The sequence below is a fragment of the Zonotrichia leucophrys genome, chromosome 3 (genome assembly GCF_028769735.1).
Source record: "Zonotrichia leucophrys gambelii isolate GWCS_2022_RI chromosome 3, RI_Zleu_2.0, whole genome shotgun sequence".
Taxonomy (NCBI): Eukaryota; Metazoa; Chordata; class Aves; order Passeriformes; family Passerellidae; genus Zonotrichia; species Zonotrichia leucophrys.
In genome coordinates this window covers 98927659-99058940 of record NC_088172.1, presented here as the reverse complement: position 1 = coordinate 99058940, position 131282 = coordinate 98927659, and the positions used below count along the sequence as shown (strand labels likewise).

General features: G+C 41.1%; 1 protein-coding gene across 9 annotated transcripts; it reads left to right on the top strand.

Annotated features, from left to right (window-relative positions):
• Positions 1-22797: 22797 nt before the first annotated feature.
• Positions 22798-114836, top strand: ENAH (ENAH actin regulator). Of its 9 annotated transcripts, XM_064709480.1 has the most exons (16): positions 22798-23140; positions 66746-66911; positions 68295-68472; positions 79672-79683; positions 80083-80167; positions 94711-95030; positions 96285-97094; positions 98986-99293; positions 100115-100254; positions 100633-100687; positions 100986-101034; positions 103508-103574; positions 105960-106022; positions 109362-109440; positions 110625-110682; positions 111808-114836. In XM_064709480.1, exons 1-16 carry the CDS (start codon positions 23136-23138, stop codon positions 111843-111845), a joined length of 2433 nt encoding a protein of 810 aa, XP_064565550.1. In that variant the 5' UTR covers positions 22798-23135; the 3' UTR covers positions 111846-114836. The 9 variants fall into 9 exon arrangements, with proteins under 9 accessions (XP_064565550.1, XP_064565554.1, XP_064565551.1 ...); XM_064709484.1 differs by lacking the exon at positions 79672-79683 and having other exon boundaries at positions 96984-97094; XM_064709481.1 differs by lacking the exon at positions 79672-79683.
• Positions 114837-131282: the final 16446 nt, after the last annotated feature.

The following is a 131282-nucleotide window of genomic DNA, read 5'->3' as shown; positions in this document are numbered from 1 at the left end:
TAGTGCCTTCCAGTTTTATTTAGTTCCTTAGTCAACCATGCTTTTAGTTATCCCCAGCACTAGATGCCATGTTTAACAGTGCAAGGGCCACATGCTTTTGTGCTTACTTTATTTCCTTTTCTGCCCAAGTTCTAAAGCAGTCAACAGCACTTTAAATATGGATTTATGACTGCTCACGTACCCCTGAACTGCAGGGGAGGGAGGATAAAAGTGTTACTGACCACAGTGGGGTCCATTCCTTTTTGCAGGAAAGGGCTGTTTAGCAGAGGGGGGGGAAGATGAACCTGGTGCCAGCTGGTTTTGCACTGGCCAAGTCCTGCCATCAAAACTACAGGACACAGAGGCTGTGCTAACTTCACTCTGCAGCAGGGTCAAGGTAAACTTCCAGATGTGCACTTCTACAGACTCCTGCTCCTTCCCTTCCCCTCTGTTCACAAGTGCAGGAACCAGCTCAGGTGGCTGGACATCATCATGTGAAGGCCGTGATGGTTTTGACTTCTCTGGAGAACCAAATCCAGCAAGTGATCCCACTTCAGTCATGGCTTCTCTGGGTATAAATGGTATTTTTTAACATGAAAGCTGAGCTGGACCTGGCAGCTTTTAAAACTTGTAGATTTGGGATGAAAAGAAAACAAAAATATATTGAATGTAGTCTGTATGGCTTTTTCATCTGATGGATGCTTCTTTTATTGTTTTTCCTTGGTAGGAATTTCTGTGGTGTGAAGGATTTCCCTGTGGGTGCAGAGCAGGCATGAAGGGTCCTCTGGAGCTGATTTGGCACAATTTCCATTCCAGGTGAGGCCATTCCAAGATGAGGCTGCTCTCTGATGATCCTCCCCTGAGAGATGGCCCATGGTGAAGGTAAAACCTTCAAGTTTAGATTAGGAAAGAATTTCTTAACCTTCTCCTGAGCACAGATTGACCTCTCCTGAATCATTTGTCTTCCTAAGATTTTTCTGAGTGCAGCAGTTCTGCCCAGACTAGGGAACAGCTTAAAATTCTGCTGATAGCAACAACTCAAATTCCTCCAAGGTGAGGGAGTGAGAATTGATCAGAGTTTACTTGTTTGATGTGTGAAGATCCTTTTCTTTGCCTTGGAAGGACTGCACTGCAGTGAGCAGTTACATGAGCTTGCATAAGTATTTCCAGCCAGTTCTCATGCCCACATCCTGCAGGAAATGAGCAGTGTCTAGTAAGGAGATCAATTACAATTGTTTATTTTGGGGGTTTTTTTTACTATATATCTCTTTTTCTTTCAGAAATTTGCCTAACTTTATGGTACATGCTTCTTAGTTAAGAAGGAAAATATTTTTTCTCTCTTAATGTTTTAGACTCCTGGTGATTCTACATGAATCCTTTGCATTGGAAAGGATACCCTGAACTGTCTTTGTTCTAGCACTGGATAAATATAAGAAAGAGAGAACTGCTGGATTGAACAGAGGCACTGCAAGATTAAGTTTTCTACTGCTTTTGCTTTGTGTTTTGCCTCCTGGCTGATGTAGCAGCATCACCTCTAGGAGAACTTGCTCTCTCTTTAGCCTCTGTATTGATATTTCTCCCAATAAGTGAGGAATCTATTTTTGTGAGCATCTTGTGACAACCAGCTCAAGTGACACAAGCCACTGAACAGCTATTGAACAAATCCAGGCTAGATTCAGAATAGGAAATTAGAGGGTGAAGTCTCCACATCCAAATAGCAACAACAGATTCATCTGGACCAAATTTTTGTCCTTCAGCTTCTGCTTGGTGTCACAACTGCCCCCTTAAAATAGCATTGAAATGAAAAAGAAAGGAAGCTGTGTCAGTACTTTCAGTCCCACTGAGGAAGGTGTTGGTTCACCCCTAATGCATAATGCACAGCCTCTCCAAAATACACATCCCATCAGTTCCCAGGACCTGCAATGTTATAAAGCAGCTTGCAAAAGAAAAGGAAGAATAACTTCTCCAAAGGCAGCCAGAGAGGGAAGTCAGAGGGAGCTCTGGATATAATTACCTGAGCTGGAGTCCAGCCAGGAGAGTGCTGAGCTAAGGAACAGCAAAGTCCTGACTCTGCACAAGGGATCCAGACAAATTTAAAAGAAACTGCAATAACAGAAGTGGGATTTGAGCATCTGGGAAGACGTTTGAGAGAGTGAATGAATACAAACTGAGGCCTCTAGGGAGTCTGATAGGAAACAAAAGGAGCAAAATGAAATACAGTGTTTAATGGTAATATATGTGGCACTGACTGTCTTACACTCAGGGCTACCTGATAAAACTCTTTCTTCTGCATGATCTAACTTCTCTGAGTTCATTTACCTCTCTGTACAAGCCAGACTACATGAACATGGATGGAAATGAGACACTGTTGTGTTCTTAAATGCTGATGAATAAGAACTGAGTCAGATCTGACAAATATGTTAAATTTTTAACCAAATACCAGGTTAATTAGCCACCATCAGTGGAGAGTTTATGCAGGAAGAAGGATTTCCCTCTGTTGGGCTGCTCCCCAGCTAAGGAGGCCTGGTCTGTGGCCAGAAGTACTTTGCCTTTAATCCCCAATTTCTCAAAGGTTAGTTATTCTAACACTTGGCTACTGTTTCTTGACAATATTGGTATCATACAAACATTTTCATTTTCCTTCACTTTTTCAGCTTATATAAATTTTCCTCTTCACAGCTCCACAATCAGCAAACCTGACAGAAGGATGATAAGGGTCTGCTGTTAACTGCCTTTCATTTTAAAATCCTGTTCTTGGGGTGATTGGTTTTGTGTGTGTTGGGAGCTCAAAGCATACCCAGGCAGCTACCATTGCTCAGAGCATGCCCAAAGCTTTTTGGTCCTTCCAAACTGTTCTCATTCAGGCACCACAAATGGTTTCTAAGGTTTGTTGAAGAGATGTGGTTTAAAAAGTAATGCAAATGCAAAACTGGAGAGCTGATGGATGCAAGCAGGGAAGGTGGTCCGGAAGGCAATGGTAAAAAAAGAATAAAAAAAAAAATTAAAATTAAATAAAAATAATAAAAATAAAAATAAAAATAAAAATAAAAATGGAAGGGCTGGAGGGAAGGTAGAACTGGGGAAATCCAAGTGGGGTAGTGTCTGGAATCTGAAACTCTGCATTCTTCCCACTGGCAGGTTTCTCCTTATTTTCCCTAAGCTGTTCCTTTTTTCACATTTTTTTTTCCTCCTGGCTCATTTGTTTTATGCCAAGAGGCTTATTTGTCTTTCCTGGCATATTTGTAGTGCATCTGGATTTAGGCATCCTGATAAATCAGTTCCTCTGAAGACTGTGATCTAAAAATGAATGTTGAGTTGGATTTTGAGCTAATTTAAACTGATATACATCTGATGAAGTGAAGTTTAGCCATGCAAAATTCCACTGATTGAGCAAATGCATAAACAATGAACATTATTCCCCTTCAGTGTGTCAGAAAAAGATACTGTCTACTCCTTCCAAAAAGATTATTTTACATTTGAGACACGTATCTATAAATGTCTGTATTTTGCAGTTTTGAAAACCTAAGCATGGAAATGTATTATGTTAGACATTCCACGTGCTTCAAGGGATTGTCTTCTATTGAGCACATTATTTTTGAGAAGAGCTAAACCTTTCATTAGTTTTATCTGCCTGAATGTGTTGCCTTAATTGTGTTTTTTATTTGCTCTATAATATCATATGTGCTTACTATGCTTCAGCAGGCAAACATAAGCTGGGGTCAGAGTGCAGGCTCAGACAATATTCTGCAATTTTCAATACCCTGCAGGATTTGGGATTTCATTAGTAATTTTTGGTTTTATTATATTATTAAACACAGAATGAGAGCACCAATGAACTGATTCATCTTAGGCAATGTACTTATATGCTTGGCTTGGAATTGAAAAAATATATTTTAGTGACAACTTTGCTTCTGATCTTAGGGAAAGCACTGATGGGAATTAGTTAGCTGCTGTGCCTTAAAAAAAAAAAAGGCACATAGTTAGAATTCAAATTTTAATCTTGCTGCCTTTGAAAGTGAAACAAAATCAGTAACAATCTAAAATCATGTCCCTTGCTACTTTTCCCTTCAGTCAGAGGAAGATTCCCACTGATGCCAAGAACAGGACTCCATGTTGAGAGGTGAGCTCTGGTGAATTTTGCTGATTGCCTGCTCACATTCCCCTCAGCTGGATTTTTGGCTGGGTTTGCACTGGTCTCTCTGCAGGGATGGAAGCAAAGACTTCTGCTGCATCAGGTGGAAAGGCCTCCTTCAGAAGGACAGGTTAGCTGAGGGTGCAGCTCCTGAGTGAGCCACAGCCATGCTCATCTGGCAGAGTGGTGTGTGACAGCTGTGTCTCAACAACAATTAGACAAAAAAAAATAAAATTAAGGACTTCAATGGCAAAATAAACAAGAATGTACCTGTATGGAAATAAGAGAAAGGCAAAATGCTTTGAGGTCCAAACATTGAGAGTAAAATGAGTATCTCCTTTTCCAGCATTATTTTTGTTGTCATATGCACGAGGGCCACCACACCAGTGGTGCTTAGTCCTTTGGTTATCTCTGAAAACATGAAAATGACACTTGGGATGAAAGTGCAAGAACACTGTGGCCTCCACTGGATCTACCACCTGCCATTAGAGAAAAGAGCTACCAGCAACTTTCCACATTTGGAGTGGCATCCAGGCATGCCAGCCCTAACTAACTGTTCTTGCTCTCTAGACCTACTGGAGACATGTTTGGACATCTAACTTCCTAATTAATTATTCACCTAAGTCCTGACCAGAAGCAAAACACATTTGTCCAGCAAACTGTGCAATCACTCTGGGAACTGCTGAGCTCCTGCCTTTTTGGTGTGCTGTTGAAAATCAAATTATATAGCTTGAGCAACAGAACTGTAATTAGGGTCAGTAGAAAACTGTGGGTAGGATAATAGTTGTGGATTCTGCAATTTTTTGTCATGTTGCTCCAAAATATGCCAGAAACCAGAAGTTTTATTGCTTGACAGTGCATTATCACTGTCAGTGAAATATCCTCTGCTTCCTGATGTGGAACTGGCCCTTCTGTGAGCCTGTTGCCAAGGCTGGCCTCAATTTACAATAATTCACAACTGTGCTCCTCCTGGAGCTGATGGCAAAGTTCTTTGTTAACTCCTGTAAGAACTGGACAGGTCTGGGCAGGGAAAATAGGGAGGGATAAGGAAGATGATGGAGCAGAGCTGAGGAGAGAAGAAAGCAGGCTGTGGTGTTTCATCATAATCTCCCCAGTAATCACTGGCTCTCATACTGATGCCACCAGGAGGCTTTTTCATGGATTAAAATTACTTTGTAACTAAAAGTTAATCACTTCTTGTTTTCCTGGTCTCCATCACACTCAGAAAATCTCTGCTCCAGGCTACTGCTGCTTCTGCCTCTGGGCTCTTGAGCTCCTCCTTTTTCTCCTTGGGTTTTCTTTTCCTAACCCCTCATCCTTCCTGCACATCTTTATTCCAGCTGTTTCCAGATCTTGCCTCTTGGGGGGCTCCATTGTCTCCACTTTTACCATTCCAACCCCCAAAACAATCAGCTGTGGGCAGGCTAACACTGACTGATGTGTCATTGCTGGCCCTTTCAGCCAGGAGAATACACCTCTTGAGATCATTCCTTCAGGATGTCAGCAAATTCAAGCAAACTTTACAAGGCTGATATCATAATTGGAAGGCTGCCTAGGATCAGTTTTTATAGAAAAAATATTAAATATATATATATATATATGTTTTAACTCTTGTGACTATAGTGGTGGTCTGAAGATGCAACACAGGGTCAAATAATTATTAAGATAATGCAAGATCCAGGCTCAAGCTTCATTCTTTGTGACAGGAGAGAGAAATAAAAATGAAGAAGGAAAAAAAATAAAAGAGCTAATTGTGGAAAAGAAGCACAGAAACAGAAGAGGTGGAAAGGAAAAGAGCGATGAAGAAATATAGAATGCTTTCATTTTTTGTTGAAAGAGTGTGAAAAAAAAATATATATAAAACCCCAAGAAGCAAAGAAAAAATAAAAGGAAGAAGAGTAGGAAGAACAGCGAGATAAGCTGGGGGTTGGTTGAATTCTATTTGAGCACTGCAGTGAAAAGTTCCAGCTATGGAATTGCAGTCCAGAATCTTTAGATGGTGAAGCAGCCCATGAACAGCCTGGATCTCTGGCTTAGGGAATACCACTGCCCAAACACTTCCCAGGAATAAAAGGCTGAAGCAACTGAGGAGCACAGGAGGACTTGGAGGAACCTCTGCATGAGGTGGAAGAAATAGACTGGATAAAAATGGAAGTGCTCAGAGCAGCTGAGCAATGGTTGAGCTCCAATTGTTGTATTCCTGCACTTCCTGCTTTCTGAAGGCATCAGAAGTTCCCTTCACACTGCTTTTTGTGAGTGTGTGCATATATATTCACAAATACACACATATCGAAGAATTCCTTAGATTTTTAAGGAAGGAAAGTTGGTTTCTTTGCACATGTTACTACATTGAGTTCCATTTGTTTCATTGGAAGGAATTCCAGATCCACAGATTGAAGCAGAGGTTCATGGACAACTCTCACTGTGCAGTAGTGTATTATTGGAATATGAATCCCAATATTACCAGTTAGATTGTGCCTGGGCCAGTGTGACCCTCGCTGCTGAGCCAAAGGCGGCTTTTGTGGTGTATCACCCCAGAGACACCTTTAGCTTGCTGATGGTTTCAGCTGGGCACTAAACAAGTCCAGACTTGTTAGGGACTCCGTTTACCTTAGGAAGAAGACTTCAGGCGAAGATGAAGAGAAAAAAGGAGGGATTCTGCTGGAGGGTTATATGCAGTGGTTTATTCCATGGTTTTAGAGGTCTGAATGCTGGGAAGACCTCCAACAGAATCCAGAGCACATGGCCTGCTTCACCTTTTAAGCTCAGGGGGAGGGGAGGGGAAGGGAAGGGACAGGTGAGCCACCAACCAGGTGGGGGGGCGGGGTCTCAAGGGATGAGGGACACCTAGACAGGCCAATGACCTCTGGGCCTGAGGGGCATCCTTTGAACTCGACCAACCACACGACGCCTTTGCTGGAATGTTAAGCCTGATTGACAGGACTCACTCAGCAAGGGGGCGAGGGGGGAAGGGAGGGTTTTGGCACACCTGGGTAAGGGACCTGGAAGTTTAAAACACACCGCAACAGTGTATCATCCCTGTGCAGGCTGCAAGGAGAAAAGGAATCCTTTTTTTTTCCTTTTTATTTTAGTAGATCAAGTCAGAAATTTAGGGTTCTATTCCAGATTCTGGGAGGAACCCATCTAGGCACAGTGTCAGCTCTTAACACAACTCTGAAGTGTGCGACTCCTACTTACTCTAGCTTTTCTTTCTTACACTCCCAGCTTAGCCCTTTTAGCCTTACATCTCCTTGTCTCCATCTCTGTTTTTCAGTCCCCTTTCAGCTTCAAGTTTTAGTCCCCACCACTGCCATATTCCACCTGCCAGGAATTCCAGACTGAAATAGAAATAATGAATGTACAACCTTTGGGTTGATTGGATTATTTCTCACTGAGAAAAATAGTACACCTATCCACAAGCAAATTTTCAGAAGAGACAGTGAAGAGAGGTCTTCTTCTAGACCTCATCCTAGGCTCCCTTGCTTCCAAGCTCTGTGGTACTCCAGGTACCCCAAAAATCTTGTCACAGGGCTACTCCCCCTGCATTTCCACCCTGCTCTGTGTCACAGCACACAAGTTTAATCCAAGCTTGCCCATTCTTTAATGAATGACTGAGAAGCAATTGGCAGAGGTTTGCTCTAACTGAGAGGCTTCTGAAAAGAACAGTAAAAATTGACTCCTTGATATCAGCATTTGTGATCCATCAGGGTATGGATGGCCTTGGATTACTATAGGAAAGGATGTGAATGTTTTTAAGGCAACACAGTATCCTTCATTTTTGCTTGGATTACTTTATTGGGTTAGATTTATTCCCAAGAATTGAGATGAGTTGGACACCCAGCAGTGTAACTTTCAGCTGTCATCATTAGTGCTTGCTAATGTTGGAATACTGTAATTCAGCAAGAAAACAGTGAATTAAATGGAGAGTGTAACAACCTCAGCTATGGGAAGCCTTATCTTTAATATCCATAATGTCACAACCTCCTGGATGAAATAGCCACATCTGCTTTGAAAATTGCAACCAACGACCTCAGCTCACATTAAACACATTTACAGGCTCTCAGACTTCCTGGCATGGGGAAATGATCACCATGAAGGCAGAAATGGAGACACAGAGGCATCACAGGGTGGTTTCAGAGTGCCACAGGGAACAGGAGGGAAAAACAGATCCCACATTAACTTCAATCCTAAATATCATATTTCTCTCCCCATGGTGTCAATGGATTCAGGGAATTCCCAGTGACTGAGGCACAGTGAGTGCCCTCCAGGTGTGCCAGGAAAGGCTGGGATCACTGAGATGGTTTTGTGCTCTGTGCCATAGGGACACAAGCAGCTCTTTTCCCAAAGCTGTTTGCTGTTGTATCAGTTATGCCAACACTTATTCATGACAGGGCCCAACCTACTCAAAAATCCTTATGACTTGCAGGACCATGGCTTGAGAAATCATGTTAAAAATCAAAGCCTGAAAGTTTTTTGCTGACTCTGCCATGCCAGCTTATTTATCATTTAGCACATGAGCAGGGCTGTCACTGATTTACATATGAAACAGGAGAGGTTTTTCTCCTCAGCTCCTGATGTCCCAAGGCTATGCATGTGTACATAAACCATATGTAAAAGAGAGGAGCTCTGTTTTCCAAGTGTGAGGAGGAAATTGTTCTGCTGTGAGACACAGGTCATCCCTTTGCCTTTGTTCCCAAACATGGTAAAGAGCAATAAAGCTGTTTGTGGACTATAATGTGACGTGGAGTAAGAACACCCAGTTCCCATTTTTCCTGCCTGTATGTATATAACAATGTCAGTGTGGGCATCCAAAGAATGAATGGTTATGAAAGACTGCTCAGCAGCAATGTATAAAAGGTAAATGACACACAGCAAAGGAATCTCCCTTCAAATCACACAGCACATGGAACCATTTTGGTCTGTGACAGCTACACCACTAGATTTTTTCCATGTTTATCCAAAGTAGCTTAGTAAGCATAACATGCATGCCATTCACTAAGTCTGTGCACCAAAATACAGAGTATGATGACCCCAAGCAATGTCTCCAGTGCTTGTAAGCTTGTCAGAAAGGAGGACTGGCTGCTGCAACCTCTGCAAAGTATCTATTGCATTTAATTTTGGTGAGAGAAGTGCCAAAAATAGCTCTTGTTCTACTACAGCTATTCAACTGTTATTTCAGTGGAATTACACCTGTGTGGATTTCTTAGAGGTAGGAGTTGTGCACATGTTCTGTGAGCTAATGAGACTTCAGAAAAGGTTGTCAAGAATGGCACAAGACATATCTATTATTTTTGATTCAGAATGAACCCATTTATCTTTTCTCTTTGCTAAAAAGGGCAATTTCAGGGTTTTTCTGGTGACTGAAAGAAAAAAGCAATGCTAGATGCAGGCTTCCTTCTGTCCCATATGTCTTAAGTGTACAAAGCTTTTTTTAGAGAATAGCTTTCTTTCAGGGTAAACCAGTTCTTACTAAAAATAATTCTTAGGAGATCAGATAAAATGAGAGGAATGTTGTTGGCAGATCCCGATGCCTTATTTACAAAAAAAAAAAAAAAAAAAAAAGGCTAAATCAGCCTAATCCAGGCCTGTAATACAGGGAGAGAGCTGAAGAACCTCCCCTGTTCCCCAGGGCTGTGGTTGACAGCTCCAGGGCTATTTTGGTGGCTGTGGCCAGAGGATGCAAAGTGCTGGGACAGCCTTGACCCCTGGGAATGCCCCAGTGAGGCCTTTGGAAAGGCACAGGGACAAGCTCCATGCCCAGCTGGGGGCCTGCAGACACAAAGCACAGCAGCATCTCTCAGATTGGTCACACCTTCCTTGATATGCATCTGTTTAATGAGAAATATTCAGGTCTGGCTGGGACAGAGCTTGAAATACAGCAAGGACCGGGTGATTCTCCCTCCAGCAGGTCTTGAGCTCACACCCAGTGTGAAAGCAAAACTTGGGTGGGTTTTGGTGTTCCTGTGCTCTTGGCTCTGAACTTCACACTTCTGCCTCCTCTTCCCTCATACCAACATCTTCTCTCAAGCCTTTAGTACTGAGCAGTGCCAGACCCCTTCTGATTTCTGCTCTTGTGTATAATTTTCCATCTTTTTAGCCCATTTTTGAGGTAGATACCAAACCCCTGAGGCGGGGACTTGCGTCATCTATTGAAAAAATGCTCAGTAATTATTTATGATTCATTTGTTGCAGCATTTGTGTACATTATTTAATAACAGATACGGACCACAAGTGTTGAGCAGACAAAAAGATTCATGCTGTCAGGCAGACTGAATGTGATTTTGCAGACTTCACATGTTGTCAAATACCTGCATCAGTGGACAAACTTACTGCATGTCTAAATTCAAATCAAGCCAAAGCAAACCAGTTGCCTTTTCTGTGAATTGGTTATCCACAGTTATTGAAACTTCATCAAACAAGCTGACGTGCAACTGTTTGGCCTGGTTTTACATGTAGCTTTACTCTTTGTTTAAGAGCAAACCAGAAAGGTCTGAGATGGGTTGGGGTCTTTTTTCTTCAAATAAAACATTTCCTTGTAAAGAATTCAATAACTGAGTGTGTTTAAAAAGTGTCCTTCAAACAGGTTAATTTTATTTTCAAACTAGAAGAATGCCAGGATCCAGTTGTTCATTTATAATTCAGCACTAAGCTAAAGAAACAAGGGCAGAAAATGCATTGTTGTAAATCATGCTTGCAGCCACAGAACAATATAATGCAGAGCAGCCATTTTAGGTTTTTGGTTTCTTTATGCCCTTTCCACATAATGAAGCTTGTTAAATGAATCCTTATGGGAATTGTTCCCAAGGTTTGTGTTTTGTACGTGAAATTCCAAATACAAGAGTTGAATTTTGTGAAGTAAATGGTCTGTGTTCTGTAAAAATTGGTTCAAAGTACTCTTTGTTTGGAAAGGCTTCTTGCTTTCTAGATATAACAACAGCTTTATCCTTTTAAATAAAATGTAAACCCAATGTCTCTGGAAAAAAAATATTTCAGTGGAATTATTTCTGTCAGAGGGAATAAAGGTGGCGACTGCAAATCCTGGTGTATTTTACTCAGAAGAATTCCTTGATTGTATAGCTAAATACATGGACCAGATCCTCCTTTCTCTTCTATTATGGAAATCTCAGAAAGAAATAAACTGTTGCTGTTTCACTTCAGTCTTCAAAGTGAAGCCCTAACAGGGGATGGAGTAGAGACTTTACTCAGTAAATGTGTGTAATTCTAGCCCACTTTTTTATCTTAATGCTTTTTTGATGAAATTATCACACTCTCTCTTCTGAAAATTTGCTTGTGGATAGATGTATTATTTTTCTCAGTGAGAAATAATCCAGGTGTCCAATCAACCCAAAGGTTGTACATTCATTATTTCTATTTAAGTCAATTAGAACTGTGCAGATGTCTCTTCTATTTGATGATTTGCTGCCAGACAAAGACTAGAGAATTAATTAAAATACACAATCAAATTGAACAGAAAATCATAAGATTTTGTTTCTAGGAAACAACTTGTGAGTACAGGGGATCTAAAGTTGTGCATTTATATCTAAGAAGAGAACATATCATCTCAAGCCACCAAAGTTTGACTCTGAGGTCAGTTTTCAGACTTCAAGTCTAATTTAGTTTCAGAGTGGAGCTTAAGGTTCCCAACATGCAGAGACCTGGGTGGGGGCGTCGGGGGGAAACATGTGATTTTGGTTTCGGTTAATTTCAGATTTATTTCTGTTTAGCAGATCAGTTTTCTCTTTCTAAAAGTGTTTTTATTTTGGCAGACTCCTCAAATGAAAGGCTTATTTCGAGACATTTCCTGTGGAGTAACTGCTGCTGCTGCTGAGAGGTGAAGGGAGACATCCACAGTGCTGAAGGGAACGTATGGAAGTGTCATGGCAATGACAGGCACGAAGCCAAAGGCTGCCATTATCTCTCCTTCCACCCCAGAGGAGCTAAGCAGGCAGTGCAGAGGGAGAGCATGGCACCAGCAGCTCCATCCTCCAGCCCCTTGGGTGCTGCCAGCCAGGTATTCTGAATGTGGGCTCTGATTTGTGTCTCACCTGGTCACAGCTTCCAACCCTTCCCTTTGCTTGCACAAAGATTCCCAGTAAGCTTTGTAAAGGCATGGGGATTCTTCAGCATTTATTCCCACTGTGCTAAAGACACCAGAAACCAGAATTCTGCACAACACTCCCATTTGGACAAACCCACTGTAAAGAATCTGTCTTTTGAAGTGAATATTCAGCAATCTTGGCATTTTGATGGATTATGGAAGATCACTGTTTCCAACTAAGCATTTCTGTCTTTCCCTACTAATGACCACCCTTCTGCAATTACTCCATAGTTTCTATACCCATCTGTCACAGCCATAATTTAATTTAATTTAACATTAAACAAAATTTTGCTTTACAGAATAAAGGAGAAGAGACAATGAAGATAAAATCTTGGGTGCTTAGTACGAGTTTTTAAAATTGCCTTGTGGATTAACAGGATTGTCTCTGCTGTTACATTTAAGTCCCCTGAATACACTTGGACAAGCCTTTCCCTGGTTCCTACAACCAGCCAGAACTCCTTGGTACAGTTGCTGTAAGAATGCAGTAGCTGGAGAGGAATCATTAAACAAGTGAGGTCAGCATCCCAGGAGAGTCTGTCTGCAGAACTTTGTAGGTAAAACCTCAGCTATGGAAAATTCTCAGCTTTTGAGGAAAACCTGTTGTGAAGGATTTTGCAAAAGTACACACAGCATGATGTAGGAAGAGAAATGCATTTTTGGCTGCTTGAGAGCCCTCACAGAAACCAGTAAGATGTCCAAAAGGTCTAAGAATTTGAGCTCATGAAGCTGAGCAATTTTGTGAATTGCAGCTGGCTTCACAGAAATCTTAGATGAGGAACCAAAAATGCAAGGCAGTCTCTTGTGTGCTTATTTAATGTAATTAATTAATGCATTTTGAATCGCTTTTTTTTGGTGCAAAGGGATCTTAATTATAGCATAAAATTCAGCTGTAATTGATGTAGAAGATCTTCATATAAATGAAAAGATGAGCTGCTGTGTTTGAAACTGGAGGGAAGAAGAAATGCCCTGCTGTAAGGAGACAGTTTGTGTGGGTTTGATTTATGTTAAAGGTTAACTGACACAGACAGGACATGCTCAGGTACTTGTGGAGCACATGAACCAGCATTGCTGTCCTGGCTGAGGCTGTAATGCACTGATAATGAGGGCAACTTGCTTATTTCTGTGACTTAAAAGATCCACTCCAAAAATTGCCTGAAAATGCTGCAAATGAAGAGGTTCATAGAGAAAGCTCGTGGATCTAGCTGTGCTCAAGAAGAACTTCTGTGTCCAACACCTTCCTGCAGCCTACACCACACTGATCTTCCCAAAAACATCAACAGCTTTGGGCTTTCCTCAGTGATCTCAATGTAAGTGGAAGCAAGAGCACTTCTTTCTTATTTAATTTAATATGAATGCAACCAGAATTTATTTACTAGGGTGAAATTTCCTACATCTCTGTAGAAGTCACAGAGCAGGATTCCAAAGCAATGCTTTCAGTCCCATTTTCAGGTTCAGGTTCAAAGGCATCACTTCTTGTGGCGTGCTTTGACCTAACATGATGTAATTCATGCATGAAATCCCCCTGGGATTCCCTGGGCTGGTTCATCTTCTGAGCTTTACCTGACTCCTCTCCCACACCACAAGTGTGATCAACCTGAAGGTACCATTGTGAGACAGGAATCCCTGTGCTTTGCTGGGACAGGAGGCACATATCTGCCTTCAGCTGTCCTCTGGACACTCCATCTGTCCCAGATTATGGAGAAGAACGTGAAGTTCATGATGGTTATTGTCAAATGAATCTTGTAATGTGTTTGCTTTAAAACTCCCTTTGAGTTTTTCTGATGAAGTTAAGAGATGGAAGGGCAATGCAGAGCAGCTTTATCAGAGTAACTGGCCTCCTTTGGTTTTAAAGCCAAAATTAAACTGATAAATGCAAAGCCCACCTCTACAATGGCAGACTGACTTTGGTATTATATTTTCTCTGGATTTGGTTTAGAGTAATGTTGTTATGTTTAGAGTAATGTCTATGAAACATGATTATATGGTAATTCCTTACAAAAAATTAATTCATTCCCTGCCTTTGTAGATCAATGATTTGTTCTTTTCTCAGGACAAATGCTGATGAATTCATACAGTGTTTTATTAATTTTTTAGCATTGTAACCACCCCACCTTCTTGCTGAAGCCCCATTTCATTTCCTGCTCCTGTTCTCAGCTATTTCTCCAAAGGAGCACACAAGGATTATTGCCCTTGCTGCTGGGTTCTAGGAACAGGCTGGCAACCTTGCATAGCTTCCCATTTAATTGTGCATTTTCCACCTTATCCATCACTTCTTGTGGAAAGAGATGGGCATCTTACCTTTCTAGCATTTTTATCTGAACATGTTATTACCAACACATCAGGTCATATTTGTAGAATCACAGAATCCTAGGATGGCTTGGGTTGGAAGAGACCTTGAAGACCATCTAGTTCCAACCCCCGCCTTAGGCAGGGACACTTCCACTGCAGCAAGTTGCTCAAAGGCCCACATAAACTGGCCTTGAACACTTCCAGGGATGGATGCCAAGATCCAGGTGCAGGACCTTACACTTGGTCTTGCTGAGCTTCACAAGGTTCAGGTAGGCCCAACCCTGACAAGGTCCCTGTGGTCTCCCTTCCCTCCAGCACCACTCAGCTTGTGTCCCTGGCAAACACACTGAGGGTGCACTCCCTCCACAGTCCCTGTCCCTGATGGAGGTGTTGGACAGCAGCAGTCCCCACAGTGACCCCAGAGGAGCACCACTCATTGCTGGTTTCCACCTGGACATGGAGCTGCTGAGCACAGCTCTGGGAGAGTGACCATCCAGCCAATTCCTTATCCACCAACTGCCAGCTTCACCAGATTGCCACAATTTCTCAAATAGGATGGATAGTGGCACCTCTTTATCCACTGGTGCCCTCAGGACCCATGCACCTCATGCATCTCCTCAGGTTCCATGGATTTCACACCTTCACACTCCTCAGATGCTCTGGTACCTGTTCTTCCCTTACACTGGGGCGTTCTTCATTCTCCCAGTCACTGCCTTTGCCTTCTGTGACTTGGCTGCTGTGGCTGGAGCCCCTGCCGCTGGAAATGGAGGCAAAACCATCACTGAAATCTCACCCTTCTCCATGTCCCACCTGGGTAACCAGCTCTTCCATTTCCTTCTGAAGTTGTCCCACATTTTCCTTCGTTTTTCTTTTATCATCAATGTACCTGTAGAAGCCTTTTTTGTCCTCTTTGATGTTCCTGGCCAGGTTTATTTCCTTTAGGGTTTTGGTTTTCATAATCTGATTCCTGGCTACAATTCTGTCTATATTCCTCTCAGGCTACCTGTTCCATCCTCTGTAGACTTCCTTTTTCTGTTTAATTTTGTCCAGGAGCTCTTGGAGGATTTTATTGATGACTTTATGAATATACCAACCCTATCAGATGCCAATGGTTGTGGCTGCTAGCAGTTTAGGATGATTCTAAACCATGAACAGGTAAGCAGTGGGAGGGTTTTATTTCTTTGTGGATGTGCCAATACCCCAGTACAGTTGTTTTAATAATAATAATAATTTAAAACATCGCAAAGCTGGCATTTCCCCTTCACCCACTGGTGTAGTCACAGCAGAATGAATGGATCATTGTTAGAAGAGTCATTTCCCTGCACAAAGCAACTTCTATTCACAATTGGAAGTTTAGAAATGTTCAATCAGTCGTGACAATTAAATAAAATTATTGTCTGAGCATCTCTTAGGGTTACAAATCATTCTGTCTCCAGTTGGTGCTACCTGTGCTTTATTAGAAATCCACAGAATCTTTAAGACTGACAACAACTCTAGTGGAAACAATCTCTTAAAATATGATTTCTCTTTCCATGTTCAGAAGCAAAGAGCAGTTGTTTGTACCTTGAATAAAGAATAATTTTGTGTCCTCGTCCTCAGGACTAAAGACATGGGAGAGAGCTTAGAACAAAACCACAAAGTGTCAGTGGAAGCTTCTGAGAAAGTGAGCTATGGGAACAATGAAAAATTTGGTTTGGTGACAGAAAGCAGTTGATATTTTTGGGATAGTTGATGTCTGAAGAAATCTGTGATAAAATTTACAGCTATTTAGAAGAGAAAAAAATCAGGGAAGATAGAATTTATCTAGACACAGTAAGCCTAAGAGAAACAAGGGAAGTTTTACAAAGAAGAACTTCTGGCAGTAAAATGTATTCCAGATAGCAGAAAGTTATTTTTTGAATACTCTGAAAAAATCCTGGTGGGGAATTTTTATTGGTCTTTTCCTACCTCTACTTATTTACACTCTCCAGAAGATGAATCCTTTCTTATTAACAGTAAGAAAGGCCAGCATTCAGCAAGGATTTGGATGTAGAGTCTCCAGCAGCACTGTTTAATGAGTGTATTCTTGGAAAGCACTGTTGACCGTAGTAGCTGAATTCCTGACTGCAGCACTCCAGGCAGTGTCAAACACTCAGGATGAGTTGTTTAGAAATAAACCTGTGACACAGGAAATAGGCTACGAGGTGGTTCTGTGCTGTCTGAGGGTGGAAGGAGCTGGAGCAAATCCATCACTGTTTATGTGGTTGTATTTGTGACACATGGGAGCTGAACTAACAGAGGAAGTGCAGAATAAATAAATACTCAGCAGAGAGTGATTATGGTTAAGATCCCTAGTCCTGTGAGCGTGACTTAGGGCCAGTTGCAAGGAATTCCTTCTCATTGATTTTATAGAGTATATCTACATTCTGAAACAGTTTCCAGCTAGTTATAGTAATAATAATGGCATGTGTTAATGTTGTAATCTCTTAAGAGCTCATTTCTTCACATGTCTTTTTATAGAAACATTAATTCTTTTGGCAAAAAAATTTTGTGATGTTCTTTCTAAAATACTGAGGAAGAATATTTTTGCAACTGCTGCTTTGTATATTTTGGGTCTCATGCATGATTTATCACTTACTAAATTTGAAATACAAATTATGGAACTGGCTATAGCTATTGCCAGAAAGCAGAATCTGCAGTGCTGGAAAAGGACTAAAAAGGTTATCATCTGACTAAGCTGCAACCTTTCTTGGAATAACATTTGTATTGTAGGTTACTAACAGCTTTGCAATCCACAGGTGCTCCCTCACAATAGCAAAAGTGTTGTAATTCATCTATAATCAGGACATTATTTTTACTGCAAGTTATTCTGACTTTGCAGTCAATGGAAACTAACCAGCTATAGTAAAAGTGTTGTCATTCATCTATAACTGGGACTGTACTTCCATGGTAAGTTATTCCAACTTTGTAGTGAATGAAGACTTACCAGCAATAGCAAGTGTGCTGTCATTCATCTAAAATAGAAGGGAGGAGAAAGGAGAAAGATGGACAAAATACAGAGCAATGTATTTGCAAAGGAGTCTGAGTGAAATAACCCCAGGGTAGTAGTGCAAGGTAATGGTAAGCTGGAGAAATTCAGTACAGCTGAAAGGCCACAGCTTTTCCTTTGGCATCTGCCTGCCTGATTTCAGACAGGATGAAGGGGTGCAGGGCAGTGAATGTGCTCTGGTGAAGTCAAAGCTCACTGGGGTTGTAGAAGCTGCTTGCAGAGCTCAGTGCACTTTAAGGTAGGGTAAGTAAGGTAAGTATTATCTTATATAATACTTATATACCTGAGTATTTTAAAGCTGGCTTGGACATGGGAGATTGCAGTGTAGACATCCCATACATAGCTTTTCTAGGCAAGAAATCTGCCCTTTTTATGCTACATGAGCACCGTAGGCACTTAACAATCATTAATAATAACTAATTAATAATGGTCCAAATCCTTGGCTGTGATTGAGGACCTCAGAGAATAACTCATCTAGGGTTGTAGGAAAAGATGGCTCAAAACAATCTTAACCAAATCCTGGGCCAGCTTTGTGCCTTGACTTTGCTCCAGCAAAAGATAAAGCAGCAGGGTACAATTTGTTCTAAGACATTAGCAAGGGAGAGAGAAGGACATAATGAATACATTTTATTGGTAATGCACAAGAAGAATGCAGAGTGGTGGCAAATAAGACTATTAGGGAATAAGAGTATAAAATTAGATGGAAAGGAAGAGATGAGATTGGTCAATTCCACTGGTCCTAAATCAACATTTCATCTCAGAAACCACAAAAGTCAGCAGCTGAGTGGAGGCGAATGAAAGACTAGGGTCAAAACAACAATCATAATTTATCTGAGTGTCAGAAAAGCATTTTTACACTAAGTACACAACACATCGATTTACACTTGATAGACAGTACTTACACAAAAAGAGACTTCAACCCTCCCTGAATAGCCTGCAGCACAATACAGATTCTTTTCATGGTAAACCTGGGGGGGAAAAACAATCCCTTTTTATACAAGGAATTTTCACTTAAGTATTTGAGTCTACTGGGAACAGCCTGAAAGACACATGCCACACTCCCCACTCACATCTCCAGAGGCTGGTGGTTTGATGTGCTGATGCTATGTGATAGTGTGGGGGACACTTTTAGGAACCTTGGTGGAAAGAAGCACAGCAGAAAGCTTCAGCTGCTGCTTTCATTCCTCTTTTGAGGTGCCTGATGGAAGATCCAGGAGTTGTTTACTTGCACAAAAAGGAGCAGGGCATGCTGGTAGGAAGACCAAGTTTCACCTTTGGGAGTCAAAGGACTGTGTTTGATAGCAAAAGATTTGCTTCCTTTGCTGGTCATGTTGGTTTTGCCTTTTTTACAACAGAATAAAAATATTGTTCCTTTAAGAAAAGACCTTCTTGGCTATTGTTGTTGTTATCTGCTGAGTCATGCCAATAATTGTTTATTTTAGCATTCCTAGAGAATTTTAGAGATAGTTTACTCCCCCTTCCCCAGAAGGCTGTTAGGAAAAACTGTGTAATTTCATAAATAAAATAAAACTAAGGAGTTTTTAGTTGAGAGCATTTCCTTTAATGGTCTGCTATGCAACAGTTCAGCAGTCGGCTGACTCATGGCAACCTGAAATTGAAAATGACTTGGGGTTGAGGGAAAGAGAGAAGAGGACAGGAAGAATTATACTGGCCAGTATACTTTAACTATCTATATAATAGTTGGATCCTCATTTTGTTCAACTAACCATGACCTCACAGAATTCAGGCATCAGCTCTGTGTCTGGTCCAGAGCAAAATATGTATTTATAAATTAGATTAACATAATCACTGATGAGAAAAATATATTCAATTACTTAATTCACTTTTGTTTTGATAATCTTCAATGCTACCAGAAGCACACTGTCAGAGCTATTTTCTTTTAGTTCACCATTTTTTGGAAAGCCCTTCACTATCTCTGGAGAGAAAGCTCATGCTTTGTTGTTGCAACTGTCTCACTTCTATTATATAGCAAATTGTGGTTTTTTTCTATACTAGTTCTATAGAAATAATCTAAACAAGTGAAATAAAGTATCTTTTCTTATGTATTCAAAAACCAAACTCTGGATGTATTAAGAGAAAAGAATAATAACCCTCAAAAAGCCAAAACCATCAGAAAAAAAACCACTTTTCCCTGTTCCAGAAACTTCTCTGACTGTATCCTGCATGATGTTATTTACAGTCATTGAAGAAGGCCAAAGTGATTTTGCATATGAGTTGCTGTCCTAGTACACTGCCTTTTGTAAGACATATGAAGATCTCAGCTACTTTTTCCTTTCTGGAGGAACAAAGACTGGAAAGTGGGAGATTGTTTCAGAGAGGACAGGGGAAATCTCACTGTGAGAGAAAGGATTACTCTGCTTTTTGAAGCTTTTGGATTCCCTGAATGTGTCCAGAACATTAGAACATCACGCATCCTCCTCCCGACCCTGTGTCAAGGGCGATCCATACTGATGAGATGTGATGGGATCTGCTGGGTTTGAATCTGCCAAGCCTCTTGCATTTGGCTGATATGAAACAGGAGCACATCCTCTTCTGCTTTATGCCTGGGTGAGCCATTTCTGTAGCCATCAGAAAGCCTTCATTAGTCAGGTTGTTTGGAGAGCAGGCACACCAACTGCTCAACCTGAGCTGGCTTAGCTTTTCAGAGCCCCTGAATTCCTGCAGCTGCGCAGCAGAAAACGCAGGAGGGAAGAATGCAGAGTGGTTTTGGGGTACCCTGAGCTGCTTGGGTCCAGAGGAAGAAGGGCATGAACGCAATCCTTGGACACTGAGTGGAAGAACCATTACGTGGGTTGTCACCGAGCTCGAGTTCTTAGCGTGACACCAGCAGCTAAGAGGGCTTTGTGCCACATTGGTTTGGTCACTGCCAGAAGAAGGGAGAGCAGTGGGATGGGATGCAGAGGGCATTGGCACCCATGCTGTGCTGCTGGAGGATCTTGTCAGTGAGAGAGGTGACAGCAGGGTCACACCAAGGGACTTGGACGCGGGACACAGCGAGCAATTACGGCTTAGGAGCACACAGTCTGCTTGAGAGCAGGCAGATTTCCCAATGCATAATTCAGTACCATAAACATGTACATGACACTAACTCCTTCTCCTGCCAGACTACTCTCATTTCTTGACAATAACCTCACTAAATTGACCTGGAAAGAAAGAGGCATTCAACGTTTATAATTTGATTTGTGCCCTATATAATTTTGGCTCCTCTCCTTCTCATGTAGCTGCTAATATGAGTTACTGCAGATTTAGTATTTTGTTACAGATTAATTCAATGGGATTTTTGACTAAGCTAGCGTCCAAAATGACTTTGCACTTGGTGACATCTGCGATGCCAGCATGCAAAATGATTCTTCTGGCATTTTTACAAATTCTATTGTACCACTGAGTAGGTCTTGAGAAATCCAGCTATGACCATATCTGATTTGGCTAAGAACACCTAGTAATATAACACAAATAGCGATAATAGTTATTTTGCAGGAGTAAAAGCTTCTGGCTATTTTCATTCCCTCTCAGGCAGACCCAGAGCCCAGGCATACTTTCAGTGGTTTTCATATACCTGTCACAGTCAAAATTCTTTTAGGTTTGACTAATAAGACCAGACAGTTGCATCAGGACAGACACATTATGATGCTGATTTTTTTTCTGTTGTAGAACAACTGGTGTCTTTAAACAAAATCCTCCTTCTTCTGTCTCTGCCATCCCTTCTTCTCATGTACCTGCTGAAGCCCATCAGACATACATCTTAGATGTATCTATATAGATACAGATTTTAACATTTCTGCTTGGCTGCCTTCAAGAGACTTTTCACTGCCAGAATGGCTTTCTTTCCAAACCTTTTATTTGGAGGATGTTCTGGTGGTAGGAAGCCCAGATCTTAGAAAATTCATTATGCCTTAAGAACTGAGGTCCACTGCCAGTCATCAGAGTCCTCAGCATTTGTTGAAAGCAATTAAGGTAATTTTATTTATCAGATTCAATTGTGTCCCTTTTCCAGACTGTCTTTACATTGTTGACAAAGGTACACAATTTTTAAGATCACAATGTCACTTTTCTTCTGATTACTCATCTGCATTTTGTGATTCACCTCTACTGCAACATTTTCATTGACATCATCCCTTTGCCAGTAAAAACATGTTTTCTTACTAAACTATTCTTCATTAGCTTCAGTTTCAGAGCCTGTCCTTGTTCCCAAGTTAGTGTTTTCTAACAATTGGCCATTTTTTTCCTCATTGATTAGTTCATCTCTTACTGTGCTACTGACACCATTAATTGACAGAGAGAGATTATGCCTCACTGATCAAGGAAGTGGTGCTGCCAAATAGCTGAGATTCATGGTGAAATCCCCTTACATGTGTGGAACCTACATCAGAAATACACATATATTTTTTAAATTCTTCATTTTCTATAACTAGAAGTCTAGACACTTACAAAGAAGATGTTTGTTTCTTGTGTATATTTTTACTGCTAGACCGTAGAAAGCTCTGGTATTCATTAAGGAAAAATTAAATTGGAGGTGTGAAAGCACCAAGATGGCTTAACGGCATTGGGAATCGCAAAGACGCTTTGCTCATCACTTCTTTTAACCGAGACGAAAGACAACGGGCATTCACTCGCTAGCTGACAGCAATGAGCTGGGTTAAAGTTACTTGTACAGTGCGCTGGGTACCGACAGCAGAACGTAAACCCGCATTTAGGGCAGGCGCTTTTCGGGGCTACCGAAACGTGCAGAAATAACATTCCTCCAGAATTCCTGAGAAAGGCTTGGGCCACCGGCTCCCGGGGCACCGAGGGGCCGCTGCCCGCGGTGCCTGCCGAGCTCGGGGGCTCCGTGCTCCCTCTGGCACCGGGCAGGGACTGCGGGCCGGGCCGGCCCGAGCCCGGTGCGGGCAGCGCGGGGCCGAGCGGGGCAGGCTCAGCGAGCGGGCGGAGCTGTTCACACGCCGGGACGCGGCTCTCCGGGAGCCCATCCCGCCCCTCCGCTCCGGGCACACTCCCGAGGCCGCCGGGGAAGACGCTGCCGCGGGCGGGCGGTTGTCCCGAGGAGCCGCCGCTCCTGCCGCCGCCTCACCTGCGGCCGGCCGGCCGGCCCGTCCCTCCACCCCCGCCACCCCGCGCCGGGGCCGCCGAGCCCCAGCGAGCCTCCCGGGCACAGCGCGGCGGTGGGCGCGGCCTCCTCCGCCGCCCGCCCCTTCCTCCCTCCCTCTCTCTTTCCTCCCGCCCGCCGCCGCTCCCGCACCCCCGGCCGCCGCCGCTCCCGCGGCCCCGCCGGTGTCTCCGGCCGCCCCCGCCCGCCCGCTCTCGGTCTCCTCCTCCTCCTTTCCCCCCGCCCTTCCCGCGCGGTGGTTCGCTCCTCCCCGCCCCTTTCCCCCACCTCTCCCGTCCCCTCCCACCCCCGGCTCCCCGCGGTGGTCTGGCCCGGCCCGGCGGCGGAGGGAGCGGCGGAGCGGGCGGGCGGCGCTGCCGGGCGGGGGTCTCGCTCTCCGGGGGTCTCGCTCTGCGGGGACGCGGCGAGCGGCGGAGCGGGGCGGGGGAGGCGGCGCAGCAGGGAGCGAGGCAGCGGGAGCGGCTCCCCGACCGCGGGCAGCACCATGAGGTGAGCGGCCGGTTCCGGAGCGGGCGGCGGGCGCGGGGTGGGGGGCGATGCTCCGCGCCCCCCGGCTCGGCCGGCGCACGGCCGGGAACGGGAAGGGCACTGGGAGCCGGGGGGATCGGCCGGCGGCGGGGGAGGGGGCCGGGCCGAGGGGAGCCCCGCGGTGGGGGAAGGGCCCATTGTTAGTGTCGGCGGGGGAAGGGCGGCCCGCCGTCCCCGTCCCCCCGCGGCGGCGGCGAAGTTGCGGTCGGGGGGCGGCGGCGGGGCCCGGGTCCGGGGCGGGGGGCGGCCCCGCTGCGGCGCCTCCCCCGGGCCGGGCACGGCGTGAGCCCCGGGCGCCCGGCTCCTTTCTTTCTCTGCCGGTGGTGGATTTTTTTTTTCTTCTCCCCCTTTCCCTCCGCCTTAGCCGGCGCGTGTTGCATTGCAGCAGCAGCTGGGCTTTTCCCTCGGTAATCAATAAAGAGGCGCCGGGGGGAAGCGGGGAGGGGGATCCCCCTCTCGGCAGCCGGAGAAGTGCCGCGTTCGGAGGTGCGCGATGTAAACACAGAGGTGGCCGCGGCTGGGGGCGGCAGGCGGGGAGGTGGGTGCCTGCCTGCCGCCTTCCCGCCGGGAACTCCGCTCCCCGCCGGCTTCATTCATTCGAAGGCGATTTTCTGCCTCCCCCCTTCCCCCCCGCCATCCTCCCCCCAGCTCGCTTTTAGCGCCTGTTCTGTTTCCGTAATCTCCTCTGTGGATTGGTGCAGGACCCGGTGAGAAATGCGGCTCAGTGGCCGGGCCAGCGCCGGTCCGGCTGGCCGGGGACGCCGCCGTGCTCCCTGTAGGCCTGCCCCTCTCTCAGACAGCTGGGGAAACGAGTTACTCATGCCTTCCCTTTTCTTTTTTTTTTTTTTCCTTTCGCCTGGAAGTTATTGTCTGCCTTGCAGTTGGATATGAGCGTTCTTTGTCTTAAAGACACGACTGTGAGGTCCTTTGGAGTAGGGGTCCGGCAAGGTTTGCGTGATCAAAGTGGGCAAATTCCTCTGCTGCGTAAAACTGACGAGCCATTGGGATTCCTTGTCAATTACAGGAAAATCCTAATAAAATTTTTTGTACTGCGAGGATTCCCTCTTTCAGTGCACCTTCAGTGGAAAGGGTAGCGTTGCAGCGGGAAGCATGGGAACAATCTCCCTGCTGTTTTGTTTAGAATTGTGTTCCTGTATTTCCCTCTAGTTTTCTTTGTTAACTGTAGGTATTTATGTCCCGCGTTATTTTAAGCTTTGTTTTGTCTTGTGATAATTTATTTTCAGTTATTCGTGTTGCTCATGTAGAAGTCAGATATCCTGCAAACGAACTTGGAAAAACCCACAAGTTTGTGTCCAGATCCTGTAAGCAGAGGTGTTCTTTTTAATTATCTTGACAGCCTTCAGCATAATGAACGCTGCTAGTCGAGCAAGGCTTGGCACAAACATCTCGGGAAGCCCCGTGGAAGTTTGGGATTCGTGCTGGCAAAAGGTTCTTTAATTGTGAGGGTGATGCTGAGTGAGGAGAGCTAGTGTAGCTGTGTAGCTGTATGTGTGCTAGGACTTGTGCCAGCTTGGAGGGAGCACAAGTATTCCTCTCAACCAGCACAACAGGAAAGTGTCTAGGTTGAACCTACCCTTAGGTTGCTTATTTAGGTGTTTGAATAGCTGACTTGCAGCAGTGAGTAAATGTAGGTAAATGAATATATTACTGGCCTTGGAGCTTTCTGCCCTGCCTGGAGAGCAGAGGGAGATGCAGTGGTGATTTGGAGGGCTGCTCTGAGTGGTCCTGGGGTGTTTCAAAGGAAACTGACTTCCAGAACGCTTGGTTCCAGCCCTCTGGAAAAAAAGAAACAAGCTGTACCAATTAAACTACACAGGCTAAAAAAATGATGTGGTTTAAGAAGCATTTTCTCTCAATAGAGGCACTATTAAACTCACTCGGTTTTGTTTAATTGGTCCGACTCCAGTGCAATGGCAAGCTTTCACTGCACTGCTCTCTCTTTGGGCTTGTTTAGACTATGGTTGATGGTATATTTCTGAAACATGTTCAAACAATGTCTTCATGCTGTATATGTTCAGGCAATGACTTTTAATGTGTATTTGCTGGTCAAGGCGAGGTCTGATGGGTGAGGAGTGACAGGGCAGATGGGATGAGCAACCTGCATTTCATATACAGCTCCTGTGTTTGCAGATGCTGCTAAATCTTAGCAGTTCATACCAAAAATATACTTTTGGCACAATATTGATGGTCTCGTGGGATGAGTAAACTGCCTTCTGTCATTGCTCTTGGGCAGGTAAGTGTGCAGTTGGTACTCCAAAGAGTAAAAAAAATAAATAGATTAACTGGAGCAGGGTGAGGGGGAAGCACCTTCACTTTCTTTCCTATGTTTTCTCTTTTCTTCAGCCATCACGAGCCTGAACTAATTCTGATGATTTTGTGTTAAGATCTTGTGTCTTGTCTGGGTGTTTAGCTGGTCAGTTACCAAAGAGGAAACTGATTTCCCTTCTGTCAGATAATACTAAACATCGTTGTGAAGAGCATCTTTGAATGTTCAAATAATCAGCAGCCCTGTAAGACACAAACACCGACACTCCACAAGAATTAATTCTTGCAGAAGTCTGCTTTGTATTCAAATTGAAATGATATGCTATTTGAATAACATCTGTTCGGGGTTTTAGGTTGCAGAGAAACCCTGAATATTAAATATCCCAGTGAAATGGTCTAGCCTGAGTATGAGGTTACTTGGTGCCTGAATAGGGCTGTGTGTATCTGTGTCTCCTGCCCTAGGTAAACAGCTGATTCCCACGGACACCTGTTGCTCTCTTTGTGCTCTGCTCGGCTGACAGAAGTGCTGCCCCTAATCCACTTTCCTGAGAGCACTTACAACATAATAGGTATCCAGGAATGGGCATTTTCAGGGGAGTTTCCATTCACCAGCTGACTGGAAGGTGGTGGAGGTGCAGGTAACAGCAGAGTTTGGTGCCCCTGTTCTAGTAAAAGCATGATTTCCATCCTGTTTGTACAAGAAGAACGTGTGTGAACAGACTTTTATTGTAGCATATGTTGAAGTCTGTGTTACAGAAGCTGGTAAACACAACTCTGCTGCTAGAGCTGGGATTCTGCACTGAAGGTTAACTGAATTACCTTTTTTTTTTTTTGCATATCAGGCTCATTTTGAGTGTTAACTCCAATAAAAACAAATGAGCTTTACAAGATACTGACTTCTTAAAAATCAAACTGTACAGCCTTCTCTTGGGATTACTACATCCATTTCTTTGTGTGGGAAAGAATTGTTTTTCATTAGTGTGCTGGTCAGAAAGCAGACTGCTTAGTCGGGTTTCATTGCCCAAGTTCCCAAGAACTGGGAAAGAAACAGCATTTTTTAGAAATTTTAAATTTGAGTATTTCCAGAGCCCAGTATAATACTATGTGTTTATGATGGGCTACTATGCCCATCTATATACTATATAAGTGAATTTCATTCCATGTTTAGATTGGGCAAACAGCTAAGTCACTATAGATTTTGCCTTTTCTGAAAAGTCATGTCATATTCTCACTTGTGTTTTGAAGCTAAAAAGGTGGCTAAATTTGTGGTCTCTAAGTCACACTGAAATTTCCATTTACTTTAAATCAGCAGCTTTTCTGCTCAAATACATTGCTACAGAATGCACTTCATGTTATTACGTAAAAGTCAGCATTTTTTGTGCCTGGATTGATAAGCCTTCATTGTATTTTAAGTGTTGTGTTAAGAAAACTAATCCCATACTCAGTGTTTACTGAGTGCAAGCCCACAGCACAAGTAACAAAACATGAACCTCCATTAGGACTAGGAATGCTTGAGGAACCCACACACATTTCATGGGGTTTCCAGGAAAGTGGGTACACCAAGAGCATTATTAGAGACAATAGTACACTTCAGTCTGCTGCAATAACTGCAGTTATTTAAGGTGGTGAAACAGCACAGCAGCAAGGCCATCAATTTGATGGTGACATTAAGTTATTCTTGGATACGTAAGGTAACTCTTTGGAATTGTGCCTTTAGTTTTAATACTTGCCCGAATGGTGTATTTGAAATAGGAGGCTTAATTTAGTTGAGAAATATTTGACAAAATGTTGGAAGTGCAAGCAGGCAGTTAAATTAGACTGGATATGCATAACTGCAAGCAATACAGTTCTTAAAATTGCTTGTATCTCAAGAGAAAAATTGGTGGTGTGGGCAGGGGTTTTTTTTTTCAGGTGGATACAAAAATTCAGGTTACTTTCCTTGTTCTTAAGTATACTAACAGATGGACTGAGTCATCTGTCTGATAGAAAGTGTGGTCTTTAGCTTGCACTTTATTTGTGACAGTTGCAAGTAATTTTTGGACAGGCTGTTTCTGCCCACCTGATATGGGATCTGACAGCTGTTTTGCCCCCAAGGCCTCTGGATAGTTTAGTGAATTATTTTGATAGTAAAAGTATAAATCTTTAAAAATTTGCCCTGTGAATGGAGAGTTGCAGGAATGAGAATCTAATTTTTTTTAGACAAAGCTATTTATGACCATCTTAGCAATTGTGTTGTCAGCCTCTAAAAATTAGAAACAGTCTGGGAGTGTGTATAATTGAGGAATGCTCTCTGGAAGGGCATGTACGAGTTTTTTCTTGACTCTGGTTCAGGGTTTCGTGTTTGCTGTTGGAGGTCAGAAAACAAGAGCGGGTTAGTTGGCATCCTGCTTCAGGCCACTCCAGCCTAAAAGCCTTTTTTCTCCGCTTCCATAAAAAGCAGAAACATTTTTCTCCCAGCACCTGTTTCAGTGGATGCTTTGCCCTAAGTGACGTCTCTGGGCTGTGCCTCAGGCATGTGATTGGAAATACTTTGTAATGAGGGCTGCTCCTTGCCATGCCAGGGCAGCTCATGTGGAACTATTATAGAAATGGGTTATTGAACCACTGCATAGAGTCATTTGCTTTCGTTACTAGAGAGAGCAAATGTATTTTTGTGAAACAGATATTATTCCCTTCTTTGCTTTGACCTTTCATCTAGAATTGCTTTTGACAGTTCATGCCTGCTTCCACTCAGCGCTGGAGAAATCCATGTGCCAGCTTTTTAAACATCCTGGCATGTTTAGGTTTTAAGAGTGCTGTAGTGGTGGGAGAGAGCAGAAGATAGGTGCTTTTTGTGTTCAATTAATAAAAAATTGATTTCTAAAATCTAAAATCTATTTCGTCATAGCTCACGTTAAATGTAGCAGAGACTGAAGTCACATCAGCCTTGCTGAGCTGTCAGCTGTGTTATTTGTTGGTGCCTGCCTCGCTTTCCCACCCCACCTTGCCCTGCCAGTCCTTGGGAATTCAATACAGCTACTTTGTGTTCTTGGGCTGTTAGACTCTCCCTTGGGATTGATGTGGGAGTGAGGTACAAACTGCTTTTGTACCTGCCTGTATTTAACCCTGCAGTGAGGAGCCACTGTTGTGTCCCTGCTGTGCCTTTCCTAACTTCCCATGGGCTCTCACTAACCTGGAGAAGAACATCGTTTGTATGGAGCTTTTTTTGGTTGGATAATATACAGACACTTTTTCCCCTTTTAGAAATAGCTGCACCACCTTATTTCACCTTTCAGATTTTCTAACATGAGAAATAAAAACGTGTGTCTAAGTAATTGAGTCTGATTTGAAAATGCTCCGTAGCAATACTGGTTACAGAGAAAAATGTTGAATTTTACTTCAAATACCCCTAATAAATTATCCTTCTAATTGCCAAACCTTTTCCCTGCTATCATGTATTACAAGTCTCTTTCACTGTAGCTGTTTCATGAGAAATGTTTAAAGATTCCAGAAGAGAATGGGGATGTTGTGCTTGCCAGCCTGTGCTGGTGTTACGTGCTGGTTTGTGCTGCTCCTGATGTTGTGGCTCTGTATGGGAGCTTATGGAACTGCTGCTGGGGAGGTGATGTGACATCTCTCTGGGGCTCCTGCCCAAAGCTGGTGACAGCCTGGTGGGGAGCAAGGATGTGGGATGATGTGTCAGTCCATCTCGGATCCATCTTTCCAGCTGAGCTGCTTGTAACACACACATGTTTGGGGAATCAGTGCACAAGTGAATGTGAGGGATTGAAGTACAACTCTCTTGTCTCTGTGAGTAGTCTTTAGGCAAGGCTCATTAAAAGAAAACACCACCAGTATTCAGGCAAAAGAAATATTCTGCTCTTGGTTTCACATATTGAAAATTCTCCAGGCAAAGCTGTTTTATGTAAAAGAAGAATAGTAAAAACAATTTCAGTTTAGTCCAAAACTGGTCTGCTTCTTTGCAGAGTGAGTGAGTTGGTGTTGTGTGTTTTGACTTTTTTTTTTCTTTTTATGTTATGGTAAAGGAAGGTGCTGACACCAGGTGAAGTATGGGAGAAAGAAGTGGAAACTGATTGCACTCCAGAGGGTGATACAAAAATGCTACTTTGCTGGACTGGTGTGCTGCCAGAAATAACTCTATAAACTTCTAGCGTGCAGCACAAATGCAATCGGAAGGGTTTTGTTTGAAATTGTTCTTCATTGTCTTTTCACAAATTTGAAATTTCTGTTTCCTGAACTGGATTACAAAATAATCTGTGCTTACTGCAAATTCCATATGGAAGGTAAGGCAAGGTTGTGGTTTGCTGAAGTAAACTTGGTATCTAGTCCAGAACAGAACTTTTGAAACCTAGAATTAAGCAGAATGGTAAAAGAGCGAGAGTAATCATTGATATAGTTGAGGCCTATATTCTGCATTAGTTGCAGTTTTATAGCAAGTAAAGAAAGATTTAAATTTTCTTTTTAGAGGAAATAAATTTCTATGTATGTCCTTAAAGCATTTTCCTAAAATGCAGTTTAACTGCCTTCTGTCAGTTTATTGCTGGTTACCATACAGTGAAAGCAACTTTTAAACTGAAATGCTTTGAAGGGCATGTAGTTTAGGTAGAGTTTCATTGTGGTCCCATCTGGCTCCTGGTGAACACTTTTCTGTTTCAGTTGTGTAGACCAATATGTCTTTGTAAGTGGTCATGTCTGCTAGAACTTTATATTTTGTGGAGATTTCCATTAAGTTGCCTTTTATTTCCTGTTGTATGGACTGGAAATGGAAGTACTAAATGGAAAGATGATTTAAGACTCTTGTTGTAGTTCATATATTTCCAACAAAACTTTCAATAGTGCTGCATTAGTGGTATTTTTACTGGCGGTGGTGGAAAGAGGTGGTTGGTAGTTTTAGGTTCCTTTCAGCTCTCTGGTTGGCTTTGCAAATGTGATTTAAGCATATGCTCTGAGTAAATCTGGGCATTGAACCTGGCAGTTTTGCTGCCTAAAATCACTAGTTCTTCCAATAACTTATGGTGAATATGTGGCTTTTTTCAGGCTCCAAGCCTCCAGCTCCAGATGAGCAAGAATTTTCCTTTTCTAGCTAGTGTATGTTTTTCATGTCAATAATGCATTACAATGAACACTATACACTGCTACTCATTTTGAAAACTTGTTTTCTCCCTATATTTTCCTGTTCTATAAAAATCTCATTGCCCTTTGCTTTCCTTTAAAAGCTTCTATAAAAGAGTCTTCTATAAACAGTGCATAGTGATGTGTGCACCTTTTATTATATCTCCTGTGTTGAACTCTTGTTGGTATTTGAGGAAAATGTATGATCCATTTGGCAAGCCTTAGTCCATTAAACAGTGCTGGCTCTTCTTTAAGAGTACCCAGCCTAAGTTTTATTAAACTGATTTTATTTTAAATATTGTTGGATTTGTATTTAAAACTGTACACAGTGAAGCTTTCCTAGAAAACTTGTATTGTGTTCTTGAATGCATTTGCAAAGCCTGTTTTTAGAAATCTGCAATTGGCTACTGTGGATGATGGTAAATGAACTTCACAACTCCAGAATAAACGTAGTTACCTATTGTCTGAAATAGATGGTGTGGCCAGAGTGACCAAACAGTGAAACCTGATCCAAATGAGCCCAGTTTTGGCAGAGATAATGAATCAAAATAGTGAATGACAGCACTAGGGAAATGAACAGTGTTGAAATTTACCATTTGTATATGTAAATTTAATCACTGAACGTGCTACTTAAGAGGTATGGTTTGGTTTTTGATATGTACTACTCTAGCAGAAATACTGACTTATTTAAAAAAAGAATATGTTTAGAGGTACTACTTTTTTTCCTAGTTCAAAATACTTCTGCTTTGATAGAAATCTCAGAATATGGTCAGAATTATATTTCAATTTATTGTTATACACTGATCTACTTAGTTGAATCACATTAGGAGGATGGTGCAGGAGGTGTGTGATATATGTACATGAAATAAACATATTTGGAACACAGGATTTCTTTCCAGTCAGATATGAACAGTCTGGTCTGAAGTCAGTAGTTCTGTCCCTGGTCTCTGGTAGCCAGTGCTTTCCCCCTTGGTCAGAGCCTGCTGTTCCAGGGCTCAGGGAGGACTGAGCTTTGCCGCTCAGTGTTGTTCTCACCAAGGGAAGGCTGAGGAGAGAGGTCCATTTTGGAAAACGAGCAGGGAACCTGTGTCTAGTCATGAGTAGGAGGATGAGGAGATGAATGATTAGAGCACTTGAGTAGTAATTGCTTGAACTTTAACATTAAAGTTGTTGTTCAGCTGCTTCTTCAGTGTGATGTGTTTGGGAGAGTAATTGACAATGAGGTTTTGTACCATTTCAATGGTTTCCTTGGGTTTTGAGTGGAAATGCAGTAGTGGCTTTTGGATGAAAATTTTTACTTTGGGATTGAGCAAGAAGACCAAAGCAGTAAGCATATAAAAGAAGTCAGCCAAATAGATTTTGCATCTTCAAGATCTTATGCTGCAGTCTGAAGGATTGTGGTGGAAATCATTGTTTTATTTTCTCACTGTGACTGATGAGTCCAGTAGCCTTTGGTTTGGTGATCAGCTGTGTTAACTGCATCATACATGAATTATCCTCAGAATGATTTCTGCTGCACTTTACATCTGACCTTGCATCGAATTGTGAGATGAAGAAATCTGGATGCTGCACTCAGGGATTTGATTTTGTATTCTGTCAGTATCTTTGAGTAGTCTGTTCATAAAGTTTGGAGGAATAGGGTGGCTTCAGGCTTTTTCTTTGGCATACTGTAAAGGTGACTTTGAAACCAAAGGGTATTCTTTTTATTTTGTGTACCTTTCTTAGTCACTGATGGAACAGGTCTGTGCTCCTGTAATTGTCACAGGAACGTAGCTTCCAACAATAGCTAAATCCACAAATGGATGGCATATGACAAACACAAAGGTTGCCTTGCAGGTTATGAATGCTGTTGCTGTCGCTGTGTTGCTCTAAATTTATGAACATGACAAAGGTTTTGTAAGGAGAGGCCATATATTTCATTAGATCACCTGCTGCAGTGGTGGGGAACAGGACACGGGCAACTTCACACACCCAAAGGCTGAGTTCCTCACAAAGTTGCTCAATTATTTGGAGACATCATGTGGAGGTTTTGTTCTGTGTGGATTGTTGCAGATACAGGTAAATGTTACTGCGTGGTTTATTTTTTTATAGGTAGCTCATGGTTTGATGTCTGACCTCATAGCAATATTTGGTGTAATTCTTATTTCAGAGATTAAGGAATTGGGTGCTTGAAAACAGGTTAGCAGCTGTAGGATCTATTTAAACTGCAATTTGTTTTTGTATTACTCTACAAAGATGATGTCTGCATAAAGGAAGTGGAGATGGCATTGCAGAGAGCAATGTCAGAAAGTAAACCTGTGAGAATACTTTTCAAATGTCACTAATTCCATCTAAAGCATCAAGATATATTTTCCTTTGAAGCATCTGACTACTGGAAGCCATTGGGGGAAAAGGATGCTTGGAATGCCTTTTTTAAAGAGCACATGTTTGTTATTTTTGTGGAGACACAGTCTTGGTCACTGGTGTGACTTTTGTGTAGTAAATCTGTAGGATGCAGATAGAAGTGGATTGCATTGCAAGGCTTGCATCTTTAGACATGACTAATGCTTAATAACACTTAATAGTAGGATTTTATTTTCCCTGTTGAAATCCCCAGTTACCACAGGATAGAGGAGTGTACTGTTAAGCCAATTCTGAATACCCAGGATATCTTGCCTTGAATTTCCATGCCTCCTTTTCTTAGGGCAGATGGATCAAGAGACCTCTCCTCTTGCAGTGCTTCCTGCCCCAACAATGAAAAGAAAATCTTGATATGGAGACTGTTCATGTAACTGTGAGGAATGCTTGCAGCTTTGGTGATTTATGTAGTACCAGTCTCAACATTGCCCAGATTTTGAATCCATGTATTTAAAATTTCACTTTTTTCCATCTTGAGTTGAACTAACCTCCTGGGCCCTGAGTGTGTCTGTGCTTGGGGTGGTTCTAGGGACTAGACTCACCCCAAAGCCCACTTACCTACCAGGTATTTTGGTTGTAACTCTGTGAGCTTAGCCTGGTCTTGTCTTGGAATGGAGAGGGTGTTTAAGAAAGAACTACCCAAGGAACAAAAACCTGAGAGAGGATTCTCTCCAATTTGCTGCTGCATAATTTTATATAATTTATGGTGTATCAATGTATCAATTTCCCAGCCTCTTGAGTGATTGTAATTTTCTTGTTTCTTTTGGGAACATGGGGAAATCTTGTGCAATTCTTACTGTCTTATAGAAAACTTTCCCATGAAGAGGCCCAGGGTTTAAGTGTGCATACATTGTTATGAAATCTGAAGAGAAACTAATTTTAACTTCAAAGTAGTTTGGGTAGGTGCTCATTTTTATTATTTTGTAAGACAAAACTAATCTCCCAAACAAAACAAAGCAAAACCATTTGGAAATAAAGCCATAGGCTTTTCTTTCAGAATTTGAGTGCTTTATTTTTTTTTACATAGTATGACAGAAATGTTGTAAAATGACAAAAGCATTTCATGCTTTTGTGCTTCTAAGAACTTTTTATTGGTCATTATTAAAGAATTAAAATGTTGCTGGCCATATGCACTGCAGCAGGGAATTTTCTCTTGGCAGCACCCTACCCTCCAGCAACTTAAATGCACAAAATCATTTTAATATAGAACAGAATAAATGCTGGAGATGGTAACTGGTGGCAAAGGTAATGTTTATGCTGTGGATATTCTGTTTCTCAGGAAGACTGGGGTTAATTGTAGCTTGGCAAGTGGGGGGAAAAAAAAAAGTTCCATATTGTTTTTCTGCAGTAGATTCCTGTTGCTATGCAACAAACAGAATGTCACTTAGTACAGGATATATTAAATTGGTATTCCCAGCACATATCTGTGCCCGTTCATTTTATACTTGAGCAGGAGGGGATGGTTTGGTTTCCTGTAGCCCTGGAGTATGAGATGTGCATTGGAGCTGCTATTCTGGGGCTGCAGTGACGTCAGTGCACTCTCTTTGTCTGCATGGATGGGACACCTGTGCAGCACAGCCAGGCTGCCAGGCAGACAGAAAAGGGCTGCTGGTTACCCTCCCCGAGGTGGGCTGGCATTGCCAAGCAACGTGTTAGCGCTTCCAAAGGGAGAAATTTGTTCTATGGGGGAAAAGATGGTTGGGCTGTGAATTGTGAGGACCTTTATGCATGACGCAGATGGCGTCATCTGAATCTTTAAACCAAAATATCTGGTTAATTTTTAATTATTAGATTTAATGTTAATGTTTGAATGTGTTCATATCTCCTCTGCCTACCTCCCCATTCCCTCCAGTGCTAAACCCAACCAGTCTCAGCAACTGAATTCTGCATATTTGCTTTCAATGGATTCTGGAATAAATGTTTAGAGCGTGTTTGGGAAAATTACCCTCTGTGGCTCTGGAAGCAGTAATTAAGTAATGGACAAATGACAACATCTGGTAAGGCATTATTTTATAATCTAGTTAGTCTTCTGTAGTGGAAAACAAGGCAAAAGTAATATTTGAAATCGAGGAGGATGTTAATTTGATCTTTGCTTCAAAACCTGTCAAGCAGTATAGATGTCTTAAATACATAAACTGGAAAGCTGAGGATTTGTAATACTGTGCTTTTTTAACATATGCATTGTGTCTCAGGCATGATGTTTATACTGTGTAATCATCTTATTTTAGTCAGTTTTCTGAATTTTTGTGTGGGTTTTGAAGGACAATTCACAAAATCTAAGCTGAAATTAAGGTAGATATTTAAATTAGCAGGTCAAGTACTGTCTTTCTTGCTCTTAGAACTGTCTAACATCTCTTTAAATCTGAAGCAGATTTGAAAGTAGCTTTTCTTTAAAAAAATACTGTAGTAGATGTACTTATGTGTAGCTTTTTAATGAAGCAGAAACCAAAAGGAAGAGTTGAAGTAGAGCTAGGAAAAGGTTCAAAACCCGTCTCAGTACTGTTCTCTTACTTGTTTTGCCAAGGGGGTGTCTCTAATCTATAAAGCATCATTGAGCAAGCAGCCTTTAGTAGCACAAATGCCTTTCTGGTAGTCTGATGCTTAATTCAGACCTCAATGCCAGGGAATTGTGTGCCTGTTCTCAAACTGGCCCCATAAAAAACATTTGTGTACACAAAGAGAATTTGATGCAACCTAAAAAAATTCTTAGGGCATTTGGTGAGATCAAACCTGAGCTCTGTCACAGGAATGGTTTAAATACATGGACAGGGATGCTTGGGGCCTTTTTGCTTTCTGTTTGGGAAGAGGAATCTCTGCCTCTGCTGCACAAATGTTTGATGAGAATAAAAAAACTGCTTGTGACTTTCAATGCTGTGATGGCTTGTTTTAGTTCTGTCTTTTGGCACAGGAAACAGTAGGAATTTGTAAAAATGGAATATCAGGAATTTGTAAAACTGTCTCCACTTCTTGAGAAGGGAGTCAGAATGAAATTTATTTGTGAAAATAATATTTTGATGTGTAATTTTAATGAAATGAACTTATTTTAGTGTGTAGATGGAGAAGTTGTAGAATATACCCAGGAAGGTGGGAAATTTGAGCTGTAAGTTTTAAGCAGTGTGCTGGCAGGCTGCTTTGGTAAATCCTAAAGGAACTCAGAGTAGAAAGTGGATGTTCTGTAGACACTGATTATAGAACAAAGAGCATTTAAAAGTTAGGTTCAGATGCTGTGCTGTTATAATAGGGCTATGACAACACACTCAGCTTTTCCTATCCATCATCTTTCCCCTCACATTGAAATTAAGTTGGAGAAAATGTTGTAGGTTTGATACCAGTGGTCCAAAGCTCTGTTTGGCTGTTGAAAAGAAATCAATACAATCTTTGTGTATAAGTGAGCTAGTTCTTGGTCATTAATTAATACCTGTATGCATACACTAGATGCAGAATTATCTCAAAAAGGATGTTGGAGCATGTGAATGGTTTTATGCTGTTTTTTCCTCCCATACAACAGAGCCTGGATTCTGGTTTGCAGCTAGAAATAGATGGGGGTTTGAAGCCTGCTTTGTTTTGTTTGTTTGTTTTTTAGTTTCTTTCTCTGTTGCAGAGGTTGGAAATACTCTAATGAATGAGATAGGGAATTGCTTGGAGGTAAGATGATTTCATGGACTCAGTGTTTTCTGCAAGCACTGACTGCTTCTTATTTTTCAAAGAATTTCTGTCCTTTGGTGCTGCTTGAGAGTTGTCAGGGGTGTTCATTAGCTGTGTCCCAGCTTGTTTTCTTACTGACTAACTTAAGGCTGTGGGCCTGATCTGTCAAAATATTAAATTATTCAGCATCTACCTTAGTCCTTCAAAGCAGAGAGAATCTTAGATGGCCACTGAAGACAAAGGCTCCTAGATCATCTTGGATTAAATGAGCAATATCAGAAGCCTGGGTGCCCCATCTGTTGTGCTTCAGCCCTCCCATGGAGGAAACAACTTCTTGTCTGTTTCTCTTTTACTTCCCAACTTTTGCTAATTTCTTAAAAAGAAGCTGTGCTCAAGTTTGAAGCTCTCAAATGCTATATTTTATGACACTGTGCTTAAACTGTGAATAACTTCTGAATTTGGTATTCAGAACAAGTTTTGATTAATGTGCAAAAAACGTCACTACACATTGAATAATGAAGAAACCTACTAGCTGTTCGTTTACTCCTCAGTTCATCTATCCAAAGTCAGAGGCAGTCTGAGAAAAAAGGTGGGAGGGGTGAGAGGAGTAAGTATGTAACTAAGACTTTTTAATGGTTTTACAACTGCAAGTCTCTCCTTCCTTCATATATAAGCAACCAGAACTTTGCAGGGCTCTTAACTCATGTACTTTTTTTAAACTTTGGAGTTTATTTTTAAACCAGAATCCAGTGTAATTTTTTCATGTTCTTTAAAGATGGAAATAATGGGCCAAATATAATGTGCCATGATATTTGAAAGGCACCTAGATTTGGAACAGATTGTGTTGCCTAAAATCACTGTAACTCTTGGGAGTTCTTGTGCTGTTAGCAGAGCATGCACATGAAGGAAGCAAAGAGTGATCACAGCAAGGTGTGCTTGCCAGGAGCCCAAACTCCAGGGATCTGTGCTCTCCTTGTACTGGGCTTAATCAGAGTTGCTAACTTCAGCCAATTAACATCCATCAATAGTTATCCATCAGCTTTTAAGACAGGACTGGAACACTTTGTTCACTGTCCTAGTGCTTTGTGTGGGTTAGACGTGGTGGTTTTCTCTGAAGGTGCTTTGGATTGGATTAAATTGGTCTCCCCTTTGCCATACAGATAAAAGATGGGTGATGTTCACCTGACTGGGGCAGCCCAGTGACTCCTTTTGGATAACTGGACGTGCACAACAAATGATGAGATGGGTCAATTTTGTGAGTTTTGGCTACATGGCAGATGTAGGCTGGTTATTTAGGAAGGAGGTGGTGTGGTACTCTCTGAGCAGCAAGGAACAGCTTTTCAAAATATCTGTACGCATTCTCTGCCTAAATCTTTGGAGGATCCAGAGAGAAATGATGCCAGAGACCATCCAGGCAGACAGATTCTTCTGCAGGCTCTGGTTTGTAGGTTGCAGTTTGGAAACCTTATTTAAATGTATCTTTAATCTGGGATGGTATCACCTCTGTTGTGAAACTTTTTCCCATTCTGAATTATGATTGGAGGTTTTGTCTCACTACATTATTTAAATCTTCCTTCTGTGTATTAAGGCTTCCATACTCACGAACCATGGATAGTACAGACCAGCTTATTCTCTCTGAAGCTACTCTACTGCATGTGAGGCTTTGTGTTTCTCCTGAGTCTTTTGAAGATTGAGCTCACCAATTTCATTAATCTCTCATTGTGGTCTGTTTTTAAGACCTCCTGCCAGTTGTTACTGCATTTGGTCCCCCTCATTTGGAAGCTAAGGCTGATTGTTGTCCAGTCTGTCACATCCTGATTTGCATCTGTTCACTGGCATGTGTCTAAACATAGACCTGAACTTGTTTTTTCTGTCACTCTTCCAGTGTGCTAATATTAATCAGAATTCTTACCCTGCTTGCATCTTCTTCTGGGCTCCTCTCCTCTCTGATAGCAAGAATACTCTTCCATCTCCTCATGGTTCTGCTGCAGCACAGGAATTGCAAAGCTGCACTTGATATATTTTCTCTGAGTGGAGCATCTGGTGTCTGAATAAGGTTTTCAGATCTCCTTTCTGCTCTTCTTACAGTAATTTTGTGTATAAATCTCTTACAAAAATGCCCTGTGAATGCTGTCAAGAACAAAGTCATTTGACAGCCTCTCTGCCCTGTGTGGTAATTCATGTAGAACTCCAGAAGAACTGGAGGAAATTCAACTTATTTGACATCATTAATTCATAAGTGGCATTGAAGATGCAATTGTTACCTTTTAGCAGGTTTTTACTGATAGCTTGTGCTGGTGTTTTTGTTGTGATTGAAGTTCAACATGCCAGCTTGCTTCCTTCCCCATTCCAAACCTCACGTCTGCTCTGGATGTAACGCTGGGCCATGGCTTCTGCAAACATGACTGACATCCCTCCATGGGCTGAGCTCTGAGCACCAGCTGAAATGTAGTAGTTTCCTGGAAAATGTTGCTGAGTTTCACAGCTCGGAGCTGTATCTGTTCAGTGCAAGCCAAACAACTGCAGTCTCCTGAAAACTGAGGCTCGTAGCTGTGACATTCAGGTTTTTCTCATGGGGAGAAGGTACATTGTGAGTGCAGACACAAAATATACAAAAAAAAGTGATCAGTCATGGTTGTAGCTTGCAAATTTTTGCACAGTTGAGAAGATGAGCTTTGTAAAAGCAAATCTGTTGCTGGTATCTCTGTCAGTACTGCAGGGAAAAGACTGAAGCATAAAGAGAGTGGTGTGAGCTCCCCTGTAATGCTCCTTTGTGAAGGATTCCCCTCCTGGGATCCAAGCAGGGTGGACTGGTTTTTGGGGTAAAATGCTGGCCTAGAACCTGCTGATGATAGCTTGAAAGAGGGGAGGAGCTTGGTTTTGCAGGAATAATCCTCTTTTTACCATAAACTCTTTTGCTGTAGTTACACAATTGCACTGTGCTTTAGATTCCATTCCCTTACTGTGCTTCCAGTGTGTTGCAGGCACCTGATTAAAATCCTTTCAGTCTGGCCCAGGCTGTTGTTTGCTGCAGTAGATTGTAGCAGAATCTTAAATTTGCTCTCTACTGAATCTTAAATTTGCTCTGACTTGCAGCAGAAATTCCATGTTTTCATCAGAATGAGGTATATGGTCATAAAAGGAATCTGCATAGTTGAGAAACCTTTAAGGAAGTCTAATGCATGAGAGAGTGTTTTGTGATTTATAGTGTGTTCTTCTACAGTATAAAGTTTATAAATATAATATTTTTTTTAAAACAAAATGTTTTACTTAAAAATAAACCTGTGCTTGAAGAAGCTTTGTACCATGAGAGATAATTTTGCTGAGATGTAATTAGCAGTGCTTCTGGCTTCTGCACCTAGCAAAAATACTATAAAATAGTTTAAGAGACAGGTGGTTTGTCTCCTTTGTACACAGCTTATTTGTGTTTCATAATTGTCTGGAAGTGTTGGAAATACTGCTGGACTGGGTTATCAAATACTAATTTTCTGTGTAGCTACTTGGTACACTTAGGGGATAAGCTTTTAAACTGGTAATCATGGATTATTTACTTCTATTTGAAACCATTTGAATTTTTATTAAAAACAGTATCACTACTCGTGTCTGCAAAACAGCTTGAAAATGTGAAAACCTTTGCATTTTATTTTCCTTTTGTGTTGCAACAAGCTGCTATTTGTAGCTATTGTCTTTCCATGGAATTCCTTTCATCTCCTGTACACTGCTGAGCATCTTCAGGCTTAAGTGAGTAACTTCAGGCTGCTTGTCTCCCTATTGGATGTTAGGCTTAAAAAGCTTCACAGACAGTATGGAAAAAGAGATCAGAAGAGGAGTGGGAATGGGGAAACTGCCCATTTTTTTTATCCAGCAAATTTCATGTACCTAGAGAACTTAACTGGTCTGTGGGGGGGTTTTTGTGTTTTTTTTTTTTTTCTTTTGTTTTGGTTTTTTAATTGCTGTTTATTTAAAATTACTGTTCTAAGTAAAATCCAGAGGGTGAGGTAAGTGGCCATTTTTCCTATCAGGATTATCACATGCCTTTCAAAAACAAGCATTGCCTTTTGCTCCCATCTTAACCAGCAAAGGCACAAGTGAAAACCTGAAATAGATGCTTGCATTTTAAACCTCTCTCAGTGGTATTCTTAATGAAACAAATGTTCATTTGGCAGTGAGTGTCTGTCTGTCAGCTTTCTGCCAAGGATGCTTTCCAGGTGGTTACTGCAGGGTTACAGATACCTGTTGATGACATGAGCAGGAGAGCATCCACATCTTTATAGCCCAGCAGTTGTGGAACTGCTACCAAAAAATGTAATGGGATGAAGAGAACTTGATTTGTAGTGTAACTTAGCTCAAGGTTTTGGAATTTAATTATGCTTGGTCAAAATAAATGTTGTTATGAAGGCTTACCTGATCACTGCTTTGTCTAAGCTTCGCTAAGTGCTGATGAGTGATGCCTAGCACTTGCTAAAATTGTATTTCACTGCTAGCTTTGTAGAAATTAGAAGCAGAATTTTTGTCTGAAACTGTTATCTGCTTTTTTGCCATTCTTTTCCTAAAAATTCTGAAGTTGATGGAACAATTTTTCTAATGATAATTTTAAAAACGTTTTATTCTTCTAGAGATCTTTAGGGATTTTTTTTCTGTGATTTATTTGGACTAACTGGACAAACTGCAACTGAAATATCAATCTTAAATTTAGTATGCATTTTAAAAGATCTTTTATATGCCTTGTTTGCAAAAGGCATATGAAAGATCGTTGTCTAGATCATTGTCAGGTCATTGTCTAAAAATGAGAATTTTTGTTTCCTAGCTTCAGAATGTCTTGCTCTATGGTTTAGGCAAGGGTTGGTCAGCTCAAACCACTTTAGAATCTATTTGCTTATCTTCAGAGATAATAGTATAAAAAGCCATTTTAAAATAAGACTTCCCCCATTATTTCCCCAGTTTGGGGAGAACTTCATTGACAGCCTGTGTTCTTTCTCCCTGTGACCATGGCAAAAAATGCTGGGATTATTTGCAGCTCTATTTGATCCGTGGAATGCACTGCATCTATTGTTAGCTCTCCAGCTGAAGCAGGAGCTGGAGTTGTTTTTCTCTTTTGACACTGCAGCAGGTCTGGCCAGGCACTGCTGCTGTATCAGCCTTGAGTTGTTAAAGGTGATGGCATTGGCCAACTTCCCATCCTTTTAGTAGCTGAGATGTGGGAGATCATAACTTATGGAGCTGGGATTGCTTTAAAATTCTTCAGAGGACTGCAGACAGTGTCTCCCTGCAAGCCTGTGAAGTTCTCTGTGTTCAGCTTTCCTGTTGGGTTTAGTGTCTCTTGGAAGTGTAAGCTCTTTTCCTGGATAATTCCTTACCACAGAGATTAAACACTGTGTGTGTGATAGTAATGAGGGCAACATTGGCACATCTTGCCTGTAAACACACCAGCCCCACTAGCACAAAAACACGTGCTCCTTTGCTGCTGAGATCATCTCTTTTTTTCTTTTATTTTCTCTTCAGCATCAAATTTGGATGTTGAACTCCTCACAGTTTCTTCACAGAGCTCACAGATCTGTTAGTTGTCTGAAATTCAGTCTTATTCTGCATTGTGCTTTCTGAATTCCTTCCATCTGACAGCCTGCTCTTAGAGGGGCAATGCTTTTCTGGAGTTACCTGATAACCAGAGAACAGGGCTTGCAGGGACTGCATTTAGGTTGATTGGTTTGTTATGAAATAATAGATAAAAATATATCAAAAGTAGTGTAGCAGTAGATTACTTGTGAAATAATGCAAATCGGTTTGAAAGCTGTTACATCTAAAATTAATGTCAGATTAAAAAAAAAAGCTTGCCAGCATTTCCCCAGTGGTGATCCCTGGGCAGAGTGGCTGTTTATTTAAACTGGGACTTCCTTCTGACTACTTAAAACAATAGCAAATGACTTTTTATCTCAAAGACTTTGCTTCCTATCTTAGATTTAACTGCCTTGATAACAAGATGAAGAAAACAGGATGTGTAATTTAAACAGGACAGATACCAGCGTTCTGCGATTCCCTGCCTATGGAGGGAGTTGGGTTTTGTGTGAACTACAGAGATTTTAATATTAGAGTAGCACTGAAATTGGAGAGGTGCCCTGCTGGGACCTCTGCTCAGTGCAGTCCCATGCACCATCCTGGGGAGCAGCAACAGGAGAAGCTGCTTGGCAGAAATTGCCAGCAGCCCCATGGGGATCTCTCTTCCTCTCCTTCTGTCAGCACCCTAGAATCCATTGTCTGTTTTGAGGTGTTTTGGAACATGCCTATGGATTCCTTGTATTATTATTTTTTAAGAACCTGTTACCCATGAATTCCTTTAAATTCCTTTGTAGCTTGCTGATCTTATCTCTCTCCATAACTTCCTGTAGCAACAAAGTCCAGAAATTTGCTATCTTTGTATGTAACTTTTTAACCTTTAGGGTGGTAGGGATTTATTTAGGTGGAGTCAAATCAGTAGTTCAGATTTGCAACTCCTTCCCTTTGCCCCTGTCATTGTGAGTTCTGCTTCTTTTAAGCAGCCTGGTTTATAGTGTACAATACAGTGAATATATTTCCTTGCAAGTAAAATAAAAAGGAGGAGCAATCATGTTGCTCCTAAAACCAAAAGGGCATTGTTAATTTTCCTCACTGTGGATTAAGTGGATATGCAGATGAAGGAGTTTAGAGTATCCAAACAGCACCTTCCAATTTATTCCTTTTAGCAAATAAAGGTCTGCACTAGTAAGGGAAGCTCTTTCTAAACATTTTGACAATTTTTTGACAGGTTCCTTTGGTGATTGCTCCAGCAGTCTGTAATATTTTTATGGCACAGTTTCTATAAAAGTGTTCTTTGTGTGTCTAGCACAGAGGCAGCGTGCATTGCGTAATTTCCATGGCTGGAGGGAAGAGCCTGAGACTTGCACAGCTCCTGTGTGTGATTTACACTGAGCAAGAACAGGGCTTTCCTGCAGCTATTCCTTGCACCAGGTCACTGTCCTGCTGCTGTACCTGGTTCATTATTCAGATTACAGGTCAGTTTTCCTTGTTTTTCTTTTTCCTTCCCCCCTTTTTCTTTTTTTAGCTGTCCCTAGGTAGGTGTGTTTAGAGCAAAGCACAGAAAACTGAATAGAAATCCTGTGACACACAGGAATATTAAAACTTGAAGCTTAGAATCTGTAATGCAGGAATGTGAGTTTTAAGACCTTAAACTTTAAATTCACAGGACCTTTGTATGTCAGGAGAAAAGTCAGTAGATTTTTATGGTGTAGTAGTAGTGGTTGGCTCTTTAACCTGCCTTCCCTTTATCTCCTTGACATGAGAGTTGTAAAACTGAAGCATGGTGACCTCAGAAGATAGTTATGGTGGCATCACACTAAATACTGTGACTTTGATAGAAGTCTTTCAGTGTAAGAGAAATAGTGACTGGAAAAACCTCAGCATCTATGATATGGGTAAAGTCTAGTGAAATGCTTGAATTTACTCCTCTTTTAAGTTGTATGCTGGCCATTGCATTCATACTGCTTATATTTTTGCATTGGCATAGTCTGTGTATTGTGAATGTTAGGATTACTCCAGGAATTTTCTCACAGCATTTCTGGATGTTTTAAGTCTTAATCTGACACTAATGAAGATTTTGAGCTTGATTTCTCTTACATCCATGGTTGTCATAAACAGGAGTAGGAGTAATTTTTCAGTGAAGGAAAGTGGAAATTTTGTAGGCTTTAGATATTGAAGAGGTTAACAATCTAGTGTTGAAGTACAGGCACGAAACTGATGAGTTCCTGATTTGTTGTGGACAATCTGGAGTTTAAAACTTTCACAAGTGGTGTGCACCCAGAAGGTGCAGGTAGCTACACCAGAATTCTTATTTTTTTGTATGTTAGATGCTGTCTGTAAAGAGAATGTAGCTGTGTATAAGAAAATGTGCGTGTGTTCTAGTTAATTCAAAATTCAATGATGTTTCCATGTCAGGACCAAAAGCTGTCTTTATTTATGGTTGTAAAGCTCCCATTGAAAGGAGCTGAGGTTATGTAATTTAAATTTAGGCCAAATTAGGTTCTTTCAGATTGTAAAATGGAGCAGTGATTGAGGCAGGAAAGGCCTGACTTGTCCTGTCTCTTAGAATCACACCTAGTGAGGATATTTGCTGACCACAGTGAGTTGCCTTTACAAGTAACTTATACTGAGCTCCCATTTTAAGGTGGATAACTCTTTTTGATACAGAAAACCTCTGCCTCGTGTTTCCTTTAGAAGCAGTTGTGAACTTAATTCATTACCTCTCTGATCCAATTAAGAGGCCCAACGCTGTATTCAGCTGTTTTGTTTCCCTTCAGTATTGTTGCTGATGGCTAGCTGCAAAAATCAGAGTGTACTTAGGTGTTTTAAACAGCTTTTTTTCACATGCCCTTTCTTTTGTCCTGGGAAATGGAACTCTTGACTGAAAAGGTGTTCACTGTTTGTTTGGGGCCATTTAATAATTGAATATTTTTTTCTGCTAATTGCTTTCGTAGATGAATAATACTAGAACCTAGATGAAAATCCAAAAATACTGCAACAAATTTGGATTCCTACTCAAATTGCAGTGACAGCAAATTGATAATGAAATGTTGTCTAGAGGTACTTGCTATTATAACTGAATCACTTGGTTTAAGTTTTATCACTGGAGTACCCAGAGCTGAATATTAATGAAGGTTAGACACGATTCTGGCTGTTGTTGCAGCATAAATTTTGCAAAGAACAGCATTTTTGGCTGTTGGGATTCTACACCCTGTGTACAGCAAAGGAACTGAACAAAAAGTGTTAAGCAGCAATAAAATGAAAATGGAAATGATGGCATGGGATTGTTAGCTGAAGGTAAGCATAGAGATTATGGGTGAGTTAAATTTAGGCTGAATCAAGTAAATTCAACTTTACTACAGGGTGTATTAATTCAATAATAATTCAATAATGCTGTTGCTTTCTCTCCAGAGGAAGGGCTGGTGTATTGGAGCTCTCCTTTGGAGCATCCTGCAGGGTTGTTCTCAGCTGGAGAAGGATCTGGAGGGAGCTTTTTGTACCTGGCTGCCAGGAGAGGCCCTGCAGGTTCTGCAGTGAGCCACTGTTCCTGCAGGCACCACCTGAGATGTGGCACAGTGGGAGAAATCAGTGCTTTGCCCTCTAAAGAACCTTCACAAACCAAGTGCAGGTCTCTTAAGGTGTAGGATTTGATGGAAAGCTTTTAAACAGCCTCAGAATCAATCATGTGAGGCTTTGTAGGGTGGTTTTTGTTTCCTCACAAAGTTGTATAGCTTTCAAGTCTGGAGGCTGCTGTAGAGTAATCAGTGATGTTGTGATATCAAAAAGTATTCAAAGTACTTGTAAAAGTTTGGGGAACCAGAACTTTATTTAAATTACATTATGACTGTGGTCATGCAGGCTCAGACAATGAATTCACTGATTCAAGCCAACAATTGGTATGTGAAAAACAGAGACCTGTTGTCTTTGGGATTGCACTTTGAGTCAAATGGCATGCACAGAGCAGGAATTTGTGCAGTCATTCTGCAAACAGACCTTGTGTACTGTCTGACAGGTTTTTTTTAAATGCAGTTTGTTAAAAATATAACCTCTCCATATATGCTGAAATCAAGACTTTCAAAAATACAAATTTGCTGATATGTGCAAGTTTTAATTCTAAGCTTCCTTTAGCCAGTGTTTCTAAAAATGTCACTTTGTATATGAAAGGGGAGCATGGATAGCACCAACCTGATTCTAGCACAGAGAATATCCATGCAAACTTTCCTACACAATTTTCTTCTCTGGTTTTCTGCAGGCAGATTCAGACCAATCTATTACAAAAAGGAGGAGAGAAAGTTCAACATCTCTTCTTCATCCTTTATGTGTATTTATGTACCTGGCATGAAGAACCACTCATAGGGGCTGGACCTTTAGAGAGCAAAAGCTGCTTTCAGAACCAACACCAAATACACAAGCCCAGAATTCTCAAGCTCTCTTTTTAGGAAGAGTATTTTAATAGTTATTCAGCGTTCAGTGGTCAGATTGTTTGAATCTAATTATCAGAGCTGTCCCAAGGTGTTAGAATTCATCCAGACACTAGAATTACACAGGAGAGCTGATACCAAGTTTCTCAGGGACATTGGGAAGATGGACAGCGTGGCCATTTGTTGTCACTTAATGCTCTGGCAGAAGCAGCAGCAGCTGGAGGATAAACATCTGAAGTGGTTGATAATGGGAGTTAAATTAGGCTTAAATGTGGACTGCAGCATCTGAGAAGCTGATGCATGTATGGAGGTGGTGAAGAGCCACAAATTGCCATAGTTGGAATTACCAGGCTCTTGCAGATGTTTGTGTCATCCTTGGGTTTCTAGAACAGCCTTGGTGCCACAGAATATTTTCACAGCACGGGTCAGTCAGAAGGAATCTGGATCATCTGGTCCAGCCTCCCTGGTCAAGCAGGGTCACCCCAGAGCACACATGATGGCACAGGGTTGTGTCCCCATGGCTCTTGTGTGTCCCCAGTGAAGGGGACAGCTTCACCACCTCTCTGGACAGCCTGTTCCAGTGCTCAGGCACTGCACAGAAGTGTTTCCTCATATTCAGGTGAAACTTCCTGTGCATGGGTTTCTGCCTCTTGTCCTGGTGCCTGGCATCACTGAGAAGAGCCTGGATCCTTCCTCCTGGCACCCTCCCTCAGATACTGAGGCATTGGTGGCATTGGTGGCATTGATGGCCTTGCCATCCCCTCTGTGTTGTCTCTTGTCAGGGCTGAACAGGCCCAGCTCCCTCTGCCTTTCCTCAGAAGGGAGATGCTCCACACAGCAAAGCTGTACAAAATTCTTCATGTACAATACATGAAGAGAAGCTGTGCATGCTCAGGACTTTGTCAAAACCATCTCTAATCCAGAATTTTTAAAAGAAGCAGATAAGGATCCAGACTGTTTTACCAAAAAATTTGCATATTCTTATCAGCTGGAACAAATACCATTTGAGTAACCACAGTGGAATGAGTTTCACCAGGCACCTTAATAATTGAAACCACTGAAACTTAAACAGAATAGTACTAAAAACAAAATTATTATTTTACTATATTAAAAATTGTTGGGAACTGTAACCAGGAGTCTGTTTCTAGATTGTTTAGGGATTAATTTGGTTTCATTTAGGGATTCATTGGTTTCATTTTGTTTCATCTTAAGGAATATTATTGCTAAAGGTTAATGGGTTCCAGAAACGATAAAAACAGATAACCCTTGATGTTGATTGTTCAGCTTTACTTTTCCCAGTCCCTCATCGTTTATGAGGACCAGGTTTCTGGGTCTCAGAATAGTAAATGCCTCCTATGATGGTAAAGGAAGAACTTCTGTTTTATTTCTTCCCCCTTGCCCAAAATAGTCCTTTCTGCATGTGCTGCCGTGTGTAATATTTGAAACTTGGAATATTTGTCTCTTATACCTTATACCTGAAATATTTAGGAAAAATAGTGCTTTTTGAGCTTGAAAACAGACAATTTAGTGTCTCTGCCAGTGGATGGGAAACACTTGAGTTGGAATCATTATTATGCAAGCCCTGCCCTCTTTTTTTTTGGTGGGAAGGGTTTGTTTGTTCCTTTGTCAGCAACCTGAAAGTCTTTGTGTGTTGTGAAGTCACACGTGTAGGGAGGCAGAACGTTCTGCTCCAACCATGAAGAGTTTGTTCTCTAATCTGTTATCCTCCGAATTAATCAGATGCCTGCTCATAATTTACCAGCATCGTTTCTAGACAGTGCTGCATTTGAGGGACTGTTTATCCTGGGCAGATAAGTCAAAATAAAAATCACTTGGAGAAGTGTGAGAAAAAACAGTAAGAACACTGCTGAGCTGTGTCTCACTTATGTTGATGAGACATTCTGAATTCAGGGAAGACTTCTCATTTCCTAAACCATGATAAGTGAGTGTTTAGATCCTTGCTCAGTTGATTTCCTACATGTAACTTTGTCTCTGGAATGCTAAAGGAAGTTGGGATACTGTAAGCATCGGGGTTTTTTTTACTGCCACAGACATTGGGAGGCTCAAATGACACAGCACGGTGCTTTGGGCCACCAGCTGGTGCCATAATTGCAAATTAGTTGAGCTGTAGCTTGGGATCCTAATGAAGTTATGCATGCTCCTTGGGTGTATCTCAGACATGGGAGCAGAGCCATGGCCGGGAACATCTGAGCCAGATACATTTGGCTGATTGATTCTTCCTCTGTGCCTTCTGAGACAGCCTCCTGCTGCCCTGGGAGCCATGAAACCAACACCTGAGTGCTGCAATCCATTTTGTAACTCTGCTGCTGGATCGTGACCTTGTTGTGCCAGGGCTGCTCTCTCCTGTGCCAGGGTTCACCTGGGCTGGCTACCTGTGGAATTGCATCACTGCCTGCAGGGGTTCGTGTGATGGGTTCTGAAAGGGGGGCTGGCACCTTCTGCCTGCTGGCTGTGAGGTCAAGGGATGCTCCAAAAATAGCAGCTTGGAAAGATATAATCCAGTAAACCCATCTTGACATGTATAACTTTTTCAGACTCTTCCGTGAGATTTCACAATATTTCTTCATGGTCTGTTCTAGTGTTTCTCTGCTGTTACTGTTAGAGGAACTTTCCTGTTGTTCTTGTTTATAGAGGATGTTATTAGGTTTTTTTTTCCTCTGTGTGGAATGCTTTACTCTTTTATTTTGTAACCTTGTGCCTCCCATGTCTTTTTTTGATGCACTTCTGCCTTGCCAAGTGTTTTCCCAGTTTGTGTGTCTGCTCTAGTCCAAAGTGTGCTACTTTGTGCTCATGTTTGTAGAAAGCAAACTGAAGTTACTTTCTCTTTATGCTTTAGATTTTACATTATATGGATAGATGCCCATATACTTAGCATGCAGTGCTTCCCCCCTGCCCTAAATAATTTGGATAATGAAGGAAGGCAGTGCCTGTCACTTCTGTGTGATCTTTTGTCCTTCCAGGCAGGAAGGTGGCACTTCCCTTGTAGTCTTGTTTGTGCCCACATTACCTGAACCAGATTGTTACAAACAATTCCCAAATGACCACTAGCTACAGCTTATATTTCCCCCCCCTATTTCATGGCAAGCTACTCATCAATGGATTTGTCACAGAAAAGGTTGTAATGTTACATATTATATTACATTAAATCTTACATTCACAGGTGACTGGGAATCTTAGTTTTTATGAGCATGATTCTCATTCTTGGAGGTGGATTTGCCTCTCAACAGGAAGCCTCTGCTCTTGGCAGTAATAATACTATTTGGATTGTTTTGGCCAAGCCATTGTTAATATCACTAGGACCTTGCAGTGTGAATGTTGGTACTTAATGGAGGTGAAGAAATTGTTTGATACATCTGTACTTAGTACAATTATTTATCTTTAAAAAAAATAGTACAAAAGTGTTCCCTATGGGCTTACAATGCACTATAAAAGACATGCATGTTTTTTCATGAGGCTGGTCCATAAACTGAATGTCTTTATGGGATGCAACAGTATTTTTAGGTGTTTCAGGGTGTTGCTTTACCTCTTTGAAGGCTTTTCTAATTGTTTCTTTAGCTGTGGAGGTGAAGCTAACACAGGTGCTCATGGTGGGTCTCGCTGTATGCTGTGTTTTGTAAGCAATTGTGAATAGCATTTGCTCTGTTCCCAGACTTTCCAATTTGCTTTGAATGCTCCCTTATATTGTGTTGGCTACTTTTCTGACCATTGTTAGGCAGGAAGAGGTAAGGCTGCATGCTGGTGCTTGTTATTGTATTTTTCATTTGAATATTTTCCTCAAAATGCCTGTGCTTTTGTGTTGATTTTGGGTTATTTTTTTGAGAAGTCTTGCTCCTGTGGACTTCTCTGTGTGTCCACCTAATTTAGCAGATATTAGCTGTTAAAAAACACTGTCTGATGTCCCAGCTGGAGGAGGGAGATGTGTTGCCATAGCTGGATTTAAATAACCTCTGTCCTGCCTTTAGTGCAGATGCTGCTGTAGGTCTGACACAGAACCATAAGGGAAACAGCTACTGACATCCAAACTGCTGCTTCTGACAGGGCCTGGCTTTCATTAGGCTGCCTAGGTTGCTGGCAGCCTTAGGTGCCTGGAATAAAAGTTCCTAAACCAAACCAGAGCTTTGGCTAATTCAGAGCATTGTGCTGCTGGGGTGGCTAACCAGTTTGTGGGGATTCTTTTTCTCCTTCAGCCTGGAGCAGCCTTTCTGCAGCTTTCTGCTTTGTTCAATCTAGCTGGCCCCAAGTCCCCCCTGCTTGGTTTTGCTTCTTATTTGTCTCAGTTTTGTGAAAAACATCACCTAGTTCCAACCCCTGACACTTTCCACTAGACCAGATTGCTCAGAGTCCCATCCAACCTGCCCTACGCTCATGTCAGTGTCAGCCTGGTGTTTAAAAACAAGTGTTAAATTAACAAAAACCTGGTGTTTAAAAACAAGTCTTAAATTAAAAAAAATAGGCAGGTGGGTTGCTTTTCTTTCCAGGTGAAATTAAGTTTTAGGAAGACAATTCCTTCTTGTAATGAATCTTTACTGTAATGAACCATGGATTGCATATTCATGGGGCTAGAATGTGTTGCTCAAAGGTTAGATTTTGCTTCTGAAGCAACTTGCACAAAGATGCAGCAGCAGAAGAACTCTTCCATGGAGCAGCATGTGCTTCTAATAGTTCCTGGTTGCATTGGCCTCAGTGGCATGCTGCTGGATGGGTTCAGGAGTAGTGTGCAGTCTGACAAAATGTGATTAGTCTGCACTTAGTGGTACACGTAGTGTCTGGGAAACCCTGATGTAAGTCTTGAAAGGCTTTATCTCAACAGTCTTGCTTGATAGCCTTTGGGAGCTTTTTTCCAAAACAAATGACTCACAGCCCTTAGGTCCTTCATAGAGGCAGTGAATGCTGTTCTTTGTGCATGGGAGGAGGGAGAACAAGCAGTTTACCTTTTTGCTTTTAAAGATAAACTCTATAAACAAAGCAACCCCCACAAGTAATATGCTGATGTAGGGGAGGAAAAAGGTCACAGTGGAAAAAAAGTTGAAAATATGTAATTTTTTGCAGCCTATTTAAAGGTTGTTAGTGTTTTCTGGAACATTACCTGTTCATTTTATGCACTGGGATGTGTTAACTGAGTTCTGTTGACTTTGTGTCACATTGCATTAACCAAATTTTATCGTTACATTTCATCTCCTGCTTTTTAAGAAATTAATTTGGACAATTGGATATGCAGAAATGGAAACTAAATTAGAATATGTCAGGGACCAGTTAATTGAATTGTGGTTTTAACATATAACCACATATGGCATAAAGCTGGTAATAAAACTTCTCTTTTCCCTCTGTCTCCTTGCAAAATACCTATTTAGGGTTGGTAGTGCAGTCTGTTTGCTTACCTTAGCTTAGCAGCTGATCACATAATGTATTCTGGTGTATGAATGCATAACTAGTCTGAAAATGCTGTTTGGTGTTCATCCCCTTGTCTTGTATATCATTTCCCTGAAAAAAGGGAGCCAGGTACCTTTTGTGAGGCAGGTAAGAACTGAAGAGAACTAAATCTTGATAAGTGTGTAGCTGGTGTTATCAAGCTGATGTGTGTGCTGCAGCATGGAGATATTCTTGAGTTAAAGAACAAAAAAAACATCCATCAACACACCACAAAAAACCCAAAACAAACAAAAAAACCCCAGACAAATCCCAAAACTGCCTCAAAAGTCCTTATGTGCAAGCAGACCTGAAGGCCCTGGTTGGAGAGTAGGATTCCCAGAGTTTCTGTGAAGAGGGAAGCTGCAGAACACTCCCTGTGTGGTTTAAAGATTAAACCTCTGAATGGAGCTGTTGAAAGAGAGTGTAGTGACACTGGAAAAACCCAGCCTAGGAGTAAGGGCTGGAAACAGCAGCCAAATGTTCTCTGCCATAAATCTCAAGTTATCTCAGCACTGAAATGAGTGTGAGAGACAGCAACATCCTAAAATGCAGGTTCTGAGGGGCAGGGCTGCCTGGAAAAGGCGGTTTCCAAAAGCTGGAGAGTGAAGGGAATACAATGGTTGGAGTGTTGATCTAGAGCAGTGAAAGGCACGATCCATTTGGAGCTGGTCTTGTACAATGGGAGAGGCCCCTGGATGCCAGCTGGATTGTGCTGCCTTTATGTGTTAAAAGAGCATTTTCTGATAATTACTGCTGGATTAGCTGAACCAGTGAAAATCCCTGCTCAGATAAAGCTTTCTGGCACTTGCAGCCAGCACAACCCTAAACAATGGATATGCTGATAAGGAGTCTTGATTTTTTTAGTGTGAGCAAAATTGTTCTTCAGCTCACCTTTGCGTTGTAATTTCTCCTCTAAATTATTTATCAGTGCAAATAATCAATGAATATATAACTTTGCTTTTAAATAATCTTTTCCCAGTTGCAGTTTGCAAGTATTTTTTTAAATTTCATTTGGAGTGTATAGTGGTTAGTATAGGCCTCTACCTTTTTATTCCTCTGATGTATTTTTAATACTTAAAACCACAGAATAAAAGCCTTAACTGGCTTAAGAGCTGCTGTTCTGTTTGGGCTGTTTGTGTTCCTACTTTCTAGATTGAATTTCTAATTTCAGTTTAATGAGAATTACTTCCTTGTATGTAATGATTCACTGAATAAACTTGGGTAAGAAAAGATAAGCAGTAAAATTAAGTACAAAGTAATAGTATTTTCAGTTTAAATATTGGGCTCTCAGGGTGAGATAAGGTGTAGTCAGTTATGATCCTTGAAAAGGAGGAAATGGAATAGCTGACATCCAATTCTAACTAATATTAGAAGAAAATGTCTAAACATATCTCCCAGTTTTGATAGTAATGTAATGAATGTACTCTTGCTAAATCAGGGGGTTTTTGGATCTAATTGCTATTTTGAAAACTTCATTTTCCTGTTTTTCTAGTAAAGGAAGTCAGTAACTACTTTTGTCCTTGCCCTAAAGAAAAAAAAAAATAATTATCAGAACTTTAAAGGACTTCCCGACCTGGTAATACCATTGGGTACAAAGGACGTACACAATGGAATTTTTTGTGAAATAATGTATTATATGTACAACATAATATATGAAAACATAAAAATCTATAGGCTTTTTTCTTCTGAATGATGTTTTTAATCAAATTTTGGCTGTTCCAGAGTCAATTGTCAAGACTCAATTTCTGTCTGTGCCCAAGTACAGATAGAAATTCACATGCAGAGGTTTTGGATTTGTTGAATAATTATTTGTATTTGTTCATGCAGATATACTTGAAAGTGTGATTTGTCATGTCTGGGAAAGTTTAAAATGAAAGGACTCTTGGGAAATACAATCTCCTTTTGCTATCACCAGTAGATGTGATGCAATTTGTTCTAAAACTTGGGGGTAGAGGTAGGTGGTATTTTAATGGAGCAGAACATGGATATGTGCCTGTTACTGTAGATCCTACTGTTTAACAGATTAGCATATTGTCCTGTTTCCAGCTGGGACACACATTTAAGATTAAAGTAAATGTGAGAGAGAGTTGCCTTTTGAGTCTTAAAATTGAGGTTTTGTCTCTAAACATGAGCATTTGCGAAGCAAAGGGAACAACTGGAGAGACAGCTGAAGTGCTGAGGAATTGGGAGCAGGAAAGCAAGGCAAACACAGTTTCCTCACTGTTTAACTTGGGAACTGTTTTTCTGGTGTGAAGGCAGATCTCAGTGACAACATTTAAGGAGCTAACAAGCAAAGCATCCTAAAAAGGGGGAAACAAAGTATTGCAGTCTGAAGCAATAATTACTTTGCCAAGAGGTTTGAAATGTTACAAGAGCTGCTCTCTAGAAGAAAAACCGGTGTGTAACTCATGAGAAAGATGTTGATCAATGTAGTAACTTTTATGACCTTGCATAGTGGTTGAGTAATTTTTTTTCTATGTGGGTGTTGTCTGCTCTGGAGTGAGACTGCTCTTTCTTTTTTTATTTTTATTTTTTACTCTGTAATTTTGCTAGAATTTTGATACAGACCTATTTGAGAGAGGTGACAGATGTTGAAAAATAGTTGGGGTTTTTTTTACAATGGTGCAAATGTGGATTTGTGTGGGTAAAACCCCTCCAAACAAGTGCTTGAAGCACACATCTGTGTTGATACTCTTCTGTTCAAGGGCTGTGTGCTTACTGCCACTGCACTCTCTCTGCTTAATTTTTATGGCAAGAGATGCTTGAAATAGCTGACATTGTGGGAAAATCAAACAGCTTCTGCTCAGTGTTTCATGGTGCATGTAGATCATCCAGTTTTCTAGGACAGAACGTTGGAAGTAATGAATGCACAAATGTAAATGTTAATTATTAACTAGATTGAATTAGTTACTGCAGTCGTCTGTTGGTGTTCAAAGTTAAAAGTGGGTCACTGAGTCTCAAAATACTTTTGCAATGAATTCTAACATTGATTTTCCTATTTCTTCTTGTGCTGTTCTTTGCCTGCTGGTCTGGAGAGGAAGAGCAGAGCACTTCAAGCCTTTTGCTTGTGCAAGTAACAATTAGTGTACAAGTAACCTGTCCCTTCTACTAGAATTACAGCAGCACATACATGACAGGACAGATTCCTCTGAATCCCTCTGCCAGCTCCAGAAAAAGCCTTTAATTTATAAATAAATGTATAAATACATGTAAATAAATGTATAAATAAAATGTAGAATTTTTAGATCATACTGCCTTTACCACCTTGTTGTTATCAAAGTCATTAATTGATGAAATCAAGATTCAGACTTTAGAGAGTGCAGAATTTCTTGCAGAATTTTTTTGGGATATGAAGGATATTCAGAGGAAAAACTGATCATGGTTTTAAGTGATTATAGGTTAATTTAAGCTGCATTTAATAAAAGAATCTCTGCAATTGAGATTATACCTCAGGGACTAGGTTTTAATGGCAAGCCTTAGTACCTTGAGGGAAGTGTATTAGCAAGCCTTGCTGGAAGAAGGGAGGAAGTTGGGGGGTGGTGGATGAGTTGGAGTTAGGAATTTCTTCAAGTTGAAATCTTGACTGACTTGCAGTCAGACTTGGAAGAAGAGCTTCTGTGTGAGCAGCCACTTAGGAAGGAAATTACTAATATGTAGGGTATAGGAGGAGTGAAAAAATAGTAGTTTAAAAAGTGATATTGAGAGATAAAACGATGTGGGAAAGAAATCAGAGTCTTATTCAAATAAGACTGACTTAGCCTTGCCAAAAAGTAATTTGGATCAAAGAAGAGGAGAGTACAAGAAAAATGTGCTGTTCCATGAGTAAGTGCAGTAGTTTGGCAGGAAAATTGAATTCATGTTTCGATATAGGTGGTAACTTTGACTGCATTCAGTGGCAAATGTAAATAACCCATAATTGAAGTGAAAGCAGAATGCTTCCAGATTGTGTCAACGTGATGATGATAAGCTCTCCTTGATTTGTGAAGTTTGTATGTGGCAACCTGTGCTCAAAGAGGAGAGCAGACCTCTACAATGGAGAGGCATTTAAGTGGAAATTTAGTATTCCTTTGTTTTACACATTATCATAAACATCTCTACTGAATGCACAGCATAAGGATGCTCATTAGATTTTCCTGTACAAGGAAGCTGTTGTAACTGGGGTAATTTTTACACATCAGTGTTTGCTTACTACACTGTGACAGGTCTTGGGTTGCTTAAGGATTCCTTTGTTTTGAGCTGCTTGAATAAGGCCCAGAACTTTGCCTTATCCTGGTGCCCTCGGAAATGAGGACAGGATTGTCAAGAGCTCTGTTTATAGTTGAAGGATTTTGTAGTACAGGCTTGTTAAGAGATGTCAGAAATTCATGAATCAATCTTAGGTGTTTTTTTGGGAGGAGAGTGTGAAAGAAATTATTGCTTATTATTAAATATTCTGACATTTATTTGGTAGTACACATCAGTGATATAAATACTATGTTGTTTATTTAAACCTCTTACTTTTAGGCTTTGAATATTAGAACCACCAGCAGTCTCTAAGATCTTCATTTAAAGGCTACAGAAGGAGAGGCTGCTTGAAACTTCAAGTGTGAAATGCATGTTGTTATTTTTGGGAAGAGCATTCCAATAAAACGAGGTGCTAAGGCAGAAATTATCACAAATAAAGTATTTGTGTATCTGCAGTTCAGTGGGGTGCTCTCAAAGAATTTTATTTCTTCTCAGGCCACACACTGTCTTAGTCAAGGTGGGAGTTGTTGGGGTTCATCTGCTCCCATCACCTTGGCTGGGTCGAATTTTGAAATCTCAAAGGATGGAGATTCCACAGCTCCTCTGGGCAGCCTCTCCTGGTTTTTCACTGATTTCATGGTGCAGCTTCTCTGTGCCTGGCTAAAAGCTCCTTTTCTGCACTTTTTGATTATCTCCCACCTTTCTGTAGTGCGCTTCTGAGAAGATTGGGACTCTTGTTCCCTGTAATTCCCTGCTGAGTAGTTGAGAGTGGCCATTATGTTCCTGGCACAGCTGTGAAACCACTCCCAGTGCATCTTTTCCTCTAGCCCCATTAATGGCTTTCTCTTTGATTTGCTCCAATTTGTCCAAGTTGTTCCTTCCATTGGGGAGCCCAAAATTGGGCACAATGTGCCAGATGCAGTCTGAATAGCTGGGAGCAATCACTTTTTACATCATTGAGGTTGTTATGTCCTGGGTGCAAGTTTGAAGCCCTTGCCTCCAGATTTCTTGAAGTTTCTGTCGCCTGATTTCTCCAGCCTGCTGAGAACCTCTGAACACCATACAATACTATCTCAATTTACAGAAATGCATCCACAGACTTGCTGAAGTTTCATTACATCCCATTTTCCTGCTGATAAACACGTTAAACAGCGTTGTGGTGGTGCTGATCCCCCTGAGAAATGCTCTAGTGACACTTCACCAGGGAGATGTCAGACTGCTGCCTGCAGCCCTCTGAGCCTCTGGCGCCCCAAACCTTGGTTCTTGTTTTGCTGGAGCATGGTCAGGACATTTCTGTTTTCCAGGCTGTCAGGAGCTTCTCTTGATTGCCCTGTAGAGCTGTTAGAGAGGCCTCATGGTGTCACCACATGGCACCTTCACCTGTGTTGGGTGCTTGCTGTTCAGGTGGATGGACTCTGTGTATCCAGTTTATCATTCTGGAGCTCCTAACTTTATTTTCCTCTAATGCAATACTCATGGAAACCTGGAAACTCTGGGACCAAACTTGGTTTTGAGACCAAGGCAATTAATTATATGTAGCCTTTTCTTGTACTTTGCTGCTCACATTTTCATGGTTAATCCATAAAACCATAGAAGGTTTGGGTTGGAAGGGACCTCAAAGATCACCCATTTCCAACCCCTGTGCCATGACACTTTCCTCTAGACCCAATCCAACCTGCCCTACACTCATTGTCAACCTGGTGTTTAAAAGCAAGTGTTAAATTAACAAAATATGCTGGTGGGTTGTTTTTCTTTCCAGGTGAAATTAAATTTTAGGAAGACAATTCCTTCTTGTAATGAATCTTTTTGCAATGAACCATGACTTGCATATTCATATGTTAACACTGGGGCTGGAATGTGTCACTCAGAGATCAGCCACCTTCCCTTTACACAGCTCTCTACATCAGAGGCTGCCCTTATATTAAATAGGTTATGTTAAAATGCTGCTCGCTTGCTGTTCAAGAGGAGCTGGGCATTGTTTATCTGAAAGTAAAATGAGCTACATGATCTGTGCTGCTGGTAATGTAATGATGGATTCTGTTGCAGCACATTCAGGAACTGGGATTGCCTGGAGAATCTGGGCTCTGAAAGCTGTGATTTGTACCATGTGTCAAAAGCTTAGGAAATAACAGAAGAAGGTCATTTTTTTGTTGAAATATGTATAGAACATAGGAAATGTATGGATGTTAAGTGGTTTTTCACAGGAAGTCATCAGCTGTCAGTGTAGTTGTTGATGTTGTTTTTCATGCCTGCTTAGAAAGGTTTTCCACAATATGTTGGGCTCAGATTCATGGAATTGCAGCAAAGAAGGCAGCAAACCCTCAAAAAACAGACTGTTTATAGGGAAGAACTAATATGTCTGGCTAGCTTTTGGTCCTAGCCTTTTAAGGCCTTCAGGTTAAAAGCTTTGAACTTTTCAATCCATCATGATGGCTCCTATTCAGTAAAGATTCTGATTTTTATGGTTGATAGCTTTGTTCAATTACAGGGTACCCTGGTCCTTGCAAGTTGCTTCATTCCCAGATTTTGCTCTAGAGATTTTTGTCCATTAGCTTTGACAACAGAGACAAAGCAAGAAATTGATTTTTGATAAAAATCTGTCTTGAGATGGGTGAAAGGTCATGGTAGGAATCCTCTGCTCCTGTTGTAGTGTTGAGTAAAATCAGTACCCAGATAGAATTAACCTTTACTGTGGCAAAACCTTTGGCTTGTGGTGCCACAGTATTGAATCTGCTTCAGTTTCTGCATGGATTCTGCACTGCCTTTTAGTGTAAGCAAAGTGGTAAATGCCCTGAAGAAACATGTTTGAAAAATCAGTGGAAAAATGGATTTGATTATAACAATGTAATATTTTCAGCAAAAAAATCAGGATAAATTACCAAAAATGCCATGTCTAAGGGAACACCCCTGTGTAAGAGGATAAAAGAAAACAAGGATATGGATGAGTGCATGGAGGAAGCATAAACTGAATTATCTTATTTCATGGTTCTGTGGAGTCTAAATGCAGGACTTTATTTTACCAGTATAAAAATAATGGCTAGAAAGATTTCCCCTGTCAGTGTAAATGTGTTATAATGAAATCCTTGGCCTCTGTATTTTTTTTTTCAAAACGTCTGTTGGAAATATTTATTGGAAAAAAAAATACCTTCATGATTCTCTGTGGGATGAAAGGATATAAAAAATAGTGGAAGAAAGTGGGGAAAATGTTGCTCTTGTCTCTTGCAGGTTGTTTCATTGAAAATCTTACCTCCAAGCTAAAAGAATGAAGGCTTCTAATAAAGTATTTCCATAAAGTTACCACTAAGTTTGCGTACAAGGCAAAGACCAAATCTGTGTATAAAATTCTAGTATATATAGAATTCTAGCGTGTATTCTTCTCTGTCTCGAGCTAGGAATGATGGAGGATGAAAGTTCAGAATTCTGTACTTTTTAAAGGAAGAAGACAGTGAATGGTTATTCTTTCTGTCTGCTGAAGGAATTGTTTAAAAAACACCCTTACCTTTGCATATGAAAGGATTTTAGTGTCTGTTTCTCTTACAAAACTGGTATCTGGTTTTGGGTAACTACACAGTCTGTAGTTACACAGTTTAAATGAGGGCTGAGAAGTGAAGTATCTTAATATCATCTTTGGTTGGACTTTAGAGAGTATTTTTGAATTTAAGGGTAGCTAAAATTAGTCACATATGTATATTTTATTAATCCTACACTACATTATTTTATATATAGCTAGCCATTGTTAATACAACTAGTTTCATGCTACTCAAAATCCATGTTTTGCAGTCTGTTGTTCTTAATTCCTATTAATACTTCTGGGGTTTTTTAAGGTTTATCTCTGTAGAGTCGCTGTTTATTGGTTTGAATTGCTGTGTTCTCTCCTAGATATTTCTGATTTCCTTTGAGGGAATAGGTGAATTTTTATGTGAACCAGCATATGACAAACCTGGAGACAATATTGAGTTGCTAGCACAAAATTGCTTTGTCCATTGCATAAAAACATGAAATACATGAATATGTGAAATGTTTGGGTAAAGAAAATTTCTTTGGGTTTTAATTTGGGAATTCTGTGTGAAAAGTAGGCTTTCACGTGACATCAACCTGCTGTTCTAAATAATATTTCTCTTTCTGCCTGAAAGTCCTGCAATGATTTCTTTCAGCTGTTTGATATTCACCTGCTGCTGTGGAACAAGCTGCAAATGCAAAATCATCAAGGAACAGATTTATGGCAACAAGAGAAATTTATGAGACTTTTCTGGCTCTGACAGCAGACTTCTCCTAAATTAATGTTAAATGCTTTTATGCACAAGATGAAAACCAATTTTCTTTCAGTGGAAGGTGCTCATTGAGCAAAGAAAGTTCGTCCTCAGCAAACTGTACCAGCTAAAACTCTGGAGTGTTACAGAACCCTGTGCCAAGAGCAAAGCACCTTTCCTTTGCCAAATATTAATCCCAACTATTCGGTTTCCCCTGCTTCTCAGCAGTACTAGTGTTATTTCTAGCTGGGACTTTCCATGCAGGATTTTCTGCTGCTTTCTGATGTTGCAGCTAATCTGTATTCTGAGTAATTCACGAGGAGAAAAAGTGGGAGAGATGAATGAATCTCTCGCTTATCAGAGACGGAAAAGTGGGAGAGATGAATGAATCTCTCAGTTATCAATCAAAAGTTTCCCAGGCACAGGCAAGCTCAGGAGAGCTGCTGGTGAAGCAATCTGGGATTTTTCCCTCTGCATTCACCTCCTGTTCCTGCTCTCTTGTTTGAATTGGATCTGTGGAAGGAATCAGCAAGGACTCTGGTCCTGTGAGGGGTTTGTGGTGTCTGAAGAAGAGTCTGCATGGAAGCAGGTCAGATGGATCAGCTGCTCCTAACTGAATCTTCTTTTAAAACCTAAATAGCAAGTGAATTCTGTCCTGGCTGAAGTGTTGGGGTGGGCAAGCTGCATCCTTTGAAGTAGGGTACAAGCGCACAGCACAGTTCAGTTCTCTCTGCTGTACCAAGCATGTGATGTTCCCTGGCCAGCACCATGTTTAGTAATGCAGGGAAAGTTGAGATTCTTCCTTTCCAGCTGAGGATGAGTTAGAGAAACTTCACTTATTGAACTGCTGTGTTCACCATGTTCTGCAGAGCCCTAAAGGTCTATATTTTTCCATGATGTCTTGTTGGCAGGAGGAGGAGAAGAATTGTTATACTCAGCCCCCTCTGAGATACCCTTCTGGCTGAAGTGCTAAAAGTTCAAGAAATGAATAAAATTAAAGCAGCTGATTATGAGTTAAAAACCTCAAGTAATCCAAAGTTCTTCCCCTCTCCTCACTCACACCACCCCCATCAACAAAGCCAAGCCCTTTCCCCTACTCCCAAAAAATAAATATTAAGCTATGTAATTGAGTTCAGTCTGGAGCATATTTGAGGGCATAGGAAATATTTCTGTGTTAACTTCAAGATGCTAAAAAATAGCCTAACTGTAAAGCCAGATGAGCAACTTAGAATACATGGCAACTTTGTCTAGAGTGTCTGATTTAGTTAATAGAAAGTAGTGGTACAGTATATGTGGGATTTTTTTAGGTTTTGGGCTTTAACTTTTTAATAGCTAAACAGAGAACACACATTTCCACTGTGATATGCCAGTTGGGATTTAGGAACAAGCAGGAAAAATTACCTTGCAAAACACCACCATTAAGATAGAGAACTTTATATCTCCACCAGCATTTAGCTGCTTTTCAAAAATATGTATTTTTAAGATGTTAGAATTGGAAATGTTTAGAGTTTCTTTCTAGCTTTGTGCCACATGGTTTGAAAATCCTAAACAGGCGTTTGATGAATCAGTGTCTCTTCCCATTCCTTCTGCCCTGCAAAGACTGCACATTTTAAGAACATGTTGTTATGTCTCTGTAAATTGAGAACATAGCAGGAAAAAAAACCCAACCTGAATCACCAGAGGCAGTGGTAATGGGATATAATTTTTCAAACCCCTCATTGTTACATTACTGACAAAAATAGCAAAGGTTGAGCATCAGAGCTGTCACAGCTTTTATTAGTGTATTTAAGTGACCTTTTCTGTGGCTGCAATTGTGCTATGTTTCATATGAGTTTGGTGCTTGAAGTATGTTTATCCTTTTTTCTTCTTGAGGGAGGAAAACCAAGCATCCACTTCTTGTGGAGAGGGAGAAAAAAAATAAGGCTTAGGTCAGCAGACTGGATTGGTGTCACTGTGCATTGAGCTTAAGAACTTGGGATGTGAAAGAATGAACACATTCCATCTGGGCAAGAGAATGATGTCTGCTAGGGTTCAGCTTGCTATGGTTTTTGAGCTTTTTGTGTGATCTCATCACTGGAGGAGGAAAGTATATTCTCCCATAAGAATAATCTTATACTTATGATTCATTACTACTGTGGTTTTTTGTGTGAGCCTTTTGAGTGCCAGACCTCCCCCCACTCTTCCACCCCAAATAAAAACCAGCCACCCTGTCGTTGGCTTTATATGGTATTGCTGTAGGTGGACTTACCCAGAATAATGGCTGGCTTCAACAATCAGAGCCTTGCATCTTTGTCTGGAGAATAACTCCTCCTAACATATATTTATCCAGCTATTTGTCAAGCTTTACATTCTGGGAAGAGAGCTTTGTACACTTTGTCTCCTAAGGTTTGGTAAGCACTCTTTTTGCCTGAATGTTCCCTCGTATGAATTTTCTGTTTTCTGCAAATAATTTCATGGACTTGGTTTAGTAAGTTTACTTGGGAACGTACTGAATTCTCAGTTTTTCTTTGTTAATATTTCACTGTAGCTCCCCAGCACACTGCTAATAATCCAGCAATCAGTTCTTGGAGCAGCTGTGTGTTTTGGCAGTAGCCTGTGAAGCTGGAGATGCTCAATCTCCCACATCCCCTAATCAGCTCACACATTGAAAAGGTGCAGGCCAATCCAAGTCTGATGGTTTCTGGAACCATTACACCCCACCAGGAAGAGGAAAATTTGTAGATAGGCAAGTAAACCCAGTAGGTTGCTTTTGAAATCCTAATGACATGGCATTTTTCTCTTGCAACATAGCTGGAGACAATTTGTTTATTTGCCACCAGTGTAAAAAAATCTGCGTTTGTGATCAGGCCCAAGTGATTCTGGTGCAGTGAATGAAGGAAGCCATCCTAGCACAGGTCATGTGAGGGACACAGGTGTCACAGCAAACCCTGGGGACTGTGAGGAGCTCATTTATAATACTAATATGAGTGAAAATCTGTTCCCTAATACAAGTACAGCAGGGAAGTGTTATAAGCATGAAAAGCAAGAAATACAATAAATGATACCATTCTTATTCACTTGGCTCTTGCTCTTTTGCACTGGAGTTCATATAAATTTGTAGGATACAAGAGACTGGTTCAGATTCTAGTAACAGTGTGTATGTTAAAGTCAGAATTTTCCGAGAAAAAGGTGGATCTTCAATAAAAACCCCTGAACTGTATTTTTCATTAGACCTGTCAAAGATAGTCATGAGCTAACAGTGTGGATTTTTTATTTGGTGTAACCCTTTAAAGTTAATGGATTTCTACTATGCTTTTCTTTTTGCATTTTTAAATACTTTATGGTGTCTAATTATAATGTACAATATACAATATTCAGATGCTAAACTATCAAATTGCCATTGAAGAGCAGAACTAAAGATTCTTTTCACTAAAGCTCATGCTTCCATGCTTTTCTTTTTTTCTTCATTTTAGAGAACTTATTGCTAAGAGAGAGTAATGGAATAAATCACCCTTTCACCTGATAATTATTGAACCCTGGAAATAGGCTAGCATCCTGTGATGGTTTCATTTCTTTCTGATGGGGATTTTTTCTTTCTTTCATTTTTCCATCTTACTCTTGCAGCCTGATAAACAAAGTGCTGTGTGGTGGGAGCTGTTGGCAGGAGGGGAGCATGTCACCTTCAGATTGATACCTGGATATGAAAATTACACACTTGGAACACTGAAATTTTAGTTACAGGATTTGTATGAATTGAAGGCAGAAGGTTTATTATGTAGTGATTGAAAAGGTCAGCTGGAAATGGTTTGTATTTGTCATTTTTAAAAGTTTGTGAATCATCTCATATTTTTATATGGATAGGACTAATTGCCTGTTATGAAAATTTTTGTTTTAAATGGAACATGAAGCAGTTGAGATCTAGACTTGGTTAATATTTTCAGTTGTAAGACATGGCCTGAGAAGTGGAACTAAAAATAGTTTAGCAGTTGTTAAAGAAAAGCTAGAAATTCAATTCAAGGTCATCTTATTTGTACTTGTGAGGAGTACCACTTGAGTACTGAATAGTTTTTAAATGAATAGGTTCTTCTTTATTTTTAAATTTTTTTTGGTATGTTAAATAAAATAATGTCAAAAGTTGTATAAACTTAGGCTGAATAAGAGCACCTGAAATTTGATGGTCTGTCCTGCTCACTGTACCATTACTCAGTCACTCTCTGCTTCTACCTTTGTTGTAATTAGAACATACTAGCTTAGAATCACAGTCTCAATTTTTAATAGAATCTTTTTTTTTAAATTTGTCTGGCACATGACTGAGTAGAAGTTACTTTTTGGCAAGAGCTCTGCAAAGCAAATCAGTATCTAGGCCTGTCACCTGTGGTTTATTATGCCTGTGATTGATCCAAATTGAAATATAGCAAAAATTTATTATGGCTTCAGAAGTTTTCCAAGTTTACTATCAGGCATTTTAGAAAAACCACTACTGTTTGTCATGTACTTTGTGAACAGTACAGAATGTTTCTAGGTTTGAACTTTGAGATGTGTGCCAAAAATATCTAAAAATAAAGAAATCCAGTAGGTTCTTGCACTGTCCTCTTCTCAAGTGAGTGAACTGTATTTCACTGTGGTATATATTTATTAAGACTGCAGAATGCCTAAAAGCTGTACCAAAATGTATTTTCTTTGCATTTAGTCTTCCTGTTTTGAATGTGCTCCTTCCAGTCTAAGCTATAAACCATGCTTAGAAAAGAAGCACTTTAGTTATGTATATTATTACTTTATTATTCCTAAATTGAACTAGAAAAAGGGTGGTCTGATTAAAGGTTGTAATCCCATTCTGATCTAGTTGTTGAATAGGTGATGGGGTTAGAACCACTTGCATATTTAAAATTAAGAGCCTTTTTCCTCATTTGATCATGAATCTGCCATGTACACGAGAGACATGATCTCAGTATTCTCTCTTCTCCATGAGCCCTAAAGAGTATCCCAGTATTGAGCACTTTTAGAATTGTTAGAATGCCATGGAAAGTGTGATAGAAATTTATTCTGTTTCCTCAAAAATGTTGGGATTGGAAGTTAACAAAACAGCTGGATGTAATTAAGAATTTTCTTGTATTAAGAGGTGTGAATAAGATACTGAAAAATCCAGCATGGTCTTTTGAAAAAAAACCCCAACAAACACACACAGCCCTTCCCAAACCAACCAACCAATAAAAATCACAAAAAACAAGATGAGTGGGGGAGGCATCCTTTCCCTCTTCCATCAAATATGGAGAAACAATCCTTTACTTTCCTGTGTCTCCTCAGCCTTCTCAGTCTCCCAAATGTTAGGCCACATTCCTTGCAAGCCAGGCATCATGTGCTTCCTATAATGCTGGATGTGCTGGAGTGCTGTGTTCACAGAATCTGACTTGCTGATAAGAAATCATTCCTTTCTATTTTGGTTTCCTGTCTGCATCTGGACATTACCCCCAAAGAGAACCTGCATGGATGGTACCACCCTTTCCTCTCCTAATAAATACTCTGTTTCTGTCTGCTCTGATTTCATGTGTTCCTTACATGATGACATTCGTGATGTGCTCCTGTTTAACTTCAGGCTGTAGCTCAGCTTCCAGATGACTGACATAATCAGGATTAGCTACCAATAGCAATCTCCTGATGAATTTGCACTTTCTGGTGATCAGTAGAACCTTTTCTCAGGGCGAAAATGTTACACCTGGGTGTCAGCTGTTGTAAAATGTGTCAAAACCAAAATGAGTTTCATTTATGAGCTGATGCAATTTTTGTGCTGGACTTTATTCGCTGTGTTTGTTTTCTTGTCTGTATGTTAAAAGGTGCAAGGGCCTTCCAGTTCTCATTTCTTGTAGGTGTGATTTCCACTGGGAAGGGTAGATTGTATGAAGCTTGTGCAACTCCAGATTCTTTGCTCTTAGGTCTTTGTACATGGTTATGGCATTTAATAAAAATTCATGGCTGGTGGTGAGGAAAAGGAGGGGGAGAATAACTGTAAGGGGGAAAAATGCTAAAAGAAGAAGTGAATACCTCCTTGATCTCTTTTATTAGTTGTTAGGCCTGTCTGTCTGGACCACAGCTTTTCAGAATGAGCTCATATAAGCAAAATCTCAAAATCCTGGTGATATTGTATTCAGAAACGTGGAATTTCAGCAAGTTGCAAGGGCTGTTGCTTTAACATTTTAAATCAAAACAACTTAACCAGAAAGATGATGCTTTGCCACAAGTAATTTTATTTTTTCCTCCACTTTGTGTATTACCAGTGAACAGAGTATCTGCCAAGCACGAGCTGCTGTCATGGTCTACGATGATGCCAACAAGAAATGGGTACCAGCTGGAGGATCAACTGGATTCAGCAGAGTTCACATCTATCATCACACAGGCAACAACACTTTCAGAGTAGTGGGCAGGAAGATTCAGGATCATCAGGTGAGGAAATCTCTGAAAATTTAGAATATTAAGTCTTCAACAAAATTATGGGGCCATAATTTAAAAAAAATTGTGGTTTTTAACTGAGGTAGCAGAACTTTTATTGCTTTTTCCCTGTGAACTAAGCACTTTGCATAGCCCCAAGGCAATAGTCCTTTTGCCATTCCTTCCTACAGATATCTATTTATAAAGGCTAGTGGTGTACACAGAAGTCATCTGGTTCTTTTTAAGGCAAAGTGGCAACCTGAAAGCTTCTCTCCCCCACTCTGCACTGTGAGCTGCAGCCTGGGTAGACACCAGCAGTTCTTTTAGCTCTTCCTCCCTCATGGAAACTTGGATGCATGATGTCTCATATCCCCAGGTCATTTTGTTCAAAAAACCTTCTGATGTTTAGTAATGCTGATCATCTAGCACTTAAAGAGAGTGAGAAGGGAGTAACAGGGATTACATCTTTATTTCCTTGATGAAGTTACTGGATGATGATTAAATAGCAAATTAGCACTCTGTCTGTAAACGTGCTCTGCCATGTGATACTTGGGATGGGGTTAAAACCTAATTTTTTGTTTGAGAAAAGCTTGTATTTGTTTCCCTCCCTTCCTCCCAGCATTTAATAGAATTCTTTTGGTCTGGTTTTGGTCATTTATTACACACCCAAAGCCTAAACTGGTAACCCCCTGTGTGATTTGTTACTAAATATTTACTCCAAGTAATAAATGGTCTCTGTGCATTCATCTGAGAACGAATCTGGGGTTTTTTTGTCCCATTATTCAGCAGAACAAGGTGAGAGGATATAGTTATCCAAGTGCAATGGGATCCTCTTAGTGGATGGCTTGTAGTAAATGGTTGCCCTAATAGCTCAAATTTTCATCTTTTGTGTGAGCCACAGCAACCTTGCAAAATGATACCCTGTGATCCATGGTACAAATGCAGCAAACTGCTGCTGAGAGCCCTGCAAGCCAAGGGGTGCAGCAGCCACAGGGAGAAGGTGATAACCTGGTTAAAACAGAAACCCAACAAACACCCTGTGAAATTCATGGGAAAAGGAGTTTCTGCATTTCAGATGTGTGTTTCAGTAATCAGCTGCTGGTGTTGCTGCATTGCTGTTAGGAAACGTGGCTGCATCTTTTGAAGTGAGAACACTTTAACTACAAAAGTTGATACAAAATATCTCATTAGTCCCCTTGTGTATTCCCACCGCTGATTACAGACAGTGTTGGAATTAAAATTGAAATGTTTTGTGCTTTCAGCCTTGTGTTTCACAGATTATGGGTCACGAATTAACCCGTGTGGTGGAGGAACAAAATCTACACAAAGCTGAAACTTCTGCTGGAACAGCAATTTTAAACATAAGTAAATTTATATTTTTTTTTTCTATGATTACAGGTGGTAATAAATTGTGCCATTCCAAAAGGGCTGAAGTACAATCAGGCTACACAGACCTTCCACCAGTGGCGTGATGCTAGGCAAGTGTATGGTCTGAATTTTGGCAGCAAAGAAGATGCCAACGTCTTCGCAAGTGCCATGATGCATGCCTTAGAAGTATTAAATTCACAGGAAGCTGGTAGGAGTCTCTTCACTTCTTTTCTTCCCCTAAGATTGCTCAAGTACAGAAAAATTCAAATGTTTATGTGTAAAAGTCTATAAGTCTTGTTTTTAATCATAAATAGGCCTGTAGGTGTTTTAATTATTTGGATGTTTTGTCTGACTAATTACTGCTTCTTAACAGTGCTTCTCAACTCAACTGGCATCTCTGTAATTGCACTTCCTAGCAAGTAAATCAATTTACATATTTCTATCTTAGATAGAGAAACTGCTGGGTTTGCCTTTTTTTTTAAGGAAGCAAAACAAAAAGACCTGCCCAAGAAGCATAAGGAAGATACTTTTCAGGATTTCTAGAGACATCCAGGTTCCTATTGTGTGTTGGTATTTTTGCTTCTCACTGGTTACTGGTTTATTATAAAATTGTGAAGGTTTTTTTCCTCCAAACTTTGCAATTCTCTGGCAGTTTTTACCAGCTCAGAAACCTTGAATCCAGGGTTAACATTCAGATGAGCACATACAATTTAGACACCAGGTTTGTAGTTTCATTTGTTTGAAGTTCAGGGTGACATAGGCTTTAAAACAGTGGTGGAAAAATCCCTGGCTGTCAGTATTCTGCTGATATCTGTAACATATTCTGGGTAGGCTCTACAGCAAATTGATCAGTGTAACACTGTGACACACACAGAGGGAGGTTCTTTTAAAAGACTAAGAGTCTTTTGTGTTCTTGTAACCAAATAGAATTCTTTTGTCCTCATTAAAGTTTCAAGATTGCCTGTGTAACAAGAGATAGTACTTGTGTGCCAGTTTTCTTTCTCTTGTGTGGAAGAGAGGCTGTAGATAACTATACCAGGGCTGTCTCAGCTACAGCAAAAAAAGGTGGTTTTATCAAGTTGGTGTTTTTTCTGGTAGTCCTTTCAAGACTTTTACCTTTTGAAACTAATCTGTCGAGGCTGTGGATGATAAATTCTGCAGTGCTTACATTGTTACACAACACAGGAGGCCAAAATAGAAGTGGTAGCTTGAGTTAGGAGGTTTCTTTTTGCCTGCTAAAATAAGCCAGTTGTGATTCCCAGTCTCCTGCCTCTCAGCTGGGTGTTTTCTCTTCTACATCTCTCAGTTCTGCTTTCCCTAAGGGTTACTCAACTGTAAACTTTCCATGCATTCTGACTGTTCATCACCTTCTCCCAGCCAGTATTTGGGAGCACATAAAGTGTTGGTTTTCATGAAGAAGGCTGATTGATGGTAATTATCACAGGTTTGAGGGGTTCAAGTTCTTTCCCAGTACTTACCTGTACTTGAAGAATTTGTGTTTCAGTGTGTATATAGGCATATACACATCTTCCTAGTTCAGTTTAAATCCTCATAACACTGAACCTGAGCTGTTAGAGAGGCTGAAATGACATAGGCAGGCATGGCATTGCTCATTTTTTAGTTAGACAGTGTGTCCTTTTTAAATTTTGTGCCTTGTAATTTGTCTAATGACTTGTTCTCTTGCTACTTTATGCAAGGTATTTGTGAGCTGCTGCATTTTTATGTTGCTCAGTAGTAGAAATTTTATTATAAACAGAGACGCCACTTCACTTTGTAAAGACTTGGATAAAACTGAAATTTTCTGACTGTAAAATTTCATAACTGTGTATGACTTATCACAGCCTGGTTGCTGACTACAGTGCTGTTGTCCTCTGGTTTGTTCTCAACAGTTCTGAGCTGGACACGAATTAAGGTTTGTAACCATGTTTAAAAGTGACTGGGTTAACCTTTAAGTTTTCTTCTGAATTACAGCGTTGTCACTTTGTTTCTCCTTGTTGTGAATGTAATTTGGTGGTAGCAGCAGGCGCAAGTCAAAATGCATTAATTAGCTGCATCACCAGCTAATGGTGAGCGCAGGAGATAATTGTTCTTCCCTGGCTGCTGTCTGCCAAGGGCTGTGGTGGTTTCAGATGAGCTGTCACCTGTGCCACAGACAGATAGGTGCTCTAGCTTCCATCCAGCTGAAATAAAACCAAACCTTCACATTTTCAGCATTGTTTCAGCAGATGAGCAGTTTTGCACTGCTGCTTCTAAAAAAAATTCCTGATAAGGCACAGGGAATTGCTCTCTCAGCCTCATCTCACTTCCAGACAATGTTTATAGATAAATGTTCATCATGTTTAACTGTTAGACTACTGTCAACAGGTTTTATCAGCTGGGAAATTTGTCACTGTCTGATCTAGATATTACTTAATTTTTCTGAAGTATCTTTCTGAACATGCTGCTTCAATACTGGCAATAGGTTGCTAAGTGGCTTGCAATTTATAATCCAACTAATTGTGCTCCTTGCTCAAAGCTCAGTGAATTTTGCTTCTCTGTAGCTGGTGTAATTTCCTAAAAGTGCAGCTAGAAATGAATCCTTGGTGTTAGGTTCCCCCTCCAGGATCTCTGAAATAGATGAATATTTACTTAGACAGGTCACTGGCTCTGAGGCTCTAATATTAGCTCTTCATTTTAGGAAATGGATTGCAGCTGCCTCTCTTTTATAAACAAATTACTCTTTCTGAAAAGGTGTTGAGAGGGTGTGTGTCATAAAATAAACTTACACTGACATATGATGATCAGTACATTATATATGATTAGTTTTGTTTCTTTCAATGTATCTGCTTGGATTTTAAAGCTTTCTAACCCATGCTGTCCTTGTTGGTGTTTGGGTGCTATTGCTTCAAAAATCTGTTCTTGAAGATGACAACTTGTCTCTATTAGTTTAAATAAATTGCTGTGTTTCCTAGTGTATCCAAAATGGCATACAGAACCTCCAACTGAAATAAAAATAAAGAGATCCTACATAGATAGATTCCCTTTTATTATAGAATTGCATCCAGTTAAAGTTAGATTCTTGCACTATCCTTATTTTCTGCTGTGCTTTCTCATTTTGGCAATTTCTTTTATTAGCTTGCTTATTTTATGTTGTATTTTATTCATAAAAGAAAAGCAGTTTTAGTGTTAGCTGAGCATACTATTCAGAAATTCATAAAGCTGCAGATGAATTTTAAATTTTATGCAAGGGTTCACAGAAATCTAAACGACTTCTGAGGGATATTAAAGATTAAGTTGTGTACATCCTTTTGCTTTGCAAGTCAGCTGTTGGGTAAGTCTCTCTCTTTTTAAAATAAAATTAAATCATGGTCTCCTTCTCTTGCATATATTTGAAAAATGTCATTGATCTTTTAGTTGGCATCCTCAGCTGTTCTGCTGCCTGCTGGCAGAATTGGAGGTTGTTTAATTTAGGATCTCCCTCTAGTGGATCTGCTGGAATTGAGGCACTGCTGAGCTCTCAGGGACAGGTTTTTGTCTTTCTGATGAGTTCAGAGTGCACAGTGAAAATCTCTGGGTTAAGAGCAAAGGCTTTACTGCAAGTGGCAGCTTTAGCTAAAACAGCAGTGCAGGTTTGTCTCAGAAACAATGGCTGCCTTATCAGTGGAACTGCTGCAAATGCTCTGCTGATGTAGGATTTTATCCTCTCCCTGTGTTACAGGACTGATAAATGAACCAAATGGTTGAACTCTGCTTATTTAAATTAATTTATTTCATTTTAGCTCTGTTCTGGTTTGAATGATTGCATTAGCAAACCCTATTTCCCTGCAGGCTAGTTGGGCAGATTGTAGGCAATCCAGCAGAGTAGGACAACACAGGACTGCATTTTGTCCTGGAATTTTAAAGAATTAAATAGTGCAGGTTCCTGCCATACACTGTTTCAGAAATGCATTAACCAAGGTTTTATTTGTGGCCTTCATTTGGGAAAATTGGGAAAGACTTACTACTCATTACGTTAAATAACTGCTTGACATGGTCAAAAGTGACACCTTCATCAGATGCCAAGTGCATGTCATCAAGTTTAAGAGGTCAAATGAAGAGGATTTCTGGCTCTGAGGCTGTGTGCAGGGTGTTCGGATATTCAGTAATTGTCTTGTCTGGATATGACAGCTTGCTGCAAAGGTTTTGCATTGCATGACAAAGGAAATTTTCATATCTGCATTAAGTAGGGCTCATTGTTGCAATCAAAGTGGCTCTGGAATGAGAGAAAAGCTTCAATGAGGGGAAATCAGACAGCTGAGAATTCTCTGATGTGTGAGACAATGGATTATTTCTTTGAAGGAATAAGGTCACGTAAGGGAAGCTTGTGCTGGGAGGAACAAAGGAGCATCATTCTCAGTTCTGCTGCAAAAAGCACCTCCTAGTTCAGCTGGGATCACTGCTGCTTTGTGTGGCATCTGTCCCCAACCTCAGGAAAGCCTTGCTGAGAGCATGTGGGGTTTCTAGATGTGTGATTTGCACCTGGGGAGGTCCTGGGAGTTGTTTGTTGCAGAAGATGAAAGCAGCAGAAGAATTGAAGCAAGGATGTCACAACAGTAAATAAATCTATTTTCATTCTCTCTAATAGAATTGTATAGATGTAAGATTTGTGATGCTTTTTGTGCTAATCTGGAGCAGTTGTATATTGGTTCTTGAAAAGATTTTGGAGTGTTCTGGATATAAAGGCAAGGTCATGAAGGGCTTCAGTGCATCTATTCTAGTGTTGCCTTAGATCACAATTTAATTCATAGGAAAATGGGGAGGAAGAAAAAGAACCAGAGGGGTTTCTTTGTTTCCAAGCTCTCATTATTTTATCCTTCTGACCTTGGAGGGGAAAAAGCCCCCGTGGTTCAAGTTTTTTTAATTCCTCTTGAATGAGTAACTCTAGAAGTTAGATTGTCCAGTTATTAAATAAACAAATCTTTATTCACAGCTGTACATTAATGTCCTTTCTCTTCCAGCAGAGATAGGTAATTAAATCCTTGCTGGTAGAGGAATGCACTCAAATAATGGATTGAATAATTTAATATCTTTGGGAAATGCAAACTGAAACAAAAATTGGGGCTGCCTAATTGGAATATATAGAGAGACTATAGAGGACTGAAATGAGAAAAGTGTATGTGGAGCTTGGGGGATGCTTTTCTTTGTACTGCTTTGGTTCATGTCATGCTAAAACTTGTTTTGGGAGAATAAAAATTCTGCAGCAGTGAAGTAATGATGCTATACCTGTACTCTCAGCAAGCCTCTGGAACAGGCTGTCAGCACTCCCTGTCAGAACAGGAGTAACATGATGGTATTTTTATTACCTGTGTTGTCAAAAGTTGGATAATATCTCTGGTCTTGCTAACAAGATTTTTCCCTTCCTTTTAAATGTGGGATTGATTAAATAATTTCTTTTAGGTCATCACTAGGTGTTAATAATAGCTGATATTGATTAAGTAATCCTGATTTATGTGCCAAAATGCTGATTCTGCAGGAAGTTCTACCTGTTTATTGGGCAGAGTATTTCCTCTTCATTGTAATTGCAGATAAGATTATTGAAAGCATCATCAGTGTCAGTTGTGGTGTTTGGAAGTGAAGGGAGAGTTGCTAAGTTTTCAGAGTTATACAAACTTTTAAGGGTTGCCTGTATGTTGTTTCTAATTTTTTTCTTTTGGTTCTTCAGAATTAGTGGTGTATCGTGTGAAAGCATTAAACTTTAGGTGAACAATCTGAAGAATTTAATTAAAATCTGGTAGCTGGTCTAAACTGCATGGCAAATATTAATAGAAGTACATTAATTTATGAATAAAGTTTTGTTTAATAAACACAGAGGAATGTCAGCCTATTTTACAGTTGGGGCTTATAGTGTTGTCTTTAAAAATATTATCCATAGAAGTTGTAGATAGATTTAATCTGCCTTTTGGGAGCAGGGTGTTTTCATAAAAGTCATGAAGATAGCTGTGAAATACACCTTGGCCAGGCTCATTTCTGTAGTGTTATCCCCCAGCAGTGACAGCCATTACCTATAACATTGCTATTTAATCAAATTTTGGCACAGCTGAGGGTGGAGGGAGAGCTCTAAATATCCCACAGTGGATGCTATTGATAGATTTAACTTCAATATTTCCCTTTGATGTTTGTGGTGTTGTGGTTTCCTCCAGCAGCTGCAGCTCCTGCTGGTGAAGCCTTGTCCCTGGGCATGGGAGGGTGGCACAGGGACACTGGGAGCTGCTGATGTCCCCCAGAAAATTGGGTTTGAGCCAAGCCTGGCTCCCAGGTTATCAGAGCCTGGTGTCCAAGGCTCTGCTGGCTCTGATAGGGGCTTCTGCTGGCACTGATAGGAGGCTTACCTCTGCTTACATTCATGTGGGCTTTAGTGAATAGTTTTGTTGTTCTTGTTGCCTTTTATTGCCTTGATCGAGTTAAAAGAGCTTGTGGATTGAAGTGGAGAGTGTTTAGCTTCAAATTTGGAGTGATGAATGAATTAACTCAGCTGAAGTGAGTGAGGAAGAAGGGGTTTGAAGGGAGAGGAAGCCTTGGCTGGGAGATGATTCACCCAAACAGAGGTACTAGAGAAAATTTTGTCACTAGTTAATGCCCTGGTTTTTGGCCATCATGGTCTTGCATATAAACCCATAACACCTCTTGGGAGGGTATGTGTCATAAAGTAAACTTTTACACTGATATGATGATCAATACATTATATATGGTTAGTTTTGTTTCTTTCATTGTATCTGCTTGGGTCTTAAAAGTTTGTAACCCATGCTGTCCTCATTGGTATTTAGAAACTGCTTCAGAAATCTGTTCTTGAAGATGACAACTTGTCTCTGTTAGTTTAAATAAATTGCTGTGAGCAGTAAGATGGTTTTGGTTCTGCTCAAGGCTGGTTAGAAATCAACCCAGCCTTTGTTCTGGCATGGCCTGGAGCAGGACAGGCTCTGAATGGGGCTGGAGACACATCAAAGAGGGATACCACAGCTGTTGTTCTTATTGCTTCCTGCACAGATCTCTGAAAAGCCTCATTTCCATTCATTCAGAAAACGTTTAACCATTTAAACACACATTCTTTTTTTTATTTTTAAAATAAGTTCTTATATTTCCTAACAAAAACACATCTTCTTGGCTGTAGCTTTGAACTCTTGCCTGGGGTGTGGGCTTTGTTTAGTAGGAGTATTCAAACTGTCCTAAAGAAAATATTTTCTAAAGATTATAATTAGCCAGGTCACTTATGTTTATGTCATATAAATGTATAAATAAATTTACTGTCCACTTTCAGTCTTGGAAAAGACTTCTAAAAGACAAGTCACACTTTGATTTGGATATCAGACTGTATAATTGGAACACTGTTTAGTTTTGGCACTAACATACTGAAAAGTGAAGGAGTGGGATTTCTTAGTTACTAAGTTGTTTATATAAACTTTTTCTCTGGGGAGAAAATGGAGATCTTTACCTCAAACTAAAATTCTTATGTGTGATAGTTGACCAGCCTTAGCAGATTTATTCAAAAATTAGGGTGAGAATAAGCTGTGCTCTGAAGCACAGTAATTGCAGGTGGGAGGTTTTCTGTGTAGTTTTGCCTTCTTGATTTAGGGCATGTGAGGTTCTGAGGAAGATTTCACATGATCTGGCTGCCCCTGGTTCTCCCAAACCCCTTTTCATCCATCCTTGTGTTACCAGCTCCCAAGTGAGCCTGTCCAGCCCAAGGAAAACACCCAGTGCAGCTCAGTGCAGAACTTGCAGGACATGTGTTGTGCCAATCTTGAGCAGCTGATGCTTGGGGGTTTTTTAGGGCTCCAGGAATGTGATATTTTCACTATCAGCCAGTGTCAACACTGATAACATCCAATGCAGCTGGCACGAAGAGAAGTGGGGTAGGGTGTGGTGTGACGCTCCAAAAGAGAGGAGGTGACTGAAAGATCGCAGACATCTTTTATGAAAAATCCTTTCCTTAGGATTTTTCCTCCTGAGAAGCTGAAAGGCCTCAGGAACAAAATGTGAACATTGATTATCTGCTGCTGTGGAATGCAACAGGTGCATCTGGGATTGGCCTATCTTGGTTGTTTCTAATTAATGGCCAATCACAGCCCAGCTGGCTCGGACAGAGAGCTGAGCCACAAGCCTTTGTTATCATTCCTTCCTATTCTATTCTTAGCTGGCCTTCTGAGGAAATCCTTTCTTCTGTTCTTTTAGTATAGTTTTAATGTAATATATATCATAAAATAATAAATCAGCCTTCTGAAACATGGAGTCAGATCCTCGTCTCTTAGCTCAACCTGAGACCCCTGTGAACACAAAAAAGGAACAAAAACAGAGGAACAAAAGGCATTGAGGGAGGACAAACCCTGTGTTTCCTTCCTGTGCTTCCATAGGGTTCTGCAACTGAAATTGTTTGGCTTTTGAACAGAGATACAAAGTAACCAGTCAATTAGGGCTAAAAAAATCAAGGAATTTGATAAACTCCAACTCTGGTTGTGGTTTAAAAGGGTGATGTTGGTGATGCTTGGTTTGGTTCAGGCAGTCCCGAGCAGTCTGATGTTAATTTCTGATGTTGATGCCACCATAATTGTCTGTGTGACTGCATGAAGCACCAGGTCTGGCTGTCATTTAGCTGGTGGAAATGTTTAATGCAGGCTTTTTTCCCTGAGATTTTAATGTGTTAGATTGCCAGTCCATTTCTCACCACACAGTTGCCTGAACTGTCATAGAGGACGGGTGATGCAAAGGTGAAAATAAGCTGAAAAACAGAAAGCATTGAAACTGGAATGGCTGCTGAACAAATTAGTATAAAATTATATCCTCTGTCTGTCAGAATGTGCTGCAGAGTGCACCATCTGTGCTTTTTTAGAAAAAGAGAGATGTTAGGTTTTCTTTAAAACTCAGAATGAATAGACCATTCAGCCTCATCTCTCTCTTGGCTTATATTGGCTTCTGAAGATAAAGTGATCCTGTAAAAGGATCAGAGTTCTTTTCCAGGCAGTATCTGAGTGTTTCTCATGGGGGTTGATGTTTCTGAGGTATCTTAAAGTGTTCAGAAGCCTCTGAGAGAGGTTTTCACTACCTAGTTCCTGTTTATTTAATATACCAGCTGTCCTGCTACCCAGGCAGCTGTATTTTAGCAATAAAGTGAGAGTCTTGGCTTGCTGTAATAAACCTTCTAGGATAAAACATACTTCTCCACCTGGCATGTACCTTTAATTTTATAATGTTCATTAGCAGGGTGGCTGCAGAGGGAAATTTCATGAGAAAACAGGACAGATGACTTGGGAGCTGAGCTTCTCTTTTCTTGAAAGCCTTTGTTATACTCAAATTGCATTTCCTTGAGGCAAAAATATGTAAGAAATACTGGAACCACCAGGTTAATTGCCAGCAGGGGATTTTTTCCTCTCTTGTGTGCAAAGCTGTGAAAGAAGCAATCACTGGAGTAGGCTGGCCAAGCTAAAGCTGCCTTGGCTTGCTTATGTTTGCCTTGTGCAGAACTGATGGATAAATTGGTGGTTTTCTGAAGGACAGTGCTCTGGAACAAAGTTCGAGGCTACAAGAACAGGTTTTCTCACAGCTGGGTGTGTTGGAATGGCCAGAGCAGATGAAACTTGGTGTTGCTTTCTGGAGATGTTGGCTAAAGAAGGATTTAAAACGTTGGAGAGTGGTGGTCTGCACCCAGCTACTGCAGCATGATGATACCTTCTTCAAAATACCTTTTAGATACTCTTAAAGATTAAATTGGCTGAACTGAACTTTTCATTTCTTCTGCATTTTTAGCACAAAATAGTTCTGGTTGGTCTACGGATGCATTGTGACCATTTCTTTTCATTTTTGTTTTTTCATTATTAACTTTCAGGTCAGCATGTTCCATCTTGAGGAATAAGACAGGAATTTCATCCCATATCCGATACTCAAAGTGCTGCTTGCATTTTGCAGCTCAGGCTGTGAGCCTTGACTTTGTCCAAGTGTTCTGCTGGGCATGACAAGCAGCAGAGCTTGGTGTTTGGTGTTTACTGCACCTTTCACTGCTGCTGGATTGTGTCTGCCTGTGAAAGGCCATGAAAGGCTGCAGGCAGCAATTAGCCCAGCTGCCTGGGAGCTGCTGTCATGGGCATTGCAGCTTTCCACCTCTCCCACAGGGGAGAGGAGAGGAGGAGGATGTGTGTCTTATGGAAGTTTTACAGCATAAAAAGTTCTCCAGATGAGCCAGATGGGGCAGATGTTTCTGTTTAATGGTCATTTAACTGCAATGATAAATTAATAATTAATATTTTTTGGCATTTAAATTACAGCTTAAATATATAGTTTTTAAATATTGCACTATAAATATATGTGTTTTTTAATATTGCATTAAAATATAGGTTTTATACCTGGAGGTGTCTCTTGGAGATACTTCAAGCAAAACTAGTGCATCCCAACATCAAGGCATTGGGAATATGATGCTGATGCTTGCTGAAAGAGTAACTAAGGAAGACAGCACATCTGTAGTACACTGCCTGCTTTCATCCTCCACAATTAAGTCCCATTACTTTTTGTATTTGTAAAGTACATAAATAGTGTACACTTTTGTAATTTTCATGATTAAAGATCACAGTGGACACAAAACTGTGGCATTCTGAGGAAGTTAACCTTTTTGCAGGGCTTTTAGACAAGGCACTTGTTTGCTGTGTCTCACTCAAGTTGCCTGTCCTTGATGTGTATCACACATGGTCTTTTTATGGGTTTGGGTGACTTTCACCAATTCAGATAGGAAAAGATTTTGTATTTTGATATTTGAGATGGGGAAGATCTCATTACAACTCCATAGCTCTAACTAGTTTGGTGGAGTATCAGTGGGAAATCACTGCTTTGCTCTTGGACATTTTCAAAACTCGATGTTTTAATGGATTTTAATTCTTGTTTCTTATAAATTCTATAATCTTGAGCATAGTTGTAGTCTAAATAATTTCCTGGATTACTGCCTGACAGCAGCAATTCATCCATGGTCTCCTCTATTCCATTCCACACTTTGTTCTTCACTTCTTTTTACACAGTTTTGTGCTGTAAATACATTTGTGATTAAAATGGTAAAGCTTTTTTTGTTTCTGGAATATGGATCTCACATAGACAATTACTTGTTGTATGGCTCAGAATTCCGTATCAGTAAAGGCTGGAGATGATTTTGCATGACCTTCCCTTTTGCATCCTTTGTGCTTAGCGGAATTCTCAGTTTGCACATTTGATATATGCCCCATTCCTGTGGACACAATACTTATCAATGCAGAAAAGGTCTTTGATCCAAGTTGATGACCTGAAATCTGAGGAAATTTTGGTGTGACCTGTAGAAACTTGCTTTATCTTCGTTCTCTCAGTGTGGTGGTATGGTTCTGATGGTTTTTCTCCTGTTCTTTTGTTTTTTTCCTTTTTCTGTTTTCTCCCCATTTTCCAGTGTTCTATTTAGGTGAGTGGTTTAATTTTTTGAGCCTTTCTTGCTCCTCCAAGAGTGTTTGTTCATTGTTTTAAGAAAAACAATCAGACTTGGAGTGCTTTTCAAAGCTTTTGTCAAATTCCATCATGCAGAAAGTTTGGTTTGCATTTTTGTGAGACCTTTCCATCCATGTGAAATAAAATCATTCTGCAGTTGTGTGAGGTAACATTGTACATGTGTGAGGTTGCAGTTTTTATTTGCTGCATTATGGTGTTGAGCTTGTTTGGCTTAAAAAGCAAAAGTGAGCAGTTCTTAAAATGGTGTGTGATGGCTGGCCTTTTTCTTTGATTTTGTGCCTTTTTTTTGGTTTTTTTTTTTTTTTTGCATGGTAAAAATTCAAACCATTAATTTATGATCTGTTTTTGCTCTTAGGTCCTACATTGCCTCGACAGAATTCACAGCTTCCCTCTCAAGTACAGAATGGTCCATCACAAGAAGAAATGGAAATCCAGAGAAGGTATGGTATTAAGAGTGAGCAGCTGTTCAGTTCAAGGAAGTGATAACTATTAATGAGGAGAAAATAAATGTCAAGGACTTAGAATTGCTCTCCTGCACGAGGGCAGCATTTGTATGTGCACAGTTTTCAATGCCACTCTGTAAAGATGTAAAAACTTTGTTGCTGGATCCCTTGTTCTGCTCTCCACCCATTCAAACAATGCAGTTGGAATTGGCATGCCAGGGAAGAGTTGAAGATCAGAGGGGAAGCCTTGGGAGATTTCACTGTTGTCATTTTCAGCCAGGCTGATTAATTTTCCAGTGACTGTTGTGTGTTCAGTTTTTGACACTGAAAAAAGCAGCAAGCGAGGAAGGAAGTTTGAGAAGCAGAGAACTGAGTCATCATGAATGACAGGGCTTTTGTCCTGAGCGTGGATGTGCTAGATCAGAACATTCTATTGCAAATCTTGTTTGCCTTTGCAGTGTATTATTTAGCAAAAAGCCTTAATTTTCTGCTTTTAGTGTATAAATTGATGGAGCTTTTAGCAGTGTAATTTTCAGCTGGAGCATTGCTGGTTATATATATCTGTGTTCCCTTGGTCAGTTGGGGCTTCCTCCAAGTTTACCTGTTCCGTTCAATTTCTATCCCTGTGGGATATTTTTTCAGACCTGTAGCATTTTGAACAGAGTTTTTTCCCCTTCCTTTTAATCATCATTATGTATTGATGAAGTGCATAATTTCTACAGACTCTGTGGTTGCCATCTTCCCACTTTTTGGCGATGTGGGGTGAGTGTGGGGGTTATGGGTGTGTGACATGGCAGAGGCTTGTAGGACAGTGCTGTCACCCTGGGCTAAGGGAAAACAGCAAGACCTTGGGCTGTCCCAAGCACACTGCCTGTGCTGCAATCCTGGATTGTTTTACCATCAAAACACTGCCAGGAGATTAGCTGTTCCGTTCCTGAAGGGGTGCTGGGAATGGTTCACATGCAGGACAGATCCAGGGAACAGGAGCCTTGGATAAATGGGAGGTGGTCCAGACTGGTGGTGTAAATGTACCTAATAGCTTTTTGTGCTGACTGAAAAAATGCTTAAACATGTTGGGTCTAATTAGCACTGAAGCTTTTTCTATTTTGCTGTTCAGCATTTAGAGGTGAGCAGAACCCAATTGCCAGTTTAGGAATAATTCATTTGATAATCAAGCTCTATATGTTGAACAAAGGGTTGCCATCAAAATTGGCATTATACTTCTCTATCTCTTCTGTGTCTTCTTAAATCTGAGCAGGAATCACTTTATCTGAAAGTTACCTTGTTTAAGAACAAATAGCAAGAACCTCATTACAAATCTGTCTGTTTGATGTGTTTATGTGCAAGTTTGCTGTCATGATAAAAGTCTTTTATGTCACTTCTTTTGACAGACTTTTAAAAAGCCTTTTTTCTTTCAATATTTTTTTCTGTCCTACATTAGTGGTTTTTAGTATTTTTATTTGCTGTCTGTTCCTTTAGAGATCTGCACTATCTGAAATTTATAATGCTGAAATGCTTTCGAGAGAAGCATTGTAGAGTGGCATCTCCTCAGAATAAAGTGCTGCCCTATATTAAGAGCTCTGAAAGTCTCTTGAAATTTTTGGTATGTGAAGGACATCCTATCAGATGGCATTCTTATGGCTTTTTTGATCAGTGTGCCCAACTTGTTTCCATTTAATGCAATGTCCTCTTTGAAGTCTGGGTCTGGGTTTGTTTTGTTTTCCCCTGAAACAAGGATGGAGCACTGGAATGAGTTTACTCATGCTGCTAGACAGATTGCCCGTGGAAGGACTATTGCTGCTGTGTCATTAAGCTTAAGAAGAACATGTAATTTTGTTAAAACATTTCACAAATGCTTCTTCAGTCTCATTACTCCTGTAACTACATGGTGATAATAAAGTTCAATTAACTCTAAGCTAGAACTTCTCTTCTGTAGTAACTGTCTTGCAGCTTTCAGACTCTTAAGAGCAAGAGTTACTACCATCATGTAGAGAGTAGTAAATAGTTGGGAAGAAAAGGTTGAAGTATATATTACTTTCAACAAATCTCCAAGTGATATTTCCAATCTCTCTAAAGGGTAAAAGCAGTGTGGGCAGGCTTGAATCCTGTGGGGAGCAGTAAGACTACAGGGAATGCAAGAAATGGGAATAAATGTTACTGCGTGGGAAGGAACATGGGGTTTGTGATGGATCAGGAGAAAGGCTGTGCCAAGTCTGTGGCTTGTGGAATGTGTGTCTGTTGGGTGGGGGTTTTCTTTAAAGTGTGGCTTGATAATAGTTGTCTTTGAGTTCTGCTCTCCCATCCCTCCACTTAGGTGTGCCTGGATTTAGGAGTGTGTGACTGACTCCCCTGTTAAGTGCAGGAAAATGTTTTTCAAATTATTCTAAGCTGGAGAAAAATATCTGCTTGCATGAAAATTAAAGGGACCCTGTGGAGGTCTAGTCTAACCCTCTGCTCAGAGAAGGAATAATTTCAAAGTTAAATTATGTGGCTTGGAGCTTCAGGGTTTTCCTAGGCAGAAATAGAAACATTTCTTCAGAAGTATTTTGCCAAAGGACTGACCAGTGAAGAGTGGCATAATAAAGAGAGTTCTTCAACCATCAGGGTCTGATGCTTTCCTTTGCTTTCATAACCAGTGTTCAGGAATCTTGGGAAAATTGGGAATTGAAGAGTGAAATTAGTTCCTTGCCAGCAGAATACATTATTTTGGTTCAGAGATTTTTCTCTGTTTTAGAAAGGATTTAGATGCCCTTACATGTTGGGTAAAACCGCTTTGTTTATTTTGCTGCAGAGCTTCCTACTTGAATATTTGTATTGCTTACTGGGCAGTGGTACAGTTCCTGAGGCTGCTAGGACCAGATGTGCCATCTGAAACACTGAGGTTTTTATAATGCCAAGATTACACATAAGGTGTAATGAAGTAATTTTTTCTGTGAATTGATAACTTTGTTACTGTGTTTTAAGCAACCTTAACACATGGTGGATGCTTTGCCTCTCAGGGAGTGCTTGAAGCTAGCTGTAATTTTCCTTAATTTGCACTCACTTCAGTACAGTAATAGCAGGCTTTAAAACACTCCAGCTTCCATTTTTGATCCTCAAAACTGAAGGGATATTTTGTTCTGTGGGCTGTTTTTCATTTTGTCAGAGTGGTGGCCAGGCAGTGTTTATAAATTCCACTGATGGATAATGAGCCAGCTTCAGTTGACACACACATTTGTTAATAACTGCAGAGTTACCTAATGCCAAAGAGCATTTTAAAATACAAGATTAGTTCATGGCATGCCTGTGTGTGCTACTGGTGCATGTAAATTTACCTTCTCTCCCAGCCGTGGTAAATACATTGTCAGGAATATGAGTCACTGAGTTGGTATCTAAGATGACACTTGGGAATTTAATGAGTTAATGTTTATAAATAACTTCAAAATGGTCACTGCTTCATAAATAAAGAGCTGCAGGAACAGAGGAACTGTACAGATAGTAAGGAATGATGAGGGTGTACAAGCCCCCCACTGCCCTTCAGGGGCACCATGGACCAAAACTCGACCGAATTCTTTCGTAAGTACTCAAAAACATTACAGGCTTGGAAAATGCAACGGCAGAATATTGGGAGGGATTGTAATTATTAAATACTTTATTGGCTTTGGTTTAGCTTGGTTTGTGGTGGTACTGTTAAAGAAAACACAGGGTATGCCTGTGCTAGAATTTAGTATTTTATGGTGTGGATTTCATAACATCCTGTGGAAGGATTCTTAGTTTTAGTCCAAGTTCAGAGGCTGTCAAATGTAGCAGTTTCTTAGTAAATAAGAGACTTGAAGGCAATATTTTTATTTTACAGATTAATTTTTTTCTGAATTTTGCTAATCTTATTCTTCAACTTCAGTAAAATGTTTTCCTCCTTGTAACTTAGTAATTATTACATACTTACTCCTGAGCTGTTTTGAAAACATATGTAGAAATGATAAGGAAAAAAATCCTGCTATTCAGTGTCAATGTAGCTATTGTAGTTTAAAGGAATAAAAGTTTGCCCATGGCTGTGTGTCCCTGGTAGCCTTGTTTCTACTGATTTCCCACAGCCTGTAACTTTTCCCTAGTTAGTGGTCAGATGTAGAACTTCCAGCTTTGCTTCTGAAATGGTGCCATTTATCCAACAGCTTCTTTCAGGGAAGTAGGATTTCTTTAAAAGGCAAATGGATTGATTAGATAATAACTGAGCACACAGCTCTAATCTGAGATACACATGAATATGATGGAGTTGTTGCCTTTTTGGTTTAGGGTTTGAGAAGTGAGTAGAACCCACTCATATGATTGTATTGTTTGTAGCTGGGCATAGACATGGTTTAGATGGAATCAAAAGGGGCTTTTCCCTTTTTATTTTTTTTTTTAGCCTGTCTAATTTTCTTTCCATTTGTAGTAAAGCTTTCAGAGACTAACCTGGCTTTATGGGTAGGTGTAATGGGTGCTCTGTGGTTACAGTATAATTGTAGATGCTGGTAACATTGACCTGCTGAGGAGACCACTCTTCCATTAAGTAGTGTTCTGATGACATCAGTAGAATTGCTTTCAAATCTTACAGTTCTGTGAGCTTTATTCTGTTTAATGCAGAATATGAAACTGGAGTTGAAAGTTGTTCTACATTTTTCAAGATTTTTGGTTATTCTGGTTCCCTTTTAAAAAAATTGTGTTCCAGTTGTACTCACTGGAATTCACTACTGAGTGGGAGTTGCTAATGAAAGTAGGTTTTTCTACTGCTGAGATTCTTCTTTTTTCTAAAATTCCATGAGTACAGGTGTCTTTCTGTGATCTGGCATCTCCCAGGAAAGCTCATGTTCTCTTAGTTTGAGATAATATTATTAAAAAGATGGAGATGAGGAAAATTAGGCTTAATTAAGTTTATCCAAGAGCATTAATAGATCCCTTAGTCTGTTAGAATTCCTCTATCTAATGCATTTCAAGTTTCTGCTTGTCTCTTCATGTCTTTATCACAGTGGCCGGCTACTAATTTTTGCTTGACTGATAAAACCTAGTTCTTGCTACTTGCAGCTAATGCATTTTTAGCTTATAACATAAAAGCTCCTTCTTAAACCTTAAATCCCGTTTGATCAAGGAGATGAAAGCCTGTTAATTTGACTTTGGTAACAGATAAAACATTGGACAGTAAACTGGACCCAGACAGTATTTTCTTCACAAAAGCAGAAAGGCTTTGGTAAAGCATTTGACAGATACCAAGAGGGAATTTTCAGTTCATGTAGAAGAGAGGAGGATTGCTGTGGAAGTGTGAGGAGCACAAAAACAGTCATCAGTGCACCAATGGGACCTGTAGCAATCAAATTTCTTTTGGTGTTTTGCTGAACAAAGCAAGTCCATGTTGCTGATGTGAGTTGAGATATGTGAGAATGAAGGAGAACAGGAGGGGTTGGATGATATGATATAATATATGATATTGCAGATTTTGATGATTAGAATAGAATGAGAATTCCTAGTAGGTGTCCTGTTTTTAGAGGGGAAAACCACCAACCTGTGGACCATTAGTGTACAGGGAAAATCAAATGGACATTGGAAGTGTTACTTGCAATGGTGTCTGATCAAGAGAAAGCTGCCTGAACTTTGGGAATAGCTGTAAGGGCCTGGATTTGTGCAGTGTTTCAAAATCATGATAAATGCAGTTAAATACATCATCATTTCAGCCTGTGTAAAGTGTTTGATACAAACCACAATTTGAACCAGTCTCACCTCTCGGTGCTGCTGAAACAACCAGAGGTGCAGAGCACAGTTCAGAGGGGCAGAAATTGTCATTTCCAGAGCAAATACATCAACTCACTTCACAAACCTCTGGCCTTTAACAGTCAGACTTGGCAAATCTTCTGAGTCCTGTGTCTTGCTCATTGTACCAAGCTGACCAAGTCTGGTCTGGGTTTCTCTGACACCATGTGGATTATGCTCAGGTAGAAACTGTCCTGACTGTCAAGCACTTGACAGAAAATAAAGCTGACCTGGTAAGAGTTTTAGAGCAGGAGTTTAGTTTAGATAATGCAAAGTGAAATTTATGCAGCTGAGGTTGCTTAGGAAGATGCAAAGAGGTTAAATATTGATCATTTCTGCTGAGCTTAGGTTATTGGTGCATCCTGAACTTCTTATTTATGAAGATTCTCAGTCTCTGTGGAGGCTGCCTGTGTTTGATGTCAATACAGCTTGCAAATTTCCAAGATGTAGATGTATTTTCTCTTTGTACATGAATTATGAAATTTGGGGGGTGGTTTGTGTTCATTCCATGGTACATAATGTGTAGGCACTGAGATATTGTAAATATTCAGTAGGTTTGCGTGACCATACAGGAGACTGAGCTCTGTGGCAAATGCTGAGTTTTGGAGTGGTGAATAAATATTTAATATTAAAGATGGAAGAGCAAGTTTAATGCTGGTACTCCATTTTGATTACTCAGATAAATTCCTGCAAATTTGAAGAGCCATAACAGGACACACTTTCCTGAACTTGTACAGAAGATGATCAGAGGATTAAACTATTAAAAATCAAGCTAGGAGCTAAGTTCAAAATAACATGTCAAAGCACTTTTTTTTCCCCTGTAATAGTTTCAACGAGGCTAAAGTAGGTTGGCTGTGTCTGTATCTACTTCTGTGGATGTCCAGATGTTCCTGGTGATCACAGGGTAGAGGACAAGGTGCTTCAGATGGAGCTGAGGTCAGCCTGCATCTGTTACTGGTGCCTGTGCCTAGGGGCAGAGTTCAAAATAACATGTCAAAGCACTTTTTTCCCCCCTATAATAGTTTCAACAGGGCTAAAATAGGTTGACTGTGTCTATATCTACTGTATCTACTTCTGTGGATGTCCAGAGAGAGTTCCTGGTGATCACAAGGTATAGGACAGAATGCTTCAGATGGAGCTGGGGTCAGCCTGGCGCTGGTGCCTGTGCCTAGGAGCTAAGTTCAAAATAACATGTCAAAGCATTTTTTTCCCCCTATAATAGTTTCAACAGGAATAAAGTAGGTTGGCTGTGTCTGTATCTTCTTCTGTGGATGTCCAGATGTTCCTGGTGGTCACAGGGTAGAGGACAAGGTGCTTCAGATGGAGCTGAGGTCAGCCTGCATCTGTGCTGGTGCCTGTGCCTAGGAGCTAAGTTCAAAATAACATGTCAAATCATTTTTTCCCCCTATAATAGTTTCAAGGCTAAAGTAGCTTGTCTGTGTCTGTATCTACTTCTGTGGATGTCCAGAGAGAGTTCCTGGTGATCACAAGGTAGAGGACAGCAGGCTTCAGATGGAGCTGAGGTCAGCCTGCATCTGTGCTGGTGCCTGTGGCTCAGGCAGACATTGTGTAGCCTGTGTGCAGCCAGCTGCTGTGTTTGCTGCAGTGACTCAGTGCTGGGAGGAGGAGAAACCATCATGTGAGATGTGTTCTAGTGAGTAGTGACTGTTGGATTAGATAATGCTATCTGTGCCCACATGCTGGGGCTAACAGCATTTGAGAAGAAAACTCCAAACATTGCTGGCTTGCTTGTTGCTCTGCAGTTGGGGGCAGGGTTAGAGGAGCTCAGGGCAGCCCCAAAAGTCTGGGTACACTGAGGCTCCAGGTTGAGCAGCTTGGTTTGGATTGATGAACCCAGCTTTAATCATAGCTGATGTGATACATTTACTTCTAGAATTTAGCATAGTGTTATTACTATATTTCTTGCCTTTAAAACTTAAAAAAACCCTAGTGAAATGCAGAAAGAAAGATGTATCAGCTGTTGAGTACTTTCTTAGAACCACATTTGGTTTCTTATAATGAATGTCTGAATGATAACTTTCAGAACAATAAGAATATTAAAAATAAAAGTTACCATGTGCATGTTAATATTGCAGAATATTACTGCAGTGCTTACAATCAGCAATAGTCTGGCAACCTTCATGCTGCCTTCTTAGTGTCATCCTTATGTCTCTCTTCTGACACACTCTGTCATTTGGAAAAAGTAACAGCACAAGCAAGAAACTATTTTTCAAAAAAAAGCAAAAAAAAAACCACCCTGTGTGACACAGATAATCTCCCCTCAAATGTATGTTTTTAATGTTGTTTTTTAATAACTCACGTGATGGTTTTTGGTGTCTTCTTTCAGTACACATATTGAATTTTTTCCTCTGTTATTTGCCTTGTTTTTGTATCTTTAAGCAGACAAAACAGGGATAGTGTTCATATTGATCTTTGAGTGATTTGATGCCCTGCTTTGACACACAGTTTTTCTGCCAAGAAAGAATGAAATGTGAAATTGGTGTGTTCATAAATGACAACTAACAGCTGTCAAATATTATGAATTATCTGCCTGCAGCTGACCTCTTCATTCAATGCAGCAATTGCTTCAGTCAGGTCTGTTCCTCAAGATATTTTGTTTTCTGCAGGCTTTGTCTTGGATTTTTGTTTTCTACAGTGAGTTTTAAAATTAAATACTTCAAACAAGTTTCTGTTCATCTTGGAGTGTCTGTCAGCTCAGTGCCTCCTGAATTTGGATGTGTTACAAAGATGCCTTTGTACTGTTCATGGAAATACCTCTGTTTTTAATGTATCTGGCTTTGTGACAAGAAGCCTTCCAGGTTCGTGGCTGAACTCTGTTATTCAGGTTGATATATGGGCTCCTCAGTGCAGTTTCCTATCATCTTTTTAGGAAAAAATGTAATGGCTTGATCTCACAGCCAAGAGCAAAGCAAGCTAGTGTTAGAATGCTGAAGATTTATGTGAATGTACAGCACAACTTCCACTTGAGGAAGCAAGGTGACCTGCCAGAGCAGGCAGCTCTTTGCTTTGCAGACTGTTTCAGCTCTGCATTTGTTACTCACAGTGGTTTTTTTTCCCCTCTTGATGTCCTTGTGACAGGAGCTCTGGGTTTTGACACAGCTGGAGTTTCTTCATGTTTCAAGGCATCCTTGCTCTGGTGGAAGGAGTTTTGTACAAATCCAGTGACTCTGCTGCAGGTGACAAAGATATGGAGACTTAGATGTGGAAAGAGTCCCAGGAAAGGACAGTTTTTCCCTCTGGCTATTAACTCTGCTCTGAACCAGAATGTTGTTTTACCAGTAAACACTGAAGTCTCTTAATCTAGTTGAGATCTTTGTCTTCTCTTCAACCTGTGTGGTAATGGCCACATTTTAAAAAGAATTAACTGAGGGCTCCATTCTTTTGATTGACTGTGTTGAAGTCTTCAGCAAAAGGCTTAGAGGATCTCACAGCCATTCACCTTCAGGAGCAAAAGTTTAAAAAAACCCATCTGTTCCCTTCCCCCACCCCAAAATAATAATACTAATAACAATAACAATACAAAATAATTAATAGTATTAATTTGAGACAACATCCTAGTCACCCATCACTCACACTGGCCTTTGAATGAAGTGGTGCTACTTGCTAAATGGAAAGTGATCTCAGCGTGCATGTGGTGCTGGCTCATTTCATAGAATAACAGGAGCTGAGACAGCAGGGCTGCTGAATTGTTATTCCTTTTTATGATCAAGAGCCAGCCAGGAAGGCTTTGTGTGTACCTGAGTAAGTAAATTAACTGCAATTCTGTTTTGCAGTTGTCACGTAGGAGAAATTCTAAACATTGTCACCATCTCAGAATGTGGGGGGATTTTTTCCAGCAGGGATGCAACAGTGTGTGCTTAATTCTGCTCATTGCATCTTTTTTTTTCCCCATGTGTTATTTCAAGAATGTAGTCATGCTCCTGCTGCTTGGCTGCCCAAAGAACTGCAGGATTAATGCTCATATTAAGTCACGAGTTAATATTGTAAATATGTTTCTTTCTTTATCCTCAGACAGTATCTCCTTAACTGGACAAAAGTATAAGGGCAAGAGGGGAAATAATTTTAAAAGCTGGTGCAGTATTAAAGTAAACTAATTTTAAAAGAGCACCACCAAAAAAATAACCAAGTGCCTCTCCCAAAACACCCCAAAGTGAAGTTTCCCAAAATGCTTTTGGCATGAAGCTAATTAAAATCCACAAAGAAAGTGTCATGAACAGTCACTGTGGTAGAGCTCCCAGCTATTCTGAGGTTCTGAAGTTGACTCTGAATCTGAACATGAGTAACAGCACCTTGTGTGTGACTGACATGTGCAGCTCTACAGCAGGCTCAGCTATTTCATGGAAATTACCTCTTACATTTAATAAGTCACACTTCTGAAATAGTTGGAATAATCACATTGTCTTTGCATAACAAGCATTTCAGTACAAGACAGCTCTCTGGGGCATTTAGAGTATCTCTTTAGCTTTTCCAAAAGTTGTCCTGGTGGTTTCTAAGACTGAAGGATTTTCAGGTATTGCTTTCACAGGGTTCTTGAACTTACCAGTCTTGACATTCAGATGTACTTTAATGGGTGTGTGATGACTCTTCTTAATCTGCTAATGCTTTTGTCTAATATAATTTTGATATCTGACAAAATTTTAAAATATTAAAAATACTAAAAATTAAAATTTAAATACTATATAAAATAGTATTAAATATAATACTATCTAATGCTGACTAAACAAAGCCAGAGGGATTTGATGCCTTTTTTTTTGAATAATCAAATGTGGTTTTGATCTTTTTTAGTTACAACTGTAACACTTGCTAAGATCTAGTGTGGAGCTTATGGAATTTTTCCTTGCTTATTAAGTTGTGTTAAAGCAACTTGATTGCATTACTGGCATCTGACCTGTGCACCGTTTGGTTTGCTATTCAAAAGATTTATTAAAATTGTTAAAATGACAGCAGAGGTGTAGTGAGTTATGCGGTGTGGCTTTTTTGGTTGGGTTTTTTTTTTGTTTGTTTGTTTGCTTGTTACTTTGGCTTCTTTTTTTTCTTTGTTGACAAAAGGATGCTTCAGTGGCATATAATGTGAAATTATTCTCAACAATGGTGTATTTAGTCTCATATTTGTAAGATACGCTTGCAAGGTATTTTGCTGCCCTCTCTTGGTAGAGCTTTTGTATTGTAAGCAAAGTGCTTAACTTTGTTCCTGGCAAAAAATTCTGGGTTTATTCCTTTTATTTTCTGAAGAAATGGGGATTCTTTTACAAAAAAAAAAAAGAAAAAAGAGAAAAGAAATGTTAAATACTGCCTTACTCAATATTTACTAAATGATGAGTACTTTGTTATTCAGGTCCTGTGTGGATAAAAGTGGTTATTTCACTGTTTTTTATCTTATTTGGTCAATATAATTTGATCGTGTTCATTGCCAGTTGAAATAATTTTTGCTTCAGACTAAATTTAAACACTTAGATGCATTTTGGTGTGACACAAATCCTTCTGGGCCAGGCCAAACACCTGGAATGCTTCCCTTTGCTGCTCTCCATCCTCTGGGCATCCCTTGGTTCAACAGCTTCTGCATGATGGAGCTGCTGTTTTCTAAGGGATTTCCCATGGTTCTTGGTGGGTTTTTTTCCCTTCTGTGGGCTTTTTCTTGCTTTTTCTTTGAATCACTCTGGCAAAGAGTTCCATAGCTCCATCTGCCTGATGTGCAGGGCTGCTCTTTTCTTCTGAGCTTTGCTCTCATTATTTCATTGACTCTTTCCTCCCAGCTGTTGTGAAGGAATGTCCCCATCACTCAGAGCTCCAGTTGTCTTTCCCAGAATGCAGAATTACAGCTTTCTAAATTATTTTTAGATGGAAGGTGTTGGGTACATTTGATAACACTGTTCTGCTGCTCTTAAAATCTTTTCAGTTCTGATTTTCTCCCTGTTTGGAGGTGGGAGCAGGGATGCAGGGATTGTGAGGCAGGGTGGTGCTATTTCTGTACTGTCCATAATCCTTTCTTCATGAATACCATTTGGTTGAGGTTTTTGAACAGGACACATCAATGAATGGATGTTGTTGTAACCTTAATACCTCACTCCTGGGTCCACAGGCAACCCAAAGTCCAGCACTTTGTAAATTCATTTAGCAAATATTTCCCTCTCTCTGCCCTGCTTCACTTCAGTTGAGTTTTATTTGCCAATTTTATTCCCAGGTTAGTTGGAATTAGAAGATCAGTAATTCCTTATAATCAGCCATCATCCTTGCTGCCCTAAATAACTAAATATTGTTAAGGAACTTTATGACAAGCACCTCACTGTTCCTTTTCCAAGTTGTTTATGGAAATATGAAATTATGGCAGAGCCCTTGGTATGGCTTGTTGGAAAACAGCCTTGGCAATACTGCCCTTGTGTGAGGAGTGACCTATATTGAGCTTCTATTTATGTAAAGAAATGAAGAACTAAAGAAAAATAAATTTTCTGGCAGTAGCTTGATGTGTTGTTAAACCCAGGGAATTGATACCTTCCATTATTATAAACTAAATATAACCTGAAATGTTTATGATCTCAAATGTCATATCTACATTTTAGGTTTAGGATGAAAAGAGTGTACATTTCTAGGTGGAATATGCTCATTTCTGGCGAATGAATGCAAAAGAATGATGGAAATAAACAAAGCTGCTTTGGAATCTGTCAGTGTTGTCTTCTGCTCTGAGCAGTCTTTTAGATAAAAACATGTGCATCCACCTCTCCTTTATGGAAAAAAAAAAGAATTTTAACATGACCCAGCTGAAGTTAGCCTTGATGAAAACCCTGTTTTCCTCTAATAATAGGTTTAATCTGAGGAGAAAAAGGAGCACATAGTCAAATCAGTTTTGTACAGAACAAGCAAAAGTGTAACATCAAAGATATTTTTAATACCTCTTGGAGGTATTAAATTAATATTTCTATGGTTTGTATTATATTCATTATATTATATGGTATTATATTAACGTTTCTAGAACTCCTCTACTGACTCCAAATCTGTATGGGTCAATCACCAGGCTTTTTAGTGGATTTCAGATACTAAAAATCAGTCATTTAACAAAAGCTGGGTTGCAGCTCTGGTTTTCTAGTGACTGCTCTTACAGCTTTGGTTTGTGGCTGAGGGAGGAAATGGTCAAGGAGCAGAACTGGTTTTTTGCTTCTGATGAGTAATGAGTTAAGTAGTGAAAAAAGTCCTTTTGTTGTGCACAGCGGGAACTTACTTGGTTATAGAAATAATAAAATTTCAAAATTAGTAATTTTTTTTGTTTGTAATGGAAAAACAATGGTCTGAAGATGGAATGGATTTCAATAACAATAGTTCATGGGCTGGAGTTTGCAGTGATGCTGGTAATTCTGGGCATGAAAAGGAGTGAAACAGCTGAAGTTCCCTTCCCTTTCAGAATTCTGTCCTTATGACTCTACATATACAGCTAATATTGCCAATGATTGTCCAAATTAAATTGCCCAGTGGCACAGTATAGAAAACACACATATGTTAACTTGAGGTGTCAAAATTCAGATCTCCTCTCTGCTTTATAGTTAAGAGCTGGATATGCTTTTTTGTTTGTTGAGAAGCTGTCATCAGTTTGCTTCTGAAACATGGCAGATAAAATGGGTCTGTGCTTTGTAGACTAGATTTTCTTTCTAACTGTTGTGATTTATCTCTTTTTTTGGAACAAGAATTAAATAGAGAACAACAACTAGCAGCATTTTCAGTGTTATGTACTGACAGGAACACACTGGCCACAGCTGGGAGGAGGATCAGCCTAATTTTGTTCCATCACTGTGTTATCCCCAAGAGATGAAAAAGCTTTGAAAATCAAGAAGTTGTATTTTAACCAACTAAGAGGATATATCTTTTGAAAAGCCCTAAAAAACCCTAAAGAAAATACAGAACAAGTTGAGAAGAAAGGATCAGACAGGTGGTATATAGCTTTTCCCACTGCATTTTTTTTTTTTTTTCAGGAAAGTCCTTTCAGCCAACCCAGTGGCTTTGGCAGAGAATTTTGGAAGGTTTCTTCTTATCCTTAGGGTATTTCCACTGCCTGGCTTTTACTTGTTTTCCTCCTCTTCACATCTTCCTCCTCTCTGCTTTGCTTTGCAAAGCCTCCCCTGAGCTGGAAGCCCTGCCAGCTCCCTGCAGTGTTTCCTTGGCTGCTGCACCCTGGATTTTTTTTGACCATGTCCATTTTTCCTGTACCTTCAGGGTGTTCTCATGTTGTTGCCAGTTCAGCTGTGTGTGTCTGTTAGGATGCAAGTGAGGATCGTGTGCGTTTTGATGGATGTGAAATAAAATAAAATATGGATAAATTCTATCTGACTAGTTAATCCAAAAACCATAATTTGAGGTGTTTCTTTGTTTTAATGAGTATTTGTGTTAGTGCTATTTCACTGTACTTCTATTCACTGCTGTGAGTATAAAATACTGCGCAAAGAACAAATGTAACTCCATATCCCAAACTGGGAAGATTGTATCAGTTATTAAATGAGCAGTAAATTACCTCTTGAAGTCTGTCTCTCAGAATGTTCAGTTAGTTAAGAGGAAATCAGATATGTGATTCTTTTTACTGTAAACATAATAAAACTATTATCCAGCTCAGAAAAGTGGCATGTTAGGATTAAGACTTCCAGGTAGGTAGAAATGCTGTGCTTTTGTTCTGGCTGCTTCCAGGATTGTTGGTTTATCTCCTTGTCCTTTGAAGAGCTGCCTGATGTGTTTGGTTTTCACTTTGCAGCTGAGTCTCTTTCCTTTTCTCACCACTGCAGACAGTTGCAAGAGCAGCAGAGGCAGAAGGAGCTGGAACGGGAGAGGCTGGATCGCGAACGGATGGAACGGGAGAGGCTGGAGAGAGAGAGGCTGGAAAGGGAAAGGCTGGAAAGAGAGCGCCTGGAGCAGGAGCAGCTGGAGAGGGAACGGCAGGAGAGGGAACGGCAGGAGCGCCTGGAGAGGGAGAGACAGGAGAAGGAGAGGCAGGACCGCGAGAGACTGGAACGACTCGAACGGGAGAGGCAAGAGAGAGAGCGGCAAGAACAGTTGGAAAGGGAACAGTTGGAATGGGAAAGAGAGAGAAGAATTTCAAATGCTGGTAAGAATTTCAAAATCCGAGCGTGTTCTACCACCAGACCGCTCTTGATGTGTTTGGGTGATGGAGTGGGAGAGAACCAACAAATGGCAAGGGTGTACAGCTGTGTAGCAACAGTCAGTATTTCAGGCTTCATTTTGCTGGAATTCCTTCCCTTTTTTTATGGCAAGAAGTCTAAGATATTTGACTTTCCTGTCATAATTTTCCATTAATTCTGAAATAAATTTTTTTGCATTCTTTGCTCACTCCGTTGCCATACTCTCTGATTGCGTGGAAGAACTTGAATCATTTTGGGCACCTCCAACATTGGTTGAAGTGTGATGAGTTAAACTTTCTAAATACCTTATCATTTTTAGCTCTATTCAACAAATGTGTTGTCATTACATAAGTTGGGAAAAAACCCCTAAAAGATATCAGGTTGAGTGTGTTAACATAGAAGGTATGTTGCTATATAAGGCAAAGCAATAGTGTGAGAAATGCTTTTCAGTCTGAAGCCTTGCTTAATCTATCATTGTAGTAACATTTCAGTGAAATGTGTTGTATGTATTTGTAGATAAGATAATGCTCTGCCTGTGGAAAAGCATCCAGTGATAACTGAAAGCTTTCTCATTTTGGTAATATAATGGAACATTAGTCAAGTGCTTGGTTGTTCTTCAATCTCAAACTCAATTTACATAAGTCAGCTCATGGTGAAAGTCAAGGAATACTATGTAAGTCATTTTAGAGCAGAGGATTTTATTGGTAGCTTTATTCCCAGTGCTTTCAATATTTGCTATGCAGCTTTTTCTGGGGAATAGAGAGATGACACTTGCTGCCTATGGTAAGAGTTTTATTAGTGGAGTTGAAACAAATGATCGCTAAGATCGCTAATGAAACAAATGATCGCTAAGATCATTAAGATCGCTACATTTGCTTGCAGTTTGCAACCAAACAAGAAGATAAAAGCTGGTAAAAGACTGATTGCTCAACCCTATATCTAACCCATCTCACAGATGGGATTTGAGAAAACTTTCTCTAGAACGTACTTGTAAATTCAGTTGTTGGCACAAAAAGAGTTGGTAAAATTTAAGAGCAGCTGTTGATAATATGTAAAACTTTCCTAACAGTATTTTCACTTGTGCCTAATCCTCTGGTACTAACTGTAGTCTACATTTTTACATTTTGTTCGAATGCTGGTTTTGTTGCTTCATTAGCTCCCTTTTTCTCTTTCTCCTTTTTTTATCCTGCCTTTGCTGCTGCTTTCCATCTTCTGTCCAGCTCCATCTTTCGACAACTCCCCGTATAGCACTCCACTTCCTGAATACTCCAGTTGCCAGCCTCCTTCAGCACCTCCTCCATCATATGCAAAAGCTGTCTCAGCGCCAATGGCCGAGGCCACACCGGAGTACGCTGTAGTGACTTCTGCACCACCGACCTCCACTCCCCCTACACCGCCTCTAAGGCACTCTGCATCGCGTTTTGCTACATCCCTAGGCTCAGCTTTCCACCCCGTTCTCCCCCATTACGCCACGGTTCCTCGGCCCGTGAACAAAAGCTCCCGGCCCCCTTCTCCCGTGGGCGCCGCGGCCACGTTGCCTCCCAGCAGCAGCAGCAGGCCCGCGGCCTGGGCCGCGCCCAGCTTCGCGCCCCTGCCCCCGTCTCCTCCGGTCATGATCAGCAGCCCTCCGGGCAAAGCCGCCGGGCCCAGACCCGTCCTGCCCGTGGCGGCTTCCAACGCGGCGGCCCAAGCGTCCACGTCTTCTCCCACGGCTCCCAACGGGCTTCCCGAAAACCTGGCTTATCCGGTTCCTTCACCTTCTACCTCAGGTCCAACGCCGCCTCCGCCACCTCCTCCCCCCCCGCTGCCTTCCTTTCCGCCTCTGTCACTCTCTGGGCCTCAAGCTTCTCCTTCTCCCAACTCCCCGAATGCCTCGACTCCCTCATCCAAGCCTAGTGTTCTCCCTTCTCCCTCTGCAGCTACCCCTGCCTCTGTTGAGAACTCTCTAAACTCTGTGCTGGGAGACTCCTCTGCTTCTGAGCCAGTCTTGCAGGCAGCCTCTCAGCCGGTTGAAGCTCCGAGCCAGCAGGGTAAGGCTTTCTGTTATTGCTACTAATGCGCTAAGCAGGGCAGGGCAGAGCCCTGACTGCCCCCAGGCATGAGCACGGTGCTCCCCAAGCTGCACTGATCCTAATGCCCAACACTGCTGGGGTAAGGGAAATGGAAGAGCTCTGTGCCTAGGAGCTGATGTTATGTGGCCTGTCATGAGTAAAATCCTCATTTCTTAAGAACTCGCCTTTGGAGAACACAGTTGGTCACGTTCTTGCTTGGTAAACCCTGCACTGTTGGTTTATTTGAGAAGTGGTGTTACTACTTCATAGGTCATCAATGGCAGTCAACATTGAGGAGCACGTGTGGCTGTGGACTTGTAAATGGCCTTCAGTGAGGTCATGGTTTATTTGGGAAGTGTTGTTACCACTTCATAGTTCATAGGTCATTTATGGCAGCCAACATAGAGGAGCACATGTGTGGCTTTGGACATGTAAATGGCCTTCAGTGAGGAACAATTCAAATTTAGAAACTAATGTGTAACATGAGCATTTCTTTCTGGGCAGTGGTTGTATTTAGATACATTGCCTAGTGCACATAGATATATACATGTGTATTTAGATACAGAAAGACAGATCTTTCTGCAGTATTTTACCAGTGTTGCTAAGAAGAATTTGGACAAAAGGTTTGATTAAGCAGGTGACAGCCTCAATGAACACCCCACCAATATGATAGAAATCCATTTTACATGGTAATACATGTCTTTGTTAACCTGCTTTTATACTGATTTAACAGATTTAGGTGGATTTAGTAGATGTAGGTCTTTGCACAGAACTCTGCAGCAGCTCCAAAGGTGTGGGCAGAGGGGTTCCTGGGGGATAAGCAGCTTGGTACAAGCCATGCAGAATGGACCCTGTTTATATCCTTCTGTCTGAAATGAAGGTCTGAGCTGCTTTGGGATGGAGTGGAAATAGAATAAATGGCCTCACTTTAGTATGGAATAAAAGTGTGCACTTGGAGTGAGTGATGCCAAGAGGGTTTAACAGGCTTTTGAATTTCTGCAGTGGGTAGCAGAGTAGGAAACCAGAAAGACTCATATGTGAAATTCCTGCCTTTAGAGATTAAGGTAGTTGTGCAGTATTTTTCCTGCCTTTTGGTGGTTTTGATGAGACAGAGGTAGGATCTGTGGAGGTGTGGAGCTGTTGTCTACGTCAAGTTTTCTTAAACTCTTCCAATAATATTAATAATAATAATAACAGTACAGTGATCATCAGAATATTCTTTTTTCAAAGTACACTTTGTATTTGGATAACAATGTGAATTTAAATAAGTAGAAGAATGATAGATAAAAAATAGAAGGGCTTCTTCCCATTAGCTTGAAATATGTCAGTCTTCTAACTCACTAATTACTGTTTGTATTGAATTGTAAAAGTTGATTGCTGGAATTTTTTTAAAGGAAAGATTTACATACAGCTTAGAAGTTAGCATTGGCACTGGAACAGTGCAGGGGTTCAGATGTTTGGGTGGTGTGTTAGGGTTTGTTAATGCAGTGAGGTTTGTTAATGCAGTGAGGTACTGCTCAGCACCATGTGAGCACACCCTGTTGCTCTCCTGCTACGATGCTCATGCCTGACTTTACTCTCTGCCTGTTTCCTGGTGTAAAGCTGTTCTTGGTTGCAGCACAGACCCTGACTGGTGGGGTTTCATGAATATCTCTGGAACTGTCTGATCTCTCACAGGATACTGTGTAATTTTTTTAGTACATTATTTAAGAATGCATCTCTCCTGCTGAAAGTCAGTGTTTCCTTGCCCAGTATCTTACCAGTTCTAATGTCTTGTACACTGAGCAAAAGAACCACTATTTCAATGGAAGCAAGACCTTTTGTTTTCCAAATCCTTAATGTCCTCTTTTTGTTTTCTCTCTGACACTAGGTGCTGTCCAAGGACCGCCTGCACCTCCTCCTCCACCTCCCCTGCCCCCTGGCCCAGCTCAGTCTTCAGTAGCAGCCCCGGCTCCTCCTGGCCCTCCGCCCCCTCCTCCCCTGCCGCCCTCGGGGCCGCCCCCGCCGCCGCCGCCGCCTCCTCCGCTGCCCAGCCAAGCCCCTCCCGTTCCCCTGCCCCCTCCGGCTCCCCCCCTGCCGGCCTCGGGCTTTTCGGCGGGGTTCGTGGCCGAGGATAATCGCCCTCTAACTGGACTAGCAGCTGCACTCGCTGGAGCCAAGCTTAGGAAAGTCTCACGGGTAAATAGAGCTCTGGTTTCTTTTTCACCTTCCTGTCCCCCCCTGCTTCTAAGCTTTGGTCAAGGTCAGCAGCAGTATCAAGGTATTTGGGGTAGGCTTAGTTCATGAAGGAAAAAGCATTACAGGATGTGCTGCCAGCCCATGCCATTCTTCACTTGTGCCTGTGGCATTCATGTTCTCTGAAAAAATCCCTTCACCCAGAATTTTTCTCCTGGGAACCTGAGAAGCCTCAGATAAAAAGATAAGAATAGATAAAAGTGCTTCTCTCCTGCTGAAATTCAGTTTTTTCTTGCCCAGTATCTTACCAGTTTTAATGTCACCATTTCAATGGAAGTAAGGGCTTTGTTTCATTCACCTTCTCTGAAAAAATCCCTTCGCCCAGGATTTTGCTCCTGGGAAGCTGAGGAGCCTCAGAGAAAAGGAAAACAATTCTTATCTCATTTGCTTCTCCTGTGTGGTGCTCACATTTGCAATGTGTTTGGAGTCATTGGATTCTGCTGTGAGTTGTTTTGACTCTTTGGCCAATTGGGGCCAAGCTGTGTCAGGACTCTTAAAAAAGTCACGAGTTTTCATTATCATCTTTTTAGCATTAAGTATCCTTCCTGTATTCTTTAGTATAGTATTCTATAATATAATATATAATATAATATAGTAATAAATTAGCCTTCTGAGATCATGGAGTGAGATTCATCATTCCTGCCTTTGTCAGGACATTCCCAGCAAATGCAGTATGGGCCTTTCTTGCACATGAACTTTGCTGGTTCCATGAAGTCAGCTCTCATTCTGTTGGCACATCTGCTGTCTTTTTGTGTGCTCTGAAGGGTGAAGACTCCTCCAGTTCGAGTGGAGGAGGAGGAGGAGGCTCTGCTTCATCCAAAACAGACGGTGGCCGTGGAAATGGACCCCTTCCCTTGGGAGGCAGTGGGTTGATGGAAGAAATGAGTGCCCTGCTGGCCAGGAGGTGAGGAGCTGTTCCTGCTCTGCTCCAGCTGCTTAGTCATCATCACACAGGTGGGATTTGGGCTTGCAGCTGGCTGAGGATCAGATGGAGAGCAGCTCAGGGCTGCTTTGGGAAGCTGATCATGTTTCATGAATAGCCATTTTTATGTGAGTGTAATCCAGTACTTCTGTGTAAGCCTTTGTGCAGCAGTAAGGGAGGGCATGCAGACTTCAAATTGCACAGTTGTTTTGGCAGGAGGGCTTTGCCTTTGAAGGTGCTTTGAAAGTACTTCTTAAAACGCTAATTTTCATGAGGCTGTATAAGTCTTTAATTGCAGTAAACAACATTCTTCCATCTTAAAACCATGATGAGCTTGGTAACTTTTGTCTCTGCTTACAGGAGAAGAATTGCTGAAAAGGGATCAACAGAACCAGAGCAGAAAGAAGATAAAGCTGTGAGTTGAGAAATTTTATCTGATTTACATTACTCAATACAAGGATTAGCAGAGAGATTCCAGTGGTGTACAAGGGATTATTTCTGCTTTACTGTACAAAATATACATATAACCACTCCTCTGTGGTTATAGTGCTTGCTCATTTTCTATATACAGTTCTGCAGAGCCATTTTAAATATATATATAAAAACTGAAATATTTAAACAGTTGAGATTGGTTCTTGTGAATCTAACAGATTATAAAGATTATTTTTCTCCTCTCCTCTCTCCCTATTCCCTCTCTTCTCTGTTTTAATCAGGAAGAATCAGAGTCTTCATCTTCTAAGGTTTCTTCAACAAGCACACCTGGTAAGTAGCTCAGGTTTGTGAACTCTGGGACTCAGTAATGCTAAAATCTAGTGACAAATCTTGGTCAGCTCTGCTGAATTTTGGAGCCTGCCTCTTCTCCCATGATTACAGCATGGGGTTTTACTGTAGAATGGATCCTGGTTCAGAAGACGATGGATAAAAAGACCATAAGTGAATAAAGATTATAAATGCCGAGTGCTGAAATTCTTTGCCCATGATTCCTCTGCTGAAGAGGCAGTGCTTGGAGCTCTGTAGCCAACACAGTCAGTGAGGAAAACTTACACATTCTGCAGGTGGCATGTAGATGTAAAATATTGTAAATTATTGGCTCTCAAGAGACCCTCAAGACTTTATTTTCCTGTCCCTTGGTAGTCCCTTGTTGTACCCTCAGTTTCCCATGGCACCTCTCAGTACATACCTGCAAAAAGGGGGGGCTGTGCCATAGAACCCTCCAGTCTGTCACCCCAAAAGGCAATGGAAGCAGAAAGGAAATAACTGGATAATGAATACACCAACTTTCAGTCTGTTCCAGCTTCCTCTGCTGATTGCTTGCCCATGTGCGCACTTCTCCTCCAGATGATTCAACCACTTGATGATGTGCAGGCCTTAATATTGAAAACCACTGCTGCAGTGTGAACAAAACCTGGCTGGGGAATAAAAAGGAGTGCCAGGGGTTGTGTGTCCAGATGGAAATAACTGGCAAAGTTAGTACTGAGATACAGGCACTCATCTAGAGAAGTCAGACTGCAAGGAAATAAATGACATCACTCAAATCAAGGTTTTCATACACACACCCCTTTTTTTTTCTCTTCTTTTACAAGCGTCTGCTTCATTTTGTTCAACACATTCTGTTAAACAGAAAGGACATTAGCCTTGAGAAAATGACTGCTTTTGGAACACTTCTGATAATATAGGCCCCAAAAGAAAGAAATTAAAACCTCTGGAATTGGTTTCTTTAATTGGTGATGATAAGAAGCCTCATAAAGCCTGTTAAAAATGTCAAATGCATTCAGATTTTGACCATTCCCTTCCAGAGTAGGAAGTTTTCTTTGTTTCTTGCTGTGAGAGCTCTGGTAGTGCTGAGCCTCATCACTGGAACAGGTCTTTAAAGTGTTTTAAGAGAAATATTTGGCATCCTTGAGCAAACTGCAGCCTTAGCAGAAGTTTGTCAGTTTTCCAGATATAGCTAAAATCCTGCTAAAATAACTCCTATGGCTGGACAAGTCCTGAAAACTGGTGTATAAAATTAAGTTTAAGGCTTATTACTAGCATAAGGAGCCTGCACTTGGCTGGGTTACAGACTGTGCTGGCAGACTTGTGCAATTTAGATATTCTCAGTATCCAGCTGCATCCCAGGGAATTTTCTGGTCAATAAGAAACTCTGAAAGGGCCTTTCTGCCTCTCTGCTTGCCCAGCTTAGCTAAGCAATATGAAAGAAAGGGAGCACACCAAACAAACTCCAAATCTGAAGTGAAGACTGATAAGATCACTGGCACACCGAAGTCCTGAGTAAGTAATGGTAGCAATTAATAACAATCCACACTACAGAGAGGCTGTTTTAACTTGTGCAGGTTGTAAGGAATGAACCTCCTTCTTTCTTGGTGGTGAAAGATACTCTGGTTATGATAGGCTGCATCTGCTGGCACTTCACTGAAACTGGCACTGAATTAATTTTCTATCATTAAGAGTTTTAAGAAAACTCCTTTAGCTTAGAAACCTATTTCTCAAGTGTCTGCAGCTGACTGGTTTCACAATTCCATGGTTCACAGCTGAAGCAATCCAGTACCTATAAATAAATCCAGTGCCTCTAAAGTATAGGCAGACCTTCTCCCAGCTGGATCAAGAATCAAATGGCACTTACAGTGTCTGGGAGACCAGTGACACTTCAAGATGCTCTCACTTGATGCATTCACATGTCACAGACACATTTTATGAAAAATCCTTTCCTTAGGATTTTTTTCTTCCTGAGAAGCTCAGAGGCCTCAGGAACAAAATGTAAACACTGATTATCTGCTGCTGTGGAATGCAACAGGTGCATCTGGGATTGGTCTCGTGTGGATGTTTCTAATTAATGGCCAATCACAGCCCAGCTGGCTCAGGCTCTCTGTTCAAGCCACAAACCTTTGTTATCATTCCTTTCTATTCTTAGCTGGCCTTCTAAGATGAAACCTTTTCTTCTATTCTTTTAGTATAGTTTTAATGTAATATATATCATAAAATAATAAACCAAACCTTTTGAAATATGGAGTCAGATCTCTGTCTCTTCCTTCAACATAAGACCCCTGTGAACACCATCACATTCACAGATGAGTACACCAAGAGGTAGCTGAATGTGAAAGAGCTAAAGCAATGTAATAAAAAGAGCAAAACACCAAGCAGCTGACTTGAGTTGCCAGATGCTTGAAGTTTCCTCACAGAAATTACACAGTGGATGGAAAAAGACAGTTTGTCATCTCCTCGCTCTGTTTTTCAGAACTAACAAGAAAGCCTTGGGAAAGGACAAATACAGTGAATGGAAGCAAGTCACCTGTTATTTCCAGGTACTCCCCTTTTGTACCAACTGCTTTTCCTTACATTTGTTCTTGTTGCACATGCTGCTAAATATTCTGGACTAGAATAGTAAAGATCATTTTTATGAGTTTAAAATTGCTGCTGTGAAACTGCTTTAAGCAGTTTTAAGTAGGAATGAAGAGTTACTTTTGGAGAATGCTAATAAGAGATATTTTTGACAGTAAAATCAAAAATTTTACCCAAAAAAGTTTCTTTTAACAATTTCTGGTGTATAACCTGAATTAATAAGGTCTATATTTGCCTACAGCAATGTTGAATTTATTTGAAGTCTGAAATTTCTAGCAAGGTGAAACCAAATGTGCTGCAGTTCACATGTTCAGTAGTAAATCTAGAGAATAGATGTTCTTTCTCTGCCACTCACAGAATGCCTTTGTGGATATTTCAGTTATCTTGGTAAGACTTGATTCTATGACAATTTTCAGTAGCTCTCGTACCAATCTAAGAAAGTCCATCCTAAAGAAGTATAGAAATGTTTTACACCCTTCTATGCATCAACCAATCTTCGATTACTTGTCAGCTGGAACTCTGATAGGCAGGGAGTGTTTTGAAAGGCATTTTCAGCAAGTGAAATGGCTGCTTTAGCAAGTTTTTTGGATATATATTTGATTGTAATTTACTTTAGGCAGAAGGCTTATTCATTTAGTATTCCTGTGTATTGTGTACACAGAAGTTAAAGGGTTCCCTGATAATCTGAGGAAGTTCCCTGAATTTCTTGAGAGAAAGCAAGAGAAACATGTTCAACTTGGGAATGCTGTGTTTGAAATTACTTGAATTCCCATTAAAATCTGGCCATTGGACACAGCTATAAAAGATTTGGTGATCAGAGTATTAAAAACAATTGTTCTGTGAGTGGTCTCACTTGTAGCTGAGGTTGCCCTTGGGGTCTTCAGTTCTAAAATGCAACACTAAACACTCTCTTGTGAAGAAAGTATCTCTATTTTAGAATAAATGCAGGAGTTTGAGGTGTCTGCAGCCTTGGTTCTGGTTGCTTGCTGTGTTTTTTGTCCATAAGCAGGTGCCATTGGTGGTGACGTTCCCTCTGCCACCCTGTCAGTGTAACAAAATCCTGCATCACCTTTGGCCTTGGCTTTCCCTGCCCTCTCCCCCTCCTCCCCAGTAGCTCTGACCTGCTTTGAGCAAGGTCCCTTGTGCTGATACTTTGATCTGCTTCAAAAGGTGGCATTGAGGGGGAGCTTGGCACAGAAATAATTGGAGTAAGGAGTCCTAAAGAGCATTTTAGAGTTCATGTTGTGTGAGACAGGTGCTGACCTGGCCCTTTGGCTGCAGGTACTTGGCTCAAATTGCTTATCCATAGGGTAAAGGGATTAATAAGTAGGGCAACTCTCAATGTCTGACTCTTTTGGGGAGTCTGGGATGCTCTGAAGTCTTGATTCTACAATAGGTTTTTGTAAACTGTTTCATGCTTCTAGTTTCTCTGATCTTTTTCCAGCTGGTGAAATTCAGAAGTTGCTGAGGTCTGTTTAAAAATGTTTTCTGACCTAGAGGATTACAGAGGATTTTTAAGATCTCTCTTAGATTTATTGGGGCACTCTCTCCATCAAGCTTTTGTCATCATTCATCCAGTGGAAAATGCAAATAGAGTTTAATTTGATGTGAACTTCCCTGGGTGTATACTCTAATCCAAAATAAGAATTCTGTGTTTATTTAATGTCAATTTTCTTTCTCAGTGCTGTCATAACCTGCTGGAAGGTGCCATAACACATACTTCAGGCCTGCTGATACCATTTTCTAGTCAGTGTTGACAGCATGCTCTGCCAGGATGAGGAAAGTTTCATACAAGGAGAAGCTGTTAGAAGAAATCTCTCTTGAATATCCTTGTATTTCTCTTAACTTTCTACATTTGCCAAGTCCCTCTCAGCAAGCAGCTTGTTAAATTAGCTTTGCTTAGTCAAGGGGAGCTGCAGTTTGAACCACTAACACTGTGTTTGCCAGGAGGGGATTTCTTTCACCTGGTAGGATGTGAGGATTTCTTTCACCTGACCTCTGCAGGGAGGATGTGAGTCACACACAGGGATTAAGCAAAGCACACTTCAGAAACTGGCAAGTCAGCAAAATTTTCTCTTCAGAGCTTCCCCAGAGGTAGAGGATCAAGTTGTTGTTATCCAGAGAGAATGCTAGAAGTATTTTAAAACAAATTAGTGTCCTGTCTAAAATCAGGCCTTTGCTTTTTGGAGCAAACAGAAAAGACTTAAGCTGTGAGCTTTTAATATTTCCTGAAACATGCAAGTAGAACTCTTGAATCTTCTGAAACCCCATGGTGTTGAAGGTGCTAAAAGTGAACAAAATGAAGAGCTGTAATAGCTTTTAAAGGTAGTGTTTCTCCCCCTTAATAGACGGGAATCTCCATGGAAAAATCTGCTTGCTTCTGAAAACAGGTTCTATGATTCATTAAACAGGTATCATCCTGTTGGGATTTGAGACTTCCTAACACCTCCTTTGACCAGTTCAGGGTTGGACTTTTTCTACATGGGTTGGTAATCACCACATGCACCACCAGGTTCCTCCCCCATGTTTTGTTTGCCCAGTTGAGCCCATTTTTGGACTGGTTAAAAGGCAAATTGAGAGAGCTTAAGAACCAGGTATGAATTCATATAAAATCCTGCTTTTCTGGCAGTCTCCACCTGCAAAGGTACAAATTCCTGTTGAATATGCCAGGATTTAGTGGACCATTTGCAGTGTTTTAAGAGGCAGGTTTTCAAAACTGTTAGTTCAGATACAGAGGAACAGGAATTAATTTTCTAGGTGTGTTTTTACATCTGCTTTTTGATTGAAGACTTTTAAAACATAAATTTAATCTTTCTACTTGGAACATATTCACAAGTTGGTTTCCATCATGTGTATTTTTTGCTGGAGATCTTAAATTTCACTCTCAAGTGGTCAGAAAGTGCTGACATTGAAACCCTTCAGGCTTTGAGAGCTTTCCAGAGGTAAATGTTGTTCCAGAGCCTCTCAGAATTACTGAGTCAAATTCCAGCTTTGTTTCTCATGAAGGCACTCCTTGTGGTGATTACTTAATCTTTTTGTATGAAAAGTTCCCCTTTTAGCTACTTATCTTGGGTGGTGTATTCTGCATGTTGGCATGGATGAGAACTTTCCTTTGCATGCTTGGTTGAAGGTGTGTTAGGGACTGTCAGGCAATGCTATGAAAAACCACACGGGAGAGCTCTTCAGCCACGTTGGGATGTTTTTATTCACCCAATTTCAATAGTTCATGTTTGCCTAAGTGACAGCTGCATTCAGGCTGAAAAAGGGGAAAAAAATTAGCATAATTTGGGGAGGAACACAGCTAGATTTTCCTGATGTTAGAAATTATTTATTTTGCTAATTATGGTATTTCAGTGTTTGAATTAAGAATGTTTTGCATTTTGGAAAGCAAAAAGTGAGCACATTGTCAAGACTGAGGGGCAGTGTTCATAAAGAAGCTTTCCTGAGGAGATTTTTAACAGATAGAAGTAGTAGATAGTTGTGGTGGGTAAAACTGAGTCTTTGTTCTAAAGATATGGAGAAAAGGAAGCAGTCAGTTTGTGTAGAGCTTTTCTTCGAAGTCATCTTATTAATACATTGAACTCATAAGTAATTTTAAAAAATATTAAAGCATAATATTGATTGGGTTTTTCCATTAAGGCAGGCACTGGGTGACTGCTACCAATTGCAAGGAGCTGCATTTAAGAGGATTTTTTTCAGTCATGTTGGATAAATGCTGTCATGCCACAGTGTATGGGAACAGAACTACAGTCAGTGCAAATGATCAGAAACTATCTATGAACTATCTGGAAAAAATCAGTGTTCTGCCTGGAGCAGGTCAGGGCTCACAATTTCAGGTGTAAACTGCAAGTAACTCTTTAAATATCAGGTATCTGCTGAAACAGCAATAGCCAAAGGTCTCAGCTGATGAATGTCTTTGAGCAAGGAATTCTTCCATAGTGAACTAAGCACTGTAACATGTAAAAAGTTCTGTAAAAGATCCTAAACTGTGGTTTGCCTTCATAGCATTAGTGCACACTGTAGGTTCTCTGGTGGTTGAGAGGTGAATTCTATTTTCCAGCTGCTTTCACTATCAAGTTACTAAATATTTAATCTTCTATCTTACTCAGTGGATTGTGTGTTTAATTTTGGTGTGTTTCAGGAATAGTAATTAGCAATTTCTCTCTGGGAACTTATATTTAAACTGTGTGAACTTAAGTCTTTACAGCTGTGACAGGTGAGGTCTGTGATCCCCAGGGAAGAGCAAGTATCAAACCAACATTTTGATGTGTGCACCCTTTTCTGTGGAAATCACATTTTTGAGTGTTCTTCTTCAGTTAGCAAGTCAGAACAAAGTCCTGTCAGGTTGTGAAAGCCAACAAGACAACCCAGTGTGAGGTTCATTCAGCTCTTACTGAACCAAACCAGCAGAATAGAATAAAATCCTTATGGATAAACTCCTGTATTGTAAGGGAAGATGCATGAAAGCTCAAGGTAGGGTAGTGATTTTGTAAAACAAGCAAAGAAATAAAGTCTTTTTCATTCTTATCCACCTTTGTGGCAGTAAATCTGTCTGCACCCTCATGTACCAAATGCAGAAAAATGCAGTGCTGAATGAATTTCTCCTGTGTAGGAATTTTGAAGGGACACACTGAGTGTAGGCCAGGCTATTTTGTTCAGAGATGCCACATACAAGGACAATAAATAGAACCCAGCTTAGTCTACTTTATACTCTGCCCTTCCTTAAAATTAGCATACTGTGATGATTCTAAACCCCTTGAGATGAATTGTCAGGAATTTTATCCACAGCTTCTTTTTGGCTTGAGGATTTATAGGTAAGGGAGGGAGAATGGTAGCCAAGGTGTAAAAAGTATTTAAGAACAGCAGAACATTCCTCCCTCTTGGGAGAACTGTCTTGGTATTCCTGCTGTGAACATCCAGGCTCTGTCTCTGCTCACAGCTCTGTAAGTCCCTGAGTCTGAATTACCCCTTGAATGAAAGAGGGGATCAGGAAAGAGAAGTGGAAAGGCAGGAAAACCCCCTTCTCTTGGAATCCGTGTTTAAAATGCAAGGTGATCTGGGTAAGCAAGTTTTTGATGTCTAAAAGAGAGTATTTCATAAGAAAACATGAAATATGACATTGTCCAAAACATTAGAACTTGCTCTCAATTATCATAAATAAAGATAAATCTTGGTGCTGTTACAGTGTTTGCTTTCAGTAGCTTTAGAAAGCAACTGATGGAATAATTGAGGTTGCAGAGGAGTTGGATAACATTGCTTGGGTCTGTCAAGTGTTGAAAATGCCCCAGGGTGATTGCTCAGCACAGTCAGCATCAGCATGCAGTCATTAGTTGGTGGGAGTGCTTCCTTGGGAGACAGAGCCTCTTTTGAATGAGCCTCAGTTACAAAAGGAAAGTGCTTGACATTTGAATGCGTGCAGCTTTTCATGCCCATTATGAAGAAATCAGAAACCACTGACAGTGAAATCTGTCTGCTGCTTTGAAAGTTCTTGTTTTGAACTAATAACTCTTATGGTAATTAATATTTCCAGTGTGTGGAAAACATTCTTGGGTGTTGCTTTCTATTCTGTGTGGTATTTTGGGTCTGCTTGATTTTTTCCCATCCTCCCACTCCCAACATTTTTTGTTTTCCATTCTGATTTTTTACTGTATTTTTGTTAGACAAATATCAGCAATTTTAATGGGGGAATCTCTTATGTATCCTGTAATAATGAGCAACCAGTAACTCCTGGATGTGTTTTTGTGCTGCAGACCAAAATCTACACCAACGGGACAGCCCAGTGCCAATGGAGTACAGTCAGAAGGTCTAGATTATGACAGATTGAAGCAGGTATGTGAATAATGCTTTAAAAAAGGTTGCTGTGGAAGTTGGATATAAGAACTTTTAGCTGTTTTGTTAGTTGCAAAGTGTTAATGATTTAGTAATTACTGGGCTTTATTTTTGCCCAGATGTGTGTCAGTGTTGTTAGGAACTGTAGGATGGAGGCTTAGACAGCCCTGCTTGTTTCTCACAAAATTCCTGCTTTTGCATTAGGAGCACTCACAGGATGGTGTTGGCATTATAAATGGAACTGGCAAATCAGTTTGCCTGGAAAACCTTTCCTTCTCTTCTCTGTTTCCAAACACCAAGCCCTTGGGGCAGCTCTAGCAGGACCACCATGTTTTTATATCAGATGTGAGCACCTGTGGTCACAAGTTTGGGGGTGGAAGAGCACCCAGGGATGCTGCATTTTGTGCAGCTCTCCAGTTCAGCAGCAGAGGAATCCTGTGGGAGTTGTGGAGTTGGAGGTGAAGGATCTCCAGGTGATGTTTGGATCAAGTGGGGAGAGAGATTCTGGTGCAGGCTGCAGCTCAGTGGGTAATTCCAGAGCCACTTCTACTTTGGTAGCAACTTTTAGTTGCTTCTAGACCATGTCCCCACATAGTGCTTGGCTTTAGGTTGGTTTATGGATCAGTTTCGGTTGGTTCTGGATTGGGTCCTGGTTCAGCAGTTTTAGAGTGGCTTCTGGCCTGGGGGGGGATTCTATAGGAGCTTGGAGGAAAGGATGGAAAAAACAACAAGCAAGGACAGCCCTTCACTCTGTTCTCTTCATTCCATCACATTTCACTGCAACTGGGACCTTGATACCTTGATTACTTTTTGGTTTTTTTCCCTTGAAATACTTCCTCGGCTTGTGTTGTTTAGTGAGCTCCTTTCTTTGCATTCCACATCACATCTCACCTGTAGCAAAGCTCTCTCATTCTTATCCCTTCTCCTCTCATAAATCCTACAGGAATCAATTTGTGGCACTTCTAGGGACTGTTTTTTCTGTGTTGTAACTGCACTAATAATGTTCTAGGGATGCCTTAGGTTTTCAGGATTAACTGGAAGCTGAGGGGTGGGTTATGCTTCTCAGAAGGATTAATGGGAAGAATTGTAGGGGGATAATTCTGGATTTCTCTCCACAGAAATTTACAGTTTGCTAAAATTAATCTCTTTGCTAATCTGTTATTTATGCTTTGACACATTTTTAGGATATTTTAGATGAAATGAGGAAGGAGTTAACGAAATTAAAGGAAGAACTCATTGATGGTAAGTATTGCTCTGTTCACTGCTGCTGCTCAGTTCTAGAGTAGCTGCAGGTGCTTTAAAATGTAAATGCAATGTATTGGTAGCATGAGAGTGATTTATTGGGAAAAGTAGCTTTGTTCTTTGTCTGGTGGCAAAGCCCTGGTGCCAGACCTGTTCCAGTTGATGTGCTTCAGGGATTTCCCTCCTGGGGGTTTTGTTTTAGTAGAATATTGACACCAATGTGTCTTTTAAGAGTGGTTGAAGGGATGCTGTATTTGAGTGATTTCAAGTTATCTTTAATGTCATGTGGTGGTAGGTGGGTTATTTCTAAATAATCCAGAGCTGCTGAGGTATGTATTTCAAAACTAGAAATATTTAGAAGAGAATTTGAAAGAATTTTAATGAAAACTTCCAGCTTTCAGTTACCTCTTTGGTCTGTAACATATGATTCAAATAAAAGAAGTCTCACAGTTTTTATTTTTATTTTAAAAGGAGCTATTTTCCTATGTAGTCTTCTGTACTTAAGGGAAATCATTGAGAAAACATAATCCTAAAGGTTCACTTGTCAGGAATTAAACAAAACTCTGTATGAGATTTACTACCTTGGTGGGCCTTTTGTTCTTTTTGGCTTTGTGGAATGTACCAAAACAAAGTGTGGGGAGGAAAAAAAAGTCATATTAATCTAATAAAATACTGAATGTCATAACATATGTAGAAAGAACTGGCTGGGTTGGGACTAAGGAGAATGTAGTGCTTTTCTCTATATTTTGTTTGTGCTGTGTTGTACCACGGCCTTTTAGACCAGTAGAGTGCAAACAGGCCCCCGAGGCTGCTCTTAAATTAAAAAAAAATTAAAATAAATAAAAATTTCTTTGAAAATCCCAATGTTGGTGTTTCCCAGAGGCTTGCTGGAGGTGGGAACCAAAAACTAGGATTTCAACATAAATTTTACAGGAAGAAACAAGGCAGTGCCTGGTTGCTAATGCCACTTGTCTGAAGCCACATGGGGCTGCCTTAGATGCTGGTTCTTCATGTTGTGAGAGCAGGGTGAGCCTGCATTGGGGAGTCAGTTGTGTGTCCAGCTTGCTGCCCTGAAGTAAATAATTCTTTATTTGATTTGCTAACCCTGTCTCTGTCTCTCTGCAGCTATCAGGCAGGAACTCAGCAAGTCCAATACTGCATAGAAAGACTCGTACTAAGCCGATGTGACTCTTTAACTTGATATAAAACTGACTACGTTTTGTGAGCTGTTAGAAGAAAACGGAGACAGACAGACAGACACTTGGAAGGAGGGAGAAACAACCTATTCTGAAAAGCTTCAGACAACATCACTCTGGTGATAATGCTATTCCCCTCCTAGTTTGCAGCTTTTTTCTGACCTTTACAGCAGGGTGGAAAAGACTCTTAAAGTTACTGTAATGATTATGCAGAAATTCCTACATCTATCAGACAAGATCACAGTGCTTTGAAGTCTACTCATGTCAAGATAAAATTGCACACGTTTCAGAATTTGTTGTTGAGACAAAAAAAACAAACAAAACAACAACAGGGAAAAGCTTGGGAAGGCTTTTCAGAGAGGTTTTCTTTATTAATGAAGGAGTTAGCAAGTTATACTGTTGTACTTCAAATGTATCTCAGGTTTGTCTTCCTATCATATCTGATATTTCCATGAGTAATTTAAGAGATCAGATGTGTAGAAGTTCGGTTCACGAGACGAGGAGCAATTGGAGACACGTGCTTTGAAAGGGCAATATTTGTAAGTGAGGGTGATGACATATCAAGATTTTGGAATTTTATGATAGGAAGCCTCTCTAGTTAGCCTTCATGCAATTTTGTAGGAAAATTTAAAAAAAGAAAAAAAGCAAATACAGTCCAGAGTTTAAAGATGTAGATGCCTTCCTACATTGTTACGATGCTTTACCAAATCTAAGACTTCGACATAAAGCGAATCAGCAGTCAAATGTAAATCATTAGTATGTTGTAGATTTACAGTAGATTTTGGGGCTTTTTTTAGATTTATGCATGTGGACATTTTGTAATGTAACACAACACAGCCAGCTTTTTAATTAAACGAAAAATTGCATGTCACAGAGTAGCCTTTTCATTTGTAAGGCTTAATTTATGCCCAGGAAGATGTGGGAAGAGGGAGGGGGAAGGTGACACATTTTTATTACTTTCTACACTTTTTCTTCATCTTACATGCATGTGTAATAATGAGGAAAACATGACTTTTATCAGTAACCATGTTAATGGAACCAGGTACTTGATCCTTTTGTATCTTTTTTCAGTTTTCTATTTGAAATTCAGTAATAACTTCCAGTAATGGTTCTGAAACTCCCAGGTGAACCAAACTCGTTTCTCGGTGAGAGAAAAAACGTTGTAGGCATCTGAGTTGCTGAGGATGCCCCTGTGTAAGTGCATTGTCCTTCACCTTTTCACCATGACCCTCTGCTTCACTCTTTTCTGAGACTCCTTTTTGTTTGGTTGTTTAATGAAACAGAACAGCAGGAGTTACCTGAGAACCATCAGGAAATGGCCCCTTCTCCTCCTAATTTATCTGCCACCCTCCTTTCCAAAAAAACTCAAAGCCAACAATAAACCCCCACAGCTCCACACGAGGCAAACCCTGAAAAATAGCAATTAAATGCTACTGGTTTTGCTCAACAATTTGAGAGTCATTTTTAGGGGAGGTGAGGTGCTACCTCTCTCTTTCCCAGGGTTTTCAATCTTGAGTGTAAATTTTATTTTTTTTTAATTTTGTTTTTTAATGTGGTAAAGTTCAGTGGAATAGAAATTCTACAAATTGGCTTTGTAGTGCTTTGAACAAAAAATATGGATCAAAATCTTCCCTTTTCCTTGCACTGTCCATTTTTCCAAGCCCTGTTTGCTTTGGAATCTGTGCTGATCCAGAAGAAAAGTTTATTTACAACTTGTGGAGAGATTTGCTTACAAGTACAGGCAGCTCCATTCATGGCACAGATACTTTCAATAATAGAGTGTCTAGAGTGCTGAACCCCAAAGCAAAGCAGCACTCAGCAGCTTCAGAAAGGCTTCACTAGGAAATCTTTTTCCCATTCAAACATTGCCTGATCCTTCAGGTTCAGATTCTAAGGGAAGATGACAGTGGAAATATTGCCTAACTCCATTTATTAATTTTTTTTTTTTTAATAAAGAGGAGAAACAACATCACTTTTCTGCATGCATTTGTTGAAGGCATTATAAAGAAAAAATCCATAGTAAGCTTGTCAAGTACTGTTTTTCTCAAAACAAGAGGAGGCATTTTCATCTTTGTTGATGTAGCTTTTTGTTTTACACAGACTTTTTGAGCAGTGAGGATGTTTACCCTTGTCAGAAATCACGTTTGATTCGTTTCTAGGAGGGTTCAGGAGTTACACAGTGGAATAGCATGGATGGCTATAAGTGGTCCAAAATTAAAGGCTGAACTTCTAGATTGTGCAAGGAACTGGCTTATGCACTAAACGTTTTGTGCCTTGGTCTACAATTAACATGATTTCTGTTTAAAAGAAAAAGGAACAGATGTTGTCTTTTTGTGCTGCTTCTACATCCATACTTTCTGTAATCCCAACCTGCAGAACTGGTTCTTTCCAGGAAATTGGATTGAATTAAAGATTACTGTAGACATTTCCTGACCTACTGACAGTTGCACCGTTTCCAGAGATTTCAGTATTGAAAATGAACTGCAGAAGCTACGATTGCTTTGCTTACCGGTGACTTAAGTCCTTTAAAAACCATATTGTGGTGGTTCTGTGCTTTTGTACATGGATGTCTTAAGCTGAGGGCAGTTTAAGGGATCCTTCCTAATGCCAGGAGGGCGTTGCTTTCCTCAACACTGTGATCTGACCTGTGATAAACCTGCACTAGAGACGAGTGGCTCCCGAGTCAACCGCAAACCAACTGAATGTAAAACCCTTAGTGCTGGTGCTGAAATCTCTTCAGACAGTCACAATGATTTCCAGTTCCTTGTTTTAAAGTTACCAAGTGTCAATCAAAGACTGAAGCTGTTCACTAATGAATGTTGACTTTTCATGCATTTAGGTTTACCTTCTTTTTAGTTTCTCAGTTCATTCTCTGCTATTTTTATCATATTGTGTCATTTTAAATTTCTTACATGCTAACGTTTTGTTTGAGCGAATGAAATAAAATTGCAATATATACACGTTGCCACCATTTATTTCTGGAACCTCATAGAAGACTCTCTGAGATTCACTGCTCAAAGTCCCCAAATTTTTAATGATTGTGATCATTCCTTACTCCTTGATTCCACCTCTCCTTTCTGTTTCTCCATCAGATCCAGTAGAGAACAGTGAAGATTTAACCTTATAAAGAATGTAACTGCAGGGACTGTGTACATCCATGAACGGTGACTGCTGTACATAAATTAAAATTAATTTCAAATGTATGATGTGATTTACATTCTCACATGGCATATACACACTTTGGTCTCTGTATCCATGGAGAACATGGAGGGAGAAGGAAAGACTGGGAGGGAAATAATTGCAGCCAGTCTGACTTTTTCTCTTGCTGCTTTTATGCTCATGACTTATTTTCAGTACTGGTAATAAAGCAGTGATCTACCATGGCAGATCATTAGAGGTTTCTGTGCACTAAGGACAGTTTCCTCAATTTATCTTACAGCAGAATCCTGAGCAGAGCTGTTCAAATGTCCTTAACTTGACATCCTGAGGCTGTACTTCACTGCTGCTGCTGTTTGGCAAACCTTGGTCCCTGTGCCAAGTTTGGCACCAACCTTAGTGAGTTATAAAGGTTTGGGGTTTTTAAAATAAAATTATCACTAGATTCTGAAATGGTGTGCTGTTCTTGGGGCAGTGCTTAGGCACCAGGTGTAAACATTTCTGATTTAAATGTCCTAACAGTGTTACCAACTCAGTCCATTGGTGTCAAGAGATGGATGGTAGCTACTTTCTGAAGTTGTGTATTCAAAGGTAGGGAGATGGTCTGTGGTTGATCACAGCGGGAATTGCCATGGGCTCTTCTCAAAATGTTCATTTTGGCTCGGTTCCAGTGCTGAATATTACTTGCCAATGTCTTTTACATCTAATCATACAAAGAAGGTGCAAAATCAAGATTCCCTCAGTTGTCAGGAGGTGACCAAGATGGGAAGCAAGAAGAATTTTCCCCAAACTGTTTTCTTACCAAAGACTTCACAATTCCTTTTGGAGCTGTAAAATTTTCTTGATTCTGTAGATTCTGTAGGCTGTTGCTGGGCAGGAGGTGATGGAGAGAAGGTACAAAGGGAAAAGTTGGTGATCTTGGAGGAACTGGGGCCACTTCAAAGTTCTTGAAGAATAGGCTAAAGATCACTTAAATTGTCTGAAAGGATGATTTTGGGAAATGAGGCTTCTTTTGCATGCTGTCTGTGAGCCTTAAGGGAGAGAGAAGTTGTGTGTGAAATCAGGGCTGTCACAACATCCATTGGCACACTCAGAAGAGCTTGTTTTGAAAACAGCCTCTTTGAGGGCCTACCAGGAGTTAGTATTTATTTAAACACTGGAAATGGTCACCTGAGACTGTTGAAATTGATACACAGGAGATGTATTCAAGTCAGTCTAAGTTTATAATCTTAATTAAAAACATGTACAATAGAAATGGATGTAATTTTCCAAGTTATGGCAGAGGAGGGGTGGTTCTGGATGTTGGGTAAGCTCAGGCAAACCCAACAATCTGCAGGATACCTGGTGATCAGCATCCTCATTGCACAGGGCCTCCCGTGGATGGTTGGTTGTCGCAGTGATGCTCAAAGTCAAGCAGCTTTGGAAATTGCCTCCCTTTTATAACTGGATCCCAGCTGAACTCTGTCATTATGTAACTGTGTTTTCTGACATTTACATTGTAGAAGTTGGTGTCCTGGATCTCAGTGAGGGTTATTCTCTGGTAAATGCTCAGAGGAGCAGATGTGGAGCAGCTGCTGCAGCTGGCTCTGTTGCTGCTCTGGCTGTGGCAGCTGCAAGCTCACATCTTCTCTGAGATGCTTCATTTTGCCATCATTGTTACTCAGTGGTGGGCACCACCTTCTCCTCCCTTCTCAGCCTGTTTTAGAGCTGTCACCTGTGTGACAATTCCACTTCTCTTTGTGACTGCAGGTCCCTCTCTCCCTCAGCACAGTAGAGTTGGAAGGGATCTCCCATCATCATCTGGTGTTTGCCCTCTTTAATGTAACTTTTTATCTCCAAGTCCCCAGCTATTCCCTGAACAACAAAGCTGTCAGTGCTGGGAGTGTGCTGAACTGCTTTTCCTAGTAGAGTCTCTGGGAATTGTCCTGCTGAAGCAGGCAGAAGAAACAAAAATAGAGGTGAGGAAGTGGGTACAGGAGGAGAAAGTGTAGGGGAGTCTGGGAGTGTTCAGGCTCCCTGCAGGGAAGGGTGCTGCTGGAATGAATGGGGCTGGAAAACACAAACAGCTTTTAAACCTTCTCTGGATGCTGATGGAATCCATAAATTGAGATTGTTAGGCTTTCTGGGCAGTCTGAACCCTGCTTGTCCATCACTCGAGGGCTAGGAAGTTTAAAAAAAATGTATCTCTGTGTTGAAGGTAAATTTTCTGCTTCTTGGCATTTTTTTCCCCAGTCCTGTTCTTGTGAAACCCCTTAGACCCCACATAGCTCAGTGAGCCCTGGGATGCTGCAGAACCAGCCCCAAAAGCCCTCCAGAGGAAAAGGGAGGTGCAGACACACTCATAACTCCCTCCTGACAGGATCCAGGGCTGTCTGTCACTGCCAGGAAACAGAATTTTCCATGGCTTTTAGGCTGAAATCTTTCTGCCAGTGCTCAAAGGTGAGCATCAAAAACGAGCTCAGTGATGAGAGAAGCCCTGCCTGGCTCTCAGTGCCACAGGGGAACTCTGCAGTGTTGGAAGCTGAGAGGGGTCCCAGGAGTCCAGTGCTGATGGAGTTGGCTCATCAAGGAGTTGGTGGGGTAAGTGAAAAATCCTTGTGTTCAGTGTGGGTGAAGACTCACACAGAAATGCAGCCAGTGTTTGGATTCTCAGAGGTGAGAACCTTTTCTTAGCCTACTCTTACCTTCCTCCTTGTTATGGGAGTGAATATCTCAGTCACAGAGCCAGTTTTTGTGTTCCACCTCCTCAGAGTGGCTTGAAGCAGGAGTTGGGCACTCAGAAAACTCAGATTGGCTGTTCTGTGCCTTCATGAAGTGAGGATGAGGAGGAGGAGGTGACCACCACACCCAGGAGCAGTGGGGAGCTCAGTCCTGTTGGGCCCTGGAAGTTCAGGGACATGGGAGGGGCAGTGCCTGATGGATTCTGTGTCCCCAGAGGGAAAGTGCAGTCAGCCCTGGGTGCAGCATCAGAGGAGAAAGGAAATCCACTGCTTGTCACCTTTTTTATTTTGTTTTCACCTTAAAGAGATGAGTCAGTGATACCCAGCAAAGCTGGAGACTGGGGGATCTCCCTAACCTGGCAGCTCAGGGGGTGCACGAGAGATTTTTGGAGGCAGCAATGCTGAGTGAGGCCTTAACATTTGCTTTGGTTCTTCTGTTCCTTGAGGGGAAACAAAATCCTTCAGATTTAAAGGATTTAAACACTCTTCTCAGGTAGTTTTGTGGAGCTGTGGTGGCAAATTTACCCCACATCTTCACAAGGTCACATGCCCACACAGATCCCAGAGTACAAGGAAAGGGAGCACACTGCATACCAGTGACAGATTTCTAGTACTCTTTAAATTAATTTCTTTTAAAAAAGACAAATAAAAGCACTCTTTGAGGGCTTTTACAAAATGACTTGCAAGCTGAAAATGCAGTTGTGCAATGTATTGGTTGGCTTAGGGATGGAACTGGGGTACTGCAGCCTCAGGGAAAACAGGTAGAGAAGTCACAAGTCCCCAGCAGCGGTGGGCAATGAGAGGACTCCACAAGAGAGGGGGTTTGGCAGCCAAAAATGCAAATTCCTTCCTTGAAAATGAAGGAGTAGAGTTCCAAAGGGCTTCAAAGGTGGTGGCAGACTTTGCATGGTCAAAACAAGTGATGTTGATTGGAGCATCTGGGTTTTGTGTGTGAGGAAAAGTCAGAGGAGAATAAGAGAAGGGGAATGAGCACTTTAAAATTACTGCAATTTCTTGCTGCATTCCTTTTCATTTTTATGCCTTTATTTTTTCATTAGAGGGGAACTACATGACCAAAATCATGCCTTTGACATATCTGATTAGCACAAAGGGAGGTGAGTTCAGCTGTGGGGGCTGAGCCCTGCAGGCTCCAGCACAGCCTGGCCCTGGAGCCCTGAGCAGCACCAGGAAATCTTTGTCATTGTGCAATAATTGCATTTTGTGTGTCTGCTGAAGGGCAGCCTCATGGCCATGAAGTCATTGCTCTTCCTCAGTGTCAGCCTGCAACCTTTAGAGCAAATAAATCAATAAAAAGACCAAATTTACCTTCCATGTTACTCTAAAGGCAAAAGGGTTTGTGATTTGTTTACTGGACCCAAATCACGAAGGTTTCCCTGAATAACTCTCACCTATCAGGATGTAAAACATTGCACATGTTCAAGCCCTGAGTATTCTCAGCTTCTCTGAAGTCAAGATGAGTTTGGGTTTTTTTTAGTCTGAAATGTTCCCAGCCATCAGATGGAATTGTCTTGTAGTTACTACAATTCAGTATTTGTAGCAACTAGTAAATCTAGTAATTGCCCAGCATTTTTTATGCATCTATGAAAAATATTTTAAGCAATAAAGTATAATGTGAATTGCAGGAAATGGCACTTTTTTTTTTCCTGCTGAATAGCTGGAATAGCTGAGGTAGAGATACTGGATAAATTAACAGCAATTGCTGACAAGTCAGGGCTCAATTTTGAGCAAGGAGTTGGAGGGCATCCCCAGCTAGTGCAGTTTGGAGCTGGCATTGCAGGGGGATGCAGCCACTGCAAGCCTTGGAATTTGGAGCTCTGCTGCTGAGTTTCAGTGGCACTAAATTTGCAACAGGTAAGGGAAACTCCTTTTTAGGGAGAGGTTCCTCATTAGAATCTCAGAAATGGCAACAGGTTTGATTTAAAGGGAATAAAAATGCTTCCATTACAAAGTTTTCTCAGAGGGGATTTTTAATGTCATTTCCCAGGATAATGCTGCCAGAGTAAAACTTCACTGAAGTGCTGCACAGTTGAATTACAGACTGAGATTCTGTATTGCAAACTGACTTAGAAACAGTCCTTTTGTGTTTTGTGAACTTCACAGAGATTTCATGTTCCAGTTAATTTCAGTTCTTCCTCTTGAAGATGCCCTTTGGAGCAGCTGAAAGCATCACTGAGCTGTTAATGGAACTGCTTCCTTCCCAATCTGGAAAACAATTTCCAAGGTGATTTTAGTCCTAAAACATCTTCAGAAGAGGCAGGGGTGACTGTTCAGACTGTTCATGGTCTTTTAAACCTTAAATTCATCTTGAAAGGTAGGGACATGGATATGGATCCATGTTTTTCCTCCAGGCTTCCTAAATCTTCTCCCTTGGCATCCCCTCACTTGCCTGTTGAGAAGGTTTTCGCAGCTCATGGCAGAGCCTGAGCTGAGTTGTGCCTCCCTTGTTTTCCTTGGGGTTTATTTCTCTCTCTATTAGTAGTAGTAGTACTATCAATTATTAACCTGCTCTTATCTCAGCCCATGAGTTCAGGGCTTTTTACCTCTTTTTTCTTTCCTGATTCTCCTCCCCGTCCCACTGGAGGAGCAATGAGCAAGCAGCTGTGTGGTGCTTGGTTGTTTGCTGAGGTTAAACCATGGCACTTGGCCCAGGTGATTTGGGTTACTGGCTGTCAGGAATTGGGTTTAGGCTCCAGGAGATCTGTTCCTCTCTGGGGGTTTGCTGGGGCTTTACAAGCAATCCTGTGTTGGTGGTGTGCTCATTGTCTTCCCACCACAACAGGACCTTCTTCAGCTGTTATCCAAAAACAGTGATGGCAAAATAAATAAATAAATGGCAGAACTGTCTGTCTGGAGCTATGGAGGAGAGGGGGCAGGTGATGTGGGCTGTGCTGCTTGGCACAATGCTCTTTGTTGCCATTGGACAAGCAGGAAAAATACCTGGCAAGCCACCCAAGTACTTCAGTACCCAGGGTACAACTTAAAAATAAAAACCTATGGAATTCCCTTCAGGAATGCTCAGGCTGGAGGGTTGTGCAGATGATTGTGTACTGAGAAGTGAATTATTGCTGGTAAATCCCTCTGCAAAGGGCAGAGTGGTTCCCTTCCAGATACAATGCCCAGTGTTGTGCTGTGTCATGGGAAAGCTGTAAAGAGCTGGAGCTGAGGAAGAAGGAAAATAAGGTCTGTGGAAACTAAGAAATAAATTGTAATGTGTGTGTGATTACACCCTGCCAGCCTCAGGAAAAACACAATGGGCCCATTAGGAGAAAATGTTCAGTGCATGATCTCTGTCCTCAAACACCTGAGATTCTGCTTAAAATGAAAAAATGATCAAAGATCTTTCCAAGGTCTCAGGATAAAACGGGATTGATGAGCTGGCAATCTGTGTGGGACACAGAGACAAAAGGATCACTGACATGTTGGACCAAGACAGGAATAAGGAAAATGTCATTCTTTTTTTTTTTTTTTCTTACAAGAAATTATTAATATAACTGTAACTTCCCAGCCTCTCTGTCTTATGCTTTTCATAGGAAATAGCGGAAATGAGTGGAGTTTCCCTGCATGACCCATCCATAGCCACATTTCTGTTACATTTTTCCAGAGAAAATCCATCCAAGGACACAAAGTAGATTGCATAGAAGCACACCATCAAAGTAGAATGTGGCAATAGAGAGATTTTGATTAGAGGATCTGATTCTTTTGGTCTCATTCGAAACTAAAACTTTGCTTGTGTGAGGACTCCAATTTAAAAGGAATTTTCCATACTCAGGTTAAATATTCCTAGCAAACTACATGGGGGATATCACAAGAAACTTGTGGTATTTCCACTCCTTACATCAGTATCTGTTATTTTCTTAGTTTAACAAAGCAATTTAATTCTTGATAGGCTTTTCATCCATAAATCTGAACTCCTACTTAAGCCCATGATTAACAATTTGCACTTTTTTCAAGTGCAAAAAAGTTGCAGATGAGAGAACTCTGTCTGTGGACAGCCAGATGGACTTTGGGTGTTTAGTCTGCTTTGTCTGTGAACCAAAATTTATACTGAGCATGCACAGATACTGTGTCATGTTCCAAAAGATCTGTTAAAACAAAAAGTGGAGATGGTAGGCACCATTGGACAGCAATAGTTGCTGGGGGGAAAAGAAAAATTTGCTTCTGCTGCTTCAGTTCTGCCAAAAATGCAGTTGGTGCATGTTGGTGATGGTTTTGCCCAAGTGTATTCATTCTTCTAAGGGATTTTATTAAATATTTCCTCTGTTTCTTTTGTTTTTCTCCAGTGACAGAGTGGCCCTTGAGCTCAGCTGTTGGTGTTACATTCAGGTAGAGTTTTCTGAAGGGCAAAAATAACAATCTTTCAAATAATCACTCAGTAAAAAAAAATATGCATTTTACCTTCTAGCACAAACCTGAGAGTGACACTTCTACATTTCTGAGGGGCTGACCCCAAAACACGCTGCTAAAATTTCAAGAGAAAAAGAAAGGAAAGGAAATGTTTCTGTGGTTTGAGTTATTTCCTGCCATGAGGCAACACCTTTGTGTGCCACAAACACACAGTTAACCAAAAAAGTTAGCAGAAAATTGTCTGGTGAGCTCCTGGCCCTGCCCATGTTTCCAGACTAGAGATGTGCAGAACATCCCATGGCCAGTGGGGTTTGAGGCTGGAAGGGCAAAAAGGCTCTGGGGGGTTGGTGAGGTGAGAATTGTTGCTGACAGGAAATGTTATTTGTTAGGGGAATGTTGGTGCTGGGGGTGACACCCTGCTGCAGGACAGATGACACCTTCACCTGCCCAAAAGTCTGCTCTGACCATGGAGAGATGGAGGAGAAACCAGGAGTGGGGCTGAGGGAGGGGGAACATCCTCTTTCCCTGTGGCTGGGAGAAAGCATCTTGGGAACAGGGAAAATCCTGAGCTGTGGATGCCAAGGGTCAGGCTGGGAGCCCTAAAGGAAACCTGCAGCTCCAGGAGGGGCTGGCACCACCTTCCCCATCCTGGTCAGGTCTCCAACTCCAAACTGCCCAGCCTAGAAAGCTCTGGAGAGAAAGAGCATCTCCAGAGGATGGAGGCTTCCTCCCTCTCAGACTGTGGCTTGGAAATAGGGGACTTTATTTGCTCAAGAAGAGCCTTTGGGCTCTTCATGCCAAGGGATTTGTTCCAGTTCCCTGACTGCTGTGCTGCTGGGGGCTGGTTTTAATCATTTAACTTGAGATCAGGGAGATTAAGAAGGAAAAGAGGCTCGTTACACAAGGAGTTGGATGCACCTGTGGAGAAATTCCCTTCTGAAAAACCCAGGAACCTGGGGTAGAATCTTCTGCTGGGAGGTGAGTGAATCCCTCCTGTGTCCCTCTCCACCTCCTCCAGAAACTGGTAGGCTCACTCAGTTCAGAGGATGTCCAGAAACTGTGTGGATACCTGGTTGTTTAAGGATGCATCTTGCTCCTGTTCCCCTTTCTAAGGGGTTTTCTAAGTGGGTTTTCTAAGTGGGTTTTCTAAGGGTTTTTTTCTAAGTTTTTTTTTCTAAGTGGGTTTTCTCACCTCCCTGTGCTCACCACCACTCCCCTCGGAAGCAGAGACCCCTTAATTACTGCTCTGCAATTTGCAGGCCCACCTCCACATCCTCCAGCCTTTGTCAGAGCGCAGGACCCACCACTCCTGATCTCCCACCACAGCCTCTGCACCCAGTTTTATTTAAAAACAAAGCCAGGGAGTAGGGGGAGGCTGGGGTGTGGTGGTTCCTGCCTGGCTGCTGCCTGGATAAGTCCCAGGCCAGCACTGCCAAGCCCCACAGAGCATTTTGAGCCTTATCAAGGCTCCTCAGGCTGCTGAGCTGGCAGGAGTGCTGCAGCAGCCGGGCTGCTCCTGTCAGTGTGTCTGTCTGTCTGTCTGTCTCCAGAGAATGTAGGCCAAGAAAAGCAGATGGGTTCTCCCACCACCTCCTCAGGGACAGCCATGCATTGTCTGGACAGTTCACTGGCAGCAGTGCTGCTCTTCCCCGCTCTGGGCAGTGTCAGGGACTGGGAGCCTCAGCAGGAAAATGCCCCAGCAGAGGTGGAGCCTGGCCTTGCCCAGAGGAGGCTGCTGGTGCCTGCTGATTGCTGCATTTCCATGTCTGAGCCTGGCCAGGCTCCTTGCATCAAGAACCAACAGTTCACAGAGAAACTTCAGCAAGAAGCTAACAAAAACCCCAAACCCTTTCCCAGCCCTTTCCTTATGGAAGGAGCTGAGAGACAGAGTAGGATTCTTGGGATGTCCTGTGCAGGACCAGGAGCTGAATTCAGTGATCCTGATGGATCCCTTCCAACTCACATTATTCCATGATTCTGGAATATTTCAGGCTGCTGAGCACTGCAGGTCTCTGAGGATTTGGGCAGCACAAACTGAAGGCAGTGTGGCTGTTCCTTGGGGTTTCTGTTGTGTCCCTCATTGTTAAGGGCAGTGAGCAGCATCTCTCCTGTCCAGCCTCTCTCTGCCATGCTGAGGTTTCTGCACCAACCCCAAGATAACTCAGTCCCCTGAGAGGGGGGGCAGTGGTGCAGGACTTAGGAGGTTTTTCCCCAAGGATTTTTTTCCCAATCATCATCTTTTGATCTAAGCAATTCTGGAAAGCTGCTGGGCAGGCACCGTGACGTTCCAAGAAACAAAATGTCCTAATCTTGGCTGTTTTATGTGTTTTATAACAAATTTCCTGCAGTGGCATCTGCTGGCAAGGTTGACAGCTGCAGGGTTTGCAGGGATGTGATGCAGAATGGGACTGCTGGGTGTTGGTACAGGCACTAAGGAATGTTCTGCTGGCCTATTTAAAATGCCATAGCAAGGACAGTGAAAGCTCTGAGTGAGCAGGCCTGGCCTTACAGCTGACCTTTTTCTGAGATGAAGGTTAGATGAGCCTGGATCTGTTCCAGCTGGAATTTCCCTGCAATCCACTTTACAAGTGAGAGTTGTTGCTGAAAGGAAATATTATTTGTTAGGGGAATGCTGATTCTTTGATTCTTTGCTTTAAATATCATGGAACAAAACCCACTGATTCTTATTTACTTTAAGGATTTGCTTTCCTTGAATCAGCGTCAGTCCTAGAAGTTCTCAGCCCAGCTGAAGTCACTTTTCTCTGATGTCTGTCACCAATGAAAAATGCCAGATGTGTTCCCCTGGTCAGGCTGGGTAATTTCAATGTTCTTCACTGGGATCCTGTCCAAGGAAGGAATGTGTCCCAGGACAGGAGCAATGCAAGGAGGAGGAGGGACTGAAGGGTCCTGAGCAGGTCTCCAGCTGTGTGAGAGTTTCCCTGGCACTCATCCAGATGTGTGCAGCCCCTCTGAGGTCACCCTGAGCTGATTGTGGAAGAGAGAACAGACGTCATGCAAATCACACTTGAATTAGGATTGCTGCGAAAACCCCTCAAACACCCTGCAAGCTTAGGGAATTGTCCTTCACCACCAGGGACAGACCTTGTTTCAAATGCTGCAAGAAGTCACTTCGGAGACAAATATTTAGTGATTTGAACTAAACAAGAAAAACTCTGTTTTATTCACCCCCAAGGCTCCCCACCAGAAAAGAGACGGAGTCAACTGAATCCCACACATCGTGTGGAGGAACACAGAGTCTGCTTTTAAAGCAGAAAGGACTCACTCATCTCCAGGTGATGTAAAAAGATGCACTCAGTTCAGTTAACACACCTCTTCATATGTAAAGTCACTGGTAAATGAGGAACAATTGTAATAGAAGCTTTAAATCCTTGCAGCTCATTTCATTGTATAATTCATAGCAGCACTCTGGTACTGCTGACTTTGAAGACCCAAATTATATGTTTGGTTTCAAGCTGCATATTTTATCTAAAATGGCATTAAATGTATTTAAAATAATAAGTAAATATTATAGTAGTAAATACGTAATTACAAAAAAAGGGGTGGAAAAGCAATAATCTGAAATACATGTTTTTCCCCTGGGAAAATTTTAACTTGGCATAGTAGACCTGCACAGATGCTCTTTGGGTTCAGTGTTTCAGATCTCTGTGGAAGACATCTACCTATGTTTTATAATTATAGATGAAACACAAAATTAGTGTGAAAAATGCCAATCACTTGGTTTTAAAATTTTAAAATTTAATAGTAATGAAATGGATATAAAAATAGTAAGACAATTAGAGTAATAATTCGGACAATTTGGATTCGGACAATATGAGACAATAAAATCAAAGAGTTATGGACAGACTGGGGACATCTTTCTGGGCAAAATAAGCCCCAAAAAGGACCCACGTTAACAGAGGATTAACCCTTAAAAGCAACAGCCTGTTACATATTCATACACCTCATCCATGATGCATAAATTCCATTCAAACACAGGATTCTGTCTGGTCAGTGTCAGCTTCTTCCTCTTAATCCTAACGGCATCATCCTGCCAGAGCAAGGCAGGAAGAAGTTCATTTCTCCTGATAATGGAGCAATAAATTCTTTTTCTCTGAAAGATTTAGGTGTCCTGTGGGTGCTATCTCAGTGCAAGTCCTTTCTTTAGAAAAGAAGTCTCCTACTTCTTATAAAATAGTTTCTATTTTAACATTTTGCTATAACCTAAAACTATATTTAACACAGTACTTAAGAGAATTAATACAGCATAACTTTCTAACATAACACATGTAATATTCATTTCAATATTTGCGAAAAGCCAATCATAAAATACGCATTTTTCACTATTAGCTGGATGGGCCTACTGCTGTACTGCATAACAATACCATTTACCTTTTTCCTGCAGAGTTTCAAGAGCCGTTTCTACATGTAACTTTTCCTCTACAGCAGGAAATGAGAGAAATGGCAGAGCAAAGCACTGCTGGACCTCTATGAAGCCTGCTGTGCTCTGAAAATAAAAATAAATAAAAGGTTTTGGTGTTGTTTCAGAGCTGCAGCAGCACAAACCCAGAACAACTCAGATTATTTTAATAGGGAGCAATGAGATTATTTTAATGGGGAGCAATTTTTCTCTGGGCAGTGCCAGAGGTTTTCATTGAGACAACTCAACAGGACCGATGCTCTGATACAGCCTGTCACACTTTGGGGACACTACAAAGGGAACAGAAGAACAAAAGGCATAAAGCAGCTTAACGCTGACCTAAATAACCCAATATATTCCCTTTTAAAAACCTCTTTCCCTGCCATCTGGGGTGTGAATCCCCACAGATTACAGAACGCGCTTTCCTTGGGGAAGCTCTCTCTGCAGGGCGGGCACCGGAGCGACAGCAGCGCTCGGGAATCCATCGGGGCGCGGGGACCGCGCTGCCATCGGCGGCCACAAATCTCCAATCAGCACCAAAATCTCCAATAAACACCCCGGCAACACCGCCGGCCGCTGGCCCCGCACCTCCCAGGGCCAGAGAATGCCGAATGGAGCTGAGGCTGGGCCAAACCCGGAGCTCATTCAGTTCCTGCCGAGCGCTCCAAGCCCGGCCCCGCTGCGAACCCCGGCCCTGAACCCGCCCCAACCTCGGCTGCGGCTTCCGAGCTCTGGCGGTGCAGGAGTACAGGCTGCCCTGCTAATCCGAGAGCTGGCTGTGGGAAATGTGTATTGTATGACTGGCTTTCGCAAATATTGAAATGAATGTTGTGTGCGTTGTGTTAGAAAGTTACGCTGTGTTGAGTTTCTTAGGTAGTGTGTTAAATATAGTTTTGGGTTGTAACGTAATGCTAAAATAGAAACTATGCTATCTAAGATACTTTTTTTTAAGCAAAAGAACTCCCACCGAGATAGCAGCCCCTGGATACCTAAATCTTTCAGAGAAAAATAATTTCTTGTTCCATTATTAGGACAAATGAACTTCACACCTCGCTCAGCCCTGAAGGGGCTGTCAGGATTCAGAGGAAGAAGCTGACACTGACCAGACAGAATCCTGTGTTTGAATGGAATTTATGCATCATTTATGAGGTGTATGAATATGCAACAGGCTGTTGCTTTTAAGGGTTAATCCTCTGTTAACGTGGGTCCTTTTTTGGGCTTATTTTGCCCAGAAAGAGGTACCCAGACTGTCCATAACTCTTGGTTTCTGTTGTCTCGTATTGTCCTAATCCTGAACGTCCAAATTTTTATTACACTAATTATATTATATTTTTATGTCCATTTTATTACTGTTAAACTTTTAAAATTTTAAAAACAATTTAAAAAGCCAAGTGATTGGCATTTTTCACACCGGGGAAGAGGCTCTGAACTCCTGCAGCCCGCTAGGTAAATGGATGGGGAGTCCTGGAGGTACAGCTGGTCCTTTGGGTCCTGTTTCTGGGAAGGCCCTGCCCTGGTTGTTTGAATTCTAGGAATTTGAATACATGACATTGAATTGTGTGTTGTTTATTTTGGGGAAGGGGAGGAAAGCAAGCACTAAATGACCATACTGGAGGGGTACCTGCACCCAGAAAATCCCAGGAACTAGCCTCTGCTCCTTTTTTTCTATGGCAGGTTCTTCTAGAACTGATGCTGCTCTGCTGCATGCTTGTCTAGAAGTATCCCACTGTAAATGGGATACAATAAAACCTGGCAGGCTCTGGGGCTTGGCATAAAATGCTGTATCTCACCCCAAAATCAAAACATGCACAAGTTGCTACCAAGTGCAGCTGATGAGGCCACAGGTGTAATGCTAAAGGGATGTTACTGCTTTTTCATGTGTAGCTTCCCATATGTTAAAATTTCAGATTTTCTGAACACTGTCAATGCTTTAAAAATCTCTTCCAAAATATGTATTTCAATAATCAAAATTTAAATCATCATTCCGTCCCCTGAGTCTAAGGTTTAATCAGAATGATTCCTGCATTTTTTGCCTAGCAACACAAAAAACCTTCTAGAGAAAAATTTACTCCTGAATATTTTCAGAACTTTATATAAATCCACATTTAAAAATATTTCTAGTGCAGCTGAGTGTGATGGTGTTCACAGGGGTCCGAGGATGAGGGAAGAGATGAGGATCTGAGTCCATGTTTCAGAAGGCTGATTTTTTATTTTATGATATATATTACATTAAAATGATACTAAAAGAATAGAAGAAAGGATTTCATCAGAAGGCCAGCTAAGAATAGAAAAAGAAAGAATGATGAAAACTTGTGTCTCAGACAGAGAGCCAGCTGACTGTGATTGGCCATTAAATAAAAACAACCAACATGGGCCAATAGCAGATGCACCTGTTGCATTCCACAGCAGCAGATAATCAATGTTTACAGTTTGTTCCTGAGGCCTCTCAGCTTCTCAAGAGGAAAAATCCCAAGGAAAGGATTTTCCATAAAATGTGTCTGTGACAGCTGAGGTCTGAAGTGATCCAGCTCAATCCCATACGTGAAGCAGAGGGGTGTGCATGTGTCTGTTGGTAGTCTGAGTTGGAGCTAGCCCTGGATGTACAGATTACAGCTGAGATCAAACTTGAATTAAAAGAAATGCCAGTTTGATTCCCTCCTATCTGAGTTCATCTCCCTCCTCCTCGAAGCACATTTCAATAACCCTCTTGTTGTGTCCCTCCGAGTTCCCGGATGCTTTTATTGGTCTCATCTATACATTCCCTCGATTCTGGCACTGCCCTCTGAGCCTGTCAGGGCTGTGGCTGCCTCATAATGCCTGCAATTATTGCTCTGTGGGCTGCCAGGGCCGCTAATGATGCTGAGCTGGCTGTGGGCAGTGTGCTCACCCTGCACAATGCGCTGGGAGCAGCAATGCAGAACAGCAGTGCAGAACAGCAGTGCAATGTAGGTCACAGCCCTGCCAGGATCCCCCTCTGGGGGCAGCGATGGGGCCAGGGGGGTTTGCATCGGGTTCACAACCACTGATTCCCCTGGAGTCTCCTGGGCTTCCCAAAGGAGCAGGTTCTTGTGTGTTTATGTTGTACTTTTTGATGTGTGCGGCTCCCGCAGCTTCTACTGAGATCTGCTCCCTCCGGGTCCTCAAGGTTGGTGTTTTCATGGACTCTCTCCAGATAAAAATCCATCTGCTTGTTCAAAGCTGCTGTTCTGAGCTGGATGCTGTTTCCTGATCTGTAGCCCCACATTTCTCTCTTCACAGAGAAATATAAGGCACAATTCTTCCCAAGAATATTTCTGAGATTCGCATTTTCTGAACCTCAGAGAAAGAAAACACAATTCTTATCACTTGCTGTGCCTGTGTTTGTGCCAAAGCAGAATGCAATATGGAGATTGTTTACCCACAGTGATGGGGTTTTGTTTCCTTGGCCTGTCAGGGCCAAGAGAGTGTGTGTGTCAGAACTTTTGGGTGACAGTCATGGGATTCTGTACAGTGTGAGCAGTTGTGCGCTTGGCAGATTCAGTTTTAGATGTATAGAATAATAATATAGCATAATAAAGTAATTAATTGGCCTTCTGATATCCAAGCAGTCAGATGCATCATTCTCTCCCCTCATCAGGGCCATCACAGCATTGCAATACTGATCAGAGTGTGTCCAAGAAATTCCTCCAATTTGTCAGCCAAAGCAGCCTTCCCTGCTTTTTTTGGCACTGTGTGGAAGCTGAGGGTGGATCCAGGCAGCACAAGAGCAATCCTGCATCCTCCACGTGCATTAGGCTATGTGCAAACTATGAACCTCACAATGCTGAAATCCCAGCTAAAAACTGGTACCTTTTATTACTACAGACTGAAATTACTCTTGTAGTAGAGAAAGATTTCTGCATTTTTGGGTCATTAAAGCCACATTGCAGAAGTACAATATGGTAAATAACACACCAGTTATAACTGGATATTTACTATATCAGTATAGTGAAGTACCAGTATGGTGTAGTACAATACTATACCAGTGGAGAATAGTATAATACTGGTATAGTAAGTAACAAAGCAGTGCTGTGGCACAGGAAATGCAGGATTTGCTCTTGGAGACCTCTAAGCAGCATCAAGTGCAGGTGTGGAAGGAACAGACCATGGAAGAAGCATCAGGGCAAGATTTTATACTGTAGGTTATTTCCCACAAACACGGGTGAGAAGGGAGAAGGAGCAGGGATGAGAAGTGTCCCAGACTTTGTAATTTTTTTTGCACAGCCTGCTAAAGACCAACACCTCATAAATCAGACTTGGCTTTGCTTGGCTAAGTGGGGCATAAGCCCAAGAACAACATCTAAAGTAGGGCAGGACGAGGTCACAGCTGTGTGCTGGGGAAGGCAGCACAAACCCTGGCTCCCAAACCCACCACACAGACACAAATCCTCCCACCAGCTCCCAAACCCACCACACAGACACAAATCCTCCCACCAGCTCCCAAACCCACCACACAGACACAAATCCTCCCACAGGCTCCTGGCTCTGGAATCAAGCCCAGAGGTGCATCCTGCACCACTGCAGGGAGGGTACCCCAGGCCTTGCCTTGGTGGCAAACCAGGTCAAACTGCTTTGCTGCCATTCTCAGCTGATGAACCCTCGATGCTCTGCTAATGACTGAGGAAAACGTAAAAAAATGAAGAAACTCAAGCTTTTGTCCAGTTCTACCTCTGCAAAGCAGTGACTTCCACTGAAAATAGAAAAGAAAGTTGAATTCTGTGAGTTAAC

Bases quoted from the DNA above. Each gene is read 5' to 3' on its own strand.
- ENAH (XM_064709480.1), top strand. The intron at 66,912-68,294 runs GTGAGGAAATCT...CTATGATTACAG, and splicing joins GGAAGATTCAGGATCATCAG to GTGGTAATAAATTGTGCCAT. The intron at 106,023-109,361 runs GTATCATCCTGT...TTTGTGCTGCAG, and splicing joins TTCTATGATTCATTAAACAG to ACCAAAATCTACACCAACGG.